The sequence below is a fragment of the Monodelphis domestica genome, chromosome 6, assembly GCF_027887165.1.
Source record: "Monodelphis domestica isolate mMonDom1 chromosome 6, mMonDom1.pri, whole genome shotgun sequence".
NCBI classification, from domain to species: domain Eukaryota; kingdom Metazoa; phylum Chordata; class Mammalia; order Didelphimorphia; family Didelphidae; genus Monodelphis; species Monodelphis domestica.
In genome coordinates, this window is record NC_077232.1 from 39,499,869 (window position 1) to 39,622,368 (window position 122,500).

At 46.4% G+C, this 122,500-nt stretch overlaps 2 protein-coding genes and 1 long non-coding RNA gene across 8 annotated transcripts; 1 reads left to right on the forward strand and 2 right to left on the reverse strand.

Annotated features, from left to right (window-relative positions):
* Positions 1 to 8,036: 8,036 nt before the first annotated feature.
* Positions 8,037 to 32,435, forward strand: TRAF6 (TNF receptor associated factor 6). The gene is made up of 7 exons (XM_001362094.4): positions 8,037 to 8,224; positions 17,514 to 17,835; positions 20,631 to 20,781; positions 21,727 to 21,885; positions 23,886 to 23,957; positions 25,647 to 25,724; positions 26,093 to 32,435. Exons 2-7 carry the CDS (start codon positions 17,540 to 17,542, stop codon positions 26,957 to 26,959), a joined length of 1,623 nt encoding a protein of 540 aa, XP_001362131.1. The 5' UTR covers positions 8,037 to 8,224; positions 17,514 to 17,539; the 3' UTR covers positions 26,960 to 32,435.
* LOC107649394 (uncharacterized) lies at positions 27,406 to 34,602 on the reverse strand. 3 transcript variants are annotated; one of them, XR_008912754.1, is made up of 4 exons: positions 34,408 to 34,602; positions 32,298 to 32,403; positions 29,954 to 30,034; positions 27,406 to 27,574 (listed from the first exon to the last, which is right to left on the reverse strand). It is a non-coding gene; the product is annotated as an uncharacterized LOC107649394 (long non-coding RNA). The 3 variants fall into 3 exon arrangements; XR_008912753.1 differs by having other exon boundaries at positions 27,406 to 27,577; XR_001623127.2 differs by lacking the exon at positions 27,406 to 27,574 and having other exon boundaries at positions 29,832 to 30,034; positions 34,408 to 34,596.
* A 6,200-nt stretch (positions 34,603 to 40,802) lies between these two features.
* On the reverse strand, positions 40,803 to 113,710 carry PRR5L (proline rich 5 like). 4 transcript variants are annotated; one of them, XM_056801942.1, is made up of 9 exons: positions 113,424 to 113,710; positions 88,390 to 88,646; positions 87,233 to 87,313; positions 73,386 to 73,434; positions 63,072 to 63,129; positions 54,738 to 54,829; positions 50,784 to 50,924; positions 50,034 to 50,163; positions 40,803 to 44,597 (listed from the first exon to the last, which is right to left on the reverse strand). In XM_056801942.1, the coding sequence occupies exons 2-9, from the start codon at positions 88,557 to 88,559 to the stop codon at positions 44,209 to 44,211; spliced, it is 1,110 nt and encodes a 369-aa protein (XP_056657920.1). In that variant the 5' UTR covers positions 88,560 to 88,646; positions 113,424 to 113,710; the 3' UTR covers positions 40,803 to 44,208. The 4 variants fall into 4 exon arrangements, with proteins under 4 accessions (XP_056657920.1, XP_056657921.1, XP_056657919.1 ...); XM_056801943.1 differs by lacking the exon at positions 113,424 to 113,710 and adding an exon at positions 113,013 to 113,227; XM_056801941.1 differs by lacking the exon at positions 113,424 to 113,710 and adding an exon at positions 112,997 to 113,227.
* Between the last annotated feature and the right edge of the window lie 8,790 nt (positions 113,711 to 122,500).

Genomic DNA, 122,500 nt, shown 5'->3' on the forward strand with positions numbered 1-122,500 from the left:
TCTGGCTCCATCTCCAATTACTTCTTAGACATCTCTACCTAGATCTTCTGTTGGTACCTCAAACCCCAAATTTCTCGAATGAAAACCATTGTGTTCCCCAAATCTAATCTCTCCCTTGCCATTAAAAAACAGTAACAACAACCTTACTTTCTGCCTTGGTAACGCCTAAGCTTGGATCTTGGAACAATGGATTACCTTCTGGAGAGGAATGACCCATTCTAGCCAATAGGGGGAGATACTGAAAGACCTTCCTTAGAGAAGGAAAAGCCCTTGAAGGTTTTCTCCTTATTCCACTAATTAAATGTGTTAGCAATTCTGCCTTCTCTTAAAAAAAAAGAAAAAGAAAAAGAAAAACCATGGTAAAGACATTCCTTGGCTTTATTCTAAGTGCTGACACAGTCAGTTCCTTTTCCCATGGCCAAGTGGTAGTATTTTAGCTGAGCTCTCTAGTTGAAAGCAAAAGCTGGCAAGCCTGCTAGAACTTTAAGACCAGAAAAGGAGTGCCTGTCTGGAAGTTGTGAGATTTAAAAGATTGGGATGCCATAAACTGTAATATTTAAAATAGTTGGAAGGCCATAAACTGTTATAATTAAAATAGTGTATGGCATAAATTGTAGTGAGTTAAAATGGTGGAAGATATAAATTGGGATAGATATAAGAGAAGGTGAGTAAATTTGACTGCAGAAAATATGTTTCACTACAGTGTCTTGGTTTTTAAATCAAATATAAGGTGATCGCCAGGGAATATATTCCCAAATTATGAATATGCCCAAGTCAACTGGGTTTTATAGAGAATTTAATTAATAATACAATGAGTAATCAAAGAAAGAGAGAAAGAGAGAAAAGGTATAAGTATGAAGGGCCTTAAGCCAATATGGCCTAGACCTGAGTCTTAAGAGAGAGATCAGTCAGTTTAGTCTTTTATCACTCACCACAAGGTCTGTCTAAGCAAGGATTCTAGGGACACCAGGCCAGCTCCATCTCAGCTGACTTCACCAGAGAGAGTTCCAGCCAGAGTCCTCCTTAAAGAGCCTTCCAGCCAGAGACTGTTCCAAAGGGCCTCTCTCCAGAGCCTCCAGAGGGACAGAGTCCCCTCAGAGGAGCTCCAGCGAGACCTCCTTAGAGATTGTCCTCCAAGAGCTTCCCTTCTCCAGAGCCTCTCTCAAGAGATTCTTCCCAAGCAATCCTCATAAGAGCTTTCTCCAAAAGGATCTATCTCCAAGGATCTATCTCCAAGCCTCCCAAGCCTCCAAAGATTTAAGGATCTCCAAAGATCCCTTTGCTCAAGAGATTCCTTTTCTTATATAGGGGTTTTTTTTTCTATGTCACCTCCCCTAAGTTCTTCCATCTACCAATCACCATAGATGTTTTCTAAAAGTCAGCCCATCTGAATTCCTGCTAAGTCGACTAATCTCCTCAGTAAGTCTGAACCAGAGAAAATGCTGCTGTGTCAACTAATCCCCTCAGTAAATCTGAACCAGAGAAAACACAGCTGAGTCGACTAATCTCATTAAGAGAAAACTTGCCTGACCCTTTTAGGTACCTAGCATCCCATTGTATCAATTCTAAAAAACAGGCATGGCTCAAAGAACTCCTTGCCTTATTATAAGCATGGGTCCAAGTACTTTCATTGTTTAGCAAGGAGTTTTCTCCACTAAAGCAGTCTTAAGTACGGGTGGAGTAGAGGTCCTCCCATTTCTGATCCTGGCAAGTTCTCACATCAAAATGGGGAATGTTTCCAGTAGGGAATTTGTTCCAATGTGGAAATTTTAGACATTCACAAGTCTGAGAAATTTCAAGATTTACAATCCCCCCCTGATGATCATTGGGAGACTAGTCTCCCCATTGATCACTCAACAAAATCAATTTGTAATCCTAAATGCACTTCTAACTATAGATATACACGATATTCAAATCTCTAAGAGGAATTAGAATAGTGAGGGAGGAAATAGAAAAGAAAAGAAAGCAAAACCAATGTTTTGCTAGGTGCATTGACAGAAAGCCAAATTAGGGGCAGTCCCTTTTGGCATAAATGTATACATTTACAATAAATGTTCAATCAAAGTTCAGTTCAATCAATCATATCCAAAGTTCATTCTTGATCTTCTTGATGAAGTGTAGGTTTTCCAGCATCTTTCTGCAACAGTTCATTTTCTGGATGTAAAAGTTTCAAGCTTCTTTCTTGAAGATCTTTTCTCGAACAAAATTCAAAGTCTTGAATTTTATAACAATATAATCTTAAACAAAAAAATCAAAATTCTTGGATTTTTATAAAAATATAATCTCAAATAAAAAAATTCAAAAATTCTTAGATTTTAAATTAAAACACAATCCCCCCTGAAGTAGGTGTTAAGAAACATCAAGTTTAGCTCAGAATGCAATGTTCTGGGGGTGTATGAGTCAATTATCAAAAGAAAAGAAAAATAATCAAAAACATAAGGAAAAAATTCAAAATAGGCCCTTGTATAGGTCCAATATAATAAAGTAATTTCTATCCCACAAGTCTGTAGGACAGAATGCAGTAATATTTCATTTAGCCATTTGTAGCCAAGACTACAGGAAGTTGCCATAATATAAGAAGAGAAGAATTAGAATTCTACTTTGATAGGGAAGCATCATTCCCTGGTATGACCTTTTTGTCATTCTCAGGGATATAGGGAGCCAGAATGATAGTCAAATTTTGTACTTGTATGAGTACTTCACAAAGAGTGTAGATACAAGGAAGTCCTATGACTTAACATATGTCAAGCATCGCAACCTCGAGTCTCATATTAGTATTTCCTGTGTGCTCTTTTTGGCACTTTTCAGGTTAAGTCTGTGCTCCTTTTTTTTAATCCCATTTTCTGAAATCAGATTCAAACATTAATCACAGTCCTATAATATTTTATCAATAAATGACAGGTTCCCATAGTTTAAAGCTTTTGTGTATATACTGATATTATAGCAAGAATATATATATATATTAACTTCTATTACTGCAGGAAAAAAATATTAATATTAATTATGTGTATCTTCAGTACAAAAATGAGAAAAAATCAAATATTCTAATCAAAATAAAGAAAAGAAATAATAAAAATAAGGGAAAAAACCAGTAATTCAATGTGTTCTCGAAAAAACAGCATCCATTTGTCTATGGATTATTATCTCCAATTCATATGATAGGATAAAGTCAATCAGTCTCAGCAGAAGATGCTTTCTTCACATGTGAGCAGTGAATCCAAGAGTCCTTTTCTCCAATCTTTATAGATGTTGGAGTAGTTAATAATATTTGGAATGGTCCTTCCCACGAAGGTTGAATTGCTCCAGTTCGCTTGAAATTCTTAATATAACTTTATCTCCTGGATTCAGGTCATACAGAGAAAAGTCTAGTGGTCCAGCTTGTACTGCAGCTCCGGATTCATGAAGTTCACGTAGTTTGTGCTGTAACTCCTGTATATAGGAAGCAATAGTAATATCTCCCCCTAATAGTGACATATATGCTGGGGAGAAAGGCTTAGCCTGTATAGGCGGATGTCCAAAAAAGCATCTCAAATGGTGAAATATGTAAGTCTCCTCTAGGCCTGCTTCTAAGATAAAATAGGGCCAGAGGGAGAATTTCAGGCCATTTTAAATGGGTCTCAGTGCATAATTTGCCAATCATAGTTTTAAGTTCTTTGTTCATCCTCTCAACTTGGCCTGAGCTCTGGGGATGATATGGAACATGAAATTTTGGAGTTATCCCCAAGCAAGTATATATCTGATTTTGGGTAGCTCAGTGGATTGAGAATCAGCCTTAGAGACGGGACCTCCTAGGTTCAAATCTGGCCTCAGACACTTCCCAGCCGTGTGACCCTGGACAAGTCACTTAACCCCCATTGCCTAGCCCTTACCACTCTTCTGCCTTGGAGCCAATACACAGTATTGATTCCAAGATGGAAGGTAAGGGTTTAAAAAAAATTTTTTTTAATCCTTTTGGAGGATCTCTGATGAGGATCACTTGGGAAGAATCTCTTGAGAGAGGCTCTGGAGAAGGGAAGCTCTTGGAGGACAATCTCTAAGGAGGTCTCGCTGAAGCTCCTCTGAGGGGACTCTGTCCCTCTGGAGGCTCTGGAGAGAGGCCCTTTGGAACAGTCTCTGGCTGGAAGGCTCTTTAAGGAGGACTCTGGCTGGAACTCTCTCTGGTGAAGTCAGCTGAGATGGAGCTGGCCTGGTGTCACTAGAATCCTTGCTTAGACAGACCTTGTGGTGAGTGTTAAAAGACTGACTGACTGATCTCTCTCTCTTAAGACTCAGGTCTAGGCCATGTTGGCTTAAGGCCCTTCATACTTATTTCCTTTTTCTTTCTTTCTCTCTTTTCTTTAATTCCACATTTGTATTAATTAAAATCTCTATAAAACCCAGTTGACTTGGGTATTTGAATAATTGGGAATATTTCCCTGGCAACCACCTTATATTTGATTTAAAAACCAAGACACTGTAGTGAAACATATTTTCTGCGGTCAAATTTAGCCACCCTCTCTTATATCTATCCCAATTTATATCTTCCACCATTTTAACTCACTGCAGTTTACAACATCACTCTTTTAACTGTTACAGTTTAAGGCCTTCAACCATTTTAAATCTAACAAAGTGCCCAACAGTGGACAAATAGAGCATTACTGGACAGCAGCCACAACAGACTAGCCAGAAGTAACATTCAGCAGAGATTAGTGACCAGCAGGGAATGAATCAGCAGGAAGAGTATGATGACATCAGAAGGCATCAGAGACCTTATGGCAGTGATGGTGAACCTATGGTATAAATGCCAAAGATGGCATACAGAGCACTCTCTGTGGGCATGCAGTCACCCTTGCTCCTCCACCACTCCCCAGAGTTTATTACTAGAAAGGCATGTGGAGCTGCTCCCTTCCCTCTCTCCATCATGTTTGATGTTATTTTTTTCACATTACCCACCCCTCTGCCCAGCAGCTCAATGGGAGCACACAGTGGGTAAAGTGGGTGGCTCACGGGTGGCAGAGCTGAAGGGGAGTAGAGGGCTAGGGTCACTCACTTCCCCTTCTCTATACTCACTGCGAACATTCCTCACTTCACCCAGCCCTCCACCCAGCAGCCCAATGGGAGCACTTCCTCCCTCCCCTGTGTGGGTAAGATGGTGGGGGAACACCCAGTACTCAGTAGGAGGGAGAAGCACAGTACTTTGTCTCTGGGGTGGGCAGGCATGGCACTTGGTCTAGGGGATGGGGTAGGGGCAGGACCCGGCACTCCATCTCTTAAAAGTTTCACCATCATTGCCCTATGGCATCAGTAGCATGAGTTGCCCCTCCACAGACAATTAATTATGTCCTCTGCCTTACCAGAGAAAGTATGGGCAATGTACACCAGTTCAGGACTCATGAATCCTCATCAGTAGGGCTTGCTTTTCTCTGTCTTTGTCTCTATCTGTCTCTGTCTCTGTCTGTCTGTCTGTCTGTCTGTCTGTCTCTCATTTTCTTTCCCTCCCTCCCCAGTTCCCACATAGTTATTGTTTCTGCGTGGATGACTCACAAACCTCACATCCAGTCCCTCAAGTCCCCCAGACATTTTAAACCCACCATATCCAAAACAGAATATTATTTCTCCTTTCTCCTGTTAAAGGGCCAGGGGGAGCCTTGATTGTTTATTAATAACATTTTCCTCATTTATGTGCAGCTGCAAGGAGAGTTCCCAAGAACTCAGAGAAATCAATAAAAATATAGAGATATTATACATATTTTCTGATCATAATGCAATAAAAATTACATTTTATAAAGGGTCTTTGAAAGAATTTAAAAATCTTTGGAGAAGAGATCAAAGAAAAAGGAAATGGGCATGTTTGTACCAAAGTATTTAAAGCAGCTCTTTTTGGGGTGGCAAAGAATTGGAAATTGAAGGGATGCCCATAAATTGGGGAATGGATGAACAAACTGTGGCATAGGATTGTAATGGAATACTATTGTGTTATCAGAAATGATGAGCAGAATGATTTTTTTTTTTAAAAACCTGGAAAGAGTTACATGAACTGATTCAAAGTGAAATAGAGGGAAACACTGTATACACAGTAACAGTAATATAATAAACTGTGAAAAATTTAGCTATTCCCATCTACCCATTAATCTAAGACAATTCCAAAGGATCTGTGATGAAAAAATGCTATCAACTTCTAAAGAAAGAATTGATGGACTCAATGCAGATTGAAGCATACTTTTTTCACTTTTAATTTTTTTCTTGGGGTTTTTCTTTTTAAGTGTGTTTTCCTTTGGCACATAGTTAATATGAAAATACTTTGTATGATTTCACATGCAAAATTGATATTATGTCGCTTGTCTTCTCAAAGAGTAAAGGAGGAGGGGAGGAGAATTTAGCACTTAAATTTTTTAAATGAATGTTAAAAATGTGATTATGAAATATTTAATGAAGAAAATAAAATACATATATTTCTAAAATAATTGGAAACTAAAAATACTCTAAATAACTAGGGAGTCAAAGAACAAATTATAAGAACAATAGAAAATTTCAGCAGAGGAAATGTCAATAATGAGATTAAAAAAAGCAAAATTTATGGGAGACAACTAAAATAGCCGAGAAAGGAAATTTTATATTTTAAATAATTTCATTCATCACCAGAAAAAGAGAAAGAACAAATTAGCAAATTAAATATGGTTTTTAAAAGCTTGAACAAAAAATAAATGTAAGATCTTCGACTTTTAAATAACAAAGAAGAAATTAGGAAAATTCAAAAGAATAATAAAACTTAAAATGGGCTGGTTTGAAAAAATTAATTAAATGGTTAAACTAGCTGACCTGATTTTTTTAAAGACAGAGGAAAACCAAATTATAGCAAAAATGGAAGAGAAATAAAGAAAATTATCACAATACTAGCAAAGAATATAAAATTCTCAGATTAGCAAATGCATAGTCTACTTAAGTCACTTCAGATTAGAAAAAGAATTTGAACAAGCTAGAAACTAATTTCTAAAGGAAAATAATTCTCAGCACCAAAAGGGATTAATAAGTAAATTTTACCAAATGCTGAAAAACAATTAATTTTAATAGTGCATAAACTATTTTCAATAAGAAAGTTCCCTTCCAATCAGATAATATGGTAGTGTACTGGCAAAACTCTGGAGAGCTAACTAAAAAACTAACTTATTCAGGAGAAGTTGGGATGTTCCCGGAAAGTCAAAACCAGGCAGAGCATCTGATATAGGGGGAGAAATTTCATTTAAACAGAGCCCTTGTGGGGGAAGAGGGGCTGCATCAGCTCTTGCTTGGTTATACTGAGAATGGAAGAATAAGTACGGGTATAATCTATATCAGACTATTCACCCCTTCAAAGTTGGGGGGAGGGAGAGAGAAAATCTGAATTTTAAAATATTAAAAAACAATTGTCAAAAAATGTTTCTACACGTAACCGAAAACATAAAAATGTTGTTAAACGGTAAGAACAATGAAAAGAAAATTCGATTAAATTAAATTTTATGTCTCAAAACCCTTTGCAAAGAAGTAGATTTAAATTACTGGAGAAATACGTATGGCTCGTGAGTAGGGCGAGTTCATTAATATAACTTAGATGACAATACTTCCTAAATGAATTTACTTACTTGCTATTGGTACCAGATGCTCAAAAGAATATTTTATAGACTGTTGTAGACTATAGTTATTTTGAAAAAATGTATAAATGTCTAGAAAACATTTTTAAAAGTGAGTAGTAAAAGGTGAAAAGTGGGAAGGAAATTAGCTGGAAACAGCCCCTTCCCTGCCCCATCCCTTTCTGATGAAATCCTGGGTCTCTCCCGCCTCTTCCATTAGTTTCATGCATATGATTGGCTCTCCTGTGGCTTTTTGCAGCCGAGATCACTTCCTTATTCTTCGCATCACCAAGACCAAGCCTACAACACGCTCTCCACTTACCGGATCCGGGCGAGCCGGGATGGAATTCACCCTGGCAATCCCGAAAAGCGAGCTGCTGGAGGACTGCCACGGCGCCAGATGGCGCAAGGCAGTAGCAAGAGGTGTGCACGACTGCGCAAGAGACCCCTCTCGGGCGTCGTCGTAGCCAGCGCAGACGCAGTCGCGTTCTCATGCCTGGGCCGGGCACTGGAAAGGCGGAAGCTCAGCTTCCGGTGGCGGCGGCCTGAGGGGCCTCGCCCGCTCGCGACAATCTTACCCTTTGCCGCTCTCCTACGCTAAGCCCTGGAGCGGCCGGCGAGCAGACCGACGAGTGCAGGTGAGTGTCCCGGCGGGCAGTGGTGCCCTTGCCTCCGTGTACCTCCTTTGGGAAGCGGGTGACGGCTGTCCTGTGCCTCGGAGAGAGGGAGGAAGAAAAGTTTTTCCTCATTCCAGGAGTGCCCGGGTCCAGTCCGCCGGCACGCATTTAACGCCTGCTGTATGCCGGGCGCCAGAGGCTAGAGACGAAGCCGGGGGCTTCTGTGACTTACCCGGCGACACCCAAGAAGAGAGGCAGATTTTTAATTCATGACTTTTAAACTACTCTCCCTTTCTCCTTAACTTCAGTGCTTTCTCTGTCGATTATCTCCCGTCTACTGTTTGTCTGGGCTAGTACATAGTTGTCGGTACGCAACTTGCTGTTCGACCCAGGGATAGTCACCAAGGCACCGCCTGCCTCAATTTCCCCTTCCTAAAATGCGGATTTTAACAACACCTTCCTAATGAGGTCATTGCAGTGCTCTGTGCGTGGTCGGCACCTAAGAAAGGTTGGAAAAAACGACGACGATGTCCTTGCCTCCCCCTTAAGCTTTGAGCCAGGGCACTGAAGTTCGTCGTTTTGGGTTTGGGTTCTTGTGATGAGAGCAGCACCTTGCACAGAGTAGAAGCGTTATCCACGCTTATTGCCCTGGTGGGAAGCTCGTTCTGCTCTTGCTATTATACTGCCTCTCAGCCCCATTTGACAGATGGGCAGAGTGGAGCTGAAAATGTAGTGACTTGTCAGGATCAAACAAGAATTACATTTCTAAAACCAAGATTTCCCCACTCCAGAGTATGGCACCCTCTCCACTGTAATACCCCACTTTATTGGGATAAAACGAATTCACAGCCAGGGCTGTCTAAGTGTTGTGATTAGAGTTGAAGGGTTCTGATGGTTGTATGGATGGAAGCTAAATCGGGGCAGCTAGGTTGTGGAGTAGATTGAGAGCCGGGCCTGGAGCTGGGAGGTTCTGTTTTAAAATCTGGCCTCAGACACTTCCTAGCTGTGTGACTCTAGGCAAGTCACTTATCCTCAATTGCCTAGTTCTTACTGGTATTCTGCCTTGGATATTCATTGTTGATTGTAAGACTGAAGGTAAAGGTTTAAAAGGGAAAAAAGCTAAAGCATTAAATAGAATAATCAAGTATTTCTAAAGTATTTACTCTGGGGAGGCGGGGAAAAAAAAAAGAACCAATACCCCTGCCCTCAAAGGGGCTTGCATTCTTCCAAATGATGTAGGCAAGGTATCTACAGTTTCTGAAGCAAGTAGTTATAGGGAAGTTTCTAGCAGTTGGAGGAACTGGGAACAACCTCTGACCAAAGGTGGGATTTAGTTTCATCTTAGAGAAGCCTGGAGGCAGAGGAGAAGGGCAAAGTAGTCTAAGCTGGCCCCCAGGTATTACTGCAAACAGACCAGCTGGCTATGAGGGGAGAAGGGGTGGGGAATCCAGAAATTGGACTTTGATTCATTAGTGGAGGGAACTCCCCGGTGAGGAAACTCCCAGTGGTCTGCCCTTTGTGGCCTTGGTGTTGCTTTGGCCACTCCAGAGGATGAGCTCCTGGCCTGAAGTCACAGACAGAATTCATGCAAGTCAGGACTTAAATCACTGGGCTTCCTTCATGCTGTGGGAGCTGTCCAAAAACTGAATTGGCCCTGCTATACCCACACACATCATTGGAGGTCACCAAGTCAAGGCTGTATGGTCTGAGATACAGAGCTTGAAGGTCATCTAGTTCAGCCCTTCCATTATAGAGGAGAAAAGAAGTGGCCTTGTCCAAAGTCACCCAGAAAGTAAGTTACAGAGCCAGCATTGGAATCCTGTGTCTCTCACTAATTAGAGATACAGCCCTCTTACCAGGATATCATCACCAGGGTAGGGAAGGCTTGTAAAGGGGCCCTCCTGCTGAAGAATGGTTTGCTTAACCTGTAGAGCAGGTTAAGCTAAACATTTCTAAAGCCCCTCACTCCTACCTCCTCTTTACCCCTGGCAGAAGAAACAGGGCAACAGAGATTTACAGTTCCTTAGTTAACTCAAAAGTCCTAGAAACATCTACCTTCCCCAGAAGTTCATATGACAAGAATATTTCTCCCTCTCCTCTGCACACAATGGTTTCAGCCTTTAGCAATTGTTCCAGACATTATTAGTTCAAGTAAAACTGTTCCTGGTATTTGGCTATAGGGGAACTCCACTGTGTATTTGGGAGGGACTTGAACAGAAAGCACCTAAAGAATTCTTGCTGATTCTTTACTACACTGTTATTTCTTGAATTACTTTTGATTTAGGGAAAGGCATATTACCAACTATATCCAAATACACAGGTAGGGAAGCCATAAAAGGAAAAAAAATTCACAACTGTTGTTACTTCCAATTTCTCTGTGAACTGAACCACTTTCATTCTGGGTAATGAAGCTAGTAGCCTGGCATAGAAACAGCAATGGGCCCCAACTCTGGAATCTTTGGTTTCAGTATATGTCCTACCTTTGACAGTTGAGATAACCTTGGCCAGTTATACAAGCATCCTAACATTAAGGCTTTGCAGTTTACTTTGAAGCTTCTCACAATTCAGTTCACCTCTCTGGACTTCTTAGATGATGTCTAAGATTTCTTGTAGAAGTGACAATTTATGAAGTTGCATTTTGCTGATGTAATACTTGAGAGATGATTTACAGTACAGTACTTTGATGTAGTGAAAAGTTCTATCTTTAGAAACAGAAAATCTGATTTTATATGGGCTCTGGCCCTTAGAAGTGTAACAGGCAAGTCATTTAGCTTTTCCAAGCCTTGCTTTCTCCATATGTAAAACAGATACTAATTGTCCTACCTGCCTCACTTGGTTGTTGAGAAGATGGGACATTGAAAGTCTTTTTGGTGCCATATAAATGTAAATGATTGTTTTCCTAAAGCTAAAGGTGCTCTTGTCTAAAATATGCTTTTATTTTGTTGATGTTTCCTAAGGTTTCAGCAGCCTCCTACATAAATGATCAGATGTTAACAATAGAAGGGACCTTAGCAATCTCTTGGGACTCCATCCCCCTCATTTTACAGATGAGCAAACTGACTTCCAATTGGTTCCAAACAATTGCCCAAAGTTAGTGTTAGATCTAGGGCTCAGATCACTTATTCACAACCTTATATTGGCTCACTTGGGCTTACATTTTTTAAGAGAACCTTATTCCCAGTTCTGCCTAAAAATCATTTGTGATTCTTCCCTCTCTTTATTGCCTCTATTTGGATTCATATGCATGGCATCTTCTCTTCAGAAGTCTTTTGAACTTTATTTCTTTCCCTTTAACAATTCACATCTTTAATGAACTCTGCTTGTCCTTGCTTCATAGATTGCTTTCAAATAAATTATTCTCTAATAATCTTAAATACTTCAGATCATTGAAGCCAATACCAAAAAAAAAATATTAATGGGCTTTTGACAGTACTTTGTTTATACTTCTGTTTCCTATAATCTCTTGCTTTGTGTGTCAGGTGTGATTTAAATAATTTTTTTAAATATCTCATGCAAATTTTGATCTGACTTAAAAATCATGTTTGGAAATCTTATTTAAAGCTTTCTTGACCTTTTCTTATTCTTCACCCCACCTGAAGCTCTAACCTCAAGGAACTAATTCTCCTGGTCCCTACTTCCTCGCCTCTCCCACTCCCACCCTGGGAAAGCCAGCATGCATTATTAGGTACTTAAATACTTAGTGATTAATGGGAACCTCTAGTATATGGACATATTCTTTTTTTTTTTTAACTCTTACCTTCTGCCTTAGTATCAATTCTAACACAGAAGTATAGCAAGGGTTAGGCAATAGGGATTAAGTGATTTGCCCAAGGTCATAGACCTAGAAAGTGTCTGAGGCCAGATTTGAACTCAGATCCTCCCCAGTCCTGGTTCTCTAACCACTGAGCCACCTAGCTATTCCTGGACATATTCTTAATAGTATTTCTACTGCTCACAGAACCAAAAGAAACTCGTATTGGTTACTTAACAACTTTCTGATGAGTTAAAGAATTCTTTAATGCACATAGAATTTGAAGGTACAAACCCAAAGTCCAAGCAGGAAAGAAAGCTACTGCTAGGTTGTGGTTCCGGCATATTAGGGAAAGGGAAATTGTTATCTATTGCCACCCCATCTCCATTAGTTATACTCTTAGGGTGGAAAAGGAAATGGCAAACCACTCCAGTGTCTTTGCCAAGAAAATCCCAAATGGGAACATGAAGAGTTGGCCAGGATGGAACAACAATAGGATCAGAGCTTTACCAATAAAATAATAGCTCACATGTATTTCAGGTCAAAGTGCTAAGCACCTTTTATTTGACCTTTGAAATAAGCCTGTGAGGTTGGTGCTAGGATATTATTAGCCCCACTTTATAGTTAAAGAAACAAGTTGGCAGAAGTTCTGTGACTTTCCTGAGGTCATATGATGAATTTGTGTCTCGGCTTGGTTTTGAACCAACCAGGTGTTCTAACTCCCAATCTAATGATCTATCATAAACAGGTGAACTCTTGGAAATCATGTATGTAGCTCACTACCTCCCACTGCAGCTCAGTGGGCAGTGGTTGGAGTACTGGGCCTGGAGTTGGGGAAGAACCAAGTTTAAATATGGCTTTAGGTACTTCCAAGTTGTGTGGCCCAGGACAAACCACTTAATCTCTAACTGCCTCATAACCCAGCCCAGAAGGAGACTCCTTATCTAGACAGAGACAGAGAGACAAAGAAAGAAAACATGGAAAGTAACTTGAGTAAAGGCTCTAGCAATTGTTTTATTTCTTTATTTAAGAGAGGTTTTTCGTTTTTCAAGCACATATTTTCTTTTCCCACCTCCACCTTGCCTTCATTGAATAAGAAAAAAAACCTCTTGTAAAACAAATATACATAGTCAAACAAAAAGCTTCCTTCACTGATTATGTTTAAAATGGTGTCTCATTCTCCTTGTCAAGTCCATCCCCAAGAAGTATATAACCCAGATATTTTTAAATGATGTTATTTCACCCCTTATTTCTGTAGATAAGAGGTGCAGCCCCCTGCCCAAAGTCAGACAGTTCAAGCACAGGTGGGAGGTCCATTAGTGTTTGCACATTACATATATTTAAAGATTTTTTTTGATGTATTGATCAGTTGTATTAATTTTTTTCCTCTTTCCCTTTTTTTGTCTTTTAAAAAGATCTATTGAGCTATGTATATATACACATGCTTTGTAAACTTAAAGTGCTCTATCAGTCATTATACAAAAGTATATTCATATTTTTCACGAAAGGCTAGATAGAGAGAGCCATGTATCTTCTCAGTTAAAAAATATTTTGCCCTTTAATGCTATAAAATGTTCTTAAAATACTGGGGTGGGGAAAAGGAACTATTACTCTCTGGGAAACAGTAAGATTTCTTATGACAAGTTGCACAGATTATATATAGCAATAAACTATGATATTTCTAAAAGGGCTAGTTAAAGCAAGTACTTTTCTATAGTGAGCATGTCAGTGTGGATTTATTTTGCTTTTATAATTTCAGTTTATTTATTTAATAAAAAGCCACTTAAAGCAAATTTACATTTTTTGCTTGAATGTTTTTAAAATGTTGATTTCAGTAGCAGAAAAGATTCAACAGATGAAAATATGAGGATATAGTAGAAAGGGAGCACATGAAGAGACCTCAGTTTATGATGTTGTGATCATGGACAGGTTTCATCATCTATGTGAACTTTCATTTCTTCTGAGCATTTTAGATATAGAGGTTGAAGGGATCTTAGAAGTAATTTCATTTTCCAGATGAAGAAAGTGACACTCACAGAAGTGCAACCATTTATTCAAAACCACTCCTGTGAAAGGTGGAGTCAGAATTTAAAAGAGGCGCTAATGATACCCAGAATATTTAACGAGTTGATTAGAAGAGTGAAATGAGATAATAAAATGTGACTTTTTTTGCAAGCCTGAAAGTAATGAAGGTCAGTTTTTGTTATTAGTGTTTAAAAATTCAGTATTTTCACTGTAGAGAGTTATACTGAATGGCTGAACTGGCCTTTGGAAATAATTTACATATAAAATCTGAACAAGATCTCTTATCCAAACCATGTATCTTTTTTTCCCATTCTTGGAAGCATCTGTTTTTTCCTCTAAAATATTTCTGGATTCTGAAACTAAAAAATAAAGCATTGAAGGCAAAGATCAGTTATCCAGAAATTTAGAGCAATTATAAACTCTCCCCTCTACCCCTAATAGGACTCAGGATGATCTGGATCCAAACCGCCACAGATCCTCAGTAGCTCTGTGGCCTTGGGCAAGTTACTCACCTAGGAGCCTCAGTTTCTTCACCTGTATAATGAGGGTTGGATTTGATCCCCTCTGAGGGCTCTCCCAATACTAAATCCATGATTTTTTGATGTCTTTGTGCTTTTATTTTGATTGCCCAAGTTCTTTGGGTTAATTGGAATTATGATTCTTTATTGCTTGATTTTTAAGAAATAGTAGCAAGGCATTTTGTTGCTTTTATACCATTAGAATAATAGCTGACACAATTTTAGGCTCCATATTTGACCATTTTAACATGAGGTCTTGACTGTTATATCATTAGGAACCATTGTAAACTGATTGTTTCTAACGATGACCTGTTTTAATAAATTCTTTCCATTTCCTAAGCAGCTGATCTCTAACAAATATAGTTGCTTACAAAAGAGAAACTTACTTTTAGGTTCATAAGATGATTGTATAACAAGTAAAATGGGAAAAAAGTAAAAACATCATTTATTAAAGACTTTTACTTCCAAATGTCTAACATCAGACAGACTGACAGAACAAGCAAACATTTAGTGCCTGCTTTGTTCTAGGTACCTTCTTAAGTATTTGTTAAGTTAAGTTAAGAACACAAATACTAGCCAAAAGAGGATCCTTGCCCTCAAGGAAATCACCTTTTAATGAGACAAAATAAAAGGAAGGTGTAAAAAGGTAGAGGAAAATGAGAAGTAGCCCCCTAGTCTTGGGTTGAACCAGGTTTGAAGGAAGTCTGGCTCACATGGGCACTTCCTCAGAGTGAAGGTTTCCTGGGGGGAGAAGGAAGAGGGAAAACTTCCCAGGGTCACCAAACTACGGACCACATGCAGTCCCCTGAGGCCATTTATCTGGCCCCAACCACACTTCCAGAAGAGGCACCTCTTTCATTGGTAGTCAGTGAGAGGAGAACTTTGTGGCAGCACCACAAAGTGCAGCATTGCTCACGTACACTACTACTTCTGTTGACATAATCCTTTGCATGGCGCCTTGTTCTAAGAGTAACTGAATGAGAACAAGGCACCGTGCAAAAGATTATGTGGCTGCACAATGGAAGACGTCAACATGATGTGCGGCGATTTGGGGGAGGGGATTCCACACTGTGTATACTACTGCCCGGTATAGTGGTGGCGATGATGGACCTGTGCAAGGTATGGCAGGCCCATCACAGCCAGTGCTGCAGCCTCCACTATCCCAGACAGCGGTATACAGATTTGTTCATTTTTTTTTTTAATCCAGCCCTCCAACAGTCTGAGGGATAGTGAACTGGCCCCCTGTGTAAAAAGTTTGGGGACCCCTGGGCAAAAGGATGGAGGGCTTTGCCTTCATGAGAAGATTTCTTGGCTGAGATAAAGAAGTAGGCAAGCTTTATCTTGTGTTTCCTCAGTTTCAGTGAATTAAAAGACTCTAGAAAAGGGATTATCAGTTATTCATTCTGGTTGATGTAGTAGGCCAGAGGCTGACCTGTATTTCATGTTTATTCTCTGGATAGACAGAACAAAAATTCTGACCTTAAAATTTCTCTAGACAAAGACACTCTATAAACCTAGAAACATTACGTTCAGCTCTGTATTCCAGCCAAACTGGCCCATTAACTGTTGCCTTTATGCTGCATTCCAGCTCCTGACTTGGTGTGTAGCCATTCCCCACTCTGCCTCTTGGATCCTCTTGTTCCCTTTAAAGCTTTGTGCGTGCCACCTTCTAGAAAAGACTTTTCCTGACTCCCCCAGCACCCTCATCCCATAATTTTTATGTATATTATATGTAGCTTGTGTTTATCAGTGTACATATTGCTTCTTCCCCTCTTTAAGGAGACTGTCTCTTGTTGGCTTCTTTTCTCGTGTCGGCACATGGTAACCTTTTCACAAACCCTATGTGACCACATACAGTATAGTGCATCCCTGTAACCTGTTACTGGGGCAGCTAAGGCTGTTAGATCTCTTAAACTCACAAGTTCATGGGTGTTCAGACCAAGTTTGACATTAGAGCCCCTGGGAGAATGAGACTATCAGGTCTGAAATGGGACAAGCAGGTAAGAGTTTCTTGCATAGAGTAGTAGGAAAAGGCTTGTGAGTGTCCCCTGTACTTTACACCTGAATAAGGTGGGGAGAGCTGGTCTTAATGGTTAAAATAGATACAAACATACATGCAGCTCTGGTATACGTGCACACACACAGTGCAGGGCAAGTACAGCAGTACAAGAGGCTTAGAATACAAAGACAGAAATGAGAGTCCTTGACCCAAAGGACTCATATTTAAAGGTAGTTGGGGTAGCAGAGCTGAGTGACAGACTTGGAGGCAGGAAACCATGAGTTTAAATCCCACCTCACGTTCTTGGCCATGTAACCTTTGAGCCAGTTACTCTGATCCTTGGGGGGGCGGGGGGGGGGGGGGTTGGCTCTAAAACAGAGCAGATAATAGTACCCACTCACAGACAGGGCTTCTGTGAAGATCAATTAGATGATTTTTTAAAAAAGTATAAACTTTATATTAGCTGTTATTATTGATCACACCAAATGGAAAGTGATTGGGACAATGACAGGCAAACCATCATGGATCTGAAGCCACTTCACATACTCTCAGCTTGCTTCTCTCTCAGCTGAGACCCAGAGAGATTAAATGAGTTGACTGAGACCCCCCAGGTGATAAGAAAGGGCAGAGCCAAGATTCCAAGGGAGGTCTGCTTCCTCCAAATCTACCACTCCTTCCACTGTACTATGCTGCTGTTCATTTGTCAGTTATTAGGCATTAATGGTGTTGAATTATCAGGAATTCAAAAGTCGATATTCACAATTGTTATTCCCAAGGAGCTTAAAACTTACAGAGGAAAAGATGTCAACACAAATGAACAAACAAGGGAGAGTCAGAAGGCCTTCGGAGTGTTTGAAGAGAAAGAAGACATCATCAGGGAAAGCCGAATGGTGGGCGTGACATCTGAGCTGAGATTTGAAGGAATAACTTTTGCTTAAAACCAAAAATTGGACAAAGGCATGTGAATACTAAATAAATCCAGTTTTAAGCATTTTTCTTTTCTTGCTGTTTTTGTAGAGAACTTGCTTGGCCATCCAGCAACTATGAGTCTGCTAAATTGTGAAGACAGCTGTGGCACCAGCCATCCAGAAAGTGACTGCTGTGCCGGTGTGGCTAGTGCCTGTAGCACTGGCACAAAGGATGACAGTGTAAACGGGAGCACCATTCCTGGGAATCTTCCCAGCTCCTTAAGGGAAGAGATTCAAGGCTATGATGTGGAGTTTGATCCACCCCTTGAAAGCAAGTATGAGTGCCCCATCTGTCTGATGGCATTACGGGAAGCTGTGCAGACCCCATGTGGCCATCGATTCTGCAAAGCCTGCATTGTCAAGTCAATAAGGTAACAGAACAAGAAGAAGTACTCTTAGTTTCTCAAGAGGTAGTTTTACTGGGTAAGATGCTTCATGGGTAATATAGGACGCTGGGCAGTAAACTGAGAAAGCCAGATTCTATTTCCAGCAACAGTTGTTAATTAAAGTAACTCCCAATTTCCCCCAGCTAAGCCTCTTCTTCCAAATTTTCTTGTGAAGAATGAGAGAAAAATCATCATACTCAGAGAAAGGACAAAGAAGTTTTACATATTTCTAAGAACACAAAATAGCCACAGGCTTAGAGAACCAATGAAAAAATCAAACCACTAATGAGCTGTCAGTGTAATTTTTAATAGTTGATTCACTTTGCTCCTGTTTATGAACAACATGAACATGAATAATGTTTATGAACATTAGTAAGTGGTACTCCAACTGTAGATTGGATTTCTCTGAATGGATTAAAAGTCATTCTAAGAAATCTTTCATTTTCACTACATCTCTCTGCGCCAGAGGCAGCTCTAAATATTTTAAGGAGTCTCTTTTATAAAATCTACAATAGTACAAAGATGGCTGTAGGTGAGATTTTCTTTCTTCCTTTTTTTGCTCTTATTCGAGATACAAATTAAACCCAAATTGTATAGGCAAAAAAATGTATAAAGTAATGCTAATCCTTTTTTTTTATATATAGTTTTCTTAAAAGTTATGGTTTATTAACATTTACAAGAGTTCATTTTAATTAAATATTTTTTAAAATTATTTTTCTATGATCTATATGAAGTAGTCAAGTAACCAATATCTTTATTTCTACGTCAAAAGTCTTATCTATCTCCTTAGGGCCATAAGAAGTCGATTCATGCATCAAACCCAAAGATTCTGAGTCCATCATTTAATCCATTGAATAATTATTATTCATTACTTCAAGAGACTCTATTTCTGTGACATGTGTACTCCCCAGGACTCCTCTCCCTGAGTGTGAGCAATGTTTGGAATTTGGATTGAGAAACTCCATTAGGGCATCACTTTGAAAAAGAGCCCAGGAAACCAAGCATATTGGCTCAACTTGAGCCTTTAGTATTTCCCCAAGTGTCATCCAGGCTTAGAAAGTGAGGAGAGCTAAAAGGACTTTTTGTTTGTTTGGTTTTGGTTTTGGTTTTTAAGTAAGTAGTGAGGTTTTCCTACACCAGATAGGACTAGAAAAGGAAATAAAACCCACAAGAGGAATTTGAGGGTTTTTCTTTTTCTGTGTTCCCTTCAGATATCTCCTTCCACTCATATTAATGCTCATAGAAGTGATGTAATGAAATATCATCACTAGCTATTGTTTAGAATCAGGACCAGGCCTGCACTTAGTACTCAAGTGACTTCTAGGAAATCACTTAATCTTCCTGTGCTCCCGTTTCCTCATCTATAAAAAGTGAGGGTTATAAAAGTTGATCTCCAATGTCCCTTCCAACTCTTTCTGATCCCTGTAATCAACGAAGTGTATCTATTCCTCTAAATCAATAATTCTGTTTATTTCAGAAGGAATTCTTGTACTCCAGGTTACAGTTTTATATTTTGTATGGCTATCCTGCATATTTTATAGACATCCTGTGCATGATTTCCTAAATTTAGAGTCTGTAATTTTTAAATATATAAATCAGCTTCAATTTCATGTTTCTAGCATCAATTTATTCATTGTGAAAGAATCTTAGCATTGCCTAGAGAACATACATAGCAAACTGCTTTGTCTTTTTTCATATTTGTGATAGGAATTAGTGGGCACAGGCCAGAAATAGTACCTGTATTCATAAGGAATAAGAACATCCTAGAACATGAGGGCTAAGAGTCACATGTAGCTATCTGCCCAAGACATAAACCCCAGGTGATAGACACCCTCATAATAATGACTCCCATTCATATGCTTTACTGCTCACCATGTATTTTCCTCACAATAACCCTGGGAGGTATAACATGATGAAAGAAGTCTTTATTCCTCCTCCTCCATCTTACAGATGAAGAAACTGAGGCCTCTTAGAGAACTTAAGTGACAGTGAGCATCAGCAGGACTTGCACCATGGGCTTCTGACCCCAGATCTATTGCTCTCCCCATTGGTACTCTTGAAATCACTTATATTACCTGTGCCCAAAGCTTCAGTAGTGTTTGAGGTATAACCAGTCACCGGAATGCACCAGGACAACTTACTGTTTTGATAAGACAAGCCTTACTTGTGATTTTTAGAAGTGCTCTGATCACATTAAGTTGGATCAGGGACCATAGAATGTCATTTGACTACTTAGGCTTATTGGGACTGGATAACAAAGCTGTCACACTGCTCAGATTCATACCTTTATCTTTTTCAATGTTCTGCCAGTGATTTCATCCACTTCAGAGTTCTATATCTCTTATGGTGTCAAATAGCCCCACAATTTAAAAAATCCCTTCTTGAGGGGGCAGCTGGGTAGCTTAGTGAGTTGAGAGCTAGGCCTGGAGACAGGAGGTTGTAGGTTCAAATCTGGCCTCAGAAACTTCTAGCTCTATAACCCTGGGCAGGTCACTTAACCCCCATTGCCTAGCCCTTACCACTCTTCTGCCTTAGAATCTATCCGTAGTATAGATTCTAAGGCAGAAGGTAAAGGTTAAAAAGAAAAAATCATTTCTTGATTTATAATGAGAAAATGGAATGTAATTGTCCAATTTTCAATAATTAATAAAGGTGTTCCTCCATTACCACGTTCTATGAGAGATATTAAATGGAGAGGATAAATGTTTGTTGGATGAGGGTTAAGTTTGAGTTTTCCTCTAATAACTGTATACATTTTTTCCATCATTTATTTATGGTAGAGATGCAGGCCACAAATGCCCTGTGGACAACGCAATACTGCTAGAAACTCAACTATTTCCTGACAATTTTGCTAAACGGGAAATCCTCTCACTTACGGTGAAATGTCCAAATGAAGGTTGCCTGCTGAAGATGGAACTGAGACATCTAGAGGTGGGCTATAAATCTTTTTTCTTTGCTGTTGTATCTCCTAAGCAGTTTAATCTGGATGACCCTTTGACAATTGACAGGAGAAGAGAAGTTGGGACTCTTATCCTCCTTTTTCTGCCATGGATATCCTTGTATGATCCCATTTTGCAACAGAGCTGGCCTGGGCCAGGCAATGCCACACTTAATTCCTTTACTCCCTTTTCCACCATTTTGAAAGGACAAGGTCTTGTCTCTGGCACCTTCTGTTGTCGTCTGATTATCATTGTCTACCTTGTACTACCTTCCTATGCTTTCATAAATTACACGCTTCTCTCTTAACTTGATGGGCTATCCTGATAGCTAGTGATTTAAATGAAGTGATGAAAATCAGTCTTAGTGAAACCCCTCATGTGTGTGGTTCAGGGGCTTACCCATATACTTATGTCACACTCAAAAGTTGAATGATTTGGCAGTTGATTTTCTACTGGTCCTTCCTTTAGGTCATGGTTTGTGATTCCAAATCTTTTCATGCCAAGACAAGTGTATAGCAATAGCAACAATAGAGAGTCTGGCCTGTGACTTCTTGGTGTGAGCACTGCTGATTGAGTAACCTTCCTCTTCCAGTGTGGGTTGGCATTTTCTCTACCACTTAAAATCTTGGAGAGTTTGTTGCTCCTGGCACTGAGTAACAGCTTATGTCAGTGTGCACTTGAATACAGCTTCTTCTGGCTTGGACACGAGCTCTTGCTTCTACTATGTAAACTTGGCCAATTTGCATTTACTCTATGAATTTTAAAATCACAATTATTATTTGAAAGTACTCATTAAAGCAGCAGTATCATACCTGGTCCTTTGCTAGGTCACACAAAAACCATGTCCTCTCCTATCTGAATAAATACCTTGCTGAGATTCGGTGGGACCTTTCGACTTGACAGATATTAATTAGTTTTCATTTTGCTTCTATTGTAGGATCACCAGACACATTGTGAGTTTGCCCTAGCAGAATGCCCTCAGTGCCACCTTCCCTTTCGGAAATATCTCCTTCACAATCATATGGTCGTGGAGTGTCCACGGCGACAAGTGTCTTGTGTGAATTGTGCTGCGCCAATGCCATTTGAAGAGAAAGAGGCAAGTATTGACCTGTGTTCTGCCACCTTTTAGATGTTGTCTAGAAGTCCATAACTGTCTGTATTTGAGAGGGCCTGGGAAGGGACAGAAGTCTTAGACCATGTGGTATCATAACATAATGAGGAGGGTAATGGGCCAGGAGTCTGGAAGATCTGGGTTCAGACAATCCTCTGACTCCTGTCTGTGATGCCAGGCAAGGCCCTTCTCCTCTGGAGAGTCCAGGCAACCACTTGGTCTTAATTACTCATGTCATAGAATGGTTGCTGCCTGTGTTAGTAGATGAAATTCCCACAGTAGTCCTTCCCTCCACTGCAGAAATTAGATATCCTTCATGTATGGTTAATATGGCTTTGAAACTTAAGAAGCCTGAAATGTATTCTTACAAGAGTGGCTGAAAGATTAGAAATGTATAGATATTAACTTAAAGAAGGCCATTCACTTAAAACATTTTGTCACATTGAAAAGCTTCATAGGGAAGAAAGTTACAGGAGGGGCATTCTGATCTATGTTCCTGCCTCTTGTTTCTTAAAGATCTAGGAATATCTGTGGTTTTCAGGATCAGCCATGTAAAGAGCATAAAAGAAATATCTTTTAAAAAAAGCAAAGGGGACTGAGGACAGCTAGGTAGACATTTACTAGCTACATGACCCTGGACAAGTCACTTAACTCCTGTTGTCTGGCCCTTAACACTCTTCTGCCTTAAAATCAATACATAGTATTGACTCTGAGATACAAGGTAAGGGTTTTTAGAAACAAAAGCAAAACAAAGGAGGGACCTGTTCAGATATTTCTTTGGGTAGATTTATGCAAATGTGAAACCTTTCCCATTCACCTTTTGAACACTTTGATGATATGTAGGAGGTTGTTTCTTGATTTTATAGTAAGAAATTGAGACCCAAAGAGACTTCTGTGATTTCAGATTGTCCTGTCAGTTTCAAAATTAGAACTAAGAATCTAGGCTTCCTGACTCTCCCATCACTTATTTCCCCAATCTCTATTCCTTCCAGATCATCATCCCAAATTTCCTGGAAGATTTTTAAGTGTAGTATGCTACTCTCTAAGATTATTGGGACTGTCATTGATGCAGAGGATAGAGGGTCATGGCTGGAGTTAAAAAAAAAAAAAGCCCTGAGTTTGAATTCAACCTCAGAAATTTACTAGCTTTTTTTACCTGAATATAACCTCTATTTGCCTTAGTTTCTTTATCTGTAAACTGGGGACAGTAATAGAATCCACCTTCCAGGGTTGTTGTGAGGATCAAATAAGATAATAATTATAAAGCATGTTAGCACAGTGCTAAGTAATATATAAATGTTGGCTCTTATTATAATTAAATAGAGACAAATGAAATTAGCAGACTTGTTGAAGGTGGTAGAGAAGTCACTCAGGTTATAATTAGAGCAAAACCACATGTACTTCCTGAGTACATGTGGAACCTACATGAAATGTTGATTCTTTCCCACATAGTGATGAAAATCATTTAACCTTAAGTGTTAAGGGATTTGGTTTTCCAAACTAGGTACTTGAACTTTTTCTGGTGATGAGGGAATTTAATAATGCAATTTGACTTATAACAATGGAGCTGCAACATGGCAAAACTCATATATCAGGAATGATTCTATATATAAAATAATTAATAATATTTAATATTAATAATACAAAGGCTTAATTAAGAGGTTTTACATTGCAGTTGGAAATGTGGGGGGGGGTTGAATGTGGGAAACTGGAAGGAGTGTTTAATGTGGATCCAATCAGCCACACCCATTTTTTAGCTAGAAATTAGGTAAGAGTTGAAGAAGTCATTGCATTTTGGTCAGTATTCTTTTCAGAGAACTAGGGCACTTAATTCCAACCATGAGTATCCTGGGGAAAAAAATAGAAATGCTACACAGATCTCACTATTCCTGAGTCATTTGGACTAGGTGAAAAATCAGCCACACCCTTGTTTAGTTGATAATGGAGTATGTTTATACATTTTTTTCTTTTCCTCTTAAATGCAGTTCCATGACCAGAACTGCCCATTGGCAACAGTCTTCTGTGAGTACTGCAGTACCATGCTCATTCGGGAACAGGTAGAGTGACTTCATTCTCTTCACTAATATATACATTTCCCAAAGGCTCACAGGAAGGGGCTCTGTGTCACCAAATTTGGAAATGAAATATCAAAAAGTATTTTCAATAAAGATGCTTCCATAACATGTTGAGGGTCAGGGAACCCTTTTTGGTGGGGAAGAAGCCCACTTTGAGGTAGGTCACCTGTATCTGTTGGTGTCTGTAAAGTGCCCAGAATTCTGAAGAGACGTGAGCCTAGAGATCCCCAGATCTCTGCAACAGAAGCTGAAGTTGGTGTCCTGTGACCCAAATTTGAATTGTGGCTCTCCTACTTAATTCTCATGTGACCTTGGGCAAGGCATTTCACCTCTGAATACCTCAGTCATCATCTTTAAGATGAAGGTTGGGCTAGGTGGATTAGATGGCTTCTTAGATAAAGGGTTATTTGAACTGAGCATCAGCATTTTCAAACACCTAATCTTTTAAGTTAATAGACTAAGAATTTTGTGCCAAATATGTCCCTGCTATGGTAAGTGTCTCTTAGAAATATTAAATCCATCTGAGAAGAACATGTAAGATAAATCAAGTATAATCACAGTTCTTTTCTCTCTTTCCTTTCTGACATCAGTTGGCTATAACCTAACGAGAAGTTCTAAGGTCTCTGGGAATTTGTGCTCATCCTCCCCCAATGAATATGCCTTGAGTAGCATGCTGGGCATCTCAGATGGAAGAGTTATATAGGACACCAGACAGTATAGATAAGTTATATAGGAGACCAGACAGTATTGACCGTATAGATGGAAAGATCTGCGTTATTCCTGTCTTTAAAACTTATGGGCAATTCAACATCAAAAACAGAAATTATTGGTAGGAATTTTAAAACAGGCAGGAAATTTGCCACAGTTTGTAGTAACTTGCTTTCATTAAGTGCTAGGAAAGCACTGAGCTTTTCCATTTGAGTTATCTCTAAAAGACAAAAAGTATTCTTTTTAGTGCACTGTGTTTTCCTCTTTCCCATGTCACTGCCCCAATTCTATTCTCAAAATGTATTTTTTTTTTAACTCACATATGAGGTCTTGCAAAATAGCTAACGTTCCATCAATCTCAGCTTCTAAAGATAATCTCAGTGTCTTTTTCTTGCCTTTAAGACAAAAGAAGGAGAGACCATTCAGGCACTATTCAGAGAAGCGTATTCTTTATAAAGATTCCTACTGCACTGAAAGGAGGATATTAGAGACAAGAATCAGGATTGTCTTTGGAACTTTTATCACATAGCAAGGAACTTTGCTTATAGTGTTAACCAGTAGAGCTAAGCGGTGCCAAGTCGCTACTAGCAGGCTCAAGAACAGAGAGAGAGAGAGACAGAGACAGAGACAGAGACAGAGACAGAGACAGAGAGACAGAGACACACCAGGGTGAATAATTTCTAGTTGTCATTAAAGTCAGTTCAGATAAATTTCTTTCCTCTGAAAACCACTAGAGGGAAGCCTGTACCAACAGTAGATCCAAATTTCTTGTCTTCCCAAAAATGTAATTTGTGTGAAATCTTTTGGAACAAAATAGGACTTAATACAACTTAGCCTGCAGTATGTGACTTTGAAATTGTGTTTACTAATAGTTTATTCGAAATCAAAATATTCACTTTACATGTAACCTCACTGTCCCAAGAAAATCATGTGTTGCAGGAGCCTTGTTTTTCTTTTTTTCAGATGCCTAATCACTATGATATAGACTGTCCAGTAGCTCCAATTCCATGTACATTCAGTACATTTGGGTGTCGTGAGAAGGTGAGTTTGCTCAGCAAGATGCTTCAACAAAATCTAACCATTAAGCACTGGAAATTCTAAGCAAACCATAATTAGCTTTTAAGAGATGCTGTGATGTTGGATTCAGGAAGACCAATGTTCAAATTCTGCCTCTGATACTGACCAGCTATGACCTAATCACTATGGCCTAGTCACCAAATCCCCTCAAGTTAATAACTCAAGTCTCTCACTCACAAGATTATGAGACTTAAGTGAAATAATATACAAATGTTTTGCAAACTTTAGAGTAATGTGTGTGTTATTTATTAACACCATTTTCCCCCATTTTATCACATTTCATTTTCTCCCTAAGCTTTCCGCCTCTTCTCAGTTTAACCATTCTCTTCTAGATGCCAAGGAATCATTTGGCACGTCACCTGCAAGAGGATACTCTGGCCCACATGAGAATGATGGCCCAGGCCATTGAGAACATCAGCATTGCTGCTTTCAACCCCAAGCTCCATCAGCGTGAGGCCTCTTCCTATGACACCAGCCCCTTACCCAGAACCCCTTACCCTGGACCCCAGAACTTCCAAGAAACCATTCAGCAGTTAGAGAGCCGCCTTGTGATACAAGACCATCAAATCCGAGAGCTGACAGCTAAGATGGAAACTCAGAGTGCTTGTGTGGGCGACCTCAAACGCACCATTCGAACCCTTGAGGACAGAATTGCAGAGATGGAGGCCCAACAGTGCAATGGCATTTATATCTGGAAGATTAACAACTTCGGGATGCACTTAAAATCCCAAGAAGAAGAGAAGCCTGTTGTCATCCATAGCCCTGGATTCTATACCGGCAAACCTGGCTACAAGCTCTGCATGCGCCTTCACCTGCAGCTACCGAGTGCTCAGCGCTGTGCTAACTATATTTCCCTCTTTGTCCACACGATGCAAGGTGAGTATGACAGCCATCTTCCCTGGCCCTTCCAGGGCACGATACGTCTTACTATTCTTGATCAATCTGAAGCACCTGTGAGGCAGAATCACGAAGAGATCATGGATGCCAAGCCAGAGCTGCTTGCCTTCCAGAGACCAACCATCCCCCGCAACCCCAAAGGTTTTGGCTATGTGACTTTCATGCACTTGCAAGCCCTTAAACAAAGAACCTTCATTAAAGATGATACTTTACTTGTGCGTTGTGAGGTTTTGACCCGTCTGGACATGAATAGCCTACGGAGGGAGGGCTTTCAACCACGTAGTACTGATGCAGGGGTATAGCGAGTGGTCCTGCCATATGAAAATGGAACATTGCCCAGAGTGAGCCAGCTCCTGTCCTGGGCTCATAACATGGTCTATGTAATAAAGGCCAGGCTTTATTTCTGAGTCAGTACAAGGGTCACTTCTCTGAAAACCTCTAAGCAATGAAACACAAATCAAAGCAGTGATGAAGAATATGTAGTATTTTATCACTGTCATAAATTCTGTTCCATGAACTGAAAACCATACATCAAAATCATAAATCCAAAGTATAAAACTATATCACTATCCTATGTCCTCACTCCTTCTGCGACAGTCTACATTGAAGCAGTTTTCCTCTAGGAAATGAACACTTCCTCTCCTACAGAAGAATGGAATCTGTGTGGTGCCTTTAATGTATTTTAACTGTTTTGTTAGTCTAAGAATGGCCTTGATTTTTCTTAAAGTTAAGACGATTGACACCAAAGGATTTTCCCACGAACTTTTAATCCAAAGTATACTATGTTATTTATTCTCCAAAAGTCCTGGTAGAACAATTGAAATCCTCTTTCTCCTCTTGCCTCGATACTCAGAACTTCTTTCAAGTTGTGTTGGTATGATGACTTAGACTTAAACTGATAATCACTACTGCCTTACCTACTTAGAAAAGAGAAATAGAGATTTGAGTTCTCAATATTGACCTCTGTTTTAAGGTCAAGAGATTTGGTGCAGAATGCACATTTGCTGCTTTTTTCTCCCAAGGAATGACTAACTGCAAGCAAAATGATTTATAGCAGACTTAGACTTTTCAAAAAAATTTTTACACTGAGACTATTTGTATTTTTTAAAAGGACTTTGAACTTTGCAACAGGATTTTCCCACTGGGCATTTCAACATTAGAGACTTTTAAAAAGTCATTACTGAATAGTCTTGAGTCTTAATTTCAATGCTTATTTCCTTGCACATTTAAAACATTTCCATCTTCTCTGTGCTAGAAGTTTTGGATATCAAGAGCCCTAAGGGTAATGGTTCCTGCATCTTTTTGTGATCTGTTGCTTAGATGCTGATATCACATACGACATCTGTGGTCACCTGCAGAACCAAAGTTTGAGGCTAAAAGACATATGTCTATAAATATGTATGTTGAATATGATGCATCATAAGTGTTATAGAATGTATTTATATATACACTCACAATCGCAAACTTAATAATAGCCCCAAATTTCTTTGCAAATAACACAGCACACAAACAGTGTGAGAAATATGGATGCACACTGCCCAATCATTTAAGCCAGCAATTCAGAGCTATTTGGGAATACCTTGTAGCTTAATTTTACACATCACTAACACATTCCCTAAGATGCTGTTATAAATTAGGGTTTTGTTTTTTTCTTACTGAGGTGGATTTAAAATGAATTTTATTTGATAATTTTTCAGTATCCTTTTCAGAGATAGTCCAAAAATCACTTAACAGAAGTAGGAATTTGTCAGTGCGGACAGTTCTGTAGTCCAGTATTTGAAGTGGTTGCCTTAATTCCTCAAAACTATAGGATCTGAATAGGAGAACTTAAAAAGATAACCTTGAATTCCCTCAATATTTCTTTGCATATTTTAGGCCCCTTGGATATTGCATGTTGGAGTGAAATCTAGTTCTGAATACTAGTTGTTAACTGCACGACTTCCTATTACAAACTACTGACTCCACCACGAAGGAGCTGAATTGAATGCCTTTTGACAGGATAGGACATTGAAGCATTTATTAAATGTTGATCAGCTAGACCGCTAACCAATTTTTATACTTTAGTCTTGTGCCAAGAAAAGTAAGAGTTTCCTGGTTTGACTAAATTGACATGTAAAGCTTTGAGGCCATATTTGTGTCTTATCAACTGACTGGGTACTGCCCTCAAATTTATACCTCTGTAATATCCAGGGCTTTGCTAAATAAAGCTCCTAATATATCACGTCCTCTTGGGAGAGAATTGTCTAAGCCAGTGTTTGGACTGAGTTTGCATTTTCCCTAGAGAATAGAGAAAGTAAGATGTTGGAAATCTGTACAGTTTTGCTAGCAGGGCTATTGAACAGGAGGAGAAAGGAGAAGAGTCTAGGAGTTTAGTTAGAAGAACTATACTGTTGCCATAAAACTTAGAATTTTTTGCTAAATTTATCCATCATATTAAAACCAGCATGGCTTGAAATGAAACAGGGTTGTGCTTAGAAATCACTCAGGCCATTAGTGTAAAAAGAATATATATTTTATGCTCCACCAGTTGCTCACTCCTTTTTACAAAATACTCCCTCAGGAGAGCTCCTCAAGTCTTTCAGTTTTACTAATAAATATTTTATATTATTGGAGAAAACTTTAAAAACCTTTTTCATCTTCCCATGTAACTTAGAATCAGAGTTGAAGAGACCCACAGAGGCCATTATTTAAATGATCCCTTTGTGAAACACTTCTCTTTTTATCTTTTTGGAGAAAGAAGTAATAGATCTTAAAGGCCCATTCCAGTTTTGTTTTTCTTTTTTGTTAAAATGTTTCAATGCTCTTTGTCCATGATGCCTCTTTCTTTTTTGCCCAAGCAACTGAGTGTTTTCCAAACTCTTTAAAAACAAGATTGATACACATAATAATCTTTTCCACTAAGTAGTTAAGACCATCTGTGTTGTATGTAGCTGGCTGATCTTGAGAAAGGCACATCCCTTTTGAGCCTTACCTCTCCCCCAGCTAACTGCCTCCCTTCTTAGGTGGTTGTGAGGATTAAATGTGAAAATTTGCAAACTACTGTGCTATGCAAATATAACTTAATTATGAAAATGTAATTGTCATCAGAGGGTGTTTTTGTTTTTGTCATAGAACCATATAGTTTTGCTTATTATATTTAGTCTCTGTCATTTGACCTTTTTGACTCCAACTGGATGCCATATGCAGCAATGACTGCAAATTACGTAAATCTTTAATCACACTTGGGAAGCCATCTTAACAGAAGACTTGTACAACCTAACAAAAGGTGCTTTTCCTTCCTTCTCAGTATGTATCACCTTTTCTCTATGTTCTTTCGAAGTTTTTCCATTCATCATTCCTAAAGCACTCTTCCTTGGTACTTTGAAATGGCCAGCTGCCTGAAGAAAGAGTAGGGATGGTCTGATTAAATCAGTATAGACCTACATGTTTTGTTATATCCAAGCATGCTGATGTGACCTTTATATTCAATCAGAAATGAATATTTGTAGAGAGATGCCTAGCTGGTTTTTTTTTTTTTAATATTACCCCAATCTCTTCTGTCTTAGTTAACAGGCTTCCTCTTTTTTTAATTGGAGAATTAATATGCCATTGACTTTTTTTTAATGAAAGGTTATTTTCTCATAGCTATCAGAATTAAATATAGAAAAGTATTCTGGTTGGGGAAGATCTGAAAAGTCTGTAAAATGGGACCATTCAACTCAGGCTACAAAAGACATATACTTTATGCCCTATGTCCTCCCTAGCCATCTGGCTCTCCAAGGAGGCCCAGGCACCAAAGCACAGCTCCCAGTAATGCTTCTAGGCTATTTCTAGGCATCTAAGAGTCTGTTTTAGTCATTGTTTCCCTGGCCTTTGCAAAATACCCCACCACTTCTCCAAAGGTGACAGAGTATCAGAGAGTAGGTAGAAAGATATTGTGTCCCCTACTTGGTGTGCAGAGGAACATGGAACCTTGCACCTTCTTGCTTCCAATGGGAAAAAGAGTTGATTGATCTATAATTAATTTCCGACATAATCAAAGGTTTTTAATTTTCAAAGGTTCCTTTCAGTGGAGCCTTGGAGGGTCAGGTCACTTAAATTCCATTGCTATTATGAGGATTATTATTTGAGAATGTAATAACTGGTATGTATATGTGAGATGTAATTAATTTAAAGGCTCCTAAAACTTGTTTAGAAAAGTTTTATCTTATATAGCTAATATACTTTGGGATTGTCTTATTTATTTTTGCATGAAGAGATTCTTTTGTACATAACTGTGATTAAACTATTTGTTTTTAAACAAAGATCAGCCATTCTGCTGTTATTAGTCGAGAATTACAGTGATATCGATTTTTGCACTCATTTTGCAAAGTACCAAGGTACCCAGATCATGTGTCAGAGAGATAAATGTATATTGAGTATTGGATAAAGCATCACACCAAAAATCAAAGGAATTTATTCTGACCACTGATTGTGTGACCTTGGGCAAATGACTTCTGTGCTTTCATTTTTTCCATCAATGACATGGTAAATTATGTCATCAACTTGATAAATAAATTTGAACAATGAAATCACACACCTGTAAAAATGCTTTATAAAGCCTGTAAAAGAAAAGGCACCTTATAAATCCAGAGCTTGTTTTAATGATGCTAATTAAATAAAGTATAACTATACATTGTGAGAAAAGCTAATTAGGACAGAAGAGGAGTTGATCAGCCTTTTTATGAAATGAAGCACAACACACCCAGGGCCATCCCTTCCATGTCTTCATTACATAAATATTTTTATTTTGAAAGATTGCTGCTTTAGGAGTTTCTAGCATATTATATATACATATGCACATACACTTATGTATGTGGGTATATAGATATTTAGATCTATATCAATAGACATATCTGTGTTAAAAAACTCACCATGTAACTGCCAGAATCTATTTAAGTGTAACTTGTGACCCTTTACAGATTGCTCATTTAATGTTCCGATTTGGGGGGCGGTGTTAAAAAAGAGGGGTGTGGGTCCGGGTGCGTGTGCTGGCTTGGTTCTGTTCTGCCCCCACTGTTTTAAAATGCTTCAAATAAAACCTTAATTCACTCTCAGGTAGTAAATAAATGCCATAAGAGCCTCCCAAGAGGGTGGAGGCCATTGTAAAATTCAAGGGTGATGTCAGTATTGCGGAAAGGCTGTGACTGTTATTGCCCAGAACAGGCTGGATCCCTGTAAGCGCCAGCTGGGCAGGGCCTGGGCATTTATCTGCTGCCCAGCTAGCACCAAGCACAGTGGCTCCTATCTAGCCCCAGGATCTGAAGGGCGAGTATAAAAAAAATTGTCTGGATGAATCCATTCCAAATATTTAGGGAGTTTTCTCCCCAAATTGGTTTGGAGGCTAGGAGGAGCCCTAATCACTAGTTGTCCCAATTCTCCCCTCCCTTTGGTGGACACAATAAGAAGCTCATGCTTCTAGATCTCCATCCGAAGAGAACTTGGTGCCATAGGATTGGATACTGATGGATAGGACGGATGGACACTGACTCGATGGCCTCCGTCTTGAGACATTTAGAGACTGTCCTGGACAAGCAGAGGTCGTCCACAAACACCTCCCCGTCCTCCCACCCCCAGCCCACCTCACCTTCATGAATGTTTTGTGATAAAGATAACACATACCTTTTCCCTGTCTCTCTCCTGGCCTGTCTACCGCACTAGTCCCACCATAAGATGTTGATTGGCTTGTCTGTATTTCCTCTTGTAGCTAAAAAAAGAACCAGTGTTTCTAGAAAAATGAAAAATAAAGTTTTAATGTTACGGTCAAGTTGTCATGATTGGGAATGGGAAGCGATGAAAATAGACTGAGAAGGATGAGGTGGGGGATATTCACAGTGGAAGAGATCTGAATTGGGAGAGCTCAGAACGCCTGAATGGAAGGGCAGCTTCCCCTCAGTTTACCTCCTGTGAGGTAAGCAGAAACTCTTCATCCTGGAAGGGAAGCGGATTCATCATGGTTTCATGCAGAAGAGGACAGTCCTGGGCTGGAAGAGTCAGACCACAGGAGCAGCTCATCGACTTGGGCTTGATGATGGAGGGGGGGGGGGGGGTGTCTCTCCCTGGATACACACACACTTTCCTCAGATGACATTCTTTACTTGCCCATCATTTAACCTGACTAGGAAAAAAAAAAAAAGCCTCCTGTACTCATTAGCTTTTTGAAATGGCGAGAGTGGTGTGGTTCCATAGAAAGCCTGGATTTGGAGTCAGAATGCGTAGGTTAGCACCCAGCCTCTAAGGACTTGCCCTTGTGACTTTGGACAAGCCACGGGACCTGTGTTTGAGGTGACCTTTCAGATTCCTGCCAGCTCTAAATGTCTTTTCTGCAAAGTTTTTTTTTGTTTTTTTTTTTTGAAGAACAACCACCACTTCCATCGCAGGGAGACAGATTTTGAGTCTTTCCTAAGTATTAGCACATGCTGCATTTAAAATGGATCCATTAATTTCGGGCTGAGTGATGGAAACACTTCTAAGACATTTTATGGAAAAACTGAGCTTTTCAAAAGGCTTTGGGAGGGCGAACGGTCCAAGAAAACATCAGAGTGTCGTTCACAAGGCGTTCCCAACTTGAGTTATTTGGGGAAAGATTTAACTTTTTAAAATCGCTCCTTTCTGGTCTGGCTTCCGTTCCTCACGACCCTTTCAAAAAAAGTCCAAATAAACTTGCTTCTTCCGAGAAATGGGAGCATGATTGCTTTGGAATCACTTTGGAATTCCCCGCTTTATAAAGCAGAATCCTCACAAGCGGCGAGAATGCCCACGCGTTGGTATTGGGCCTCAGAATGCGTTTTCTGTGCTTCTATTTGAACAAGCGTTGAATCCTCCAGGACATCCTAACGGTTCCTAATGAACCATTTTAACTCTAAATGACTCCAAAGAGGACTCGGGGAGCCGTCAGATGTTCCCGCGCTCACTTCCCTCCATCGCCCAACCCCTCTGATAGCCAAGACTCGGGTGAACCCAATGTGAAGGCTTTAAAGGCAAACCCCTTTCGGGCGTCACTCCGTCCCTTGAGCCCATTTCCCATCTGCCCCTCCTGCCTGGTTGCCAGTCCTTAATGGAGTCACATTTATTTCCCCCGGATGACGAAGCCCCTCATGACCACACGCGGGAAATGTTGCAGTAGCTACGGGACATTTTCCTCTCCCTCCAATCCGTCTACATGGGAGCAAGGCACTTCTCTGCCCAAAACCCGCCCTAAAACCCCCGAAACATGATTCCTTTTTGCCTGCCCGGAAGTTTCTAACGCCTTAGTGCGGCATTCAATGCCCTGCCCAGTTTGGGACCCTTGGGATGTACTCCAGCCAGACGCTTGCGGGTACTTGACGGCCTGTGATGGATGGATGCTGCCGATGTCCCCTTTCTTGGCACCTCTCACCTCTAGGCTTTGAGCCCCGGAGTCAGGAAGACCCGAGATCCAATTCAGCCTCAGACCCCTGCCTGGGGCCGAAAGCTTTGTCCCCGGCCTCGCTCGGGTCCCGCCGCTCCTTGGCTTCCTTTGCTGGCTCTCTGGTCGGGCCACGCTCTAGCTCTGTCCTCGCTTCTCCCTCTTGGGTGATCCCGTCGTCTCCCAGGACTCAATTCTCCCTCAAACCTGCTAATGATGTTCAGATCGCTGGTCCAGCCCCGAGGTCTCTCCGGTGTCTTTCCAGCTGCCTGATGGGATGTCCCAGCCTCCGCCCCTCCCCCTGCCCCTGTCTCCCTCCATTTAGCCCCAGCTTAGGCCCAGCACCTGTCTCCTTGCATTAGTGAGGGTCTTGGGTGCGTTTCCTAATCTCCTTGGGCCTCCGTTTCCTCCTCGGTAAAATGGGGCCACGCCACATCCCTCCCGGGGGTCGGGTTGCTGACAGCAAAGGGCCCTGGTGGTCTCTGCGGGGCTGAGCCAGAATCAGCGTCGACTGAGATCCCGAACACAGACCGCGAGAGCTAGTTTGGTCTGGGGGGAGGGGACAGGGGGCGGGGCGTTGTTTCCCACCCACAGACGTCAGATTTACGGCTTTGGTACTTCAACCAGCATCAAACCCCAAAGGAAGACGGGAAGGGGATGGCCCCAAGCTGAGAACTCCGACTGTAGGTGGCAGTCTTGCTCCTTCTTTGAAACGGGCTGAGCGCTCCTCAATCCCTCCCCACTGGACAAATACATCCAGCCTTAAGGGGAGCAGCCCTCTTCGATTGGTCCCCAAACCCCAGGCCTGCGATGGCCACGTGGTACAGCGGAGACAGAACTAGCAGGGAGCCCTCTTCTCTGTATGACCCTGGATAAGTCATTCGCTTCTCTGGGCCTCAGGGTTCTCCCTTGTAAAGGGAGGGGGCTGCTGCTAGGTGACCTCTCAGATCTCCGCCACCTCTCCATCTCTGAGCCTAGTAAATGGTCCCTTCCCTGGAGGAATTTATCATTTAAAGACAAAACCAACACAGGCTGATGTTGATAGCTTTGCAAAACAGGCATTGCCATCTTCTGTAGTTTCTTCGTGCCTCGAGGGCTTCCCCAGGGGACTGACTACCAGCCTTCCGCGCCTCCCAACTGATCAGGAGAAAATTGCAGAGTATGTGGAAAAGCAGCAGATTTGGAAACAGAAGGCCCGGGTTCAAATCCTCCCACGGACCTGGTCAAAGGTCTTCTCTGAGCCTCGGTCTCCCCATCTCCAAGATGAGGGCCATCGGACATCCCGATCTGCCATCTCTAGATAAATGATCGGCAGCGCTGCTGGATTTGGAGAGGAGCCACCTGTGCTCCCCATTGACTTCTTGGGGAAGCTCCAACACTCAGTCCACCATTTTCCGAATGGCCAATAAGCCCCAGACTCCCATGCTGGGTGCAGAGGTGAAGGAGGAACCGGCATGTAGACCTGCAGACCTTAGAACCCTTGGTGGCCATCAGCCTGTCAGGGGGGCCATCGGCATCTGTCACGGGAGGAAATACTGATCTCTAGCTGGCTGGTAAACTGTCCTTGCTGGTGAGGGCCTGAATGGAACCACTCACTCACTATTGGGATCAGAGAGGCATGGATGGGACATCTCTGAGGTCTGACCACCCCCTTCCCCAACACTCCTGTCAGCTTCCCCTTGACTTTCTAGATGCCACCTTATCATGATGGAATGGTGATTACCTGAGAGGGGAGCCCATCTCAGTGGTTCTCCCAGTGGCAGCAACAACAGCCACCTATTAAGTACCAGGGAAGGATCTGAACCCTTTGCCTGGGAATCTCACCCATAAGAAGATTGCACTCCCTCCTGGCAGTCCAAAGTGTATTGTTGGGCCCAGCCTAGAGTTCCAGAGCCAGGCTTGCCAAGGGCCACACAAGTGGGGGGCAGTATTTAACAAATACAATTTCATTCATTCATTTGTTGTTTCCCTCCTCTTCCCCTTGGGCAGATTCACTTTCACATTTTCTCCAGTTTCTTCCCTCTTCTAGCCTCACACAAGCTTCTGCATCTTAGGTCTTCCTAGGTCTTAGAAGATCTTAGGTCCTTCTAGGTCCTCCTAGATTTTTCTAGATCCTCCAAGATCTTAGGTCTTCTTATGTCCTCCTAGATCCTCCAAGATCTTAGGAATTCTTATATCCTCCTAGGTCCTCCATGATCTTAGATCCTCCTATGTCCTCCAAGATCTTAAGTCTTCCTAGGTCCTCCAAGATCTTAGATCCTCTTCTATCCTCCCAGGTCTCCAAGATCTTAGGTCCTCCTAGGTCCTCCAAGATCTTAAGTCTTCCTAGGTCCTCCAAGATCTTAGATCCTCTTCTATCCTCCCAGGTCTCCAAGATCTTAAATCCTCCTAGGTGCTCCAAGATCTTAGGTCTTCCTAGGTCCTCCTAGGTCCTCCAAGATCTTAGATCCTCCTAGATCTTTCTAGGTCCTCCAAGATCTTAGATCCTCCTAGATCTTTCTAGGTCCTCCAAGATCTTAGGTCTTCCTAGGTCCTCCAAGATCTTAGATCCTCTTCTATCCTCCCAGGTCTCCAAGATCTTAGGTCCTCCTAAGTGCTCCAAGATCTTAGGTCTTCCTAGGTCCTCCTAGGTCCTAAGATCTTAGGTCCTTCTAACTCTTACTCTTTCCTAGATTCCTCAGAAAATTTTCCTCCTACCTTCTGGTTATTCAGCCTCCCTTTCCCACAGACAGAATCTCAACCCCAGAGCCACCCTAAAGTCACAGAATGTTATCCCTGGAAGGAATCTAAAGATCATGAGGCAGTTTAGTACTCCATAAAGAACACAGGTTCTAGAGTCAAAAACCTTGGGTTCTACCTCCAGGAAGTGATGCAGAGCGAGAGGAGCAGAACCAGGAGAACATTGTACACAGAGACTAATACACTGTGGTATAATCGAACGTAATGGACTTCTCCATTAGGGGCGGTGTAATGTCCCTGAACAACTTGCAGGGATCCAGGAGAAAAAAAACACCATTCATAAGCAAAGGATAAACTATGGGAGTGGAAACACTGAGAAAAAGCAACTGCCTGAATACAGAGGTTGAGGGGACATGACAGAGGATAGACTCTAAATGAACACTCTAATGCAAATACTATCAACAAAGCAATGGGTTCAAATCAAGAAAACATCTAATGCCCAGTGGACTTACGCGTCGGCTATGGGGGGGTGGGGGGAGGAAAAGAAAATGATCTAAGTCTTTAACGAATAATGCTTGGAAATGATCAAATAAAATATATTAAAAAAAAAAAAAAACCTTGGGTTCTAATCATGCTCCTAATTAGTCCCTATATGGCCCTAGGCAAGTCATAGAAGGGTTGAACCAGATCACTTTCTTTCCATCCTAAAATCTATGACACCATGATCTAGGAGACCAGATAAATGAACAGACTCAGAAACAGGAGAAAGTGAGTTGACTCAAGTCACATATTTAATTAGGGAGCAAACACTGAATTAAGCATCCCAAACCTAGGGCAGGAAGGCACTGCTGTAGTCAGACAGACTAACCTCCTTCAGTGTTACATATGAGGAAACTGGCCCAGAAAGGTGAAGAGCATTGCACGTGTCCACAGAGCCTGAGTGGTGAAGAGCATGAACCTCAAAGGAGAAGAGGTCACGGAGGGATGGGCGTAGGGAGAAAATTGAAGAAGTGACCCAACTCTCCCCTCCACCAGGGAGCCGCAGAGAATGAGTAATGGCATGGCCGATACTGGAAAAGGCGGGCAGGAAGCCTGTATCACCAGGGGGAGCCAGGTTAGCTAGAAGATGGTAAGAGGAGGAGACAAAGATTTAGGATGCAGGTGGCTGAGTGGATAGAGAGCCAGGCCTTGCAGATCTGGCCTCAGATACTTCCTAGCTGTGTGATATAATAGAGTATAATGTAATCTATCAAAGTAGCATACTATAATATATAATATAGTATGATATAGTATATACTATAGTATTATATAGAATATAAGATAGTGTGATATATTGTGTAATAATGTGATATAGTATGATATAGTATATAATAACATCACATACTGTACTATAGCATAATGTAGCATAGTATATGATATGTAAGTAATATCATATCATTAATTAATATAACATAACGGATAAGGGCTCCGCATCCTCTGCTTAAAGGTCTCCAAGAGCAGACCTTAGTACCACCAAGGGCAGCCTGGACCACTCTGAGGCAGCCTCTCTGTCACTCTATTCACTGGCTGCGCTCTTTGTCCTGCCCTCTGGAGCCAAGCAAAACCGGTGTGGCTCCTCTTTCGTGGGGTGTCCTTCAGAGAACTGAAGATAGTTCTCCTCCGCCCCCAAACCTTCTAGTCTCAACAGGCCCAAATCTTCCTGGGATGGGCAGCTCCTGGGGCCTCTGGCCCTGGGTACGTGGGGAGCCCCAGTGGCCAGCAGAAGGGCAAGTGAGGGGGAAGTCCTCTGGCACGTCCTTGCTTTGCCCTGAGTTGGGCGCCATGATCCCTCTGGGGAGAGAGCCAGGACTGAAAGGTTCTTGGCCCCTGGGCTGGGAATGGAGGCTGTTGGTGGGGAGGTGCATGGCCCCAGCAGGTTGCTATGCACACAAGTGGCAGCTTGGTGCCAGGGGGGTTGATGAGTGGCATTTAATTATTTTCAGAGGAGAACTGGCGTGCTAATTACAGCTGCCAGCCTGCACTCATGAAGAGCTGGTGCCAACTGGCAGAGACTCTTGGGGGAACTCCATTTGCCTTGCTTTCCCGCTGCCCCACCTTTTTCTCAAAGGACTAATCTTCCGCTGAAATGGGAATCTACTGGTGGGCAGGTCAGCCAGGAACTTCCCTGGCAACCAAGGTGAGCCAGAAGGGACTTTCCAGGCACAAAAGGCCACCAGGGAAGGACACAGGGAGGGAGGCACATGGATTTGCATAATCCTCCTTGTCTCCCTTTCAGCTATTTTCTGAGGACTTTTAAGCAAAGAGAACAGAAAACTGGCCTTGCTGTGGGAAAGACTCGAGTACAAATTCTCCATCACCCACTTCCTTGCTAAAATGTCACCTCTCTGGGCCTCAGTGTCCTTCTGTGCCAAATGAGGCAGTTAGCAGGCAGAGCTAAAAGCAAGAAGGACCTTCGCCTCCAATAGGTCGGAGTCCATAGAATAATCTTCCTGGTGCAAAGACCTGCCCAGGCTGCTCTTCCACTACAAAACCTGTACTATTGTCTAACAAACTCCATTCAGGCTACTTGTATGACTGAATGTCTCTTCCTAGCATTTAAGGCCCACCAGCATGTGGCGACAGCCTTCCTTTCCAGGCTGTTTCCACCAAACTGGGCACTTCTGTCCTCTGAACATCCACTGCCTAGTTTGCCTCTCCTCGGGTTACTCCTCCTCTCCTCCTCTTCCCATCATCCAAAGCCCGGCTCCAACTTCCTCCATCTCTCCATCTTATTTGGCGCCCCGTCGGTGTCCTCTAAGGTGGTGTTGAATGCCACCCTCCACTTTTACTTTGCACATTCCCCAAAGGCAGGGACCGGGTTTTCTTTAAACTCATTTCCGTACCCAGGAGGTGCTTCATCTTTTCTGTTGCATCGCACAGGTGGAAAGAATGTCCACATCCCATCACGGGCCAAATTCAGAACTCTAAGAGCCCCCAGAGCCTTCCAAAGTCGGAAATTCCTCGTTTTACAGGTGAGAAAAAGGAAGCCGAGGGAGTGATGCCTGGTCCTGAGGCAGGAATTGGACTGGGCTCTTCTTAACTCCCAAGCACACACAGTATTCTATCCAAACGGTAGCCCTGAATCAGATCCCGTCTTCACGGATGGAAATTTTACTATTAAACTGGAGTCAGAGCCCTTATGAAGACGTGATTGCCGCGTGCCTGATGCTGGGTTATGGGTGATTGGCGTTACTACTTTGCCCGTATCATCGCCTTAGCAGGTAACATCGCAGCTGAGCATCTCCAAAGGTCTCCCAGGGGCAGGTAAAAGGAAGATCAAACATGAATCTATTTCTGTAGAACAAGATTTAAATGGTGTAAGTCTCAACCTCTTCAAAAACGGAAGGAAAACTCCAGAGGTTTCCCACCACTGCCTTTGCCAATTATAGAAGGCTGGGAAAAAGGGGGAAGACGGGGAGACAAAATCTTCCTCAGAACTAAAGAACAAACATCAAAATGATTAACAGAATCCCCCAGTGTAGACCTGGAAGGAACCTCAAATCTGCTCTAACACACACTTAATTTTTTTTTTTAAACAAAGAATCGGGTTTAAGAAGGTCAAGGGACTTGCCCACATTCGCCCAGTAGAAAGGGGCAGAGCTAGGCATCAAACTGAAGTTTTCTGACCTCAAATCCAATTCTCTTTCCATTGTGCTCCACAGTGGGATGGGAAAGTCCCTGAGTAAATGTGGCCACCAGAGGAGCTCAAGTCCTCAAGGCAGCAGGACCAAACAAATCCCACTGGCCAGATGGGAAGGAAAGGGACCTAGATTTCAGGGGGGTGGGGGGAGTGCTCCTGTGTCTCCGTGCTCCCCTGGGAAACGGGATTTACCCACCCCTTCTAGGTTGGCAAAGGAAAACTCAGAGGGAACGCATCCCCTTGCCTGGAAACAGGGGCAACAGGAAGAAGGACCCCAATGGAGAAACCAAGAACTCAAAGCCAGAATGCCTGGAACGCCAACAAAAGATGCTGCGTCAGGGACAAGAGACAACAATGAAATAATATTGGCAAGGAAAGGGACCCGAAATGACAAAATAGTGTTTATTGACTCTGTTTGGGGAACACAATAGAGAACTTGAAAGACTTTCAGCTCAAGACAAGGACTTTATAGTTGTGTTGGCTTCTGTCAACCAGAAGAAAATTCGAGCAGATACAGTGGGAGGGTCGGTCATTCCATGATGGAGGAAATCAAGGCGAACCACTAAGGATATCCTTCCTGCTGCCGTGGTGGAGGCTGAAGTGTCTTATACAACATCGACAGATCTCTAATATACGCCAAATGATACCCATATAATTTTATATGATGGAGTATGAAGATCTCATCTATATAATTATATTATATGCAAATATATTTTTATATATAAATATTTTATTTATATATTTACATATTAGAATTATGGCATAGTTAATAATATAATAAAATAATATAAATTATAATATGATATATGATAATAAAATATAATAAAATAATATAAATATAAATAAATGTAAAAATATAAGCATAAAATATAAATATATAAAAATAGATATATCATAATTATGCATAATTGTAATATTATATGTAAAATAAATATAATATATATAATTATACGCAGATAGAGACCAAGGGCAAAGTCCTCCAACTACCTCCTTCCTACCCTTCAGTAATCAGGATTTCGTAGATCATTTCCTTACGAATGTTTCCATTAACCTCGTGGCTTATGCATGTAACAGGGGTCTTTCGTTTTCACTCGGGGCTCTCTGCACGTTGCTGATCTGTTTTGGTGGATCTTCATAGACCCTCGGTCTTGATGATTAAAAAACAGACTGCAACTCAATTCCAAGACGAATGCAAACCATTTTTGTCCGATGTGTAAATAATGCCGAGGACGGCAGCCGTTGGTTAAATGTATCATGTTGAAAACCATGAGTGTTAATATAGGCAAAACCTATTATTTTTCTAATTGAGTTTAATTGGCTCATTTGTGAAGTTTCATTAAGATGTAGACAGATTTCTTTTTTTTAAAAAAACTCTTCATTTATAAAACCTAACTTCCATTTTACTTGGATGGGCAGAAGGAAAAGAAACGACTGAAGAAAGGAGGCTGGGCTGGAGGACCCGAGTCTCTTAAATGAACAATTTTTTAAAGCCCCCATCTTCTGCCTTAGAATCAATACTATGTGTTGGTTCCAGCGTAGAAGAGCAATAAGGGCTAAGCAATAGGAGTTAAGTGACTTGCCCAGGGTCACACAGCTAGGAAATACCTGAGGCCACGTTGGAACCTTGTTGGCCACTTGGCTGCCCCCTTAAATTGTGCCACTTTTGACAAAGGTAATTTCCAAAGGACAGAACAAGATCACATAACAAAGCATATAAGGCACCACATTCCGGAGGCTATCAGAGGATGACATCGGCAATGTCCCCTTGGGCTGACATCCTTATGGAGCCAGGTGGGTTGGGGCCACTGTTATTTCCCCCCCAAAAAAAAACCCTTTTCTACAGATGGACAAGGGCCAAAGAAGTTGCCCAGTAGGGGCAGGGGGAGTCCGCCTCATCCAAAGGGGCTTTGGGCAGCGTGGACACATTTAGAGAAAGGGGAGGAAACTGGGTGCAATCTGCAGGGCTCTAAAGCACAATATTGTACCCATGTCTAGTCACTCGATTCCCATCATGCTCTTCTCCTAAACGGGGAACAAACCTCCTCTGCTCCTCTGACAGTGATTGTCACCAGAAGTGGACACTTCCCGGATCACAAGGAATGAGGAAAACTCAACCCCCCAGGCAAGATGGCTCTCCGGCCCCCAGACCTCCCTCAGCCTGAGTCTAGGACCGATTTCATCCCTGGAAAAACTGAGGGCAGACATTTCCTCAGATGCAGCCTGGCTACTAGCCAATGAAAGGTTGGTGGCTTGCCAGCCCTCACAAGACTAGGATGTTTCAGCGCTGGGACTTGAACCAGGTCTTCCTGACTCCAGGGCCAGCCTTATATCCACAGTATCTCCGAGTTAGGGTGTCATGGAGACAGGATTCTGCCTCATAAGCTACTAATGAAGCACCCATAGTCATTCCACTTTAGGTTCAAGAGCTGTGACTTCTAGAGATCTCAGTGGCCCGCCAACTGTCGCCATGCGGACCCAATTTCCCCCCAAAACTCCTGCGGCCACCTAGTTTGGGAGAGGGAGAGAGAGAGGGAGAGGGAGAGAGAGAGAGAGAGGGAGAGGGAGAGGGAGAGGGAGAGGGAGAGGGAGAGGGAGAGAGAGAGAGAGAGAGAGAGAGAGAGAGAGAGAGAGAGAGAGAGAGAGAGAGAGAGAGAGAGAGAGAGAGAGAGGGAGAGAGAGAGAGATAGAGAGAGAGAGAGAAACAGGGAGAGAGAGAGAGAGAGAGAGAGGGAGAGAGAGAGAGAGTGTGTGTGTGTGTGTGTGTGTGTGATCAGACATTCAATGAAAAGTGCAAGATCTTTTGTGCAAACCTTTGCAAACAAACGACACCATTTTTTTTTTCATTTTTTAATAAACACAAGTTTAAAAATTCAAGTCAAGTCCAGGAATAGTCTAACAGTTGTCAGGCAGTTGTTTTCACTCAAAATCAGGGGGAAAAGTCAGTGTCTGAATTAAGAAGGTAAAGGCTTTGGTTCTCTCTGTCTCTGTCTCTCACACTCACACTCTCTGACTGTTTCTCTCTCTGACACACACATATACACACACACTCATTCACTCTCTTTGTATTTGACAAAGGTCCCCCAAAAGGAATCGTTTGGACCCAACAGGGCCTTTCCAGTCTCAACACCCTCCTTTGAAACGCTGCCCCAAATAACTCGGGGGACAATTCCTCCCTTTCCCCATGAACACCCACGGGGATGCCTGGATTCCAAGCACCCCCAAGACACCCTCACTCCTTGGAATCTCGGGGATGGAGAGGCTTCCCTCCCATCCTTCACTTTCCCAACCCAGGAGGAGGTGTCCGGCTGCCTCCTTCCTCCTTTGCCTTACGGGATCTCCCGCCATGAAGGGACGAGGACGATCCGTCCGAGGAAAGGGCTCCTGGTGGCACCGACGGGCCGGTCCACCCGCAGCTGGTAGAAGAATGCCACACACACTGAAACAGCCCCGGCAGCACGAGGACGCATGCACCGCCTTTGGGGTCGTTCGAAGAGGCTGCCCGGGGCAGAGGGTTAGACGCGGGGCAGCGGACGGCGCCGAGCTAGGGCTTCGGGGGGTTCGACGAGGCCTGTTCAGAAAGGGGAGGCAGAGCCAGGGTCACCCCAGGGAAACAAAGGGCATTTGGACCCGGCCTTGAGGAGGGACTTAAACCAGGCTTCTTGCAAAGCTTCCTCGTAAAGCAAAATCACGTTTCTTAAATGGAAGGACAGACGTTTTGCTCTCCTGGTGTCACCTCGGGCCACAGGGAGCTCCTGGACCAGGGGCTCTCCTCCTCTAAAGGGAGCCGCTCAGCCCAGAGACGTACAGCTGAGCTCCCCACACTCTGGAGCCTCGGCGCCCCCCTCCTCCAGTGCCTCGGGGCCATCCACGATGTTGGGCTCGCTGGAGCACTGGCGGTGAGGAGGGAAGCTGGGCGGGAGGAGCAGGCACTTGTCCCCGCCCTCGGGCTCTTCCCCCATGCCAGAGTGCATCATGGAGGCCATGGCGAGCAGCTGGATGTCCGAGTGAGCGTTGGCCACGGTGTGGCGGCGGACGCTGCCACACTTCTCTAGGTACGCCTCCCCCTCCTGCTCCGTCAGGGGGGTCAGGGCCACCTCGTGGAGAGGGCGGGCCGTCACCGCCGCCTGCGCGTAGTTCAGAACGGTCACCTTGGGGCGAGATCGAGAATGGCGGCGGGCTGGAGGAGGAAGAAGAGGAGAGGCGTCACTGGGGGCCCGGGGATCCCCCCCTCCCCCCCCCACTTCATCCGGGGGACAAAAACTGCCTCCAGCTCTCATCCTCCAGGGCCTAAACACATGTCTGGAGAACAAAGTAGGAGGGAAAGAACCACGGAATTCAGGCGTGACGTAGGTCTGCCCACCCTGAATAAAGGAGCCCGACAAAGTCACCTCTGAGCCTCCAAGGACTGGGGTCTCCCTCCTAACCCTTCATCTCCCTTCAGAGGAAGGAGTGATGATCTCCACAAGGAGTGGTAGTAATAAGGATAATACCCAGCGTTTTTAGAGCACTCACCACAGGCCAGGTGCTTTCTTTTTAGTTTTATTTTTACTGTTCAATGCTTTATAAATGCACACAACAGCCCTGGGAGGTAGATACTGATATTCTCATGTGGATAAGCCAAGGCAAACAAAGATGAAGTGACTCGTCCAAGGTCACACAGCTAGTAAGTATCTCATGTTGGATTTGAACTCGGATCGTCCTGACGCCAGGCCCAGCACTCTACCCATTGAGCCAACAGGGCTGCCCTTTTACTCTATTTTTAAAGAAAGTTTTGTTGGATCTAAAGATGTAAATGCCATTCTTAGCTGGAGGCTCTACTTGGCCTGATGCCTCCGGAGCCATCTTCCAGCTCTGTCTCGACAACGTAGGTTTGGGCGTCTCCTTTTTGGTTTCAGGGGGCCTTTGGCAGTCTGCTGACCCCCCGGATGCTCTCTCAAAATACTGTTTTTAAATACACCAAATAAAACGTAGAGCATTGTGAAGGAAGCCAATCCTATCGAGCACAGTGACCAACATAGAGCGTTCCCAGCGCCGGTTCAGAGCGCCCGACCTCAGGGCCGACCTCTCCGATCAGGCAGGCCTTCCTCCTCCTCCCTCGTTCCCCAGCCTACACTTCTCCCTGGCCTTTCGCACAAGGCTCTTTTCTGGGGAGGGTCTTGGCCGGAAAGTCCTGTGCTGTCCCTTGGAAGGGGACAGACTTCCTCCCTGCGGGTGCCGCGGCCTACGCTGGGGATGCCCCAGAGGATGGTGGCTAGATCCCTTTACCTCCAGAGATGGAGGAAGCATTCGCTCCAACCAGCCAGCCAGGTACCTTTTTATTGGTGTCAACCTTGGCTAAATGGGAGCATCCTTCCATCTGGAGAGCCGGGCAGGACGGATCTCCAGGATCTCTCAGCGGATGAGGAAATGTAGGCGGAGAGATGGACTCTGGGGAAGAAACCCATCCACGGGCGTTCTATTTACAGTGGAAAAACCATGCTGTGGGCGACTGGCTGCCCCACGGGATCCCAAACCTGTCACAGGCAATGCCTCGGGAGAACGTTCCATTCCCTGTTTGTTCTGTTTCTGGGGTCCCCGCAGCCATGGTGGGGGCATAGCCTGCACCTCTCACCGTTCACAGAGTTGAGGATCCCGTGACTCTTCGAACCTGGACTCCATCTCTCGGGCTGAGCCCCTCATGCTCCTGCTCCCATTCCCATTGGGGAAAAATGTGATGAAGACCAAAAAGACACCACTTTATAGAATCAAGAGCAGTGGTTCTATTGGCAAAAAAGAACCCATGTTCAAATTCTGCTTCGAGGGCTTCCCCTTTAAGTGACCTCAAGCAAATCACTTCACTTTTTTTTAATTCTCACTTTCACTACTATATTGGTTATGGATCCCAAGCCAGAAGAGCAGCTGGGAAGTGTCTAGGGCCATATTTGAGCCCAGAAGCTCAGCGTTTGGGGCTTGGATCGCTATCCACTTGGCCACCCAGCCGTCCCAAATCACTGAAGTCGGAACACAACCCTCCACGCCCCCCTCACCTCTGGTGAACAGCTGCCTGGCTTCCTGTAAGACTTAACTCAAATCCCACCTTCTGGCAGCCTCTCCCAGGGCACGCCGGAGCCGGCACAGCTGGCAGCTCATCGTTCGGTTTTCATGGCGACCGTTTACGTCGGAGCTGATTTCTTGTCTAGGCTGAAGAAAGCAATGAGGGAAATGTCGGGGTCCTTGATCCACGGGCTCCAGGTGGATAGCTGGGGAGAAAGTGCTGGTGGGAATCTCCTGAAGGAACGCCATGAGGCTGTCAAGGAGGGAGGTCGCTCCATCTTGTGCTTGGGGTGGCAAGTTCCCAGAAAGAAGACTCTTGGCCAACTCGGGGGACCCCTGAAACATGTGCCCCCAGAGGCCATCGAGATTTACACGAGGGTAAGCCAATGGCACATAGGAAGTCTCTACTGGCCATCTTGGGTCCAGGATGATGTGCTGCCTGCCTCCTTGCCTCTGCCTTTCCCCCAGGTAGTCACAGGAACTCAAGAGATATCGGATTATTGAGTCATTTCAGTCCTGTCTGACTCTTCATAACCCATGTGGCGTTTTCTTGGTGTACTGGAGTGGTTCGCCATTTCTTTCTCTGGCTCATTTTATAGATGAGGAAACTGAGGCAAACAGGATAAGCGACTTGTCCAGGATCACATAGCTAGTGAGTGTCTGAACTCTTAGAGGATGAGTCTTCCCAGGACTAAGTGTGAGGCCCTTGGTTTCAGCATCCTCTACCTCCAATCAGTGGCCTTCCACACTCGACAGCCCGAAGCCATCGTCCAGGCCAAGGGCCCGTCCAAGGCCCTCCTCGAAGACTTCCAGGGAAGAGGGGCCCCGGCTACCCTCTGGAATAGTCGAGGTTTTTCCTTTCACCAAGCTCGACTCTTGCCTCTCACCCCATCCCTGATCCTACTCTGCCCTCTGGGTCCAACCAGAACGAGTCTCCTCCCTTCCCCAAAGGACGAGATTTCAAATATTCCATCCAAGCGTGATTCTGATCCACAGCTCTGCCCGGCACCATCTTGGGGCCCTTCAATCTCTCAGCTGCTTCCTTCTCATCTCTTGAGCTTCTGAATGGCCTTCCTTGGGGCACCTGGAACCGGCGGCCTAGGACGCGGGTGTGAATCCTCCCTCGGGGACCTCTGAGCTGTGTACAGTTCAGGGCCTTCCAGCCCTCCATCCGGGATCCCAGGACGGATCTCCCACCTGGCCCGGCCCCGTCTCCACCTTTCCCACAGGCCTCCCTCGGCCCTCCCGCCCCTGCGCCCTGCTGGGCCTGGGAATGCATCCCAGCACACTGGAGCCGGCGCTGCGGCCTTTGAAAGGGCCGAGGAGTGGGAGGCTCGGGAGAGGCTCCTGGTCCCTTTGTCGGGCTCGCGGGGTTCCCAGGCCTTTGATCCGCTCGCCTCAATGGCCCCTCTCCACGGGGCGGGCTGGGGACAATGCGCCCATTGTCAGCTCTGCCCGTCCCAAAGTGGGGCACTCCTCTCCGGCCCGGCTCCTGCGAGGGAGACAAATGAGCTGCTTGTCCTGTGAAAAGATGTCACGGGATCCGCATGGTGCCGCCTTCACTGAAAAGAAAGCCATCCGGCAGCAGGCGGCAGGAACAATGGAGAGGCCCCGGGCCTAGGTGAGGGGCCCACAGGCCTCCCGGGAACCCAGAGGGACGTCGCGCTCGGCGCCCCTCCTCAAGCCGGAAGAAGCGACTGGGCAGCGCGCAAGGCCTGCTTCCGGGCCTGCCCCTGTCAGGTGGGGCCTCCATTTCCTTCTCTACAGAAGGATTCCGGGGGCCCTTCTGGCTTCACACCAGGATCCCCAAAGACAGCCAACAGCCTCCCTTCTTCTCCATCCCACGTGCGTCCCGGGTGCCCAGGAAGGGTCGCCACCCCCCAGAAGCAGGGCCTGCTGTAGCCCTCTGAAGCCCTCAGGGCTCACCCAAGCGGGCATCGCACCATCGGCAAGAGCGAGAGTCCCCAGGCCGAAAGGACTCAGCCAGAGAGGCCCGGGCGGCCCGAGGTCAGATCTACAGATGCCAGCCCGACGCGGCCCATCTCCACACATGGCAGATGGGGAAACTGAGGCCCAGGGAGCTTATGGGATCAGAGAGCCGTCAGCAGAACCAGGACTCCAGCCCAGGCTCCTGACAGTCGTCATAATCCTGGGGACCAGTTTCGGCAGGGCCTCCTCAGCCACTCTGGCCCTGGAACCTCGAAGATCTGCCTTAGGGCTGCCTTACGCGTCAGTTTACTCATCTGTAAAATGGGAATCGTCACAGCACCTGCCTCACGGGATCACAGTAAGGGTTGGATGACGGATAACATCTATGAAGTGCTGCTTAGTGCTTAAAGCATTATTGAAATACTATTATTATTATAATAAATTATATAGAGTATAAAGAAATTATAAACCTTAAGGCATTGCCGAAATGCTGATTATTATTATTATAAATTGTAAACCTTAAAGCTTTGTCCAAATGCTGATTTTTGTTATAAATCATATGTAAATGTATTTGTGATTATATAACTAACTTTAAAGCAATACCCAAATGCCAACGACGAGGATAAAATGACATTATTTTTTAGCTGATGAGCCAGTGAATGCCTCTCGTCCCTCCTGTGGCGGCTCCTTTTTTCATATGGGTGTCTTGACCACAGCCTACCACGGAAGCCTCTCTGGAAACCCAACCTGGATGGACCCACAGGAACAACCCGAGGCCGAGCCAACATGGCCGCAGGTTCCGTTGGGCCCAGCCAAGATGGCCGCAGGTTCCGTTGGGCCCAGCCAAGATGGCCGCAGGTTCCGTTGGGCCCAGCCAACATGGCCGCCAGTTCCGTTGGGCCCAGCCAACATGGCCGCCAGTTCCATTGGGCCCAGCCAAGATGGCTGCCGGTTCCATTGGGCCCAGCCAGCGTGGCAGCCAGGCAGGACTCGGGGAAGGCGGAGCGGCGCCCTTCTTGGAGAGGCCGGGGCCTGGCACCGCCTCCCCTGTGGGAGCGGCACGCATGGCCCTCTCACTCCTTTGACAAAAAAAAGGAGGCCGGGAGCCGCGTCCTTCTCCAGCCCGCGCCCCCGGGCCCGGCAGACTGTCTCGCTCCTCTGGGGCGGGGGTTTCCCCCTCTGTCAGAGGAGGGGCCAGCGAGGAGCCTTCCATGAAGTGCTCCCCAGGCCTTGCTCTCCGAGTCTGCTCTCAGCCTCCTCTTTGGGCCTCCCCGTTCCCTCGTCAGGGCCTGGCACCGGCGGGCATCTGTGTCTCTCTCTGGGCTTGCCCAGAGCTCTGCCCGTGGAGGCCAGAGGCCCGAGCAGGACCTCCCGTCACCCTGTCCTGGACCGCAGCGGCCTCTGCTCGGAAGCAGCCGCTTGGGGCCCGGCTCGACCCTTGTTTCTCTTGGGCTGAAACGTGGCCCTCAAGAAGCTGCTCCCTCAGCAGGGAGGAGAATCCAGACTCAAAATTCTCCCTGAGACGGGGGGGGGGTTTCATGCTCAGCGGCTCGGGGACAGCGCCCATCCCCCACGCGGCCTCAGACCCTGGAGGGGCCTCTCGGCCCGCGGCCGGCCCTCCCCCTTCTGCCTCCCGGCCCTCGCCTCTTACCCAGAGTACAAGGCGCTCCCGCAAGGCCCCGATCGCCACTGCCCGTGCCCAGGAAGGGAGACACGACGCGCTTCAGCAGCTCCTCCAGCTGCAGGCAGCCCTTGCTCGGGCCGGCCGGCTCGTGGACGCTCTGGAAAGCAAGGGCCAAACAGAGAGAGGTCAGGCCCCAACCTGACCAGGCCAGAACAGCCTCCTGGAGGAGCCTGACTGTCCCGGCTGGTCTTGCCCAGGATCAATCCTGGGAGTCGGTGCCGAGGCAGAAGAGCACAACGGGCTGGGCCATGCGGGTGAAGTGAGCTGCCCAGGGTCACCCCGCTAGGAACAGAGGCCAGACTGGAACCCAGGACCCTCATCTCTGGCCCTGGCCCACGCCCCCATTTTTAATGCACTGGGAGTCGGGTAGTAAAGAAAGCCCCAAAAGATCGTGAGGCAGAGACGAGGGCACTCAGAACCCTGAGTTCAAATCCTCCCTCAGACACTGACTGAGCTGCATGACCCTGACCACCTCCTGCCTCAGTTTCCTGTTCTGTAAAACGAGGGGTTGGACTCGGTGGTCTCCAAGGCCCCTCCAGCTTGAGATCCGGGCGTCTCTGGCCTCGGGCCTTCCCGCCTCGACTCACGCACCCACCGAAGGGCGCGGAGGCGGCGGGATGCCTCTCGGCATCATCTCCTCCAGCTCCCAGCGCTTGCCGGACTCTAGGAGCAGCCAAGAACAGCCCCGGGGCGGGAGGGGCAGACGCCCGGCCTCACCTGCAGCACGAGCAGCATCTGCACGATGGACGAGGGCACCTGGGCCGGCCCCGCCGGGAGCATCTCTTCCAGCCTGACTTTGAGCAGCACCAGGTCCCGGAAGCCCAGCAGCGCGATCTGGCGGATGGTCAGCTCCTGGCCCTGCAGGAGAGGCAGGATGGGAGAGATGGGAGGGGAGGCGGACAGCCCTGAGACGGAGCCCCTCTGCAGGGGCCCTCACCCCCCAGCCCCCCCACTCACACCCCCTCCCAGTGTACCCCATCCATCCCCCCGGCTCCCCCACTCATGCCCTGTGTGCCCCATCCATCCCCCGGCTCCCCCACTCATGCCCTGTGCCCCCCTCTATCCAGGCTCCCCCACACTCATGCCCTGTGCCCCCCTCTATCCAGGCTCCCCCACACTCATGCCCTGTGCCCCCCTCTATCCAGGCTCCCCCACACTCATGCCCTGTGCCCCCCTCTATCCAGGCTCCCCCACACTCATGCCCTGTGCCCCCCTCTATCCAGGCTCCCCCACACTCATGCCCTGTGCCCCCCTCTATCCAGGTTCCCCCACACTCCTGCCCCATGTACCCCCCTCTATCCAGGCTCCCCCACACTCCTGCCCCATGTACCCCCCTCCATCCCCCAGGGCTCTGCCAAGGCCAGCCGGCTGCCCCGTCCTGGCTGACGTCTAAAGCAGGCTCTGGCTGTCATCTTAGCATGGCACCGTGTACTGGTTCTAGGGCAGAAGAGCGGTAAGGCCTGAGCCGTGGGGGTCAAGCAACCTGCCCAGGGCCGCCCAGGGAGGAAGTGGCGGAGGCCACGCGGCCGGACCTCCTGCCTCTCTACTCGCTGCCCGGCTGCCCCCGCCGAACGCACGCCTGAGGAGAGACGGCTTCGGAGGGGAGAGGGAAGAGCGTCCCGACGGGAGGCAGACGTGGCATGGAGAGCCGGGCGGTGCCAGCAGCTCTGGGGGCACCCCGGCCCCTCTCGGGGTCTGGTCGCCCCTCAAAGGCTCGACCCCCACCCAGGCCCATGTTGGCTCGGCCGTGGCCCCGAAGGAACCTGAGTGCGCCGGGGCGGAACGCGGGCAGACACGGCCCATTTCCTGCCTTTCTAGAATCGCTGGCCCTCGGGAAGGCCCCGGGGCCGGCCGCGGCTGGATGGCATCGGGAGGTTTTACAGGGAGGAAAACGCTCTCCGTCGTTTAATCTTTCACCAGGGTCTGAGCACAGTAATCCATCCAGGAGACGAGATGTTATCGCCCAACCCAGGAATTCTGGCCGGAGCAGGGGGTCGGGTGGCTGCCAGGGGCCAGCATTAGTAACAAAAACCATCATTATCGCTCCTAATCGCTCTCGGGGGATGATGGGTAATCACAGGGAGGGCAGCGCACCACCTCAGGTGGGTCTGACGCCGCTTTGGCCAAAGGATGATCGGTCCAAAGCCTTCAGCGGCAGGAGCAGATGTTCTCAAGGCTGTGGGTCCGGGAGTAGCCGGTGCCAGCGTCGCCGCGGGCCCCTCAGGGAGCTGTTGCCCAGGGTTTGAGCCGGACACAGGGGCCTTCCAGAGACAGGAGGAGAGGGGGGCCACGGGAGCTTCTCAGCAAAGACGAGGGTGGGAAACAGATGAGAAGGCACAAGAACGAGGCCGTCGAATTCCACACCAGAGCCCTTCAGGGATCCTCTCCAAGAGGCGACTCCCAAAGAGGCAACGATTTCGTAGCCTGTCCCAACCCCACAGGATGGCCAAAGTCATGGGATCCTAGACTGAGAGCCAGAAGGAACGGTAGAGGCCTCCCCCGATGGTGTGGCTGGGGAAACTGAGGCCCAGAGGGGTTATGTGATTATGGTCAAAGGACAGTGAGAGGGGGGCATCTGTACCCAGGTCTTCTGACTTAAGAGCCACAGTGTTTACCACCACACCAAATGACAGTCCAGAGAAATGAAAGAACTTGGCCAAGATGGCACCATCGGTGGCGAGTCATCAGGTGAGTGAGAGAGGAAGCATCTGTACCCAGGTCTAACTTAAGAGCCACGGTGCTTTCTACCATACCAAATGGAGGTCAAGAGAAATAAAAGGTCTTGTCCAAAATGGCGCCACTGGTGGCTGGGGAAACTGAGGCCCAGAGAGGTCATGAGTCACCAGGTGAGTGAGGGACGTCACATCTGTACTCAGGTCTTCTAATTTAAGAGCCACCGGGCTTCCCACTGTACCAAAAGGAGATCCAGAGCAATGAAAAAACTTATCCAAGATGGCGCCAGTGTCTGGGAGCCAAGGGAGCACTTGAACCCAGGCCATCTGCTTCCCAGGGCCCTTCCCTCTGTGTTCTCAAGCTTAGCTCACTGCCCCAAACCTGGCCACGGCTTCACAAATGCTCTTGAACCCGGGCTCGCTTTCCTGGTACATGGCATTTGGGAGAGACGAGAGCCCTAATTACATGTGGACTCGGCCTGCCCGAAGCGTGCGCGAAACGTTGATGCAGCTCCTTGTCATCAGCTAAATAGGGCTCTCGTTGTAGTTGGGGGCTTTTCCCCTCCTCCCATCGGGGGAGCCTTTCCTCCTCCTGTGTGCCGTGGAGGCTGCCGATCACAGACACGGCGAGTCCGGAGGCCCTCAGACGCTCCCGAGGCCGACCGTTCCTCTGGCAGGGAGGGGGATCCAGACAGTTCCTGTCCCTTCTGCTTCTGGGGACCCGGAGCCACCCGGCTCTGCCCCTTGGAAAGGTTAAAGACGCTGCCTTTGGGGCTTCGGCTCTGGGTTAAAGATTACATCGATGGTGTGGAAGACTCGAGATTCGGCGCCGAGGAGGCCGGAAGAGCTGGGCTTGGAGCTCAGTCTAGGCAGAGCCCCAGAGATGCCGTCGCCTCCAGGAGCCCCCCGAGATTCCCTGGCTCCGAGAAGCCGGCCTTCCCGTCCCCCAGAAGGGGCTTTCCCAGGACCCTTTCCTCCAGGAGAACCCCGGCCCTGCTCCTGCCACGGATCCTGCCAGGGTCCCCCGACTCGCTAAGCATGCGTTTCTGGCGGCCCTTCTGGGGGGCCCCAGGAACCCCCACGAGGCCGGGCCTGGCTTCAAAGGCGCCCCCTGCGGGATGCCAAGGTCCGTGCCGGCGAGACCCCAAAGCAGTGGCGTCTCTTACCCGAGGGATGGGGCGGCGTCTCCTGGTGAGGCATGAGGGGAGAGAAAGCAGAAGCCAGTGAGGCTCAGAGCTCCGGGGGAGGGGGAGGAGAGACCCCCGGCTGGGCCAGGACCGCAGAGGCTGCCCCTCCCACTCTCGAGGCACGAAGACCCGAGCTCATATCCGGCCTTGGTCCCTCCCTTTAGCTCCTCTGTAAAATGGGGCCATCCCAGCCCCGCCTCATTGAGGGCAGGAGATCATCTGGGGAGCCCCTCGTAAGCCTTAAAGGCCAACAGGAATGCTGGGAGAAGTGGAGATGATCAGAGGTAGGATCTGAACTCGGGGCCTCCGACTCGTCCTGAGAGCCCATCATGGTGAGGAAGGCCATGATTGGGGGGTAGACAACGACATGACTTGCCCAGGGTCACCCCACTGGGTCTGAGGCCGCATTTGAACCCAGGATCGCCATCTCTAGGCCCCGCACTCCATCCTCTGAGCCCTCTGCTGCCTCAAAGGGGCTTCATTTCTGAAACAACACTGTGGTTTGTGTGTTTGGGGGAAAAGAGACTTTGGGAGGGTTTTTAAAACATAAAACAGAATTGAATCCACCCCCTCCACGGGCCTTCTGCACTTTACTTGGAATAAGCCCCAGGCACAGTCCTCCGGGGAAAGGGTGAGGCTGGAGGACAATGTCCCAGCATGCACCTCTCGAGGACGGTGGCCCGGGGGTCCTGGGTTCAGACCCTGCCTCTGTCACCCCCAGGCCCGAGCTCTCAGCCCTTCCTCGCTCTCCGGTCAGTGTCTGGCTGACCGGAACAGAGGGAGGCGCCGCAGGAAGGGACGCAGAGACTGACCTGAACGGGGTAGAAGATCGCCTGCAGGGTGGGGAGGGTCTCTGTGAAGAAGTGGTCCCAGGTGTCGGCCAGAAGGTCCAGGCGACGGTCACCTGCGAGGGGAGACGGGACGGATAGATGAGGCAGGCCCCACCCACCCTCCTTCCTCTTCAGGGCCCAGCTCAAGCGTCTCCCTGTCCATTCGTCCCCACGTCCGTCCATACATCCCCACAGCCACCCATACGGAGGTCTGGTTTCTGGGTCTGCCGTCTGTCCCTCCCTGCCTTCTTTGGGACGAGGCCCAGGCCTGCTCCGTTTGGGGATCCCCGAGGCTCTGCGGGCCCCAGGGATGCCCGGCGGGACAGGGGCGCAGGATGTCCCGTGTTTTGGTGAGCGAGCCAGCCGCCTAGGACACATGCCCCACGCAGGGCCGGTTCCGATGAAGAGAGCAGTTCTTTTTGGACACCGCACAGGGCGCTCTGGGCCAGACCACGCTGCCGGGCCAGGAGGGTCTCTCTGGGGTGGCCGGGGCTCCTGGCTGAGCCCTCAGGCCCGAGAGCAGGCTCTCCCGATCCAGTCCAATGAGGGCTGCCGCCCCCACTCCATGACGGCCCTCACCAAGGGTCAGCCCAAACTAGTTTTTCTCAAAGGCCCTCCGGGGGAGATTCATGACCAAAAACATGGGATTCCCAACAAAAACAGGACTAGTCACTGCCCCGCAGAGGCTGCCGACCAGTCCAGACCCTCAGCGGTCCCTGACAGGAGCCCACGCCGGAAGCCCCGCCCCAGGTTCTGGCCCAGAAGACTCCCCTCCTTGGCTCTGCTTCCTCACAGCCCCTCTCCCCTCTGGCCAGCTGTTCCCCAGGGAAGGCACCCCAAGGCACGGCTGGGAGCAAATGGAGCCACTGCTCAGCCCCTTGGGGAGGGGGTCCTGGACAGCATCTTTGTTCAAGGAGCTGGTGCTGCGGCCACTCGTTTGAGGGGAGAGGGGGACCTCGAGGGGACGGAGGGGGAGCCTCAGACACACCTGAGCAGAGAAAGCAGCAGGCAGTGAATAGACAGCCTGGAAGCTGGCCCTCCTCCCAGTAGCCCGGCCTTCACTTCACACCTCAGTCAGCCCTCAGGGCGCCTCCCAGAGTCCCTCTGGCTCACCAGGGCCCTCCACAGAGCTCAGACCACCCACAAGCCCCAGGCGGATCAGGAAGTCTCATTCAGATGAGACAAGAAGAGGCAGGGAACAGGGCTTGGCGGCCCACAGAGATGCACCTCGTACTTGTCCCCCAAGCGCCGTCTTTAATGGGAAATAAAAGCGAGGGGAGGAGAGGCCCAGGATAGGAGAAAGCAGGGGTTCTAGGGCCACCTTTGAAAGGAAGTGAGGAGGGAAGAAGGGGGAATCTGGAAAAGGGCAAGAACTTTCTCACGGGTATGACACGAGGTGACTTCAATCCATGGGGCTGGCACGGGAGCCAATAACAATTTACTGTCTCCTTTTCAAATAAATATTGGGGCTGGATGTAGGGTCTGGAGGCTGGAGCTCCAAGTCTGGGCCTCCTTTGGCAATCAATCAACAAACATCTATTAGGTATCTACGGTATGCCAGGCACAGCACTAGGAGACAAATGAAACCATCCTTACCCGCAGGGAGCTCACATGCCACTGAGGGAAAGAGTAAAGGACTCTCCATCTGTGTGAATCTTAAAACTTCTCAGACTCTACCTTGGAACATTTGGTTAAGGCTATTCCCCATTTACACAATGGAGGTACTTGATCAGGAATGTATTGGGAACTCTAACATTACTCTACCCATACTTAGGCATACTTTAGGGGAAGATAAAGTTGTAAACTCCTTACTGAATAATGAAAAAGTCCCCAACCCATACTTACAGTGAGGCAAAAGCCCTTAAGCTAGGTCTATTTTTAGATCTACTACAAAAGGGTGCTGAGTACCTATGAAGGTCAAATTAATCACTAAAAGGTCAGGCAACTTGCAAGTGGCAAGCTTAACAAAGAGGTGTGAAGTACTCAGAAGATATAATCTACCCAGAGAAGGTGAGAACTAAAAACTAAGAATGGGCTGTCCTAGGAAAAGTGTCTGCTGTGATTGGTAGACATGAAAATTTAGGGGAGGTGACACGAGAAATTTCTCTTTAAAAGGAGCTGTCTGAACCAGTTCAAGGGAATTCAATTTAGTTCCGCTTTGGTAGCTAAATTGGAGGTCAGGAGTCAGAGAAGGCTGCTGGGTCTCTAAACACTAGTTTTGCTTGGAAAGATCTTGTGGTGAGTGATTAAAGACTGACAGTTTCTCTCTTAAAGAGAAAAGGCCTAGGTCATTGGCCTAGGCCTTAGCCTTTTCCTACTATTTCCTCTTACTCTGTCTCTTTCCCTTTCCTTAATTCCTTGATTTGTATTAATTAAAATCTCCATAAAACCCAGCTGACTTGGGTATTTCATATTTGGGAATTTTTTCCATGGCGACCACTTAATTTTTAGCGTCTTGATTTTGTATCAAAAAATATCTTTACAGTTTGGGCAATTCATAGTCTTGAAACCCATATTTTCACAGTCACATCTGTCTACTGGTCTGTCTGCCTGTCTATCCATCTATCAGTCAATATATCCATCCATCTATTCATCTCTCTGCATCCATTCATCTAAGTATCCTTCTCTCTTTCTCCCCTCTCTGTCTCTCTGTCTCTCCCTCCATCCATCCACCTACCTCCCTGTCTATCTATCTACCTGTGTCTATCTACCTGTCTGCCTATCTCTCTATCTACTGATCTCTGATGGCATTTAGTCATTTCAGTCCTGCCCAACTCTTGGTGACCTCATTTAGAGTTTTCTTGGCAAAGATACAGGAGTGGTTTGCCATTTCCTTCTCTGGCATATTGCTGGAGGAAGACCCTTGAATGGTCTATGGGCATCAGCTCTCGTTATGGACATGGGATGGACCGAGAGAAGGAGGTACAAATGGCTCAACTTTTCTTTGGCCAGTCAGTGTGCCATAGAGGATAGATCTAAGTGAGGGAGACCCGAGTTCAAATCCCAACTGATGTCTATTCACTAGCTGGGTGGTCCTGGGCTAGTCATTTCCATCTTTTTGCCAGCCCCACTTTAGTCATCTGCAAAATGGGGGTGATGACAGCAATTCAATGTATGTCTCTGCGTCTCCCCATTTGCTCATCTATTAAAAGGAAGTGAGACCTACTTGTGGTCCAGGACCAACCACACAGGGAGGTAACGTATGCCAGGCACCTGGCCACCCTTCATGTTTGGATTGTTGACATAACCCCTTGATATAACCATGACATGGGCCCCTAATAGAAGGGTCAGTTATAAAGTTTTCAGTCTCGGTGACTTGTTTTGTTGTCATTTTCAGTCACATCTTGGTGATCTCATTTGGGGTTTTCTTGGCAGAAATCCTGGAGAAATTTTCCATTTCCTGCTCTACCTCCTTTTACAGATGAAGAAACAAAGGCAAACAGAGTTAGGGACTTGCTGTGTTTAGTAAATGTCTGAGGCTGGATTTGAACTCAGGAAGATGGCTCTAAGCCCAAGGCTCTATCCACAGTACCCCCTAGCCTTGGCAGTTCCTTGAGTCATCATCAATTTTTCAAATAGGCTTCCCTCCACAAACACACATCTGTATTCTACATCTGCAAATACATAAACTGTGAAATCTGCAAAATGACTTTGGGGGGGGGAAGCTTTTATTAAGCACCTACTGTGTACAAAGCACTGTGCTAAGCTCTTCATTAATATTATCTCATCAGGCCCAAAACACTGACCAGGGACAATTTTTCTTTTCCAATCCAAGATTCTCTCTTTTAAAAAAACCCTCCCCTTCCATTTTAGAATCCATACTGTGTATTGGGTTCAAGGCAGAAGAGCAATGAGGGCTAGGTCGTGGGGGCTAAGTGATTTGTCCAGGGTCACACAGTTAGTTAGGAAGTGTCTGAGGCCACATCGGTACTCAGGTCCTCTTCCTTTGCTAGGCCTGGCTCTCAATCCACTGAGCCACCAAGCTGCTCCCCAATTTCTCTCTTTAAATAGTATAAGACAGGCCAAGATGGCTGAGAAGGTACATGGACCCATCTGATTTCTACCCAGTTACCCTCCAAAAAGGAACACTATGAAAAAAGGAACCGCCCAGAGGTCTGTCCTTTTTGCACATGTCTGTTGAAGGCCATATTCTCAAATAATTAAATCTTGAGTTTTGCTGCAGCCCTTCCTAAATCTTGTTACCCTGAGTAGGGTGGAGATGGTAGTTTCCAAGACCTGATTCTGTTATTCCAAGTATCTCTATTGTTATTGATCAGGAAATAGCTAAATCCCATCTTCTAAAGAATGGTCTGAATAGGGTTGAGTAGTTTTGATATTCACACCCTGAAGAGAAAAACTTAAATGACAGAATTGGCCCCATGGAAAAGGAAGTACAAAAGTTACTCTCAAAAAAATTATGTCTTAAAAATTCAAATTGGGCAAATGGAAGCTAATGACTACATGAGACACCAAGAAACAAAGTCAAAAGAATGAAAAAATAGAAGAAAATGTGAAATATTGCATTGGAAAAACTACTGATGTGGAAAATAAATCCAGGAAAAATAACTTGAGAATTATTGGACTACCTAAAAGCCATGATTAAAAAAAAAAAAAGCTTAGACATCATCTTTCAAGAAATTATCAAGGAAAACTATTCTAAAACCAGGAAGGAAATCAGAAATGGAAAGAATCCACCAATCACCTCCTGAAAGAGGATAACTTCTAGGAATATTATAGCCAAATTTCAAAACTCTCAGTTCAAGGAGAAAATATTGTAAGCAGCCAAAAAGAAACAATTGAAATATCATGGAGCCACAGTTAGGATAGCACAAGTTTTACCAGCTTCTACATTAAAGTATACGAGGGCCTAGAATAAGATATTCCAGCGGGCAAAAGAGTGAGGACTTCGATAACCATGAATCATTTACCCAGCAAAACTAAGCATAATCCTTCAGGGGGAAAATTAGATATTCAATGAAACTGAGAATTTTTAAATATTCCTGATGAAAAGATCAAAGCTCACTGGAAAATCTGACCCTCAAATACATAACTTAAAAGAAGTGTAAAAAGGTAAACAGGAAAGAGAAATCAAAAGATATTCAGTAAGGCTAAACTGTTTATATCCCTACGTGGGGAGATGAATAATCTTCCCACCTAGAACTTTGTCATTATTAAGGTAATTAGAAGCCATATACATAGGCAGAGGGTGAGGGTGTGAGTTGAATGTTATGGGATGATATAAAAATTTAAATTAAATTAAGGCATGGGAGGAGGGGAAAGGGGAAAAAAGAGGGGAACGGAAGCATGTTCACAGTGGAGGGGAAAACAGAGGAGGTGGGGAGAGGAGCAAAAGAACTGAAGACTCATCAGAATTGACTCAAGGAAGGAAAAACATACATAATCAAATGATCTATCTTACCCTACAGGAAAGATAAGAGAAGGGGGTGGAGCTGTTAAAAAATGAAGACAAATTAGGGGAGGTGAGGTCAGAAATTAAACAGGGGAAACAGGATGGAAAGTAACACCCAGTAACCATGGTACAAAAAACTTTTTTACAAGTCTCCCACCCTAATAAAGGCCTCATTTCTCAAATAAATGGAGAAGTCATAATAAGAAGAGAAGTCATTCCCCAGTGGGTAAGTGGTCAAAGGATAGGAACTGGCAGTCCTCAGACTAATTAAAAGTTCTCTATAGTCATGCAAAAAAAAAAAAGTCCTACATCATTATTAGAGAATTAATTAGAGAAGTGCAAATTAAAACAACTCTGAGGTACAACCCCACACCTATCCGATTGGCTATTATGCCAGAAAAGGAAAATGACAAAGCCCACAGGGGATGTGGGAAAGCAATTCATAAGGCATCATTGAAGGAATCGTGAACAAGCAATCTGGTCCTGTGCCCAAAGGACTGTAAGACAGCACACATTACTAGGTTTATATTCCAAAGAGATGAAAACCAAAAAGGGGAAGGACCTATATGTATAAAAACTACTTAAAGTAGCTCTTTTGGGGGTGGGAGTAGGGAGGGGTGCAAAGAACTGGGAAGTGACGGGACACTGACAAAGTGAGGAATGGCTGAGTAAGTTACAGCATATGACCGTAATGGAATACTTTTGTGCTATAAGAAATAACAAGCAGGAGGAGCTCAGGGAAACCTGGAAAACTTTACACAAACTGAGGCAGAGTGAAGCAAGCAGAACCAGGAGAACACTGTACAGTGAATGGCGGCAAATGACAGCTGTTCTCAGCAGGACAATGATCCAAAACTGTCCCAAAGGACCCATGATGAAGCCCATCTGCTTCCAAAGAGAAAGCACTAGATCTGAATCCAGATGAAAGCAAATTTCTTTTCACTTTCTTAATGTTTTGCTATTTGAGTTTCCTTCCACAAAAGGATTGATATGGAAAAATGTTTTATGTGATTACCCATGTAAAATCTTTATGAGATTGCTTACCATCTCAAGAGGGGTGGAGGGCTGGGAAGGAGGAAGGGAGAGTATTCGAGACTCCATAGTCTTTGAAAAATGCTGGAAACTGTTTTTACATGTAATTGGGGGAAAATAAAACAAAATTTAATTTAAAAACAGTATAAAAGAGATTGTAAAAATCATGGAAATGACTATTCTTTATTATGATGCACTAAAATTTATATTTTTGAGGACAAAGGAAAGGAGGGCTGCTGGAGTATCTCTAAGGCACCAAGAAAAAATAAATTCATTCATGAATTTCCAGGTTTTGTGCAAACTAAATAGGTCTCCAGCTTCCCCTTTTCTCCCTGTCTAGTACCTGTCCTAGGGTGATGCCCAATACGTGCCCTTCTCAAGAGAGCAGAGACAAAAGCAGGTCTCTGAAACACAGATTCAGGCACAAGCAGGAAGAGTTTAAAAAAATGCGCAGTGCCTGGCAGTTTGGGGAGAGGGAAGAGAAGCAAAGAGTGCACTGAAATGGGGGCTTTTTTCTCATCATCACCATTTCTCCTCCCTGAACCCATTAGGCATGACAGAGACTGGGAGCTCTTGCAGGCAGCTGGCAGCACAGTGAATAGAGTCCAGGACCCAAGTCAGGAAGAGCCAAGTTCAAATCCAGTTCTAGATACTCACTGTGTGACCCCAGGCAAGTTGCTTAACTTCTCTATACTTCAAGTTCCTCATTTTTTTTAAACCCTTACCTTCTGTCTAGGAATCAATACTGTGTATTGGCTCCAAGGCAGAAGAGTGGTAAGAGCTAGGCAATGGGGGTTAAGTGACTTGCCCAGGGTCACACAGCTGGGATGTATCTGAGGCCAGATTTGAACCTAGGACCTTCCTTCTCTAGGCTTGACTCTCAATTCACTGAGCCACTCAGATGCCCCCTCAGGTTCCTTATTTGTAATCATTGGCAGAATTATTGTGAGTATTTGAAACAATGCTTAGCACAAAGCAGAAGCTTTTTAAATGCTCTATTCCCTTTGCATGCCCCCAAGCCCTTCAAATAATACCCCATACATGGCTGCCTGTCTATTCTGAGGGGCAACCCTGATGGCTCCAAAAAGGGGCTCTGAAGTATCCTGGCCTGGAGTCAGGAGGACCTGGGTTCAAATCTGAACTTGGACATTTCCTGGCTGTGTGACCCTGAGCAAGTCATTTACACTTAATTTCAATTTCCTATCCCTGGTCACTCTTCCACCTTAGAACTGATACTAAGAAAGAAGGCAAGAGTTTAAAAAGAAAAAGAAGGGGCTCTTTTGGCTCATGATCAAACTTCATTTTTGTTCATTCATTTCAGTTGTGCCTGACTAAGATACTGGAGTGGTTGGCCATTTCCTTCTCCAACTCATTTTACAAATGAGGAAACTGAGGCAACAGGGTTAAGTGTCTTATCTAGGGTCACACAGCTAGTGAGCATCTGAGGCTGGATTTGAACTCACAAAGATGAGTCTTCCCGACTAGATCCAGCTCTCTATCTGCTGTGCCACCTAACTGCCCTGATTAAATGACACCCCACAACAAAAGACATTCCTTGTATCCACAGGAAGGCAGCCTGGGGTAGAACCCAGAGTCTAACGGAAACTCCACCCTGTAACCTGTAATCTGGATACGTCCCATCAAAGAAGAACAATATATGGTCCTGGGGAGAAGTCACGGCAACCAGAGAAACCACCCTCATCCCTTCTGACAACAACAAGACGCCCCTGATAAAACTCCCTGGCCATCCGTTTGGTCCTGGCAGGAGCAGCAGAGCTCAGGCCGACTGGGCTGGAGTCCAGAGTCCTGCTCCCAGGGGCCAGAGGGATGCTGACCCAACGTCCACCCTCTTCTAGAAAGCCCCTCATACTTGCCTTCACACAGGTGAACCTTCTCTTCCACAAACAGCAGCCCTTTAGCAAGAAGTTGGTTCTGCCAAAAGAGGAGAAAAAACAGAAACGTTGACAATTTCAGAGAGTAGCCAAGAGCCCAGCAAAGATCTCAGTGTGGACCTAAATGGCAGACATTTGGCTCCGAGTGTTCCCTGGGAACCCACATCTGAAGTACTCTATTCCTCCCAGGAGAAAAAAGATATAGGATTCTCGAAGTCGAGAAAATGGACTGAGGTGGGGGCCTCTGGGTTTGGAATACTGCACATAAGTCAGACACCTTGGAGGAGTTGTTATTCACTGTTCCATGACAGCTTGATCTACAGGATAGACGTAACCAGAAATGAAGAGATAAAAAAGAAATGACGCCAACAAAAAGGAATATAGCCTCCTGCAGGGTGCACAGCTCAGATAGATCAGTCTTTTCCTTATACATAGGGAGGGTCAATATCTTCCCCCCACATCTCTTCAGAGTCACATTTCAAATCACATTTCCCTTCTCACCTGGGGGAATGTGCTTTTATGTTATCTTCCTCCCATTAGAATGTAAACTCCTTGAGGACGGGAACTGGTCTTGTTTATCTATATTCCTAGTGCTTAGATTAATGTTTGATACACAGTAAACATTTCAGAAAGGATTCATATGTATCTTCCCATCCACCATCTACCTACCCATCCATCTACCTGCCATCTATCATCTACCATCTATCTACCTATCCATCGACCTATCTATTCATTTACCATCTACTCTATCCTCTATCCATCTACTCACCATTTATCTACCATCTATATAATTACCATCTATCCATCCACCATCCATCTACCCATCTATCTACCTATCTACTCATCTACCATCTACTCTATCCTCTATCCATCTACTCACCATCTATCTACCATCTATATAATTACCATCTATCCATCCACCATCCATCTACCCATCTATCTACCTATCCATTGACCTATCTACTCATCTACCATCTATCCATCCATTTATCTACCATCTTTTTCCCAACATCTATCCATCCACCATCTAACTACCCATCCATCTACCTGCCACCTATCCATCTACCATCTGTCTCCCTATCTACCTACCTATTGTGGTAGAGACATGAAGAGAGGTTTTTGTAAGACAAGCCAAGATGCAAGAACCAAGGCTGGGGACCTGTCTGTCAATCAAGAAGGTTCCAAATGGGATGTTCCCAGGAGAGGCAGTTGGGGGAGCCTGACCAGAGGCAAGGGTGAACTTTGCCCGTGACAGAGAGGAATTGGGACCTTGGGACACTCTCTCTCTCTCTCTCTCTCTGGGGGGTTATTGAACTGAGGAGGCTTGGTCTTGGTCTCTGGCTCTGGGAGTTGAAGCTGGCAAGAGGGAAGAAGCTGAACTGATATTAGTTTCTGTCCCAGGCTGAAGGACCCTTGGGGGGAGGGGCTTCTGAAATTGGTGGCTTTGTGAAGAAAAAAGATTTTAACTGTTATCTTCCATCTCTGAGTGTCCCTCTGTCACAGTTGTGACTTCCCAAGCCCTCATAATCTTTATTTTAGATTAGGAATATCCTCATCCCCTTCACCTCAATCCCCATCCTGTTTGTTCCCAATAAACCCCTTACCTGAGAAAGGAAAAAGAGTACCTTTATAGTCCACTCAGGGGGAGGGAAGAAGCCAAAAAGCTTCCAGAAGTGGGTGGTTAAAAGAGGGAGTGAGGGAGGAAGAGGGTAGGAAAAGGTTAGGAAATAGATTGATCCACTAGTCATCAGTAGGGATCAGTAGGCAAACCCCAGAGCATTCCCCTGTATCAGATCTCTCAGTTTCTCTCAAAGTACTTCGATCTCCATTGCAAATAGGCAAGTGTGTCCCCATACTTAGTAGCAGCTCTCTCTAGTAAGCCAGAGTACATCAGTCACTGCAGCAACAAGAGAGTGTCACATAGATTACCTATTAATACACTATCTCTTCATCTACCATCCACTCTATCCTCTATCCATCTACCCACCATTTATCTACCATCTATATAATCACCATCTACCATCCATCTATCCATCTACCTATCTACTCATCTACCATCTATATCTACCCATACATCTACCTGCCACCTATCCATCTACCATCCACTCTATCCTCCATTCATCTACCATCTATATAATCACCATCTACCATCCATCTATCCATCTACCTATCTACTCATCTACCATCTATCCATCTACCTACCATCTTTCTCCCAGCATCTATCCATCCACCATCTATCTAACCATCTACCTATCTACTCATCTAACATCAACTGATCTTCTCATCTATCCATCTATCAATCGATCTACTCATCTATCTACCCATACATCTACCTGCCACCTATCCATCTACCATCCACTCTATCCTCTATCCATCTACCATCTATATAATCACCATCTACCATCCATCTATCCATCTACCTATCTACTCATCTACCATCTATCCATCTACCTACCATCTTTCTCCCAGCATCTATCCATCCACCATCTATCTAACCATCTACCTATCTACTCATCTAACATCAACTGATCTTCTCATCTATCCATCTATCAATCGATCTACTCCTCTATCTACCCATACATCTACCTGCCACCTATCCATCTACCATCCACTCTATCCTCTATCCATCTACCATCTATATAATCACCATCTACCATCCATCTATCCATCTACCTATCTACTCATCTACCATCTATCCATCTACCTACCATCTTTCTCCCAGCATCTATCCATCCACCATCTATCTACCCATCTACCTATCTACTCATCTACCATCTATCCATCTACCTACCATCTTTCTCCCAGCATCTATCCATCCACCATCTATCTACCCATCTACCTATCTACTCATCTAACATCTATCCATCTACCTACCATCTTTCTCCCAGCATCTATCCATCCACCATCTATCTACCCATCTACCTATCTACTCATCTAACATCAACTGATCTCATCTACCCATCTAACATCAATCGATCTACTCATCTATCTACCCATACATCTACCTGCCACCTATCCATCTACCATCCACTCTATCCTCCATCCATCTACCATCTATATAATCACCATCTACCATCCATCTATCCATCTACCTATCTACTCATCTACCATCTATCCATCTACCTACTATCTTTCTCCCAGCATCTATCCATCCACCATCTATCTACCCATCTACCTATCTACTCATCTAACATCAACTGATCTCATCTACCCATCTAACATCAATCGATCTACTCATCTATCTACCCATACATCTACCTGCCACCTATCCATCTACCATCCACTCTATCCTCTATCCATCTACCATCTATATAATCACCATCTACCATCCATCTATCCATCTACCTATCTACCACCTATCCATCTACTCATCCACCCATTTCTCTATCCATCCATAATTTTTCTTCCATTTAGATGCCTTTTATTCCCACAAAGAATAAGGAGGATTCAGTACTGAATAGGAATTTCCTTTAGCACAGGAATTCCCAATAGAGAGAGTCCATTATCAAAGAGGGTATGACAACCTCATTAAGAAGATATCGGTAAGGGCGGCTGAGTGGCTCAGTGGACTGAGAGCCAGGTATAGAGATGGGAGACCCTGAGTTCAAATCTGGTCTCAGATACTTCCTACCTATGTGACCCTGCACAAGTCACTTAACCCCATTGCCTAGCCCTTACCACTTTTTGGCCCTGGAGTCATAACACAGTATTGATTCTAAGGTGGAAGGTGAGGTTTATTTTAAAAGGTAAAAAATTTAAAAAATTCCAAGAGAACATAGGTAACAATAAATAACTCTTATTCCATTAAAATAAATTATTCCTATCCAAAAGCATGGTTTTGGATAAATCTAAAATTCGGGTTTTTTGATACCAAATGGGACTTAAGAGAAAATTTAATGAAAGCCAAGGGGTAAGAGGTCTGAACAGGGTTGGAAGCCCCTGATTCAGCAGAATTATCAGGAGTAAAATTCACCACCTCCTACTTCAATATAGAATTTGGAAGATTTGCAAAGAACTTTTCTTATCACAGTCCCATGAAGATCCGAGGGGGAGGGGGGGCAGGAAGGGGCTCAGACAATAAAACTGGAGCCTGGGGAAGTCAGATGACTCACTCAAAGTCATACAGCTAACATCAGTTGGGATTTGTGTGTAGAGGACCCCAAATATCTCAGGTAATTAGGGGGAAGACAGCACAGATCAAACAAAACCCCCAGGCTCTCATTCTGGATAAATGGGGGACGCACACTGAGGCTGCTTAGGGAGGAAGAAGAGTGAAGTCCTGGGTCCAAGCAGGGACAGCCTGGGGAACAATGTCCTAGGAAGGGGGCCTTGAGAAGCCAAACCTGGCGCCATCAGTAAAGACGCTCAGATGCCAACCCTGGCACAAGGAGTCTGGGCCCTCAGCCGTAACAGGAAGGGGAGGGGGAAGAATGGATTCGGTGATCTCCAAGGTCCCCCCACCCCCACCCCAATGGCCCCCACCGGGCCTGGCATGCAGTAGGCATTTCTTAAATAAATGCCTGCCAGGCTGGATGTGGCTCCCCGGCCACATGGGAAAGGAGCAGCCCTTCGGCCAGGGCCGAGCGCCCAATGACCCCTGCTCTCGCTTCCCTCTTCCCTGGCTCCCCTGGCCCGAAGCGCCGGCTTTGGGACACGCAACACCGAGTCGTGAGGAGGACTAACCTTGGCCCCAGAGAAGGCCGAGCAAGTGCCAAGCTCTCCCCGCGCTGTCCTCCTCCTCCGCCCTTCTGTCTTAGAATCAATAAGGGCTCGGCCATGGGGGTGAAGTGACTCGCCCAGGGTCACCCGGCTAGGATTTAGAACCCAGGACCCCCTCTACAGGCCTGCCCCCCCCCATATATTAACTGTGAGTCAAGAAAAGAATGGACCAAAGAGCCGGGTTGAGTCCAAAAAGAGGGACTTGGGGACACTGCAGGCAAAGTCCTCGGTCCTCTCCTCAGCGGCATCCGGGCCAAGCTTTCCCCCAGACTCGGCTCCCCCTCTTTTACTCATCTGGAGAAGGGACGGATGCCAAGAAATGCTCCAAGGAATGACCCTGGACAGGCTGCCAAGTGGGGAAGATGACGCTGGAGCGCTGGCCAAGCCCCTCGCCGTTCCCGAGGCTATCCTGGCACCCAGAGACCCTCCCTCACGGGGCTGGGAGATCCCAATGCAGAGGGGGCTCCGCAGGCTTTAACAATGGAGCCTGGAAGTCGGATACTATTACTTCGTTTCATAGAGAAGCCTCAGGAAATAAGCCCTGGCCAGGCCGTTGCCGGCCCTCCTCAGCCCGCTTCCCATTGATTTTATCCGCATCATTCACATTGAAATTGCTGGATGGTTCAGTGGATGGAGAGCCAGGCCCAGAGACGGGAGGTCCTGGGTTCAAATCTGGCCTCAGACACTTCCCAGCTGGGTGACCCTGGGCAAGTCCCTGAACCCCCATTGCCCAGCCCTGACCACTCTTCTGCCTTGGAGCCAACGCACAATATTGACTCCGAGGTGGAAGGTGAGATTAAAAAAAGAGATTAAGCCAAGATTTAGGGGCCACAAGCATGTTATTTTAGGAGAGCCAGCAGAGAGGCTTCCCGAGCCCCCGGGGTGGGTCTCCTCAATGATCCTTTTTCTAAATTGTGGAAGAAAAGCTCTAATGAGGTTTCTGACCCCTCGCTGGCTCGGGGTTCCCTCAGTGAGAAATCATCCCACGGGCACAGATCACCACCCCTCCGGCCCTGTTCATAGGGGCGGTTCTGCTGTGTATCATCGACTGAGGAGGCCAGGCACATCCCCAGAGAACAGAAGATCGCCGGCCTTTACTGGAAGACTTCCAGAGAGGGGGAGCCTCCTGCCTCCCAGGGCAGCCTCGTTCATTCTGGAGGCTTCCCATTGTGGGAAATCTTTCCTTACATTAAACTCCAATTTGCCTGTTGGTGACTTTTACCCACACCTCCCAGTTCTGTCCTGGAGAGCTGAGGAGGATGAATGAATGAATGAATGAATGAATGAATGAGTGAGTGAATGGGAAAGCATTTAATTGCCTGCTGTGTTCCAGGCCCCATTATTCTAGGAGCCTAAGGAGAAAAAGACTAAAATTAGAATGTCTCTGCCCTTCGCAAGCTTTCATTCTTCCTCTTCGACTTTTTTAGCCTTTCCCTTCTGTCTTAGAATCAACACTGTGGAAGGGCTAGAACATGGGAGTTAAGTGACCTGCCTAGGGTCACCCAAATGTCTGAGGTGAGATTTGAACCCAGGACTTCCCATCTCCGGGCCTGGCTCTCTGGTCAGTCACCTCGCGGCCCCTTTATTCTACCGTAACCTCCTCCCTGAAGCAGTCTTCCTTCTCCCTTCCTGCGACGCCTGATCTTTTTTCCTTGCAGACTCCTCGGGGATGCTCTTTCCACGCTGAAAGGAACGCGTGACCTCTTTGAACGAGAGGAGGAGGTGGCGGGAGAGCCGGCCGGCCGGGATTCTTTCAGATGGGAACAGGAAATCCTGTCCGTCTCCGCTGACTGAATTTCTCTCTTTGCTGAGAAACTTCTTCATCCGTGACTTAAAACCAACGTTGAGAACGATGCAAAAATTCTGTTTCGAGGAAAAGCGTTGGCACGTTTGGTGGTCAGGAGAAAAGCCCCCAAAGGCAGAACCGACCCTCCCAGGCCCAATAACGCCGAGGCCGAGAGCCGCTGGAACCCGGGGGAGACCGTGTGTTCGTCCGCATCTCCGAGCGGCTCCCAGGACCGGCGCGAGCACTCGAAGGGCCCAACTGTCGGCGCCAGAGCTGGGGATAGAGTTACCCTCCGAGGCCAGGGGCCGGGGACAAGCTCCACGTGCTTCTCAGGCTCCATGCAAAGCGGAGCTCACGGGGTCGCCACGGCTGCTCTGCCGTCACCAAGGCTGGCACTGATTCTCTTCCCCCTTTTCTGTTTGCCTGCCGGGCCCTCCTCAGGTCAGGCCTTTCTGGGAGATGGGACTCTCCTGAGAGCCTCAGGAGATCCGGCCCATCCCTTTCATCAGCCGTCAGGAGCGGCGCCGAAGTCCTCTCCTCTAATGCTGGCCGTTTGGGCAGGGCTCCGGGCTGCCCGGCTTCTCTGCTCAAACGTCCTCGTGGTGGGGCGGCTGCTGAGGAGCCCTCCGAGCCCGGCTCAATCCAGAGTAGGAGGGCTGGGCCGTGGGCTAAGGGACTGGCCCAGGGTCACCCCGCCGGGAAGGGCCTCCCAGACTCCAGGCCTGGTGCCTTTCATACATATGGATGCGGCCTCGCTTCCCTGCTTTTTGTGGCCCCACAGCCTCGCCTGGAGCCCTGATCCAAGAGCAGGAAAGGAAACGATGCGGCCCCCCACTCTGCCCTCGGGGAGCTCTTCCCTAAAATGAAGCCCCTCCTGGGTTCAAAGATGGCCTCTTCACGGGCCAAGCCCTCCCCACTCTTCTGCTTTGGCTCAGGGAGGCTTTCAAAAATGAGCAGAGTTAAAGTCGCTCCATCGGGGCCATTGATGAACCACCACTGAAGACGGGGGGAAGGGCTCGGGGGCCCCCCTCCCCCTGGGCCCGGCCTGGCACCAGGGCCCAGACACGACACCCGGCGACTCCCAGAACGAGAGCTCGCCTTCTCTCTGAGCTGTGGTTAGGCCTGCAGAGCATGATCGCCCCCGGCTTCTTTGTGAAGGCTGTGGGCAGCCCAGGAAGCGGCGCCCTCGTGGCGCCGGGGGGCTCCCCCGAGAGCGGCAGCTCCTCGCTTCTCGTCGTCCGAAGGGAAGGCCGGCTCCGTCCCCCTCTCTGCTCCACGTCAAGGAAGGCTCCTGGAGCGTCTTCGGGGCTGACTCAAAACCAACCGAACAACAAAGCCCTTTTCTGTGGTCGGCTCTGGAACCACGATGGCAGGAGAAGAGAGTGCGAGCGCGCCGCTGAGCAGCACCGTGAGTCAGGCAAGGGCAGGCGAGATGATTCAGCCGCTGACTCATCCTCTCTCTGCTCGGCTGGCACAAAAGCCTGACTCAATTCTCGGTTTCGGTGGGATCGCGGCTTATCCCCCGAGACAGCGGCCGTGTCGTCTTTGACTTGGGCCAGTCAGTAAGAACGGGATGATGGCCAGAGGCCCCCTTTCAAAGCAAACGTGCCTTTTGCTTAGAAATATTCAAAAGAAAAAACCCTTTTACTTGGAAATCAAGAAAAAAAAATTCCCAAGTTGCTTTTTCTCTGTGAGAAACCCTCCAGGTCTTTGAAAGACGTCTTCTGAAGGACGGCCCTTGGTCCGGAGTGAGGAAGGCACGGATGGGCCGAGATTTGGACCACGGGCTGGAACATTCGCACGGATGAAGGCGCGGAGCAAAGAATCCTACATTTAGAGGTGGAAGGGCTTCGGACGCCATCCAGCCCCATCCCCGCCATGTTCCAGAAGGGAAGCCAACGTGTCCTGCCACACAGGGGGTCTAGAGCCCAACTGGGAACGGCTTCAACTCTAGAACTCTTCACCCTCTTCCCTACTGCGTCTACATTTCTCAAAGGAGAGGGAAAGCCATCATTCCCACCAATCCCGAGCGGATTAAAAATAGCCTCCCTCTGAAAGAATAGGATGCTTGCAACCAAGGAATGATGTTCTAAATTGACTAAGTAAAATTTAAAAAATACAAATAAAAGGGCAAAAAAATAGCCTCCCTCTGAAAGAATAGGATGCTTGTAACCAAGGAATAATGTTCTAAATTGACTAAATAAAATTTTAAAAATACAAATAAAAGGGCAAAAAATAGCCTCCCTCTGAAAGAATAATTCTTGTAAACAAGAAATAATGTTCTAAATTGACTAATTAAATTTAAAAAAAAAATACAAATAAAAGGGAAAAAAAATAGCATCCCTCTAAAAAAAACCCAAGCCAAGATTGTCATCTTTACTTCCCGGAGAAGACCACCACCAAAGCCATCCATAGAACACGCCCCTTGTTAAAAATAAATTAACTTTATAGCTACTGTTTTGAATATCACTGATCATTCTCAGCGTATGCTTATGCCACCTCCCCTTTAGAGCAAAAGATAAAAAATATGGTGAAACAAGGCAGTTCCACAAGGACAGCCAACGCGTGAAAAACGTTCTAGGCTATCTGGGATCGCCACCGTCCCCCCTCCTCGCATTCCACTCGGGGCAGCCTCTGAAGAGCAATTCGCCCTTGACACTGGTGTAGAGAACAAGATGTTCCCTTTAAGTTCTGCTGGGTTTTCCCTTCCCTCTAAAAGAGAATTCTTCCACGAGAGTCTCTTCTAGTAGCCCACGCAGGGCCCCCCCCCAAGGGACGGGAGGGCGACCGGATGTTCTCGAGGCTGGGCCAACAGAGCCGAGGTGAAGTATGGAAGGGGCCAAGAGGAGGCTCTGTGGTCGGAGGACCAGTCTGGACAAGTCTGAACCTGGGCCAGGTCAGGAGTTTTTTTTTTTTAATTCATTTGACTTCAGAAATCTTATGCAGAAATTTTCTATATGTAATTGGTAAAATAAAATATCTTTATCATAAAAAAAAAATCCGTTGAGGTAGTAGAAAGATAATGCGGTGGTGGGTCAGTGGATGGAGAGCCAGGCCCAGAGATAGGGAGGTCCGGAGTTCAAATCTGGCCTCACACACACTTCTGACCTGTGTGTCCCTGGACTTAACCTCCATTGTCCAGCCCATACCCCTCTTCTGTCTTGGAATCGATACTTATTATTCAGTTTAAGTCTGGGGTCATGCCCTGTAGTCACGGTTTACTAGTTGAAGGATGCCAGCCAGGTCACTCCATCTCACTGGGACTCAGTTTCCCCAGCTGCAAAGTTAGGCACGTAGAACAGATGGCCTCTCAGGTCCCGAGTGCTTTACACTCACTGACATCTGGAGGGAAGTGCAGAGCTTGCCTGGTTAAAGCCTTTCCATTTTACAGATGGGGAAACTGAGGAGGCAGGTAGAGCAGATATCTAGAGAAATAGTGGCAGGTGCCGGCCTGTTTCTTTCTTTTTAAACCCCATCTTCTGTCTTAGAACAGACACTGTGTGTTGGTTCCAAGGCAGAGGAGCAGTGAGGCCTAGGCCTTGGGGGTTCAGTCCAGCCCTGGCTCTCTAGCCACGGAACCATCCAGACTCCCTATCCAGAGGTTCCTTCTTATCTGTTCCTCTTCACAGCTCCCAGCATGGAGGCGATGCCCCTCGGGGCCAGAGTTCGTGAGTCCTCTGCGAGCCCCAAGCAGAGAGGAAAAAGGGCATGAGGTGCCTAAACCCATCCACACCGGGATGCCCTGCTCTCTCGCACTCGGCTCCCGGGGCATCCGGTTCTCATTCCCTTACCTGGAAGTAGTCTGTGATGAAGGATCCCAGCTCGCTCTTCAGCAGCCGCCTAGAAGAAAGCCAACAGACACTCAGCAAATCAGGCAGTGACCCCCGCCCAGGTGGGGCCCCGCTGCCCACAGAATGCCCAGCCCAAGACTGGCAGATGCAGGGCATGCTGGGAGAGGGTCGGGGCAGGGAGCGCTTGGCACAGAAGGGACAAGCTCTTGCCTCAGGCTGCCCATCTGACACAGGAAGGGGGGGGGAGGGAGGGAGGGAGGGAGGGAGGGAGGGAGGGAGGGAAGGAAGGAAGGAAGGAAGGAAGGAAGGAAGGAAGGAAGGAAGGAAGGAAGGAAGGAAGGAAGGAAGGCAGGCAGGCATGAAGGCAGGCAGGAAGGCAGGAAGGCAGGAAGGCAGGAAGGCAGGAAGGCAGGAAGGAAGGAAAGAAGGAAGGAAGGAAGGAAGGGAGGAAGGGAGGGAGGGAGGGAGGGAGGGAGGGAGGGAGGGAGGGAGGGAGGGAGGGGGGGGAGGCAGGGGGGGAAGGAAGGAAAGAAGGAAGAAAGGCAGGGAGGAAAGGAAGGGAGGGAGGGAGGGAGGAAGGAAGGGAGGAAGGGAGGGAGGGAGGGAGGGGGGGAGGCAGGGGGGGAAGGAAGGAAAGAAGGAAGAAAGGCAGGGAGGAAAGGAAGGGAGGGAGGGAGGGAGGAAGGAAGGGAGGAAGGGAGGGAGGGAGGAAGGAAGGAGGGAGGGAGGAAGGGAGGAAGGAAGGAAGGAAAGAAGGCAGGAAGGGAGGGAGGCTTTAACAGACACGCCCCCCCATGACAAAACAAACAGTCTGATGGAAGGAGCGCAGGTAGCAGTAAAGCTAGGTGGGTTTTGAAGGCAGGGAGGAACACGACCCCCACTTTGACCCTTTGCTGATGGAGCTGGGAATTGATCGGACCCTTCTGGAGATCCATTTGGAACTCTGCCCAAAGAGCCTTAACACTGCGCACACCCTTTGACCCAACAATGTCACTACTAGATCTGAATCCGCCAAAGATCAAGGAAACAGAGAGAGGACCAAGATGGATAAAAATATTAAAATATTGACAGCTGCCCTTTCTGGGGTGGAAAGAACCAGACCGTGAGGACATCCATCCACTGGGGAATGGCTGAACACACCAGGCTCCCTGATGGTGATGGAGTCCTAACAGGCCATCAGAAATGGCAGGCAAGAGGATGTCAGAAAAACTGCAGGACTTCTAAGCACGGACGCGGTGAAGGGAGCAGAAGCGGGAGAGCGTGGTCCAGCGACAGCCATACTGGTCAACGGTGACTGACTCGGCTCTTCTCAGCATTCCAAGGATCCAGGACAATCCCAAAGGATTCCCAGTGAGAAATGGCATTCGCCGCCAGAGAAAGGATAGATGGAGTCTAAATGCAGATGGCAGCAGCCCTTTTTCACTTATTGTCTTCATGGTGGCCTGTGTTTGTGTCTTCTTCCACAACAGGACAAATATGCGCACATTCGTAACCGAAATCGAATTCCTCACTGTCTCAGAGTGGGGAGCCGCAGGGAGAGAATTTGGAGCTCAAAAAATTGGATAACAAATGCCAAAAAAACGGTTTGTACAAATGATTGGGGAAAAAAAACCAAAATATCATTGAAGAAAAAATGGCGCTCAATTTCTCACCATGGGACGAGGGCCAGGGCTGGAAGGGAGCCCAGGGACCCTCGGGCACCCTTCCCTCCCTTTTGTCACAAGGGAGAGACAAGGACTTTGGGTCGTACCGATTTCTACTGTGTTCACTGACAGGGCCTTCCCCAGGCCCACTTCTCCACATTCATCCAAACAGGGCCAGACAATTTTAAAATGGAGAGTAACTAGCCCTTAAGAAGGGGGGCGATCCGTGGGGTAAGGACCCCCCCCCGTGCCCCTCTGGGTTCCAGGCACCCACCCTCGGCTCTTCTGGGTCTGCGGCTGTGAGCACAGGCTGGGGCCTCGCTCCTACGAGCATGTCCCCACAGGCCCCAGAAGGAAGAGCAGGAGCCTGCCAGGAGTGGCTCCGGTGGGAGACAGGATGGTGCCAGGGGTGGGAAGACAAACCGAACCTCCAAAGCCCCATCTATCAGCTTCAGACAGCGGCGGACGCTCATCGGAAAAGGAGGGAAGCCCCTGCGCCATGTTTCCTCAGTGCATCATGGGGTGGCGAGAAGGCTGCAGAAAGGGAACCGGGCTCGGATTCAGCTCCCTTCTGAACCTCAGCAAAGTCGTCCACTCCTCCCAGGCCTCAGTGAGATGAGAGACGACCTCCAGGTGTCGGAAGTCCCTTCCAGGACTAGGCCTCTGATCCCATGGGTCCTGTGGGCGCTGCCTGCCTCTGCTGAGGGCTTAAGGCCTTCCTCTGTCCTAAATTCTAGTAAAAGCCTGTGAGGAAGGATGGGGTGGAGGGACCAGAGAGGAAGAGCCTGAGCAGTCACTGGGCTCGGGCCTCATCGTCCCCCTTTGGCCAATGAGCAGAGAACTGGAGGCCGTGCAGGGCTGTAGTGAAGGCCCCAGCAGGAATCGAGAACTGTTCAAAGACAAGGGAGTCATGTGGGGGAGGGGGGGTACGGCCTGGAGGCAGAGGGTCTTAGAGCCCGTTTGGGCCAAATCCTGTACCTGACAGAGGAGGAAGCTGAGGGGAATCTTCCTGGTGCCTGTCACAAAGTAGGAGGTGACACAATCAAGATTGGAACCCAGGCCCAGAGAGGGAGTCAAGTCTTCCTAGCTTTGTGACAGAAAGTAATTCGGCCTTGGTTGGGCTTAGGTATCCCATGAGCCCTTAGGGCCAAACAGAGCCACAGAGGCGATCCTCTCTGGGGAGAGGCCTTCCAAGGAAGAAAGAGGGGCAGGAAAACCTGGGAGAACCAGGGCAGAGACAGAGAGGGAAGGGAGCAGGAGTGTAAAAATTAAATTATCTCTCTAATAATAAAAATATTATATTTTATGAGGTTTATTAAGGAAAACCACGTGCCCATGGCTGATTAGCCCATTCAAAATCCCCGCACTTAGCTTACTTACTCCATCATTACAATGGCAGAGAAGAGAGCGAGGGAGGCGATACTGCCAGTTAAATACCAATTGTGATCTTGCCAACCTGGGGACTCTAAGGTGAGATTATAGGGAATTGTGGGAAATACCAAGGACTTCTGGGGATTGAAGTCTAGAGTTCAAAATCTCCATTTTTAGAGGAGGCAGGCGTCCCAGGCAGCTCTGAACGCTGCCCTGCCTCTACTTGTCTGGGAAAAGCATAACAAGAGGCCCCCGTGCAGACACGATTCCCTGGATGTCATGAAGCTTTGTGAGGGCAGGGGCCACCATTTTCCTCTTGGTACGCCCAGAGCCAAGCATGGCCCTTAGGCTGCACCAGACGCTGCTTGGTAAACACTGCCAACTAATATTCCAAGAGAGGAGCCAACGGGTGGTGCAGTGGCTACAGCGCCAGATGTAGAGTCAGGAAGCCTCACCTTCTTGAGTTCAAATCCAGTTTCAGACACCCATTGGCTAATGGATCCTGGGCAAGTCATGTAACCCTTTTTGGCCTCAGTTTCCTCATCTGTAAAATGATCTAGAGAAGGAAAGGGCCAATCCCTGGAGCATCTTTGCCAAGAAAACTCCAAAAGGGGCCACAGAGAGTCAAGAACAAAATTCTAAGTTTCCCCAGGAGTGAGCATCCATCATTTCCTAGGAGTCTGGGTGCCCTGGGTGGAATGTCAACTCCAGGAATTCTGGGGCAGCTCTGGCTTTGTCCCTGGGCCAGGAGCCCTAGCAGAGTGCTCTGTAAATAATAGGTGCTTCATAAAGATGCTTGGGGAAGTAAATGGCGCCAGAGTGCGGTTAAACGTGCTCCACGTCTCCCATCAATCCCGGCCTGTGAGTTTTCTGTGTCCCAGTCAGTGGCCCTGGCCCAGATCACTAATTCATGAAGATAAGACAGGAGAGGAGAGGCAGTTAAAAGACGAGGCCCGCCCGGGCCCCGGAGTCGAAAAGCGGACAGCGATGTCTCCGTCATGTTCCCTTGGATCAGCCCCAGGATCTGGCCTCCTTCCTCTTCCGTCCCCACCTCCCTGATGGAGGCAGAAGCTCCTCTGCCAGGCCTGGATGTGTCCTCACTGTTGTTATTATCATCCTTGTCGTTAGGAGACAGACGCGGCCCTGGAGTCAGATTTAAGTCCTGTCTCGGACACATACCAGCTGGGTGACCCTGAAGAAGTCACTTCGTCTCCCAAGTGCTCCAGGCCAGACACATCCAAAACTCAAACAGAAACAGGAGCCACTAAGCCATCTACCGACTTGGAAAACCATCCAGCGACATTACCCATATCCTATTTTATTTTTTCCCAATTATATTTGATCTGGCTTGCCCGGGTGTCTCACCCCTCTGCTCTAGGCAACTCTCATAACGTGCTTTCAAATATGGCCTCAGACCCTTCCTAACTGGGTGACCCTGGGCAAGTCACTGAACCCCATTGCCTTGGAACCCATACCCAGAATGGATTCTAAGATGGAAGTCCTGGGTTCAAATCTGGCCTTAGACACTTCCTAGCTGTAGTATCCTAGGCAAGTCACTTAATTCCCACTGCCTGGCTCTTATCACTGTTCTGCCTTGAAACCAATATACAGTATTGATTCTGAGATGGAGGATATAAGGGCTTAAAAATAAAATTAAATAAAGGGTCTGGACTGAGGCTCTAAAGTCCGCTGCAGCTAGTAATCCTACATCCCAAAGGCGTCCCATGGGCCTAACTCTGCCTTCTGTACTCAAACTCCTCCCAGCCAGGGCTTGCCTCTCTCGCTGTCAATCCCATGCCCTCTCTTCCCCTCTTCCCCAAATGGGGCATTTCTATAGCACCTTCTCACTGATCAACCGATAAGCCTGATGTTTTGGGGCATTTTCTGAGCTTGAGAAAGCATTGCATTATTAAAACAAAAAGGGTTAGCGTTCTTTTAAAAGGGGCGTAGAGTACGGTAAAGAGGTCTCAGCAAGAGACAAAAAAAGGAAGGAGACAGAGACAGAGGAAAGGAAGGAGAGATAAAGAGAGAGAAACAGAGGAAAGGAAGGAGAAAAGAGAGAAACAGAGGAAAGGAAGGAGAGATAAAGAGAGAAACAGAGGAAAGGAAGGATAGAGAAAGAGACAAGAAAAGAAGGAAAGACAGAGACGGAGGAAAGGAAGGAGAGAAAGAGGGAGAGAAACAGAGGAAAGAGAAAAAGAGACAGGAAAAGGAAAGACAGAGACAGAGGAAAGGAGAGACAGAAACAGAAGCAGAGAAAAGGAAGGAGAAAAAGAGGAAGAGAAACAGAGGAAAGGAAGGAGAGACAAGAAAAGAAGGAAAGATAGAGACAGAGGAAAGGAAGGAGATAGAGACAAACAGAAGAAAGGAAGGAGAGAAACAGGGAGAGAAACAGAGGAAAGGAGGGAGAAAGAGACAGGAAAAGAAGGAAAGAGAGACAGAGAGAAACAGAAGAAAGGAAGGAGAGAAACTGAAGAAAGGAAGGAGAAAAAGAAAGGAAAAGAAGGAAAGACAGAGACAGAGGAAAGGAAGGAGAGAGACAGACAGAAACATAAGAAAGGAAGGAAAGAAACAGAGGAAAGGAGGGAAAGAGAGAGACAGAGGAAAGGGAGGAGACAGAAAAGAAAGGAAGAGAAAGAAAGAGAGGAAAGGAAGGAGAAAGACAGAAGAAAGGAAGGAGAGAAAGAGACAGGAAAGGAGAGAAAGACAGAAACAGAGGGAAGGAAGGAGAGAGAGAAAGAAACAGGAAAAGAGGAAAAGAGACAGAGACAGAAAAGGAAGGAGAGAGACAGAGTCAAAGACAGAGGAAGAGAGGGAGAGAGACGGAGAGACGAGCGAAACAGAGGAAGGGAGGGAAGGAGACAGAATGAGAGAGACAGACAAACAGAGGAGAAAGACAGAAAGGAAGAGAGACAAAGAGAAACAGGGAGAAAGAGACAGGTTGAAGGGGAGAGAAAGCTAGAAAGGGAGAAGGGGAGAGACAGAGAGACAGAGAGAGGGGCAAGGAAAGACAGAGGCAGAGAGGAGAGAGACAGAAAAAGCTAGAGAGACAGAGAGGGAAACAGACAGGTGGACAAAGAGAGACACACAGAGATGTAGAGGAGGAGAGACAGAGGGAGTGTGTGCGTGTGTGTCAGAAGGAGACGGTGAGGCAGCCGGCCTGATTTTTTTGCAGACTGCAAAGCAGAGTAAGAAGCTGAACTTGCCCCTACAAAGGGGGAGATGAGGTCATCCAAGCTCGTGGGGGCGCGGCGTGGGCTCCCCGACCTCCAAGAGCCCTGGCGGCTCCCTGGATCCTCGTCCCTCCCAGGGGAGGCGCTTCGCTCACTCTAGAGAGGAAGAAATGGAAGGCGGCGGCCCGGGTTGGGACCCCGAATCCCCGCCCGGCCGTCCCCTGCCCTCCTAGACGCCTGACCCGGATTCCGCAGTGGGCTCTGGGGCCGCCGTGTCTCCTGAGCCGCGGTCATTATCAGTTATTTCCTAACCCATCCCTGACGCAGAGGAGGCAAGTTCCGCTTGGGAAGGTCGGAGGGGAGACGTTTGGGGAGGGCTCGCTGCTCTCCGGGCTCAGCCCCCCCTCCAGAAGGCCGCTCCCGTCCCTTGGTCAATGGGGCCGGGATGCACTCAGCTTGCCGGACGCTGGGTTGCCCGCGGTGGGAGGCGGCCTGACCACAGCACGCGCTTCCCTTCGGAGCCGTCCGGCCGGAGCGCCGTTCCTGGAAGCTCTGGGCTCTCCTTCTCCCTCGAGAAGGGCGGCAGGCAGGGGGTCTGCAGACGAGGGAGGGGGGAGAGCGGAGTCTCCGCTCCATCCCGGCACCGCAATACCCCGGAGAGGGAGGGCCGCGGACGTGGCTCCGGGAACCACACAGGGGCCGACTCAGCAGTCTGGCAGCCGGAGAGGCGGGCGTGTGGACGGGGAGCTGCTCCCATTCCAATCAATCAGAACTGAAAATAAACCAACCCCTACTTCTTAAACCTCCATTTGTGCCAGGCCTAGAGCAGAGAGAGAGAGGGCGCATGTACAGTTTCATTTTAGACCCTTCCCTTCAGTCTTAGAATCAAGGCTCTGTATTAGACCCAAGGCAGAAGAGCGGTAAGGGCTAGGCCCTGGGGGAGAAGTGACTTGTCCAGGGTCTCACAGCTAGGAGAGTCTGAGGCCACCTTCAAAGCCAGGACTTCCCGTCTCTGGGCCCAGTTCTCCATCCACTGAGCCACCCAGCTGTCCCTCATATACATACATATTAATCTAGGTTCTCACTGCCTTCTCGATAACTTTGGTCACATAATCAGATGATCAATCAATAATCACTTATTGAATGTTGACTATGTGCCCAGTACTGTTATAATAATAAAGGGCAGCACTTAGAGAATACTTTAAGATTTGAGAGTTGTTTTACTTGGGACATTTCATTCAATCCTCATGACAAATCTGGGAGGAAGGTACTATTATGATGCCCATTTTAAAGATGAAAAAATTGAGGTAGATGGAAATAAAGTGACTTGCCCAGGGTCACAAAGCCAACAAGTATCTGAGGCTAGCTCAGGTCTTGCAGACTCCACTGTCTCTCATACTATCCAGCGATGTGAAATCAAGGTGACTTGCCTAGCTGTACAGAGCCAGTAGGGATCAGAGGCAGGACTTAGATCAGGTCTCCTCTGATCCAAGGATGGGCCCTAGCCAACAGGCCACCTCTAGATGTCTTTATTGAAGGAAAGGAGGAAGGAATGGATGAGGAGGGGGGAGACAGAGGGAGAGAAGGAGAGAGAGGGAGAGAGAAAGAGACAGAGACAGAAAAACAGATAGACGGACAGAGAGGAAGAAACAGAGGCAGGAAGAGGCAGGAGAGAGATAAGAGAGAGGGGGAGGGAGAGACAGGGAGAAACAGGGAGAGAGAGAAGAAGGAAGGAAGAAAGGAAGGAAGGAAGGGAGAGAAAGAGAGAGAAAGAGAGAGAGGAAGGAAGGAAGGAAGGAAGGAAGGAAGGAAGGAAGGAAGGAAGGAAGGAAGGAAGGAAGGAAGGAAGGAAGGAAGGAAGGAAGGAAGGAAGGAAGGAAGGAAGGAAGGAAGGGAGAGAGAGAAAGAAAGGAAGGAAGGGAGAGAGAGAAAGAAGAAGAAGGAAGGAAGGAAGGAAGGAAGGAAGGAAGGAAGGAAGGAAGGAAGGAAGGAAGGAAGAAAGGAAGAAAGGAAGAAAGGAAGAAAGGAAGAAAGGAAGAAAGGAAGAAAGGAAGAAAGGAAGAAAGGAAGAAAGGAAGAAAGGAAGAAAGGAAGAAAGGAAGAAAGGAAGAAAGGAAGAAAGGAAGAAAGAAAGAAAGAAAGAAAGAAAGAAAGAAAGAAAGAAAGAAAGAAAGAAAGAAAGAAAGAAAGAAAGAAAGAAAGAAAGAAAGAAAGAAAGAAAGAAAGAAAGAAAGAAAGAAAGAAAGAAAGAAAGAAAGAAAGAAAGAGAGAAAGAAAGAGAGAAAGAAAAGAGAGAGAGAAAGAAGGAGAGAGAGAGAGAGAGAGAGAGAGAGAGAGAGAGAGAGAGAGAGAGAGAGAGAGAGAGAGAGAGAGAGAGAGAGAGAGAGAAAGGACAAATAGCTAACACTAATTAATTCAAGTCACAGGATCATGCATTTGGAAGAGACCTGAGAGGCTACTGAGTTCAATTCTCTTATTTTACAGACCAGAAAACCAAGTCACAGAGAAATTAAATGACTTGTTCAGGGTCACACAATTAGTAAATGATATATAATATTAATAACAAAAAATAATATAGCAATAAAAGCATAAATACATTAAAATCTTCCAAAGTAGCATATGAATTTGTCTTTTTTACTTCAAATGCAATACTCTGCTCTCTCCACTACACTTTACTGCCTCACATTCAGAGGAACAAACTATATTTTAGGTGACTGAAAAAATTGGAGGATGTGAAGACTGAGCTAAAAATTCTCTAGAATGGGAAGGATACAGCAGAGTTGAAGAGTTGGGCAAACAGTTTTGGATGAGGAAAGAGAACAGAGTAGCGAGTGTTACTTTAACTCTTGGCAACTTTGTAGAATGTTATCTGAAGGAAGGTCAGTGAACATCTGGAGAGGGAAGCAGTGATCACAAGGAGCCCAGAAGGCTCTTTGCCAAGAGTTCCTCGAGAGGCAAGCGAAGAGAATGTTTTAGCCAAAGTTTGCCTACATTTTAGCCAATTAGCTCTTCAGCTACTTTTGTGGCTAAGATCTTGTGATCTCTTTGAAAGAGATGTGGCTTAGGTGACAGTAGAGATAGGTGGTTTGGGGATTAGTTGAATGGCTGATTCCGAAGAAAAGTCATTAATAATAAATCTCTTTATGGGCAGCTGGGTGGCTCTGTGAATTGAAAGCCAGTCTGGAGATGGGAGGTCCTGGATTCAAATCTGACCTCAGACATTTCCCGGCTGTGTGACCCTGGGTAAGTAAGTCACTTAACCCCCAAGGCCTAGCCCTTCCTGTTCTTCTGCCTTGGAACAAATATACAGTATTGATTCAAAGACAGAAGGTAAGAGTTTAAAGAAAATAATGATTTTGTAACAGGGTATCCATTCCTAGTGGAGGGTCTCAGAAATACACATGTGGGCCTCAGGTGATTCCATCAGTGACTTAGATGACAAATATCAAGTTCGCAGATGACTCAGGACTAGGCACTTTGAGGCAGAGCTAGGAACCAGGAAGATTTCTGACATGCAGCTGAATCTAATTAAAGATGAAATTGAATATGGAGAAATGGAAAGTCTTCCCCTTGGGCTCCAAAAGTCCATTTCACTAGTACAAAATGAGGAAGAGATAGCTAGAGAATAACAGTCCCTCTGAAAGAATAACTGGAGAGTTTTAATGAGGTCCCAAAGTGCCTGAGGCAGGATTTGAATCCTGTTCTTCCTACGTCCAATTCTCTATTATACCACCTACCTATGTTAAAGGGGTATATAGTAGCCAGAACTAAAGGTGAGAGTTCTACTTCCTGGAATTGGGTTCAGTTCTAGACAAGGACATATTTTAGAAAGAGCACCAATGGATGGAGAGACTCCCGAGGAGGCTGGCCTAGGTGATAAAGATTCTTGGAATCGTGCCCTAGGTGGATTGAAGATAATGAAGAATGGAGAAGACTGGGGGGTTCCAAGAGGGAAAGAAGAGGGGCACCCAGTCATTCCAAGAAAAGTCTTCTCCAGGCTAACCATGCCCGGCTTATTTGATGATCCCATCGTCCGTGGACCTGGAATCCCTTCTGGAACAACCCAGATACCCAAAGCAACAAGCCCTCCCTTCTCTGCTCCAGGCTCCTAACTCCTCAAATGCCCCAAGGGGACGGGAGAGACCCCCCCTTCAAGAGGCCCTTTCCTCCTCCCCGCAGCGTGCTGAATGGAAGGACTGCTGTGCCCGCTGAGTCTTCAGAAGCAGGGGCGGAAATATCAAACCCGACTCCCTTCCATCCCCCCCAGTCACAGGAGAATCCCCCTTTTGCCCGCGTGTTTTACTCGCTAAAATGAAAGCAGCTGTGTTTACTTGAGCGTGGGTATTTCCAGATGTGGACACACGTGCATGCCAACGGGCTTTATTTTGCCCAAGACCACGACTCGGCCCGCATGCTCGCTGCGCCGTTCCATTTTTCCAGGAATCGGACCCTGCCACGGAAGGAGCGTTTCAGCCCCGTCAGAGACGATTCTCCTCTTGAGGAAGGGTGTAAGTCGGGGAGCTACGTGCAAGCAAAGCGCCCATTTCTTTGAAAGAAACTCCTACTTCCCCTGGGCCCAAACTGGGCCGAGAGCCATGACAGAGCATCCCCCGGCTGTCAGCCTTCAAACGTGCCCAAGAGAAGCAAAGACGGAGCCAGTGGCGAGCCCTTCCCTGGCCAACGACGAGAACAGAGTGGGTCCCTCAGAGACAGAAGCAGGTCCGGATGGCGGAGTAGAGGGCCCGGGGAGGCTCCAGGGTAAAACATCAGCCGGTGGACTCCCCGAGAGGTGTGCGAGAGGGGGACGTCCACCAGGCCCTCAGGTCAAAGGGCAAACGTTTACCAAGCACCCACCACAGGCCGGGCACCGAGTGAGGAGCTGTGAAAATAAACGTCCAGGCTGGGCACTCCCTGCCCTCAGGAGTCCGCACTCTGCCTCTGGCACAGAACCGTCTCTCCACCATAACAAAACACTCTTCATCCTCGGACCCTCCTGGGCCATGGGAAATGGGCCTGGGGCCAGACAGAAGAACTCTGGACTGGGAGTCAAGCAGGCTTCCGACAGCAACTAGCTTTATGAGCCTGGGCAAGTGACTATTCTGCTATGGGCCTCAGTTTCCCTATCTGTAAAACGGATGGATTGGTCAATGGTTTGGGCCCTTTGGGCTGTCTAAAATCATCCTAATTAGCCTGAATTTTTTTAAATAGTAAATTTTACTCACAAGGGTTTTTTGTTTTTGTTTTTGTGGGGTTTTTCTGCTTAATTTGTGAAGTGACTATTCTGCTAGGGGCCTCAGTTTTCCCATCTGTAAAACGAATGGATTGGTCAATGGTTTGGGCCCTTCGGGCTGTCTAAAATCATCCTAATTAGCCTGAATTTTTTTAAATAGTAAATTTTACTCACAAGGGTTTTTTGTTTTTGTTTTTGTGGGGGTTTTCTGCTTAATTTGTGAAGTGACTATTCTGCTACGGGCCTCAATTTTCCCATCTGTAAAACGAATGGATTGGTCAATGGTTTGGGCCCTTCGGGCTGTCTAAAATCATCCTAATTAGCCTGAATTTTTTTAAATAGTAAATTTTACTCACAAGGGTTTTTTGGTTTTGTTTTTGTGGGGTTTTTCTGCTTAATTTGTGAAGTGACTATTCTGCTAGGGGCCTCAGTTTTCCCATCTGTAAAACGAATGGATTGGTCAATGGTTTGGGCCCTTCGGGCTGTCTAAAATCATCCTAATTAGCCTGAATTTTTTTAAATAGTAAATTTTACTCACAAGGGTTTTTTGTTTTTGTTTTTGTGGGGTTTTTCTGCTTAATTTGTGAAGTGACTATTCTGCTAGGGGCCTCAGTTTTCCCATCTGTAAAACGAATAGATTGATCAATGGTTTGGGCCCTTTGAGCTGTCTAAAATTATCCTAATTAGCCTGAATTTTTTTAAATAGTAAATTTTACTCACAAGGGTTTTTTGTTTTTGTTTTTGTGGGGTTTTTTCTGCTTAATTTGTGAAGTGACTATTCTGGTAGGGGCCTCAGTTTTCCCATCTGTAAAACGAATGGATTGGTCAATGGTTTGGGCCCTTCGGGCTGTCTAAAATCATCCTAATTAGCTTGAATTTTTTTAAATAGTAAATTTTACTCACAAGGGTTTTTTGTTGTTGTGGGGGTTTTCTGCTTAATTTGTGAAGTGACTATTCTGCTAGGGGCCTCGGTTTTCCCATCTGTAAAACGAATAGATTGATCAATGGTTTGGGCCCTTCGGGCTGTCTAAAATCATCCTAATTAGCCTGAATTTTTTTTAATAGTAAATTTTACTCACAAGGTGTTTTTTTTGTTTTTTGTGGGCGTTTTCTGCTTAATTTGTGATATACACTTTTGAGTTACATACTTCAATGGCCATAAATAAATAAATGAAAACAAACAAAAAATTGCTCCAGACAATTCTTTAGGACTTACTTGGGCAGAGAAAAGCGAGTAGAACCAGGAGAAAAATATAAACGATAAAAAGAGCCTTGTAAATGCAAACAGCTTGGAGAGACTTGGGAACTCTGGTCCGGGTAATGGCCACCAGGGCTCCAGAGGCCCCTTGGGGAAGCACGCTAACCCCCCTCTGGACACAGAGCGGATGGATCGATTTTCTGGACATGACCAAGGCAGGTATTTGTTCTGATTGACTCTGTATAATGGTGACAAGGGTTTTTTCCCTTGTCTTTTTCCAATGGATATGGGGATGTAGGAGGGAAAGAAGACAGATTTTTGTTCATTGAAAAAAACTAATTAAATTTAAAAAAAATTTTAAACTCTAAGTTTCAGAGGATGGGGCTGACCTACATTGGTGGAGGGAGTTTCCCCTATTTGGAGTTCCCCATGTACAAGCCCCAAATTACAGAAATGTGAGCAGTGACCTGATTAAAAGACACACTAATGATTCTCCCCATTCTCCATTTTGGATTTTAATCACCAACATACAGGAAGCGGGTAAGAATAATGGTACCTAAAGGAAAGGAACGGCCGCTTGGACCTGATGGCTTCTGGCAATCACTCTTCTGGAACAGAAGTCTGTCTCGTTGGGTCTCCCTCCCAAAGAGCTGGCTTTAAGGATTATAGGACCTGGGCTTAGCCTGGGTACAAATCTGGCCTCAGACATCTCCTAGATGAGTGACCTTGGGCAAGTCACTTCCCTCCCATGGCCTAGCCCTCTCTGCTCCTCTGCCTTGGAAATAATACACAGTATTTACTTTAAGAAGGAAGGTGTAGGTTTTTTAAAATGTTATATTTTTCCTAAACTAGCCAAATTTTCTAATAGCTCGATTTGCTAAATATTCTAATAAGGGCATTAATTTTTAATTTTTAAAACCTCCTTGAGGTTTACATAGCACTGAAAAAACATTATTTTATTTAAATTTCTCAACAGCCCTGGGAGCCCAGCAGCGCTATCCACTTCACACCCATTTTAAAGATGAGGAGACAGAGGCTCAGAAAAAGGAAGGGACTCACCAAAGAAGCAGAGCTGTAACTACAATCCCAAGGGCCTTAACCTGGGTCACCCCTCGAGGTAGTATGGGTCCAAGATGGGATTTGAACCCAGGACTCCTCAGAGAACTCCACCCTGGGCACAGTGCCCCCTTTCCAGCCCAGGCCCAGGAAGGAAATAGGTCCTGGTGTCATACCTGATGTTTTCATTCAGCAGGAACAGCTCGTTGTTCTGTAGGCCTCCCCCTTTGAACACGTTGATCACCGCAGTCTGGACACTGCTCAGGAAAGACAAGGGAGGAAGCTCTCAAAAAATGCCCTCCAGGCCTCTGTTCCCTCCCCACCAAGTGCCCCATGAGCTCAGGGACTAGGCCTCGGGGCACCCACTCAGACACGAGCCTCAGTTTTCTCATCTATAAAACGAGACAGATAGGCTAGATTGCCTTGGAGGTCCCTTCAGGCTCTAAGTCTAGGATCCAAGATGGCCCCAACAATGTCTGTGTGCTTTCCAGGCCTGTGGTGGCCAGGGCCCAGAGCTGCCATTCCCATGATGCTCTGGGCTTCCCCATCACCCCTGGAAGGAAAGTGGGACACATCTATGGTGACTCACCACTACAGCCCTCCCAGGAAGAGAGGCCCTCCCAGACTCCCTGTCATGGAGGCTCCTAGAGGCCAGGGACCAGTTCCCCTTTAGTCCCCGCATCACTAGAGCCCAATAAACTGAAGTCCGGGCCTCAATGGCCCAAAATGCCTCTGACAGACAAGAGGTTGTAGAAAAGGCATCCAAAGTGCAATGGCAGAGGGGCTTCTTCAGTTGGAGCCCCCACACCTCCTGGCCTAGTTCCCAACCCCCCAAACAAACTGATCTAAGGAGCAGCCTGGAAGAGGGGATACAACACTGGTCTTGGAGCCAGGAAAAATCAGGATTCAAACTCTTCTTTAAGAGGGAATGTTGGACTCGATGGCCTCTTAAAAGTTGTTTTTCAGCCCGAAGCTTATGATTGTATGAACAGAACTCCCTTCACTATCTTTATTTATTTATTTTTATTTTTAAAACTTGTACCCCCTTCCATCTTAGAGTCAATACTGCGTAGAAAACCCCATGGGGCTGCCCATGAGGGCTTGCAGAAGCCCACACAGAATAAAAAAGCAAGAGCTAATGAAGGAGCCCTTCTCCAGCACCGCCTCTACGCCAAGCCCTGTCCTGGGCCCTGGGAACTCAGAGACAGAAACAGAACAGGCCCAGGGCCTGCCGTGCCTTAACTCCACGTCCAAGCACGGGAAAGCCCGGGCTCTTGTCCAGCCATGTAGCCGAAGGCAGAAGCCCCCTTCCCCGGCCCTGCTCCCCTTTTACCTGTTCCAGGCCGAATTGGAACTGAGCTGCATGGCCTGGCGGGCAGCCTGGAAGCGGGGCAGGTCGCTCAGCACGGGGGAGCTCATGAAGCGGGGCCTCGGCCTCCGGAAGGAGCCCATCCTCTGGAACTCGACGGGCAGGTAGAGGGAGGGAGTGGAGCCTCGGGTCATAGGGTCCTCTCGTCTCAAAGGCCGCCCGGAGTCACTGGCCCACGGCCATCCTCGCTCCTTCCTCAAGACCACGGGCTCAGGCGGTGCCTGGGAGGAAAGAAAGGGCAAGTCTTCACGCAGAAGTCCCAGGATGAACAGGCCGCATCTCACAGGAAACCAGCCGGGGCCTTCCAGCTGCTGGACGGAGAGATTAGGCACTGACACCCGCTCACCAGCCCCCAGCTCCCTCTGAAGGCAGGAACCAGGGAAGAGGAATGCCCCAGAGGGGAGGGGTGGAACCCTTGGCACCCCGATTAGGCCCGAGAAGGGACCTCATCAACATTCTCTAGATGGCATTATACAAAGACACGGACCAATTAGCAAAAATAGCAACCAATTAGTGAACCCAAAGTGTTTCTCTTGAATCCTACCACAATCCAGGGCCTTGGTGAGAACACAGTCTGGTGCCTCTTCAAAGAGAAGGCCTGGCACAGAATCTGGGGCCTCGGAATCAACTGACCAATCGAGAAGCATTTATCCGGGCACTTCCTGGCTGCGGGACCCTGGAGGAGTCACGTTTTTAAGCCCAGTGGTCTAGGCCTGACCTTTCTTCTGCCTTCATATCGATTCTAAGATCGAGGTTTAAAAAAACAAACCAACCCAAAATAAGCATTTATTAAGTGCCTAATATGTGCCTCACACCCTGCCGCCACGGTAAGGAGGCAAAGAAATACAAAGAGGGAACCTGCCCTCAAGGGCCTGACATCCAACCAGTAGGAAGAGAGCGCCGAGGCCTGTGGGCACACCAAAACAAGCCAGTGTCCAGCATTCCTGGCCCTGCCTGGCCATCTCGACTGCCCCTTCTGATCTAGGAGACTCGAATCCTCAAGAAGTGGCCCAGATTTCGAGCCTCAGTGCCCCTCCTGACAAACTGCCACTCATTTTATTAACCCCTACTTTTCATCTTAGAATCAGTATTAAATATTGGTTCCAAGACAGATGAGCAGTAAGGGCTAGGCAAATGGGATTAAGGGACTTGCCTAGGAACATTGGAACCCAGGCTCTAGGCCTGACTCTCCATCCACTGAGCTACCTAGCTGCCCTCTACAGAATATTTTTTAGAAGTTCATGGATGGGGGGCAGCTGGGTAGCTCAGTGCATGGAGAGTTAGGCCTAGAGATGGGAGGTCCTGGGTTCAAATCTGGCCTCAGACACTTCCCAGCTGGGTGACCCTGGGCAAGTCACTTGACCCCCATTGCCTAGCCCTTACCACTCTTCTGCCTTAGAACTAAGCCACAGTATTGATTCCAAGACAGAGGGTAAGGGTTTAAAAAAAAAAAAGTTCATGGATGGGGTGGGGGAAAGCATGAATCATGTAACCATGGAAAAATATTCTAAATTAATTAATTAAATAAAATTTTTCAATTAAAAAAAAAGTTCATGGATGGCAGGTTAAGAACCCTTGCTTTAGAATGAAATGAAATCTGCTTGGTGGCTCTGAATAAAGTCTAAGAAGGCCTGAGGCTGGGCCCTGGGCATTTCACCCAAGGGTCCCAGGCAGCTATCTAGGAGAGATCTTGTACCTACAGACCTAATACAGGACAGAAAAGGGAATAGCTTTTCTGGGAATTAATACTGAAATAGTAAAAACCTCTTGCATAACTTCCCCTTCCCTGCAACTCTTCTGGCTGCCCCAAGCTATGCATGTGGCGGGAGATGCTCACAGAACTCTTCAAAGGATGGAAAAGTCACAGAATTCTCATGTCTTCAGCCACTTGAATCTGCCAAGAAAGCTCACTGGCCTTTAAAACAAAAACAAAACCCTCCCACAAAAGCTGCCTCAGGTTTTAAGCTGCTTAAGAAGCTGGCTTGGCCATTGCTGAATTAAGAAATTAAGAAGAAATGGATTTCTTTTCTCCTCCTCCCATGTGCTTGTAAAGCTAATTCCTCTGAGTCACCAACAGGCTATAAACCACTTTTATTAGCATCTTAAATTGAGCTTCAAGAGAATGCCCAGGGCTGCTTGGAGGCCTGAGGTGGGGAGCCCAGGGCCAGGCCTAGCAAAGGCCTCAGGTGCTGGTCTGGGCCTGGGGAGCTTCAGGAGAGTGCCCAGGGCCACTCTGAGGCCCAAAGTCACTGAGACCCAAGGTGGGAGTGGAGGGTCAGGCCTAGCAAAGGCCTCAGGTGCTGGTCTGGGCCTGGGGAGCTTCAAGAGAATGCCCATGCCTGCTCTGAGACCCAAGGTGGGAGTGGAGGGTCAGGCCTAGCAAAGGCCTCAGGTGCTGGTCTGGGCCTGGAGAGCTTCAGGAGAGTGCCCAGGGCCACTCTGAGGCCCAAAGTCACTGAGACCGAAGGTGGGAGTGGAGGGCCAGACCTAGCAAAGGCCTCAGGTGCTGGTCTGGGCCTGGGGAGCTTCAGGAGAGTGCCCATGCCTGCTCTGAGACCCAAGGTGGGAGTGGAGGGTCAGGCCTAGCAAAGGCCTCAGGTGCTGGTCTGGGCCTGGGGAGCTTCAGGAGAGTGCCCATGCCTGCTCTGAGACCCAAGGTGGGAGTGGAGGGTCAGGCCTAGCAAAGGCCTCAGGTGCTGGTCTGGGCCTGGAGAGCTTCAGGAGAGTGCCCAGGGCCACTCTCAGGCCCAAAGTCACTGAGACCGAAGGTGGGAGTGGAGGGCCAGGCCTAGCAAAGGCCTCAGGTGCTGGTCTGGGCCTGGGGAACTTCAGGAGTATGCCCAAGCCTGCTCTGAGGCCCAAAGCAGGGAGCTCAGGGCCAGGCCTAGCAAAGGCCTCAGGTGCTGGTCTGGGCCTAGGGAGCTTCAGGAGAGTTCCCAGGGCCACTCTAAGGCCTAAGGTGAGGAACCCAGGGCCAGGCCTAGCAAAGGTCTCAGATGTTGCCTAGGCCTGGGAAACTTCAGGAGAGTGACCAGGAACACTCTTGAGGCCCAAGGCAGGGAGCCCAGGGCCAGGCCTAGCAAAGGCCTCAGGTGCTGGTCTGGGCATAGGGAGCTTCAGGAGAGTTCCCAGGGCTACTCTAAGGCCTAAGGTGGGGAGCCCAGGGCCAGGTCTAGCAAAGGTCTCAGATGTTGCCTAGGCCTGGGAAACTTCAGGAGAGTGACCAGGAACACTCTTGAGGCCCAAGGCAGGGAGCCCAGGGCCAGGCCTAGCAAAGGCCTCAGGTGCTGGTCTGGGTCTGAGGAGCATCAGGAGAATTCCCAGGACTACTCTGAGGTCCAAGGTGGGGAATCCAGGACCAGGCCCAGCAAAGGCAGGACCCTGAGATAGTCACTCAGAAGATTGGCTTTGCCTGGTCCTCTGCCCTCCAACCTCACCCATGAGCCAGGCCTCTACTCAAGATAGTCTGGAGAAGGTACAGACTACCCACGTGGATGCAGAGCCAGGCCTGGAGATGGGAGGTCCTGGTTCAAATGCAACCTCAGACACTTCCTAGCTGGGTGACTCTTGGAAAATTCACCCCCATTACCTAGTTCTCACTACTCTTCTCCCTTAGAACCTATTGACTTTAAAACAGAAAATAAGAGTTAAAAAAAAAGTCTTCTCTAGCACCACAATTCAAAAATCAATCTCTTCCCCCACAGCAAACAGAAATCTGCCTCCAGTGGGGGGCATCTTTTTCCTCTCTTACGAAGAAAAAAGGATTTTTTCTTCTCTTGGGGTCCAAAACAAACACCACAGAGCACTGCCGTCGTTTCCCCAAGAGTTTCCAATTAACCTATGATTTTACAGGCTGAAAGCATTTGAGTGGGTACAAGTGTCTGCACCAAGCTAACAAGTCCTCTGCTTGGAACCAAGTCACATCCTTGGAGATGTTAAAAGTAGGACCAGGCCGGCTTCAGAAACATATTCACCCCCCAGGCTGTAGGCACCTTCTCCAAGGATATCCCTTTGTATTAAAAACCAGTGGGGGGGGGGGGGGAGGGGCAGCTGGGTATCTCAGAGACTGGAGGTCCTAGGTTCAAATCTGGCCTCAGACACTTACCAGCTGGGTGACCCTGGGCAAGAAGTCACTTAACCCCCACTGCCTAGCCCTTACCTCTCTTCTACCTTGGAACCAATACAGAGCACTGATTCCAAGATGGAAGGGTTTAAAAAAAAATGTAGAAGCACCCCATGACACATGAATATGTGGAAAATATCCTTTAAATATATTATATTATAATAATATATAGTATATATAAATATATTTGTAAATAACAATATTATAAATAAATATACAAAAGGATATTTTCCACATTCCACGACTAATATAATTTGATGTACCCGTGACAAACGAGGGGCCAAATGGTAAATCATTCCAGCGGAGGGAAAACGTGCAGCATTTGTTCCCTTCAGAATTTACCTTCTGTCATGGAGTTAGACTGAAAAAACCTTAGGGTTAGGGTTAGGATTAGGGTTTAGGTTAGGGTTAGGATTAGGGTTTAGGTTAGGGTTAGGATTAGGGTTTGGGTTAGGATTAGAGTTAGGGTTAGGGTTTGAGTTAGGGTTAGTGTAGGGGTTTTTTCCTACAAAAACACTTCCAAGTTGTTTCCCAAAGACACCAGACTCAAGAAGTTGGCTGTGACCATATTTCAGAAACCACTAAACGGCAAAACCGTGACCTGAGGAAATCCGGGTCAAATCCCCCCATATGATCCTGCCTCTGTTTCAGGAAGGTGCTAGGGGCCAGGATGGGAAATGTACCCACAACATCCTTTTAAATTTAATCCCGCTCGTTATTCACAGCTTCTCCACCACTTTCTTAAGTCTAGAAAAATCAACAACACAAGAAATCAAGCTTTGATCTGCAGTTCTGCTGACCTCCTCTGAGAAGGTAAAAATCAGAGCAAGTCCAAGATGCCTCATCCCAAGAGGGTTGCTGGGGCTCGGCAGGGTAGAGACCCAGAAAAGCAGAATTTCAAGAGCTGGAAGGATCTATATGAAAGATCATTTGACAGCGGAATGGAGGAAGGATTCACATGGGGAGAAACTTAAGGCACAGAGACCAACAAGAAGAGTTGGATTTTTTTTTTTTTAGGAGAGGAAGAGGTAAGTGAGGAAAAGGGACTTATTGATAAGATTGCCAAAAATAAGAAGGAAAAATAAAGCGTCAGTGAACTATTTTCAGAAATCTACAAGCAAACAGAAGGAAGCTTAGTAGGAAAAAGAGATAAGCAAAACAACTGTGAAAAGAGAATACTGAATTTATTAGATAATGTTTTAAAAATAAGCTCGACACCACAAATGAACAGTTTTCAGAATTCCCTATCTTGTATATGAGGTGGGTTTTTTTGGCTTTTTGTTAAACTAGAAATTAAAAATAAAACAAAAGCAAAAAAGTGGATCAGGGAAACATGGTCAACATGAAAGTTAACAGAACGTGATGGCCACTTAAGAATCAGCCCAAAACAAGGACATCAGAGAAACTGGAGAAGATTTGTTCCAATGGAGACAGAGCAAAAAAAGTAAAAACCTGAGAACTTTAGATATGGTGACTGTCCTAAAATAGTAAATAATAGTAAAATAAAAGGAGCAGTATTAATAGAGATAGCTAGAGTGGGCTGGTATTGGTGTTGGGAAGACTTGGGTTCCAGTCCTCCCTCAACACTCTAGCCATGAGACTTATACTCCAAGCAATCCCCTTAGCCTCCTAAGATACAAACAATTTGTCAGTCTACACTGGAAGAGAGAACCTCAAGCCCAGGCCAAAAAATTCGACCAAAAGACTTTAGATTTCAGATTATTGCTATGACCTAACTTAATTTCAGGGGACTGAGGAAGAAATAGAATTCCCTCCTCCACAGCGGACGTAGACTAGCAATGGGTAGCTACATGGTGCAGGGTATGAGTGCCATGCTTGGAGTCAGAAGATGTGAGTTCAAGTCCAGTCATAGATACTGACTAGCTATGTGACCCTAGGCAAGTCACTTCACCCTGCTTGACTCCATTTCCTCATCTCTCTAAGGAGTAGGAGAAGGAAATAGCAAACTTTGTGACCCTGAACAAGTCATGTCACCCTGCTTGTCTCCATTTCCTCATCTCTCTAAGGAGTTAGAGAAGGAAATAGAAAATTGTATGACCCTGGGCAAGTCATGTCACCCTGCTTGGGGCCATGAAGATTTGGGCACGACTGAAAAGAGAACAACACAAATTCAAACTTATGAAAATACTAAGATTCAGACACAACAGAACAAAGCTTTTCTGCAAATATGTTGTCGGAAATGATTAATTTGTTATTTCCTTGTCTTTTTCCTCAGTGTAGCAAGACAGAATAAAATTGGGGGTAGGCAATTATTGGGAAATCAGAAATATTTTTTAAAAAGCCCAAAGAAATAACAAAACATTTTTTAAAAAATAAAATGCAGCTAACGAATGGCCATTTTCTCCAAGTTCACAGCCAAGAGTGGCCAACAGTCAGGAGACTAGGCTGCTTGGTGAGGGCTCCAGAGGGATAACCAGGTCTAGACAGGACAGTTATGTAAGAAGACTGCCTAAATGATGCAATGAGGCAGCTCTGACAGATGAAACCTCGAGACAATCCAATCAATGGGGAGGGAGATAGAGGTGAAAAGCCACCAGTGGTGGCCAACTGGGCTTGCTTTCAAACACTGAAAACATATTCTCTCCTGTTTAGGTAAAAAAAAAATCAGCCAAAATCACTGTGGCGCAAAAAAGGCTAACTGGCCTGCCCTCAAAGCCAGGGTAGGACACAAGAAACTGACAAGAGCCTATCCGGGTGGGATGATCAGCTGGAGGAAGACCAGAGGCTCTTAACCACTGGCCTCACTTTCCCCAACCAGGCTGCAGGGATAATGGTGCTCCATTAGGAAAATGCCTGGGAACATTTCTATTGCTCTAGAAAGAAATGGGTACCATCTTCCCCATCCTCATCATTATTATTGGAGGGATGGCTAGAGGGCACAGGCAGAGATGGGACCAGGGGCAAATTAGCCAGGCTCCTCATCTTTAAAATGGGGAAAAGAGGTATTAGCAGCTGCCTGGTGACCCCCAAGATCACTGGGGCTTCCCAGCTACTCACTCCCCAATTGGAACATGAGCCTCTCAAGAGCAAATATTGCCTTGATTTTGTAACAGAGCTTGGCACACAGGAAGGACTTAAATGTTTTCCATCCATGATACATTCATTCCTCCCCAGCATCATTCATTCTTTCACATGATCCACACCAAAGACTCTCTGATGCCTTCCTACCATCAGCATCCCTGATGCTCTGGAGAGCCAATGCCAAAGCGTCTAGGGACTGGGAATCAGAAAGATGTTGGTTCTGCCCTGAGCCAAGCTGTGTGTGGCACTGGCCAACTCATTTCACCCCTCTGAGGCTCTGCTTTCAGCCATATAGATTTTCCTCTCCAAGACATCACCCCCATTTCTAATCAGTCCCAAGGCCCATCTCTTCTCCCTTCTTAACAATGCTCAAAGATGTCCCCTTCGCTCTTCTCACCCAGTCACCTCTCTGGTGTAGGCCCCAATTACCTTACACCCGGACTAGAGCAATAGCTATGGAGGATCTGTCTCCCTCGTCCTCCCCCCACTACAATCTATCTTCCATCCAGCCACCAAAACATCCTAAAGTACAGGCCTGGCCACATCACCCCTCCACTCAGTGACCTCCTCCATCTCCTCAACTCCTCCAGGGCCAAAGAAAAAGCCCCGACTCCTCCTTCAAAGTTTCTCTCCCACTTCACCCTGCCACGTATTCTAGGAACTGGTGACACCAACACTTTCCATGCACAGAATGTGTTGGGATCTGTAATTAGATTCAGTGAGTGCAACTAATGATCCCATGAAGTGGAGGCATTCTTTAGACTTGGACTTCATGTTTCCTTTGGGTTACAACCAATGACTATATTTTATGCAATTATAATGGAGAACAATGTGAACTGAAATATATGCAATCACTTTATGGGAGAGCCCAGATCCTGGAGTCAGGAAGATGAGTTCAAATCTGGCCTCAGACACTTATGAGCTGGGTGACCCTGAGTAAGTCATTTAACCCCATTTGCCTCAGTTTCCTCATCTTTCAAAAGAATGGAGAAGGAAATGCAAAACCAGCTACATGGCCCTAGGCAAGTCTTTTAACCCTGTTTGCCTCAGTTTCCTCATCTGTCAAATGAAAGAAGGAAATGGAAAACCAACTACATGGCCCTAGGTAAATCATTTAATCCCATTTGCCTCAATTTTATCATCTGTCAAATGAATGGAGAAATCAAAAACCAGCTACATGGTCCTAGGCAAGTTATTTAACCCCATTTGCCTCAGTTTCCTCATCTGTCAAAAGAATGGGAAAGGAAATGGAAAACCAGCTACATGGCCCTAGGCAAGTCTTTTAACCCTGTTTGCCTCAGTTTCCTCATCTGTCAAAGGAGCTGGAGAAGGAAATGGCCAACCAACTCCAGTATCTCTGCCAAAAAATACCAAATGGGTCAAGAAGAATTGAACATGACTGAAAAAAGTAAAGAAGCTAGATTTGTAGAGCAAAATCCAAAGAGCTGCGCAATCTACACCAGTTGATTTCAAACTGAAGGCACCTTTCCAACATGACAGTACGGCTATCGTGAGAGCTTAAACAATGGATCGATCAACTAGCAGCGATTAAGTACCTCCTGTGTGCCAGGCACTGTGCCAGGGACAGAGGGGGCACGGAGGGGAAGAATGAAGTCATCCCTCCTCAAAGGGAGCTTACCAGCACTCTACTGGGATATAGAATTCATAAACGGAATGGAACGAGCTGCCACAAGGGCTCAACGTGAAGACAAGCACGCGAACCACGAGCTCGAGGTCTCTAGTCTGCCCTTGATCAGTCAGGAGCTGGGAAATGGATCTCCTCCTCTAGGGCAGCACGACAGTGTCAGCCATCCCAGTCTGTACCCTCTAGATGATGGTCCCTCGAATGTCCCTTAAAGCGGCCTCATTCTTCCTCTCAGTATCTCTCCCCCTGAACCCTCTGTGGGGCAGCTCAGGGGTGCAGAGGACTTCGCCATCTCCTTCTCCAGCTCATTCTCCAGAGGAGGAAATGTAGGCACACAGGGTTAGGTGACTTGTCCAGGGTCATCTCACTACTAAGTGTCTAACGGCAGGCTGGAACTCGGGGAGATGAATCCAAACCCAGCGCTCTAGCCATTGGGCTGCCTGGCTGCGGTTTCTCCATTAATCCTCAGAAATCAAGACAGGTTCATCTAAATTTCATCTAAAGACTTCCAGTGAGAGGAAGCCCCCTCCCTGTCTCCCCCCTCCCCCCCCCCCCCCGCTGCTATTCTATTTCTGGATTGCCCTAATTACTTGGAAATTTTCCCCTAGATCAAGCCTAAATTATGTCTTTGAAACTGCAACCCACTGCTTTTGAAGCAAGCCTTTTTCTTTAACCCTTACCTTCCATCTTAGAGTCAATCCTGTATATTGGTTCCAAGGCAGAAGAGCAGAAAGAGCTAGGCAAGGGGGGAGGGGGTAATTAAGTGACTTGTCCAGCGTCACCCATCTAGAAAGTGTCTCAAGCCAGATTTGAACCCAGGACTTCCTGCCTCGACCCACTGAGCCACCAATTGCCCCATGAAAAAGTCTTAATAATCCTGAAGGCAGTTCAAGCCTTCCCTTCTTAAGTAACACCTTGTTCCTGGGCCCGACTCTCCCACGGCACGCTCTTGAGACCCTTCCCCTTGTCGGCTGGTGGCTCGACGTCCTACTGTCCGAATGCGCTCAGGTCAGCTTAAAAGGCAGCAGGGACTTTGGGGGGTCCAAGCTGCTTCCGAAGAGCCAAGAACGAGGCTCCTGAGACGAGCGGTCACCAAGCACACTTCGCCAGGTTTTAGAAAAGGCTTCTCGCACGTCTACCATGAAGAAAACAAAACCTCCGGGTGCCCTTTGGGGATTCGCCTCGTGAGCACACAAAATGCTACCTGAGCTGCTCCGGGCTCAGAAAACCACAGAACAAAGTCCGGGCGTGTCTGCTCGGCTCCGGCGTCGGCCAGAAACGGAACCACAGACACATTCGGCGAGGCCTGCAGGTGCCAGGAAGAGCCCCGTGAGGAGGACGTCGTCTGGTCGTCCACTCGGGGGCCAAAAAAAGCACTCATTTCTTGTTCCTTCCTGTGGGGAGTCCGCGTGGCACCTCGCAGAGGCCCAGGGCTCCTTCCAGGCCCAGCTCCATCGTGCCACCCTGACACCTGACCTCGGGGGCCTCAGCGGGAAAATGAGGGGCCGAAGGCCTCCGAGGAGCCCCCCAGCCCTCGGCGATTCTTGAAATGGGGAGCTCTGGAAGGCGGCGGTAGAGCCCGAAGACAGACGGCAACCAAAGCTCGATTCATTGTCCTTCCCCCAAACACAGCCCCTTTCCTAAACTCTGCATTCCAAGGGGGGCGCCCCCATCTTCCCGGGCGTCCTCCTCCACTCCTCACAGCCAAAGGGCAGCCAAGACCCAAGATCCATCCTCTTCCAATCTCTTCCACCGCAGCCCCAGCCTGGGCCCGAGACCCCCTCAACTCCACAGCTGGCCATTCCAGCAGCCTGCCCACTGGGCTCCCCGGCCCAAGTCCCGCCCCGTTCCTGCCCAACGACTCTCCCCCCATGCCCAACCGCGTTGGCCCATTCAATAAAAGAGACTCCATTGTCCAATAATAATGGCTTGGCTTCCTCCTATCTCCAGGAGCAAATAGAAAATCCTCTGGCCTGCGGAAAAAATAACCTGGTTCTCGCCTCCATTTACGGCCTTCTTCCACCCCATCCTTCCTCTTCCCTCCACACACTTACTCTGTCATCAAGGGACGCCAGAGTCCTGGACACCCCTCAAACGAGGCCCCCCACTTCCCAATCCCAGCCAGGCATCTTCCCTGGAGGCCCTGCTTCTTGGGATCCTGGAGGCCCAGCCAAGAGCCTCCTGATCCCCCTTCATGCTGGTCCACCTTCCTTCGGTGGATCACTTCCTGTTTATCCTGTCTCCATCTCCTGTAGACGGAGAACTAGAAGAGCTCCAAGGCCCCTTCTGGCTTCACCCTTCTACGAGGTAACTGGAGGCAGTGATGGCGAACAGTGCCATGCTCCACAAGCTCAAGAAGTCTGAACCCCCGCTCTAATCTAAGATCACCAAAATAAAAATCCACCCTGCCTGAACCAAGGAAAAGGAGGAAGCATAAATCTGATTAACACCCCCACTGCCCACTTCACAGAATCTGACCTTGAAGGAAGATCAGAAATCATCTGGGCCTGCTTTCAAGAACTCTCTCTCTCTCTCTCTCTCTCTCTCTCTCTCTCTCTCTCTGTCTGTCTGTCTGTCTGTCTCTCTGTCTCTCTCTCTCTCTCTGTCTGTCTGTCTCTCTCTCTCTGTCTGTCTCTCTGTCTGTCTGTCTGTCTGTCTCTCTCTATCTGTCTCTCTCTCTGTCTGTCTGTCTCTCTGTCTGTCTCTCTCTCTCTCTGTCTCTGTCTCCCTCTCTCTCTCTCCTTTTGTCTCCCTTCCTCCCCCCCTTCTCTGTCTCTGTCTCCCTCTCTCTCTCTCTCTCTGTCTCCCTCTCTCTCTGTCTCTGTCTCTCTCTCTGTCTCCCTCTCTCTCTCTCCTTTTGTCTCCCTTCCTCCCCCCCCTTCTCTGTCTCTCCCTCTCCCTTTCTCTCCCTTCCTCCCCTCCCTTTCTCTGTCTCCCTCCCTCTCTCTCTCTGTATACACAAGTCAGGAAAAAAACATTTGACCACCGAAACTCCCCAGTTGATGATAGACAGTGAACAAATGGTCTTTCTCCAAAGATCCAGAACTTAATCCAAATTAGGTAATCACTAATCTTTTCTAAATCAAACTCCTCCCTTCCCAGCCCTCAAATGAAACTTAGAAATTTAAGATATCATAAGCTGTCAGTGGAGAGGGGAAAAGGGGGGGAGGACAGACAATTAAATGATTCATTTTCTCAAAGCCTCTGTGAAATGATCATTTTAAAGTTGTACACGGAGCTGGTAACTTCATGCATCCAGCCCGGACTAATGAAATGAGAGCCCAGTCTCCTACAGTCTCGGGGTTGGGGTGATCCCACCACTGATTCCTGGGCTGGGCCAGTCTCTTTGAGAGCCCAAATTCCACTTTCACCCCATGGAAGCAGAGAATTCTAGAGCTGAGAATATCCTGGGCAGCCATTTCACCCAACTCACACCTGGAAAGGTATCCCTAAAACAACACACCGATGCATTTGATCACCCGGTCTTTGCTTGAAGGTTTAATATGAGTGGAGCCTGGGACAGCCAGGTGGCTCAGTGGCTAGAGATGGGAGGTCCTGGGTTCAAATCAGAGCCTGAGACACTTCCTAGCTGTGTAACCCGGGGCAAGTCCCTTATCCTCAGTGCTTAGCCCTCACCACTCTTCTTCTCAATTGATTAAACATAAGCATAAGGCAGAAGATTTTTTTTTTTTAATGAGGAGGAACCCACTGCCTTCTGAGGCAGCCCATTCTTCCTCTGCATAGTACTAAATTGCTGGGCAGTTTTCCCCTTAACATCAAACCCAATGTTGCCTCTCTCACTCTACCATGCTCAAAGTTTTGGCTTTTGGGGCCAAATGGGATAATTCTAGTTCCTCTCCTCCTCCAGCGGGTCCTTCACATCCAGGAGCACAGCCACAGGCCCCAGAGGCTCCCCTAGACTAACTCTCCCTAATCCCTTTGGCCACAGGACCTGGACCCAAGGTTTCTCTATATTTCCCAGTACCTTTAGGGCCCCTCCTCTGTCATATTCTTCCAACAATTGTCAACAGGCATTTAGGAAGCATTTCAGTGTGTCAAACCCTCAAGTGGCTTCCAGGAATGTTTAGAATTCACTTGAATTAAACAAACATTTATGAAGTCATTTATTTATGATATACCCAAGGCACCAAGCTTGGGGCTGATTAAATGCCAGTCAATCCACAGCTTCTTATAATCACTTTCTCCCACAGCTGGGATTAGGGGTCAGCAAGGTAGGTCTCTGCCTAGAGCATAACTTTCTGGCAAGAAGCTGTAAGGAGCAAGATTTTAAAATATTTTAAAATAAATGCAAAAAATAAAAATAAATGCAGTATTTGGGGGCAGCTAGGTGACTAAGTGGATTGAGAACCAGGCCTGGAGATTAGAGGTCCTGGGTTCAAATCTGGTCTCAGACACTTCCTTAGCTCTGTGTGACCCTGAGCAAGTCACTTAAACCCCACCGTCAAGCCCTTATTGCTCTTCTGCCTTGAAATCAATACAGAGTATTGATTCTAAGACAGAAGGTGAGTTAAATATATATATATATATATATACATATAGTAAAAAGAAATGACCCCGAAAGTTAATATAATTCTTATTAACAATTAACTCCAGAAAATCCCAGATGAAAGGCAATAGATCTCCACCCTCCTGACAGAGATGAGGGACTCCCACGTGCTGATTAAAGCATATTTTTTTACATGGATAATGCAAGAATTTGTTTCACTTGATTATATATAATTAAAGCTGGTTTTGTTTTTCTTGCATTCTCAGTGGATTAGGGGAAGAGATGCAGCAAGAGGGTGAAAGTCTCAAAATGAAAATAAAACTCAAATGGAATTAATCAAAAAAAAAGTGAAAAGCTAAGGAGGTGGGGAAGAAAGGAAAAATGAGTCAGGGTATTTGGAGAAAGCTGATTAAGTTAAGACTGGGGAGCCACACCCTGGCCTTGGCCTTGGGAGCCCAAAAGAACAGAGTAGGATGTGGTTCCCTGGGGCGGGGGATGCTTTTTTCTGTGGCTTCTCCGGGCAATCCACTGGCCTGAGAGAGGGCAGCTACAGGCTGAGGGGGAACCCCATCTCGTGCCACCTCCAGGCCTGAGGCCCAGGGATGCTGTCACTCCCTGGCCATTCTGCAGGCCAGGCTGGTCAGCTCTGCATGTGGGTGACCTCTCTCTCAACCCTGGGGCCCAGCTCTCCCTGCTGTCTCTGCTCCTTCTTTCAGATGCCATGTCCTGGGTGTGGTTCTGATCCACACCGGCCAGGATTCAATCAAGCATCCATCAGGGCTACCATCATTAGCAGCTAGCAGCTAGCCCAGAATTCTCACAACTTTGAAGTTTCCAAAGTGTCTGGTGTACAGCTTCTATACTCACAGCATCCCTCTAGGCAGATGCCATCTCTGATTCAGTGGCAACAGCCTCCATGTTGGGAAATTAACCCCACGTGAGGAAATTAACCCACTTGGGGAAATCAACCAGGAGCCAATGAGACACTCCCATCTTTCTGCTCCAAGCATTTTCTCTGGCTGTTCATCTCCCTTGGCATCCTTTAAGTACCAATTCAAATGCCACCTCCCACGGGAGGCCTTTCCTGATCTCTCTTAATTCCAATGCTTTCCCTCTACTAATTATTTCCAATTTATCCTCCTCTATAGCCTGTTTTTTGCATACTCTTATATAGTTTGCCTGTTACCTCCCTCATTCGATTATAAGCTCCTTTTGCTTCTTTCCTGTATCCTCAACACTGAGCACTATGCCAGGTACACAGCAGGAGTTTAATATATGTTTACAGAATTGAACTGAATTGAGTTCCAAAGTGGTGAATCCACTTGCCCATGGCCAGTATGCGAAGTAGCCTCAGAACCAAGGTCTTCCTCACTCCAAGTTGTTTACTTCATCTCTCATCTCTGATGTCCAAGACTCAACCAATCATACTCATGCATTTTCCTTAGGCCCTGGGCTACACTTCACAAGGTGACTGTCAACAAAACCCCCAATATGTCACCAATGGAGATGGGTGCAACTTTCACAGAGAGAAATCTTCAAATCAAAATCAGAACTGGATAATCTTAACTTTGTTACTACCCTGATTACATCCCCTGGTTATCTATCCATCCATTCATCTATCTATCCATCTATACCTATCTATTCATCCATCTATCTCTCTATACATTTATCCATCCATCCATCCCTCCATCTATCTATCTGTCCATCTATCCACTGTCTATCCATCTATCCATCTATCTATTCATTATCTATCCATCTATCCATCCATCCACTTATCCAGCTATCCCCTTATCCATCTGTCTATCCATCTGTCTATCCATTTATCCATCCAACCATTCGTCTATCTATCTATCCATATCTCCATCTATCTATCCATCCATCTAGCTATCTATCTATTCATCCATTTATCCATCTATCCCCTTATCCATGTATCTCTCTATCTATCCATTTATCCATCCATCCATCTCTCCATCTATCTATCCACCTATCCATCCATCCATTCATCTATCTATCCATCCATCCATTTATCCATCCATCTCCTTATCCATCTGTCTATCCATCTCTCTATCTATCCATTTATCCATCCATCCATCCATCCACCCATCCATCCATCCATCCATTTGTCCATCTATCTATCCATATCTCCATCTATCTATATCCATCCATCCAGCTATCCATCTATCCATTCATTTATCCATCTATCTATCCACTGTCTATCCATCTATCCATCCATCTCTCCATCTATCTCTCTATACATTTATCCATCCATCCATCTCTCCATCTATCTATCTATCCACTGTCTATCCATCTATCCATCCATCTATCCATCTATCTCCTTATCCATTTGCCTATCTCTCTATCCATTTATTCATCCATCCATCTCTCCATCTATCTATCCATCCATCTATCCAGCTATCTATCTCTAGCCATCTATCTATAGATATATAGGTATATAAATATCTATAGCATATGTGTGTACACACACAATCTCCACCCCATAAGACTATTGTGAGGCAAATACCTGAGGAGCCTTAAGTTGCCACATAATGTGCATTGTCACCATATATACTATAGACAGTAATACACAGAGATCACAATTTTTCTTTTCTTTTTTAAAACTTCTACCTTCCACCTTAGAATCAATAATGTGTATCAGTTCCAAGACAGAAGAGATGTAAAGGCTAGGCAATAGGAATTAAGCAATTTGCCCAGGGTCACACAGCTAGGAAGTGTCTGAGGTGTGATTAGAACCCAGGACCTCCCATTTCTGGGCCTGGCTCTCAATCCACTGAGCTTCCTAGCTTCCCCCTGGAGTTACATTTTTTAACCTTGCCAATAGCCCTAAAAAAAAAACTTTTTTTTTTCAAAAAAACTTCATCCTTGTTTTTTCTAGCTTCCAGGTCAGAGGACCATAGATTTAGAGATGAAGGGTACATTCCCTCAAGAAACAAAGAGGTAGAATGACTTGTCTAAGGTCACAGAGCTAGGGGCAGAACCAGAACTCAAACCCAGGTCCTCTGACTACTCCAAATCCAGCATCCTTTCCTCTTTGGCTATCTCTGGTAACAAAGACTTCTGACCCTCAGGAGAATCAGAACAACCACTGAGTCCTTGGTTCTCTGTGATGTCTTAGGACTTTCAAAGTCAATGAAGTCAATGTCAACCCAGCTCCTGACTTACCTGGGTCTGAATGAGCATCTGCTACCTTCTCAGCTCCCCTTTCCATGGATTCTCCCACCAGCTCCTGAGACCATTCCCCACTATTCCCAGTTTTCTTGGGCTGCCCAATGGGACATTCCACCCACAGAAGAATGAATGGCTGCCTTACATAGTGCATGGTCTCCTTTGGGTCTTACAACAATCCTTCAAAGACAGATACTACAGATGTTATCTTGATTTTACAGGAAAGGAAGCTGAGCCTCAGAAAGGTTCAATGAGTTGCCCATGGTCATACCACTCAAAAAGCGCCAATGACAAAATTTGAACCCAAAGCTCTCTTGTGTCCAAGTATTCTTATCATGCTGGGGATTAACTGAAAGTTAGATCTTCCTTTTAAAAACTATTAGTTGGGAACAGCTATGTGGCTCAATGGATTGAGAAGCACGCCTAGAGACAAAAGGTCCTGGGTTCAAATTTGGCCTCAGACACTTCCTAGCTCTGTGACCCTGGACAAGTCACTTAGCCCTCATTGCCTAGCCATTACCACTCTTCTGTTTTGGAACCAAAATACAGTATTGAATTCTAAGATAGAAAGCATTTTTTTTTAAATTTAAAAATAAGTAAAAACCATTAGTTATTGACTTTTTTTTCCCCTCTCCAATCTCTACCTTAAAGAAATTTTGAACTACAAAGAATGATCTTCTTATGGAGAGTTGTGGGCAGAATACAGGTTTTAAGTTAAGACCTGGGTTTGAATCCTGCCTCAGATATTTACTCATTGATCTCGGGTGTGAGAAACAAGACAACTTTTTCCACTAAACAATGATGTCTTTCATCTCTTAAGTCCAAGACTCAATCAGCCTGGATGTGATATCAATAAGCAATCTGAACCTCGGTTTCTTCATCTGTAAAATAAAGAGGAATTGGACTGGGCAGGCTCTAAGGTCACTTCTGGTTCTAGGTCTATAAACCAATGATGTAAAATATTATATAAATGTTAATTGCTACTATTTTTTCCTGGCAAAGTAGTAAAAAAACTTAAAAGGGACCTCTTACTAAAAATTCACTTTCTTGAATGCTGTCCACATCCAGAGGAAGAACTGTGGGAGTAGAAACACAGAAGAAAAACAACTGCTTGATCACATGGTTCCATGAGGATATGATTGGGGATGTAGACTGTAAGTGATCACCCTAATGCAAATATCAATAACATGGAAATAGGTCTTGATCAATGACACATGTAAAACCCAGTGGAATTGCTCAGTGGCTACAGGAGGGGGGTGGGAAGAGGGGAGGAAAAGAACATGAATCTTGTAACCATGGAAAACTATTCTAATTTAATTAGATAAACTTTTCCCCCAAAAAAATAAAAAATTAAAATTAAAATTCACTTTCTTTTCTTAAAATCTGAAGCGGTTATCTCTGCAAATAGATCTGAGGCCCCCTTGCCAGTTCTAAGCCCATGTCCCTAGGAGCCTGATACCCTAAAATTATTTCTTGCCTTCCCCCCCAATCTCCTTCAAACTGCCGTCACCCCAGTTCCCAGAGCTCAGACTCTGGAGATGAATAAATCCATGCTGAGGTGTCAAGAGCTGACAGCTTAAGGTGCAGCCTTTAAGGGACCTCGGATTTGCCTTTTAAAAGAGGGTTACCCAGTGGAATTGTGCATCAGCTATGGGAGGGGGTTGGGAGGAAGGGAGGAAAAGAACATGATTTTTGTAATCCTGGAAAAATATTCTAAATTAATCAATTAAATAAAAATTTTTTAAAAAGAACTATTAAAAAAATAAAAAATAAAAGAGTTGCCCAGAGAGATGGCCTTAAAGAATGAAGCTCCAATAAGCAAGATGTCAGGGAGAGGGAGATTTTCACCTTTCCAAAGGCCCCTCAAAAAATCAACCAATGCCAGTATTTATTAAGAACATGCCTGTCTCGGTGCTAGGCAACGTCGGTACAAAAGCAGTCCCCACTGCCCTTGCGGTTACCCCTCTCAAGAGGTCTCTGTACCCACACACTGGCAGAGCTGGGAGGGACCTTGTAGATATCACTTAATCTATTTCCTCTCTCCTTGTTTCACAGAGGAAGAAACCTAGATTGGAAAGGTGACTTGTCCAAGGTCTCCCAACTAGCAAAATTGGTACAGGGCAGGGGTTATTATTCATCTGGGATATCTGAATTTTTTTTTAATTATAATGATTTCAGTGTGATTGGTTTCCTTTGTATTCCTATGAATTTTAAGCATTTAATAACACTCCAAGAAGAGATTCACAGGTTTTGCCTAAATTGTCCATGAGGTCCACGATCCACAACATAGAAAAAAGTTAAGAATCCCTGCTATGATGGGGGCTGGTGTGGGACTTGAAGCTGGTTTCAAATCCAGATTCTGACATAAATTTACCAACTGTGTGAACACGGGTCATTCCCTCAACATCTCTAAGCCTCAGTCCCCTCCTCTGTAAAATGGGCAGTTTAAAAAAAATGAGGAAAATTGGTTGAGATGGCCTTCCAAGTCCCTTCTAGGCCTCACACTATGTTCTTATGAACTCAAATCTCATCACACCAGGTCCTGTGCACTTTCCACTATCCCAAAGATTTTCATTGGAGGAAGAGCCAAAGTAGGCTCTTTTTTTCCCCTCTCCGGGAGAAAAGAAAGCACTCAGGGTAGAATGAGGTTTTACTAGACCACAAGAACATATGGAAACACACAGAGATTTGAAAAAATCAACATAGCAAATTTTGGGGAAAAAATGTTCCAGAAATCCACAAATTTCTCATTTCAGTGGGATTTTCCAAGCTATACAGACAGAATTGAGCCATCCTGTGGCTAAAATTCTCCCAAGCACTGAGAAAGGAACAGAACCAAGAATGGAGACCTTCACACTCTGGCCCACTGTAAAAATAATTTGAGAAAAAAAAATAATAATAATTTGAGGAGAGCCACCTATGTGTCAGTATAACCCTGAATAGTCTCTCTGGCCAGAATATTTCTTTTTAAACCCTTCTCTTCTGTTTTAAAATAAAGACAAGTATCCATTCCAAGGCAGAAAAGCATTAAGGACCAGGCAATTAGAGTTAAGTGACTCGCCCAGGGTCACACAGCTAGGAAGTGTCTGAGGCCAGATTTGAACCCAGACCTTTCCAATTCCAGCGGTAGCTCTTTATCCACTAATTGCTCCAATAATTTATTTTAAAAGAAAACATAAGGAAAAAGCCCCCATGTGATGAACGACACAGCCTTTCCATAGACAGACTAAAGGAGAGACATTGTATTTTAGAATTTACAGTGAAAGAAAAAGGGGATGACTGTAAGTCTGGACCTCAGTTTCCCCATCTTTATAAGGAGGGGACTTAGTTAAAGGACTTCTAAGGTCCCCCCCAGGCTATAAGATCATAGATTTAGAGCTGAAGAGGACAAGTAACAAGATTGACTCAACCTTTCTATGTTGGTTCGAGGATTTACAAATATTTTCCTCAAAACAAGGGCAAATCTCCCAGTTTTTCAGATGATAAAACAGAGTCTCCAAGTTGCATTGGGAGGATGCTGGATTCAAATCTCCCCTGAAGTAATACATGGCTAGCATTTCTACAGAGCTCTAAGGCTTGAAAAGCATTTTATTTATTGTTCCTCAGCATAGTCATAGTAATTATTAATTACTTATTAATTAATTTTAAAAAGAGTAAAAAGAAATAGTCAAGTAGATGGCAAGATGAGGAAACAAAGGCAAATAAGGGTCCATGACTTGGCCAAGATCAAACCACTAGTAAGGCAGGATTCAAACTGGGCTCTTCCTGACTCTGGGACGAGCCGCTCTTGCAGCCTTGCCACCTAGATGCCTAACGCATCCCTCTGCCACCTTGGAGGGTTATCGTGGGCACTTACCGAAACCCTCTGAATTTTACATCCCTATGTTACAGACCAGGAGACCAAAGGGCGGTCGGTCATCATGGCGTGTCCATGTCCAAATCTAGTCCGTATCAGAGTAGAAATCGATAGGAATTGGGATGCAAATGGAAACTGCGTACCATGTATTTCAGCCAGGGATGGTCGCAGCCTTCAACAAGGCTGAGAAATCCAAAGCGTGGCCCCTGAGCAGATCACCCCAACCCTGGACCTCCTGGAACAAAGGGGGCTCCCTTCCCAGCTCTAAGCTTTGGACAGGGGCTAGCGAGGCGGAGGAGAGCCAGAGGGAGGTCCCGGGTTCTAAGAGGACCTCAGACGCTCCCTGGCTGGGCAAGTCACTTAATTGCCATCGCCTGGGCTCCCTGCTCTTCTGCTCGGAAGCCAGACACAAGGAGGACTCTCCATCACGAGGTGAGCGAGCGAGCGGCTGGCTTTTTTCATGTTCTGGGTGGACTAGCTCAGGCTCCATCCCTCTGCCACAGTCTATCCCACAAAGGCTGTCCAGATCTAAGAAGCACTCAGCGATCGGAATGGACGGCTCCAAAATCAAAAGCAGGAGGCCCCAAGGAGCCAGGGTTCAGTGGGAGCAGGAAGCCTTTCTCCTGCACACACCAAAAGAGGCATTTTGGAGAAGAGGGAAGGAGAGGAGGATAAGGGAAGAGAAAAGGGGAGGGAAGAAGAGGAAAAGAAAGGACCCTCACTCTCTGCCACCAGCTCCTTTGAAACTCTCTACAGGGTTCTAAACTCTCTACAGGGTTCTAAATTCTCTAGAGTTCTAAACTCTACAGGGTTCTAAACTCTCTACAGGGTTCTAAACTCTCTACAGGGTTCTAAATTCTCTAGAGTTCTAAACTCTCTACAGGGTTCTAAACTCTCTACAGGGTTCTAAACTCTCTACAGGGTTCTAAATTCTCTAGAGTTCTAAACTCTAAGGGTTCTAAATTCTCTACAGGGTTCTAAACTCTCTACAGCATTCTAAATTCACTAGTTCTAAACTCTCTATAGGGTTCTAAACTCTCTACAGGGTTCTAAATTCTCTAGAGTTCTAAACTCTACAGGGTTCTAAACTCTACAGGGTTCTAAACTCTCTACAGCATTCTAAATTCACTAGTTCTAAACTCTCTATAGGGTTCTAAACTCTCTACAGGGTTCTAAATTCTCTAGAGTTCTAAACTCTACAGGGTTCTAAACTCTCTACAGGGTTCTAAACTCTCTACAGCATTCTAAATTCACTAGTTCTAAACTCTCTACAGGGTTCTAAACTCTCTACAGGGTTCTAAATTCTCTAGAGTTCTAAACTCTCTACAGGGTTCTAAACTCTCTACAGGGTTCTAAACTCTCTACAGCATTCTAAATTCACTAGTTCTAAACTCTCTACAGGGTTCTAAACTCTCTACAGGGTTCTAAATTCTCTAGAGTTCTAAACTCTCTACAGGGTTCTAAACTCTACAGGGTTCTAAACTCTCTACAGCATTCTAAATTCACTAGTTCTAAACTCTCTATAGGGTTCTAAACTCTCTACAGGGTTCTAAATTCTCTAGAGTTCTAAACTCTACAGGGTTCTAAACTCTACAGGGTTCTAAACTCTCTACAGCATTCTAAATTCACTAGTTCTAAACTCTCTATAGGGTTCTAAACTCTCTACAGGGTTCTAAATTCTCTAGAGTTCTAAACTCTACAGGGTTCTAAACTCTCTACAGGGTTCTAAACTCTCTACAGCATTCTAAATTCACTAGTTCTAAACTCTCTACAGGGTTCTAAACTCTCTACAGGGTTCTAAACTCTCTATAGGGTTCTAAATTCTCTAGAGTTCTAAACTCTCTACAGGGTTCTAAACTCTCTACAGCATTCTAAATTCACTAGTTCTAAACTCTCTACAGGGTTCTAAACTCTCTGCAGGGTTCTAAACTCTCTACAGGGTTCTAAACTCTCTACAGGGTTCTAAACTCTACAGGGTTCTAAACTCTACAGCATTCTAAATTCACTAGTTCTAAACTCTCTACAGGGTTCTAAACTCTCTACAGCATTCTAGATTCTCTAGAGTTCTAAACTTTCTACAGGGTTCTAAATTCTCTAGAGTTCTAAACTCTCTACAGGGTTCTAAGTTCTCTACAAGGTTCTAAATTCTCTACAGGGTCTAAACTGTCTACAGGGTTCTAAATCCTCTAGAATTCTAAACTCTCTACAGGGTTCTAAATTCTCTACAGGGTTCTAAACTCTCTACAGCATTCTAAATTCACTAGAGTTCTAAACTCTACAGCATTCTAAATTCTCTAGAGTTCTAACTCTACAGGGTTCTAAACTCTACAGCGTTCTAAATTCTCTATAGAGTTCTAAACTATCTACAGGGTTCTGAATTCTCTACAGGGTTCTAAACTCTACTGGGGTTCTAAAGGGTTCTCTAAAGGATTCTCCCTGCCTCCTGCACTTTGTACTGGCTGCCTTTGATCAAGGAGTTATTTACTAGCTCACTGCAGAGCTGTGTGAAATGTAGCAGAATGTGGGGCAAAGAAATATCATTCCTGCCCCCCTTGTGGCTAGGATTGAAGCTCCTCAAGTTAACCCGGTGAGGGACCTCCTGGGGAAGCCAAAATAACCGAATGAAAGCAAAGTTCGATAAGCGCCTGCTACAGTGTTAAAGGGATGAATGAGCCCGGCTAGACTCTGACCCCACTCAGAGGGCTCCCAAAAATTCTGCAAATTTTCTTCCAAATGCAAACTTGCATGACTTCAATTTGGCTGAATCTTCCAATGAACTGATGAAGGAAGAAGAATATCGTCTTGGGAATCCTTAGATATGGGCGGTCTGTGTGGTCTTGGCGAAGTCCCTTCCCCACTGGGTTCTAAGGGACTCGCGGACCTCTCATCTCCCTTCCAGCTCCAAATCTATCTCTAGGATGCCAGTTCAGGAAGCCGAAAGCCAGGAGTTCTCAATGCTAGTCAGTCATTTTCTTCGGGGCTTCAGTTCTCCCGGAGCTGGACTAAAATGACTTCTCCAAGACCCTCCTACCTCGGGTAGCCCGGGGTCCCGACGCCCCCCTTCCCCGGGGCCGCCCCAGCTTCTGCAGGGGGCTCCTTACAATTCTGCCCAGCCCCCCCGGCCCGGAGGGTTCTCCCCCGCGGCAGCCCGGACAGAGAACTTGCATTTAGTCATATGGGCAAATAGGGGTAATTGAAACCTTGCTACACCACAGGATTGCAGAGCCTTCTATAAATACTCTCGCTCCCTACTTGTTGCTGACAAACACAAAAGAAGGCGCGGGGTTTGGAGACAGAAGAGATGTCATCTGACTGGGAGGAGGGAGCCCCGAAGATGAAGCCAGCTTTTACAGCGTTTCTCGAAAAGACTCAAGCTGGGGGGGGGGGGGGCTCCTGGCAGCACAGGGCTTGTCCCCCCAAGCCGCACTGCCTGTACACACACACACACACAACGGGGCTCGGACCCAGGGCAGGGACCTCTAAGAGGAACGGCGGGGAGTTCGAATCCCACCTCGGACCCTACTCCCCGCAGCACCTGGAGCCAGGCGCTCGTTCCTTAGCGTCCTCCTCAGAACGAGGCTGGTCCCGGTGATTTGCATGTTTGCTTCGGACTCTAAATGTAGGATCCCCGGAGCCCGCGCGGAGAAAGGTGTAGAAAGCTCCAAAGGGACGTGGCTGGAGGCATCAAGAGATCCAGCCATCTCCGGGGTTCCCAGCACACAGCTGGGGCTCCCCGAGTCCTTGGTAATTGCAGGACAAGCTAAACGGAGGGCTAGGCGCGGATAGTGGTCTACCCAGGGTCCAGGGTGGGGATGGGGGGCCGCGGAGGAGGCATTTTCCCAGGGCTAGGCTTTGCTCAGGATTCACGGGGCGAAGAGAGAAGCCCCCAAGAAAAGCCCCGTCTCCCCTCTCACACCTCTCCTTTCAGATCTGCTTCTTAACAAAAAGCGGAAGGCTGCCCAAGCCCTCGCTCACAAACCCCCAGGAAAGGCCGGAGTCAGAGGAACCGTCCTCTAGACCTCCCGGAGAGGGAAAAAAAGGCCCTCGGAGCGCTCCCCGAGACTTGTAAACAAGGAGGGTCCCCCAGAGCGGTGCCAGATAGCCCGGGGGGGCTGCCCACACCCCCACGCGGGACAGCGGCGGCGTTCGTCCCGGGAGCTAGCTTGTGGCCCGCCCCCCTGCCGGCCCCAAACTCGTTGGGCGGTTCACACTCACCCCCTCTCCGGGTCACCTGGGGTCCTGCGCGGAGCCAGCTCTCCAACAGGGACAGAGTGTGTGTGCAGCCTCCCCGGGAGCTCGCGGTCTGCTGCTCTGCCCAGCCCTGCCCAACCCAACCCGGCCCTGCCCGGCCCGGCCCGGCCCAGCCCCTCACATCACACCCACTGGCCAAGAGGCCGAGGTCCAGCCCGGGCCGGCTCCGTCCCTCCCTCCCTCCGGCCCGGCGCAGCCTGCGCGCAGCGCAGGCACGTCTCCGGCATCTCCAGCTCCCCCTTTTCTGGGGTGGGCGTGCAAGGCTGAACTTTCTCTCCGCTCCCCCCGCTCCAACCCCAGCCTCCCCTTGCCTCCTGTCCCCCACCTCCTCCCGACCCCCCAGCCAACAGCTTCTTGTAGGGGGAGGGGCGGGGGAAGAGGCAGCACTTACACCCAGTGCAACAATTTCAGGAAGTCGGAGTTCTTTGACTTGAAAAGCCCGGGAGGATGTAGCAGGTCAAGCGAGCTCAGGGGCTGCATTTCTCTGGCGTGAGACACCCCCTCCCCCCCAAACCTGGGGCCTCTCCAGGGCTGCCTGCCGTGGGGATCCCAAGCCAAGCCAATCAGATTGCACATCCAGAGGAAGCGAGGTCATGCACGGGAATCTAGCCCTGGGCTTTGGGGGAGTGGACTGTCCCAGGCAGGGGCAGACACCCAGTAGGTCTAAGAGCCCGGAGGAGGGCTCGGGGGCCCTCCAGTCCGGGCAGCAGCCCCCCGCCCCTCCCCACCCCCCTCCTGCAAAGCCGACAGTCCGAGATCCGAAGGTATTACTCTCCAGCAGCCGGCGGGGATGCAAACAAACAGCCCGCCGGCGTGGATGGAAGACTTCTGCGAGCCTCCCTGGATCCGGGAAAGGGCGCCCTGGCCCGAGGCCGGGGAAAAGGTTCGGAACCAGAAAGCAGCCCAGGTTCCGGGGGAACCCCTTCCAGGATAGCGCTTTTAATTTCGAAAAGCGCTTCCCTGCGCGAAGCGTCCTGAACTCCAAGGGTTAACTGGAAGTTTGCAACAACTGAAAACAAAGCAGCGAAAGAGGGGAGCCCGACCAAACCGAACGAACCAAGTGTCATTAAAAATAAAAAGCAAAAAAAACAGTTTCTTTTCTGCAGCTCCAGGTGTTAAGAACCTCCTGCAGCTGTCAGCATTTATTTGTTTTCTAACCACCCCGTAGTTCAGCAGGAAACCTTCCAAAAAATGCTCTCTGCTTACACTTTAGGCTTCGCCTTTGATGAAGAGCCCACCCCACCCCCCAATAATGACAAGCCGGAGTGACATTTGCAAAAGGGCAAAGGCGGTTTGTCTTGAATGCTGGTGTTAGTCACGGCTCCTATCTTGTTTATATCACTGTAATTTCCCCAAACAGTGTCTCCATGAAGAGCATTGTCTTAACTGTGTCATTTTTGTGTGTGAGTCTAAGACAACTCTAAGAATGCAATTCAATCAAAGGACAGGATACTGAGAGCCAGGCATTGGGCTAGATCTTGAGGATTAAAAAAAAAAAAACCCTGCCCTCAGTGAGCTAATATTTTACTTGAAAAAAATGATTAATAAATAAACAGACATAGGGACAGCTAGGCAGAGAGAGAGAATAGAGGAGGGGGAGACAGAGAGAGAGAGAAAGAGAGAGAGAGAGAAGCCTAGAAACCTGAAGTCCTAAATTCATATCTGACCTCAGCCACTTGAAGCTGTGGGACCCTGGGCCAGTCACTTAACTCCCCCTTACTACTACTATCTGCCTTAGAACCAATATAGATTCTAAGAAGGTAAGGGTTTAAAATAAAGAAATGAACACACACTGCTTGCCATCCCAAGGTAGGCATTCACCATACAAAATTAAAAAAGAAAGAAAAGAAAGGAAACATAAGTTTGTGATTAGAAAACAATCCATTCTAACCTCCCTGTTTTATGGATGAAGAAACTGAAATCCAAACTGAAATTAAGGTCACTCAGCTAGTTGGTGGGAATCAATCAACATTAATTAAGCACCTACCAGTATGCCAGACAATTTGAGAAGCTGGGAATAGAAACACACACCAGCCCTGAAGAGCTTACATTCTCTCAGGAGAAATATGTTGACATATAACTAAATATCAACTGAATTATTGAAAAAGAATTTGAAAAGTCAACTGGTTTCCCTCAAGTCCCAACTAAAATCCCCCCTCCTACAGGAAGTCTTTCCCCACCCCACTTCATTCTAGTGCCTTCCCTCTTTTGACTTTTGTCCCATTTAACCTAAATGTTTTCACATATTTGTTTGCCTGTTGGCTCTGGAATTAGATGGAATGTTCCTTGAGGGCAGGGACTGTTTTATGCTTCTTCTCATTTTCCCAGAACTTAGCACCCTGCCTGGCACATAGTAGGTGCTTGATCAATGTAGACTGGATGACTGGGTGTTTCTTAGGTGCCAAGCACCATGCCCTGTGGATACAGATATGAGATCTAAGACAATAAATCTCTGACAATTGGAGGAGGGGGGACAGGAAGGCACTCCCAGGTGGGGCCTTGGGAAAGGCCTCAAGAAGCTAGCCCTGGAGCTAAGTCATAAAAGAAGCTTGGGGGTTCAAAAAGGCAAAGGTGATAAAGAAGTTCATTGCATTCCAGACTGAGAGACAGCTTGGCCAAGGCCTGGAGCCAGGATCAGGTCACTTCTTCCCACCATATCACCTACCTTTCCATGTGATTTCTTGCTTAGATGGCTAAGAACAGTTTTCCCCACCCATTATAAAATGCTTTAAGTTAAAAGGCAATTTAGATAAATCATTTAGAGCAAACTTCCCTACAATCCAGTTAGGTAAACAATGCAAAAAGAAAAAAGAAAAAGAAAACAACCAATAAAGGGGCAACTAGATGGGTCAGAGCCAGGCCAGGTTTCAAATTTGCAGATACTTCCTAGCTGTATGACCCTGGGCAAGTCACTTAACCCCTGTTGCCTAGCCTTTACTGCTTTTCTGCCCTGTAATTGATAGTCCTAATTCTAAATCAGAAGATATAGGTTTAAAAAAAAAAAAAGAGCCTGTGGATCCACAGGTATCATGTCCAAGGAATGGTTCACGATCAGCATTTGGTAAGATTCAAATAAGTCCCTTTAATAAAAATACTCAAGGGGGCAGCTGGGTGGCTCAGTGGATTGAGAGCCAGGCCTAGGGATGGGAGGTCCTTGGTTCAAATCTGACCTCAGACACTTCCCAGATGTGTGACCCTGGGCAAGTCCCTTGACCCCCATTGCCTAGCTCTTACCACTCTTCTGCTTTGTATTGGTTCCAAGACAGGTAAGAGTTTAAATTAAAAAAATACCCCAGACAAAAAATATTTCTAAGATTGTTAAAAATGCAGTTCACAGGAGCCCAAAGCCCAAGAATATTAAAGAAACGCACAATAGGCAAGGAGGTTGAAAACTATCAGCATGATCAAAGAAGATCTCTGGAGTCTACAAAGTTCTTAGACTTCTTGGAACTGCCTTGATATCTTCCTTGCCCAAAGGGCCCTCACTCTCCACCTCCAGGCAGAGCAGACTCCAGCTCCCCCAGGTCTCCTCTACCTGTTGTAGAAAGATGGAAGATTAAATATAACAGTAGTAAGTGCCACACTCATAGCCAGCATTTATATGGGACTCTAAGATAATGTAATAAATTACCTTATTTGATTCTCACAATAATTCTGGACGAGATGGTCTATTATTATGCCTATTTTACAGATGAGAAAACAGAGGCACGAGAGGTAAAGGCCAGAGTCACTGGCACAGGATCCAAATTTATGCCTTCCTGAGTTGCCCACTCTCCACCCCAGCACCTTGCTCTCTCAGCTCACACTTCCCCAGCTCTACCAATATCCTGGTCCACAGCAGCCAGGATGCTAAACCAGCTCCCTCTTCCACTCCAATGGTCCAGGAGTGCTTGTATCCATGGAGGTGCTCTTTAACCATCTGTACCAATGCATCAACATGCTAGGGCTTTTCCCTGAGTATTCTTTTTATTGAGAGATGCTGGAAAAAAAAGGGGGCTGTCTTCAGGGGTCCCTTCCTCTCTTTTGGGATCATCCCACCCCCTCTTTCCACACATATTTAACAGCTTTTAACCATGGCTATCTCTTTTTCTCTTAACTGATGGGAGATAATCCAAAGAATGCATGAATCTTGCCTGTGGCACTATATCAAGGGAACAAGAAACAGACATAACTCCTGAAGTCTCCAACTTCCTAGAACAAGACTAAAGATAGCTTTAATGTCTTCCTCTGAGAACTGCCTGTCCAGATCCTTTGACTGTTGGTCCATCGGGGAATGCCCTGTATTCTTATAAATTTGACTCAGTTCTCCATATATTCAAGAAATGAGACCTTTGTCAGAACCACTATAAAAATTTCCCAATTTTTAGTTTCACTTCTAATTTTGGTCGCATTGGTTTTGTTTGTTCAAAATCTTTTTAATGTAATGTAGTCAGTTATCTATTTTACATCTTTTAATGTTCTCTGTCTTTAAAAAAAAAAAAACCTTTCCTTCTGTCTTAGAATCAATGCTGGGTATTAGTTCTAAGGCAGAAGAACAGTAAGGGTTAGGCAATGGGGGTCAAGTGACTTGCCCAGGGTCATACAACAAAGGTCATATTTGAACCTAGGACTTCCTGTCTCTGGACCTGGCTCTCTTTTGGGACCATGCAGCCTTTTGGAGTTCAAACCACAAAAGCTGATACAGCTGGCAACAACTGCAACCAATGCCGTGCACAATCAGTCAAAGCATCATCCAAATCACCCTTTTGCCAACTTCCAACACCATGGCACAAACCAAGTTACCTTTGATATGAATAAGAAGCCTTCCTAAGTCAGTGAAGTCCAACCCAGCCCTCTCTGACTCTCTAAAGACCTTTCCCAATTGAGAAATTAGGATCTGGGAAGTTTGCTTTGTGGGAGTATTTTGGACAAGATTTAAGAAAAACCTGTTTCTGCCCATGCAGCATTTTTCTTGAAAGCTAGGGTGTTCCCGATAGGTCCAACTTTAAATAATCCCTTTTGCCTTTTAGTGTGCCACCCAGAGGGCACCTAGATGGGCTGGCATGTACATCCAGTGCAAACACTCTTAGTGAAGTCTTCCTTTCAGTGCTTGGACTCTTAGGGTCAGACCCTTTTTAGGGGGAGTCTGGTACAGTGGAGTAAGAGGACCTCTGACCCTTATTTCTCCCTGTTAGATCCTGGGAAAGTCACTGGCCCTTTCTAGGTCTCAGTTTCCTCATCTGTAAAATAAGATCAGACAAGAAAGTCTCTGACGTTCCTAGCGTGGACCTACGATTCCATAAGGTGCCCCTTCACGCAGACCCTTCCATTTAAACTGTCCAATGATAGAATATCAAAGATGAAAGGGACCCTGACAACCGTCTTGTCCAGAACTTCATTTCATAGATGAGGAAACTGATTTGCAGATAAGAGAACTGACTTGTCCAAACTCATACAATTAATAAATGGCTTGAATCCAGGGCTAGAATCATAAATTATTTTATTGTTTGCAAAATGTTTTTCAAAGATATCCTCACAACAACCCTAAGCAGTAGATGTTATTATTGTCCCCATTTTACAGATGAGGCCACTGAGGCAAGCATGTTAAGTGACTTGCCTAGGGTCACTTAGCTAGTAAGTGTCTAAGATCACATTTGAACCCAGGTCTTTGTGAATCAGGTCTAGGCCTCTATCTACTTAACTGATAATAGTAGCTATCTCCCTAGATTGTGAAGATAATTAAAGCAAAAATTATAGATATATATGTGTGTGTATATACATATATACACATATATGGAGAGAAAGAGAGGAAAGGGAAGGGAGGGAAGGAGAGAAGGAGAGAGAGAGAGACAAGAGAGAAAGAGAAAAGAGAGAGGGAGTGAGGGAGGGAGGGGGAGAGAGAAAGAGACACAGAGAAGAGACAGAGAGGAAGGAAGAAGAGGGAGACAGAGAGAGAAAGAGAGAAGGGAAGGAGAGAGAGAGAGAGAGAGAGAGAGAGAGAGAGAGAGAGAGAGAGAGAGAGAGAGAGAGAGAGACAAACACAGTGACAAAGAGAGAAGAGACAGAGAAGGAAGGAAGAAGAGGGAGAGAGACAGAGAAGAGGGGGAGGGAGAGGGGGGAGGAAGAGAGAAGGGAAAAGAGAGAGGAAGGGAGAGGGGGAGAGAGAGGGAAGAGAGAGAGAAGAGAGAAAGAGAGGGGAGGGGGGGGAGAGAGAGATGAGACAGAGAGGGGAGGAAGAAGAGGGAGACAGAGAGAATGAGGGAGGGAGAGAGAGAGAGAGAGAGAGAGAGAGAGAGAGAGAGAGAGAGAGAGAGAGAGAAGGAAAGAGAGAGAGAGGGAAAAAGAGAGAGGAAGGGAGAGGGGGAGAGAGAGGGAAGAGAGAGAGAAGAGAGAGAGGAGAGAGAGAGAGAGAGAGAGAGAGAGAGAGAGAGAGAGAGAGAGAGAGAGAGAGAGAGAGGGAGGGAGGGAGGGAGAGGGAGAGAGAGAGGGAAGAGACAGAGAGGGAAGGAAGAAGAGGGAGACAGAGAGAAGGAGGGAGGGAGAGAGGGAGAGAGAAAGAGAGAGAGGGAAAAGATGGAGAAGGAAGGAAGAAGAGGGAGAGAGACAGAGAGAAGGGAGGGAGAGAGAGACAGAAGAGACAGAGGCGGGGGGAGAGGGAGAGAGAGAAAGTCCAATGTAAATGCTAGCTATTATTATTATTATTATTGTTATTATTATTACCAACTGTATCACCTAGCTACCTACCAATTGAGTGTGCTCTCAGGACTCCAGGGAAATATGCTTCATATCAGAATATGCTTCATTTCTCCTTTTGTTGCAATTTAAAAGCCCCTTTTTACTAGTTCTAGCCTCAGCAGAGTTAGAAAATAAGAATAAAAATAGTTGACAATCTGTAATTTCTAAAGGCTGGAGATATCTTTACCTCTGTTGTCTCATGTAATCCTCCCACTAAGTCAGGGGTGTTCTATAACTATTGTCTCTCATTTAATAGCTGAGAAATCTGAGGCTGAGAGAGGTAAACCAATTTCCATGGCCTCATAGATAACAAGTATAAGAGGTAGGATTCAAACCCAGCTCCCTGTGGTCTTTAGGTCTAGCTCTCTTTCCATGATATTACATGATACACATCTAAGTCAAAAAAGCCCTCAAGAAGCTCACAGTTTAATGAGGGTTAAAGATTTAAAGCAAGATCCCACCTATTCCAACATATTCATAACAGCATGTTTGGTGGTAATGAAAAACTGAGGGAAAATCAGATTCCTGCTTTTTGGAGAAATGGCTAAACAAACTGGCTTGTGAATGTAATGGGAAGCTATTCCACCATAAGAAACAACGATGGAGAGCTCAGAGGGAAGACAGGAACAGATACAGAGTGGAAGACAGGAACAGATACAGAGTGGAAACCTGCAGAACCAGGAAAACAAATCTGCCCAAGGACGAAGGTAGAAAGAACCTCCAAATTGAACCATGTACAAATATAATGGCTAAGCTTTGTCCCAGAGAAAATTAAAAAACTGCATCTCCCTCCCTTTTTCCAGAGGTGGAAGGGTCCTCTAGGGGGTTTATATACTTAATTGCTTCCCCCTCCTTTAAAAAAAATCTGTTGTAAAGAATTTGTTACAAAGGTTGATTCACTTGTTAGAGAATAATAAAATCATAATCATAAAATTAAGGTGATATAAAAACAAGACATCTGAAAATGAGATTAATTTTAACAAATAAAAGTCAGCAATTGTTCGTGGTTCATGAATTGGTCATATACCCTTTGCTCCACCCCCTTCCCCAAACTTTAACAATCTAGACTAAATAATTGAGGGCAGGTTAGACAGGGAGGTGGTTCTCCCAAATGCATCCAAGAGGGTCAACCAATGCCACTGGTACTAGTTTATAAAAACATTTTTCAAATGACAAAATGCTATACAAATGTGTATGGTCTTGTTATTTTTATGTCATCCGATTTAAAAAATGAAACAAAATTGTGAGTCATCCAAAGGGCAAGGAAGAGGCACGTGAGCAAGCTGTAACATATTACCCACAAGAATTGTGCAAGAGATATCTATGTATATATATATATTTAAGAGAGATGTGGCCAGAAAAAAGATAAGTTAGTCATGGGTTATTTCGTCTCTGACCCCTGTTCCTTTGCATTGCTTGTGCCTGCCTCACTTATAAAAGGGACTCCTTCTCTAATCCTCCCAAGACTACATGAAGCTGTTTTCATCCCCCCCCCCCCAGCTGTGCCTTCCTCATTCCCCCCAATTACCTTGTATTTATTTTAACTATCCTTACACGGATCCACGACTTCCTCGATAACTGCTAAGCTTCTGGTGGGCATGGACTAGCTTAGTTTGATATCTGTGCCCCTAAGACCTGGTACAATGCATGAAGCATACACTAGGAGCTCAATAAATGCTGATTAATTGATTCTGGAAGCAGTACAATGGGTAGATTAGATGGAAGAAGGAGTTAAGGCGGAAAGATACGTAAGGAAATAGAACGCAAGCTTCTTGAAATCAAGGACTGTTTTATTATTGTCTTTGAATTCTCAGGACTTTGCCTAGTAGCTGGCACATCATAAGCCCTTAATAAATGTATTGTTCAGTCATTTCTAACTTCAATGGAGGCATGAATCTTTGAACTACTCATTACCTGATGTTCATTGTTTAAAAAAAGAACCCTTCCCTTCCATTTTAGAATCAATCCTGTGTATTGGTGCTAAGGCAGAAGAACAGGAAGGGCTAGACAGTTGGGGTAAGTGACTGGCCCAGGGTCACCCAGCTGAGAAGTATCTGAGGTCGAATTTGAACCCAGGACATCCTTTCTCCAGACCTGGCTCTCTACCCATTGAACCACCTAGTAGCCCCCTTCTTATGACTTTACACTGTATAGAACTGGTGCATGGGCTTTCTAAAGCTCCTTCTAACTCAACATTCTAGAATTTAATTCTTCCTTTTCAATTTTGAACTAGCATGCTTAGCAGATAGTGGTATGCCGCCCGCCATATTGACTGCCTCCTGACTACAGATGGCTCCTTTGGAAACTACCCTGGACTAGGCAGAGTAATTTATTTTTCAAGTTGAACGTCTCATGCTCTTTGGTGTGCTCCAAAGGGACAATCTGTCTAAAGAGAGTGGGAGAGCTGTTGGAGGCAACATGGGCATTCTCTGGGGTTCACATCAATCAAGTGAATTGCTCAGAATCAGCTGGAGGCAGGAGGTGGTAGATAAGAGCACTGGACCTAGAGTCCAGAAAAGCCAAGGTCAAATTCCACCTCTGATGATTGCTAGTGAGCTGTGGGACTGAAGGCAAGACACATCATGTCTCTGAGCCTCAGTCTTCTCATATATAAAATAGGGGAGCTTGACTTAATATCTAAGGAGCCTCTCAGTCCTAAATCTATGAATCAATGAGGAAAAAGTCAGAATTTGAATCCTAATCTTCTCCCTCCAAAGTCCAATTTTCTTTCTCCTACACTAGTCTGCCTAGGTT

What these genes read in the sequence shown, in the direction of transcription:
- TRAF6 (XM_001362094.4), top strand. Translation starts at nt 17,540, where the DNA reads ATGAGTCTGCTAAATTGTGAAGACAGCTGTGGCACCAGCCATCCAGAA. An exon ending in TGCATTGTCAAGTCAATAAG is followed by an intron (nt 17,836 to 20,630) that starts GTAACAGAACAA and finishes TATTTATGGTAG; the next exon opens with AGATGCAGGCCACAAATGCC. An exon ending in TGGAACTGAGACATCTAGAG is followed by an intron (nt 20,782 to 21,726) that starts GTGGGCTATAAA and finishes CTTCTATTGTAG; the next exon opens with GATCACCAGACACATTGTGA.
- PRR5L (XM_056801942.1), bottom strand. Translation starts at nt 88,559, where the DNA reads ATGACCCGAGGCTCCACTCCCTCCCTCTACCTGCCCGTCGAGTTCCAG. An exon ending in CGATCTTCTACCCCGTTCAG is followed by an intron (nt 50,925 to 54,737) that starts GTCAGTCTCTGC and finishes CCTCTCCTGCAG; the next exon opens with GGCCAGGAGCTGACCATCCG. An exon ending in AGATGCTGCTCGTGCTGCAG is followed by an intron (nt 50,164 to 50,783) that starts GTGAGGCCGGGC and finishes CTTGCTTTCCAG; the next exon opens with AGCGTCCACGAGCCGGCCGG.